The following is a 142,894-nucleotide window of genomic DNA, read 5'->3' on the forward strand; positions in this document are numbered from 1 at the left end:
GGAGAGTGGCTTTGCAATAACACCTGCCAGCTCACTCAGCACTCGTGGGTGCATCCCATTGGGGGTCATGGATTTGTGGATGTCCAGTTTGTATAAATGATGTCTAACTTGATCTTCCTCAACCAAGGGAAAGCCTTCCATCTGCCAGACTTTCTCTCCCATCTCTAGGGTCTAGGATACTTGAGGGCCAGTTTTAGCAGTAAAGACAGAGAGAAGAAGGCATTCACTAACTCTGCCTTCTCTGTATCATCCATCACCAGCACACCCTTCTCATTCAGGAGTGGACCTACATTTTCCCTAACCTTCCTTTTGCTGCTGTTGTACTTGAAGAAGCCCTTCTTGTTGTCCTTGACATCTCTGGCCAGACTTGCTTCCAAGTGGAGCTTGACCTTCCTCACTGCATCCCTGCATACTCTAACAGCCTCCTTATATTCCTCCCAGGTGGTCTGTCCCTTTTTCCACATTACGCAAACATTCTTCTTCCACCTGAGTTTTGAATGGAGTTCCTTACTCATCCCTGCTGGACTCTTACTCCCTTTACCTGATATCTTGCTTATATCGGTATTGAGCTTGGAGGAAGTGATTTTCAAATATTAGACAGCTCTCTTGGACCCCCCTGCCTTCCAGACTCCTATCCCATGAGATGCTTCCAAGCAGGACCTTGAAGAGGCCAGAATTTGCCCTGCTGAAATCCATGGTTTTAGTCCTATTTATTGTCCTGCTTCCTCCATGCAGGATCCTAAACTCCACTGCCTCATGGTCACTGCGGCTGAGGCTGCCCTCAATCATGACATCTCACACAATCACAGAATGGCTGGGGTTGGAAGGGACCTCTGGAGATCATCTAGTTCAACCCACCTACTAAAGCAGGTACACCTAGAGTAGATTGCACACGAATGTATCCAGGAGGGTCCTGAATGTCTCCGGAGAAGAAGACTTCACAACCTCTTTGGGCAGCCTGTTCGAGGGCTCTGGCACCCTCAAAGTAAAGAAGTTTCTCCTCATACTCAGATGGAACCTCCTATGCCTCACTCTGTGCCCATTGCCCCTCATCCTATCATTGGGCTCCACTGAAAGGAGTCTGGTCCCATCCTGTTGACACCCACCCTGGAGATATTTATAAACATGGATGAAATCTCCTCTCAGCCTTCTCTTCTCCAGGCTGAACAGACCCAGGTCTCTCAGTCTCTTCTCATAAGAAAGGTGCTCTAGGCCCCAAATCATCTTCATAGTCTGCTGCTAGACTCTGTCCAGTAGTTTCTTGTCCTTTTTACACCGGGGAGCCCAGAACTGGACACAGTAACTCCAGATGTGAGCTCACCCGGACAGCGTAGAGGGGGAGGACAACCTCCCTCGACCTGCTGGTCACGCTTTTCTTAATACACCCCAGGATATCACTGCCCGCCTCGGACACAAGAACACATTGTTGACTCATGGTCAACCTGTTGTTGACCAGAACTCCTAAGTCCTTCTTTGCAATGCTGCTTTCCAGCAGGTCTGCCCCTGACCTGTGCTGGTGCCTGGCATTATTCCTCCTCAGCTGCAGCACCCTACACTTGACCTTGTTAAACATCATCAGGTTCTTTTCTGCCCACTCCTCCAGCCTTTCCAGGTCTCTCTGGATGGCAGCACAGCCTTCTGCTGTGTCGGCCCTTCCTCCCAGTTTGATATCGTCAGCAAACTTGCTGAGGTGCACTCAGTCCCTTCATTCAGGTCATTGATGAACAGGGTGAACAGGACTGGACCCAGTACTGACCCCTGGGGAACCCCACTGACTACAGGCCTCCAACCAGACTCCGTACTGTTGGTCACAACCCTCTGAGCTCTGCCATCCAGCCAGTACATGACCCAACTCATCAGTTCTCCAACCAGTTCTTCTTGGTTTGTTAGGACAATGTCCAGCAGCACACATCTCCTCTTTGGCTTCTCCACCATCATGGCCAAAAAGTTGTCACCAATGATCTGTAGGAAGCTCCTGGGCTGTTTGTGTGTAGCTGTATTCCCCACCCAGCAGATGTCAGGGTGATTGATATCTCCCATGAGAATCAGGACATGTGAAGGTGAGGCTGTTTCCAGCTGTCTGTAGAAAGCCTCATCAGCTTCCTCCTCCTGATCAGGTGGCCTGTAGTAAACACTCACAACAGCATCCCCCTTGTTTGCTTGTCCTTGACTGTGTTATCCAGGGGGCGAGTAAAGGTTTGTGGAGAGAAAAAACAAAGTTTAAAAATGCAGGTACATACACAGAGACCCCAGTGTGATGTGCTTCCTACTCATGGACTGCTCTACATCTGCTGGATAGAGAAGGGACAGACCTTGACACACTGCAGTGGTGGCAACCAGCTTCTTGCACAAAGGCACCAAATAGCTCTGCAATGCCGTCTGGGGTGTCTGTCACACACTATGTCTGAATGGGGATGGCTTCCTGGTACAGGACAATTGTGGCCCCTGCCAGATATTTGTAGCTGCGTGCGAGACCCTCGGCACCTCATGTAAGACTGGAGGCCTGTAATTGGCACTAAGTGGAGTAACTGCCCTGAATTTTATCAGACAAAGTGGGGATGTTCTTGACAGAAACATTGGTATAGTCAATGGAGATCTAGTAAACCTGGTTGATGAAAATAATCTCTCCTGATGGTTCATGTCTCCATTTCATCAGATGATTCCCTGCTTAAGCTGCTCAGAACATAACAAACAGAGACAGGTTCTGTTGTCCTAGAAGTGGGCATCAGATACCATTTCTGTCAGCCAAAAAGATTCCCCACCAGCCTACAATAAGTTGCCTCCACATGCTGCCCTTTCTCTCAGCATTGCTCCACTCGAGCTGGTAGCCAGCTCCACATAACCTGGACCAACTCCAGCACTTCAGAGGTCACCAGGTCTTTGTATCTCAACCCATCACTCCTGGCCTCCATCTCCATTAATTACCACAGGAGATGAGACAAGGAGCTCTCATGCAGGTGTCTATTGTGTGTGCACCTGAGCTGAGGACAGAGGAATCCACCTCTTGTGGGTTTGTGCTGTGTGTGTGGGGGGGTGCAGCTGAGGACAACATGGAACGGGAGCTGAATGCCTTCTCTCAGCAATGGTAAATGAGATCATTCTCTGTCTCTGTCTGCACGTTCTGTCTAAATATGAGACAACAATAATGTGGTTCTTGGATTTAATTCTTTTTCTTATGGGAGAAATGACACGACAGGAAAAAACTGTCTCTTCCCAGTTGAGGGAAGGAACATCATTATTTACTGCAGCTTGTTTCACAGCAGCTTCCCCTGGAGCCCAGAGACATCTGGAGGAAACCCAGAGGACACAGAAAAAGTGTCACCTTGGGCTGGTCCTGTGCTGCTGAGCTGGGCTGGGCTCCTGGGACACAGGGAGCTCATGGTAAGTGGGCAGCACAGAACAGTGAGACAGCTCTGCCCAGGACCTGGGCTGGGATCACTCCCTGCAGGCAATGAGAAGAGACCTGTGAGGCTGAGACGGCTTAAGGACAGTCTGTGGTGGGAGGATGCTGAGAGATTACTGAGGGAGAAATCTTCACAGCCCTCTACGTGGTAAGTCACTGGGTGCAGGGCAATTCAGCTTCAGTTCCTGGAAGGATGTCTGAAAACCGGAGCATGCCACAGATTATGGGATCTGTCAGGAGGACACTCTTAGTTTCTCTAAGTTAGAGACAGAGGAGGTGCTCCAAAGCAGGGCTTCCCTGATGCACGGTTAGAGAGACAGGGCATGATGGCTGCTTTCTGCCAGGGACGATTGTGTAGGTTTGCATCCGGGTGTGCACCCAGGGGTGTCCAGGGCTGTCCTGCAGAGCAGGGTCCCTGCACCCCAGGGCTGTGTTCCAGGCAGGGACTCTGCCGCCTGCCAGGGTCAGCGCTCAGCCTGCCCAGAGAGATCCCCGCGGTGCTGTGGGGAGAAGCTGTGGGTGGAAGGGGCAACCTCTGGCAGTGCAGGGTCCTGCTGTCGAGAGGGTTCTGCAAGGATCAGGGCTGCTCACAGCTCCCGATCAGTACAAGACATCCCAGGAGACTTTTTAAGAAATACAGCAAGTCTGGAGCTACTTGAAAGGGGAGGATCCTGTTCTTTCAGTCTTCTACTGTGGGTATGTGGGCAATGGGACATAGAAATTATTGTCTCAGTTCAGGAGGGGGCACTGGAACTCCAGATCTGTTCCTATTGGAGAGAAATAAACCAGGAAGTATCAGAAATCAACACATCCTGGCTTACGGATGGCATCAGCATCACTTTCCAGCCTCATCGGGGCTGGTCTGATGTTCCCATCAGAGCCAGCCCACACAGAGCTGCCCCTGGGCAGTGTCGGCTGCTGGGAGGGGTCTGCAGGGCAGGGCTGAGCACACAGCGGGCGGGATGGGGTCTGTGACACTGACAAGAGGAGACCTGGGGACAGAGTCACAGCTGCAGGCAGGGACAGCTCCAGGCAGCAGAGCAGGGGGTGTTCAGGAGCTCTTTTGGTCCTTCTCTGCAGATGTCTGCTGGGTGTTGTCCACTGGGCAATAATCTGACTGTCCCTTTAGCACATCCCATCTTCAGGAGCCCTGACTCTGCTCTGCCTGTCCTGCTGGGTTTGCAAGCTGCCCCCAGAAAGGCCCAGCTCTGCTGTAGGACCCCAGGGGTGCTGAGCCTTTCCTTGGGGGTCGGCACTCTCCTCTCAGAGTCCTTGGCCTCTCTCGGTGAGGGGTTGTGTCCTGCTCTCTCCATCCCATCTCCACCTCAGGGCTGGGACATGCAAGGGTTTGCAGATCTGCCCTTTCAAACAGTGCTTCCCTGCTCCCGTAGGACTCCAGTTGTTTGGGTCTTTTCAAAGAGCATTTTGTGTGTGAAGTCATCTGCAAGGCAGCAGAAGAGAAAGTATAGGGCAGATGAGAAACATCCTGAGGGATGCTGCTGCTTTTCTGACTCTGCACGGAGACAGAGAGCTGAACCCTTTTGCCTATCTTGTCACAGGACTCTTCACACTTTCAGTCATAAAAATGACGATTTCTACCCCTTTAAAAAGCAAAAAAGCAAACAGCAAACAAACAAACATAAACAAAATGCAACACAAAACAAACAGAACACAACACAAACCAAATAAACAAACCCCAGAAAAACAAAATAAAACAAAAAGAATCCACTTATCAGACATGGTGGTGGAAAATAAAAGACAAAATTATAGTGACATGCTAAGTTTCTGATCCGCAGCCCATGCACTTGAGAATCATGAGGGCAGATACTGAACTTTTACATTAACGGTGTATTACATCTGACACGGCTTGTGATCATCAGAGGTGTCACAAAGCAGCTCCCATGTCCCCTCTGCAGGAGGGCAATGCTGGCTGCTTGGCAACACATGGACGGAGGTCCTGCTCCCCACAGCACACTCAGCCAGCACAGACCAGAGAAAGGAAATGCATTTCAATTGGGGGTGATTTCTATGACAAATGGAGTGGATTTGCTCAGAGGAGTCTGTCCTAATTTTATGTTGTCATTTCATGTTTTCAACAGAGGCCCCATGTCAAGAAACAGCAAATATTTTTCCGGACCAAGAGCAGCTTCATGTGACAAAGCTGAACCCCAGGACTGTCCCCTGCCCCCGTTCCCATGACCCCACTGCTGCAGAGCAGGGCTGACTCCTCAGCAGCCAGCGGGCACAGGCCCTGCTCCTCACGGCACCTCCAGCCAGCACCACCCAGGGCTCAGACACAGAGCTGAGGGAAGGTCTGGAAAAGGACAAGGGGGTGTGGAGCAGGGGGAGGGTGTGTGAGAAATTATTTTGACTCTGCTCAGAGAAGCAACCCCTAACATCTCACTGTCTTTTCCTTCTGTAACAGTACCCTATGCTTGGAGGCAGCAAATGTCCAACAGCAGCTCCATCACCCAGTTCCTCCTCCTGGCATTGACAGACACACGGGAGCTGCAGCTCTTGCACTTCTGGGTCTTCCTGGGCATCTACCTGGCTGCCCTCCTGGGCAACGGCCTCATCATCATCACCATAGCCTGGGACCAGCACCTGCACACCCCCATGTACTTCTTCCTGCTCAACCTCTCCCTCCTTGACCTGGGCTTCATCTCCACTACTGTCCCAAAATCCATGGCCAGTTCCCTCTGGGACATCAGGGCCATCTCTTATGAAGGATGTGCTGCACAGCTCTTTTTGTTTCTATTCTTCATCACAGCAGAGTATTGTCTCCTCACCATCATGGCCTATGACCGCTACGTTGCCATCTGCAAACCCCTGCACTACGGGACCCTGCTGGGCAGCAGAGCTTGTGTCCACATGGCAGCAGCTGCCTGGGCCACTGGGTTCCTCAATGCTCTGCTGCACACAGCCAGTGCCTTTTCGCTACCACTCTGCAAGGGCAATGCCCTGGACCAGTTCTTCTGTGAAATCCCCCAGATCCTCAAGATCTCTTGCTCACGCTCCTACCTCAGAAAAAATGGATTTATTGTGCTCAGTGCATTTTTACTCTTTGTTTGTTTTGTGTTCATTTTGCTGTCCTATGTGCAGATTTTCAGGGCCGTGCTGAGGATCCCCTCTGAGCACGGTCGGCACAAAGCCTTTTCCACGTGCCTCCCTCACATGGTCGTGGTCTCCCTGTTTGTCAGCACTGGTGCATTTGCCTACCTGAAGCCCCCTTCATCTTCTCCCAGTCCCTCGATCTGGTGGTGTCAGTTCTTTATTCAGTGGTTCCTCCAGCAGTGAACCCCCTCATCTACAGCATGAGGAACCAGGAGCTTAAGGATTCTCTGAAGAAGCTGATTCAATCACTTGGCTCTCAATACAAATAAGCTGTCCGTATCTTCTCACAAGTGATTTCCAGTTCATGTTAGGAACCTCCTGTGCTTTGGAAATTTTGTGCATGCTAATCATGTTTGTCCATGACTGTCTACATACACTCTTCTTCACCAGAGACATGAACCCAGCCTGTCTGTCTCAGGGACTTCTGTATGTGTGTCTGGCAGGACAGTACAGTGGCATCCTGTAATGTATCTCTGTAATAAAAAGGGGATTTCCTCAATGACAGTGTCTGGAGTTCAGGCTCTTCTTCCAAATCTTAGGTCAGGAACAGACTGAATAAATTGTCTCCGTGAAGCCATGCTTGTGTTCTCCATGGGCTGAGGGAAGGAGTTCATGGGACAATGTGTTAGGAATGGTCCTGGTTTGAGCCTTCACCTGTGGCTTCACAGTGTCCCTGAAGATGGTGAATGACCTACAGGGACCTGCCTGGGACTGTCTCCCCACAGCTTTTGGACACCACAGCCCGCTTGGTCTATACTAGCCTGCTGGCTACACTGCCAGCCCAGGGCCCCGTGGGGACAAGGGGAGGGGGCAGTAGCAGCTGACACCAGGGCAGCATGGACAGTGTCCCCTGTGACAAGGATCTCTGGGGTTAGGGCATCCCTGGAGAAGAGCAAAGTAGCAACTCTGTACTTCCAGAGAAATAAATCCCAAAGAGAAACCTAATTCTGCACGAACCAGCTCAGGGCAGCCTGCTTTCTAACAGGGGCAGCAGGAGCAGCTGAGGAGCCTGAAGGTCAGGAACCTTGTGCTGGGGAGAGATACCTGCACCATGGGGCTCCTGGCACTGGGCAATAAAGAGTTCTTGAAGACAAAAGCAAGGACGAAGGGAGACAGAGGCCTCTGTCTCCTCCTCCATGGCTGGCTTCCACATGCCCTTATGGTTTCCTTGTGCCTTGGGGCTCATGGGGGGCTGAACACTCTGCCCCCAGCAGCTGCTGTGCCATTCAGAGGGGCTGGGGCTGTGGGTGAGTGCCCAGAGCTCTGCAACCCCTGCGCTGGGCACGGCCGTGGGACCAGCCCAGCCTGGGCTGCTCTGCTGGGCTGGGCTGGAGAGAAAGCCAGGCTGTGGGGAGAGCTGGGCAGGGCTGGGCTGAGCTGGAAAGTGCTGGGAGAGGACACCCCAGAGCTGGCTGAGCTGTGTGACCATGCAGGAGGAGGACACACAGCAGGGGATTTGTGGTGCAGAGCCAGGGCTGGTGGAAGAGAATGAAGACCTGCAGGTGCAGGAGAGAGGAGGCTGGTCTGTGCCCCTGGGGCCATGGGCAGACTGGGAAGATGGTCAGGGTCTTTGCCAGCCCCCAGCCTCTCCCACCAGCAATTTCCAGCATGGCCACTCACCGCAGGTTTGCAGGAGAGTTTTGCTGGGACACCGTCTCCATCCTCCTGCTGGGCTTGGTGCCAGTATCAGGGGAACAGCCAGCCCTGCCCAGCCCCACTCCAGCCAACTCCAGAGCAGAGCCGTCTGCAAAGATCCACATGGGAAGCAGCCCAGGCAGGGAGGAGGTCAGGCCCTGGGGAAGGTGGCAAGAGTTTGAGGGTCACAAGAGGACAGGGATCTGTCTTTGCAAGTGTAACAGGGGCCCTTTACACATACCTGAATGCTCCCAGTCCCACGCTGTGCCTGCCCAGTGGGCCTGTGGGACCACATGTGGGGCAGCAGGGCTGCTGGGATGGGACATTGACAGGGCCATGAAGCAGCTACCAGGAGGTGACAGAAAGGACAGGCTACAGAGAGGGATTCTACATATACTTCCTTTGTTTTGAAGGCCGTTTTGAGGCAAAAGGAATTGTTGGTGACAAGGAAAGTCAAGAGCAAAAAGAAGAGTTATGATTGCTGTGCTAGTGATAAAGGCTGAACAAGGAAAATGGAGGAGGGTGATTTAATAAGAGCAGACACAGGTGAGGCTGAGGGACTCAATGCTTCTTTGCCTGAGTCTTTGGTAAAAAGAACTCCAGGTCTTTTCCTTCCTCAAGAAGCAGGAGAGTACGCATTGGCATGAACCTCAGGAAACGCAGCAATGACCAACACCAGGGTTTGCTCTGCAGGGGAAAGGTCTGGGCGGGCAGGGAGCTGGGCAGGAGGCCGTGTGTTCCCTGGCAGCAAGGGAGGCCTAGTGATACCGAAAAGTTGGCAAAAAGGCTCTTTAACACTGTTTTGAAAGTGTTACAAAGCAGCACTTTTATTACAGCGTGCTGGATGCTTGGAGGATTGCTCCTCTAACCGAGTGTGCACGTGATGTGCACTTCTTGGTATTTATTACATATACCTATTGCATATTCCTTTGTCTCTACTGCTTAGTTAGTGCATTAAACATAAATTATTTACATAACCCTGCACTCCGCCAGAAGTCCATCTTTGGTATTCAAGAGTCTTCATCAGGGGTCTCTGGTGGTCTTCGCAGCTGGTGACCCCCAGTATCAGCTTCTTGATCTAATTTCTTGAGCATGCATATTGTCATTTTGTGCTGCTACTCAGCAGAAGTCATGTAGCTTTTCCAGCTTGCAAGCCAAGGACATCCAGCTTTGCCTCATGTCCAGTCTCTATAGAGCTATTGTTTCCCTATTGGGTTTCTGTTTCATTAGGCCTAGTCTTGCTACATTAGGCCTACCCTAGCTACATTAGGCCTAGGGGTTTCTCAAAAATTCTTGTTCCTGTTACCACAGGAGCACGCTGGGCTGTGTGACCAGGAGAGTGAGGGAGGGGATTATGTAGGTTACTGTGTTCAGATTTCAGGTCCCAAGAGAGGAAAGATGTCAGCAAGCTGGAGTGGGTTGAGCAAAGGGCCCCCAAGATGTTCAGGGGCTGGAGCACTTTGCCTGTGAGGAGGGGCTGAGGGAGCTGGGCCTGTCCAGCCTGGGGAAGGGAAGATCCTGGGGGAAACATGTAGCAGCGTGGCACTGTTCCCAGGAAGACGGAGTCAGGCTTACGTCCTTGGTACAAGACACATGGACAACAGAAAATTTGCTGAATCAAGAGAGGATTGGGCTACACAGAAGGAGAAACTTCTCCAGCACAGGGCTAGTCAAGCACTGGAAGCTGTTTCCCAGGGAGTGTGCACCAGCTCTGTCCCAGAGAGTGACCGAGACATGTTTGGATAATTCTGAGTAATCTGATCTGACCCTGCTTTGAGCAGGAGGTTGGTTGAGACACCTCCTGAGGTCTCTTCCAGCCTGAATGACGCTGTCCTTCCTTCTCCTTCATGTTTTCAAAGCAGGGAGAGCTCTCATGTTCTCCCTGACCCCAGAAGTGATTCACATCAGTTTCCGGGCTGCTTTACAGGTGCCCCAAACAGCTCTGACCACATCCTTGGCTTCCCTTTTCATGTGCCCAAAGCAAATTTCTTCTCTTTTACTCTCTATACCTTCCCAAACTAACAGCCTACCATATCAATTCTTTCAGAGCAGGTTGATCTGTAAATGTCAGCATCCATGTACGGAACCTACAAATGAGCCGGGCATTGAAGCCACAATTGAAGGAAAAGAGACAAGACATATGCTGAGCTTCTTAAACCCAGGAATCACTGTACCACGCCTCCTGAGGTTCTGGGAACACCTAAGCTTTTTTTCCAGAGAAGTGTGATTCCTGTTTAGGTGTCCAGGAGAGAGGGAGAAGAGAGGACACTTGAGTTTCCCAAATCCCATGAGAGTGCCCAAAACAACCTGCTCTTGGCCTCTGGCATCCCATTTCCTGAGATGAAAAGCTGGTGGGTGATAATGCATCAATAATCCCTCAGGTGTTTCTGTGATCTGTCTAAAAGTGGCAGGATCTATGAAAAAGAAAACTAAAAAAAGTCCCATCACTGCAGGGGAAGAGGAAGGGTTTGTGAGACACGAGGGCACGCAGGGAGAGAGCAGTGTAAGTGTAGCAGTGAGGGTGTTAAAGGCAGGAAGTAGAAATGAAATATCGGAGGGTCTCATGGTGAAGTGAAATAGGTTTTGTTTTCGAGGCAGCAAAGAAGGAGGCGTCGTTCTTGGGCTCACACTGGGCGTTACGAGGAGATGCTTTCACGTGAGCTGAAGGCAGCTCTGGGTACCTGAAGCTGTTAACCGGTGTTAACAATCGCTGCTGCCGAGATTTGGGGTGACAGCACCAGCCGGTCGTGACGAGCATGGATGCTGCTGAACCGCAGACACCGTCTCGTCCAGGCTGCACAGCCAGAGCGTTTGAAGGGCAGTGTCCCAGCTTCCTTTGATTGCAATGAGCACTCGTGTTGGGATTTGCTTTTTAAGGAGCGTGCTCTGCTTTTATCTTTTGCATTAGGGTTTGTTCTGTTATTTCTGCAATGCCATGAAAGCTCAAGTGCTGGAGGTTGAGAGCTGTTGGAGCAGAGAGGAGCACGTCTTGTATTGCCAGATTTTTGTGGGTTTCTGCAGGAGGACATGGACCCCAGTATCAGTTGGACCCCAGAAGGACATTGTTTGAAAATGTGTGGCCAGCTTCCAGTGACGTGTTGGCCTGGGTGTGAACGACTGGAAGTGCCTGTTGGGAGAGCTCCGTTGGTGTGGACCCGTGGAGCCTTTATGACTGAGCTTCCAGGTGTCAGAATGCGAAAGGAAACTTGAGCTCGAGCCGGTCTTGCTCTCGAACCAGAATGGTTTTGACTCCTGCCCAGATTTCTGAGAGAGCCGTGACCGTTCCAGGCAGCCGAGGTTGTGGCCCAGGGTGTATGAGTCGCCCGCTCTGCAGTTGTCCAGCGGGCCCTGCAGGTAATTTCTGAGGTGACAAAGCTCTTGGCAGGCGACAGCGTTTGAGTTCATTTGCTTCTATCTGGGGATATATGGACCAGCTGAAAAGGTGGTGTTTGTGTTTACCCGCAGCACACAGACAGACCCCTGGAGTGTTCATGTGCCCTTGTCGATGAGTGAGGAAATTGTCTGCGAGACGGAAAAGGGAAGGGTCCGGGGACAGGTTTTAGGTGTTTTTTCCAGCTCCCTGCAAAACCGGGGGTTTTAGTGTTTTGTTCCAGATTTTCCCTTGTGATTTGAATGTGTTCTTCTTGTTCCTGAAAAACTAATTTATTTCCTTTCCTGCAGCCCCGCCTTCCAGGAGAAACAGCTACAACGCTCTCCCTGTGTGCTGCAGCCGTCCCGGCCCTTGTGCTGAGACCGAGCTCATCACTTGCACAAGTACAGACTGTCCTGGTTAGCGCTGCCGAAGCCTCTGCGGTAACGAGCGTGGTTGGGAGATGTAGCGCACGAGCTGCTGTTGTGCTTGCAGGGAAAACTGGCTGCTCTCGGTGTGGGGAAAGCAGGAGGATTTGTTCTGTTCCCGCCTGAGCTGTGGTGGATGAGGAGGTTCCGAATGCTGCGCAGGACGGGTGAGTGTGTCTGTAGATGGAGATGTTTTAAATGAGCCAGTGTCACACACTGCCTGTAAAAGTGTCTGTGCGATCCCTTTCTACAGGCAGGCGCAAGTCACTGGAGTGTATTTACATTTAACTCATCACCTCGCCAAATCTTTCCCTATATCCCCATACATTCCACCCCCTCGCTCAGGGGACTTGCTTCTGCTGGGGCCAGCGAAGCCAGAGTTGTTCATTTGTGCTTGTGAGGTGTAGCACAGAGCAATTTACAGGGGCACACAATAAACATACAGAAAAAGGAAAAAACATATTTCTGCAATAATCAGGTGTCCCATTCATCTTGCCAAGGAATTACACAAGTTATTCAGCCAGGCATGAAAATGCTCCAATGCCCTAAAAGTCCTAAAAAGGCATGTAATTGGTTTTTTGGAGCTGGTGCAGAAAACTGCTGCACTGTGTGCTGTACTTAATCTGGTGTTTCTCTAAGCTGCCTATGCAGAACTATTTCTAAAAGTAGTACAGTGGCACAAGGGCCCTGCGTTTTCGTCAGAGTAATTGCCCAGCCTTGGTCCTGTAAATGCACCTTTGAAAATTCAGCAGCTGCTTCAGCTTCTTGTTGTGACGCTGCCACAATCAACAGATCATCAATCTCATGGCAGTCAGTAACAGTACCCGACCATAGTGCTATATCAGCTACTATCATCTGGTGGCAAATTGAGGGACCGTGTTTGTATCTCTGAGACAGTACTCGGCAAGTATACTGCTTTTGTTGCCAGGTAAAGGCAAACTGGTCTTCCACTGAGGTGACAGGGGGTGGAGGGTGGGTGCAGTGTGGGCAGGGGGGCTGGGGCTGGTTGGCTTTTTTCCATAAGCATTAACTTTTACAAGCGGCAAAAAAAATTTGTGATGGTATGATCCCGCTTATTTCTGATTGTGGGATACCAGCTTGTACTAAGTCATTCCGCACTGGTGTTCTCATCACCTGTGCTGTAACTCTGCTCAGTGTTGCCGGATTTCCATTATCCACCACCCAAACAGAGGGTCCTGAAATTACAGCCCCAGTTCCCCTCAAGGCATTTGCCAGAGTGCTGCATTACCTGTAGCACTTGTCACTGCTACCCTGTCTGAATCGGATCCCATAATCAATGCATACACCACCCCCATTTGCCGCACTAAATGAAATACTTTCCTCCATTGTGCACCAATTTCCACGGGACAACACAGATTCAACAGGTTCAGCATATGCTGTTGAAACGGCTGCACACAAACATTGATATAGCGTAGGTGCAATAATATCTTGCCTGTCCGGACCTCTGACAGTTTGCAGCTGAGCATATTGTTGTTGTATCTGATCACCATAGGCTATAGGGCTTAAGAAATCTTGTTCATCTGCCAATAAATGGATAGACACAGCTCCACTATCCCAAGCTGGCAAAATCTGTGCCGGAATTCCTTCCCCGCTCGTCTGCTGAGAGATCTCTGAAAATGCCGTTAACTCCTTTGGAGAGTGAGTTTGTGCGATCTGCCCCCCTCATCTGCTTGTTCCTGCTGCAGCATCATTTGTATGGGGGTTGTGCTCCCACCACCTCCCTGCCATTGAAGTCAGGATCAAGTTCAAACTCAATATTGGAGTCTGAGGATCCACTCCAAATATTTCCATCCCATTCCTTGGGATTCCAAGAGTGTTTTGTGGTAAGAGTACAAACCTGAGAACACAAAAACTCACTTTTGGCATATTTTTCCTTTTGTTCTTTAGCAATACATGCTAGCAGCCGGTCTACATTATCTTGCAGCTCATAGCACCGCTCCGCTTGAACAGTAATTACTTCTTGTGTGATGGACTTTGCATCCTGTAAAATCTCAACCTCCTTTTCCAGTTCTCTTCTTTTACTCTGCAATGCAACAACGTCACCATCAAGAGCTCTGAGACCGGTAACAAATAAACATCCCAACCTCCCTTAGATTGCCTGAATTTTCTGGATTTCTGCAGGAGAAAATCGACCCCAGCATCAGTTGGACCCCAGAAGGACATTGTTTGAAAATGCGTGGCCAGGTTCCAGTGATGTGTTGGCTTGGGCGTGAATGACTGGAAGTGCTGTTGGGAGAGCAAAGCTGCCCGGTGTTAACAAACGCTGCTGCTGGGATGTGGGGGTAGAAGTGCCAGAAATGTGATTTCTCAGGGAAAACAGAGAAATTTGTCAAGGCCTGATTGTAATATGGCACATTGTAATTAAGCACAGTGGTAATTTTGCATCGATTTTACACAGGATTACTGGCTGTAACAGACTGGTTGCATCAAATAAATGTTGACTTGCTGCACTGGTGGCCTTGGGAACAGCCGATGGCTTCTGGAGGTGGTGACTCCTGTGAGCCCAGGAGTGCTGAGCCCATCGTACAGGGAACAACCTCCCCTCCCTGAGCAGGGCAGAGGACCCAGGGGTCCGGGCTGCCCGTCCACGCTCCTCTCCTGCCCCAACACCAAAATATGTTCCTTGGGGGATGGTTCTCACCAGAGCCCCACGAAGAATCTGTTTCCAAGTCAGTCATGAATATAGTGAAAAGTACTGGCCCCAGCACTGCCCCCTGAGGCACTGCACTGGATACAGGCCTCCACTGGACTCTGCCCCATTGACCACGACTCTCTGACTTCTTCCCTTCAGCCAGTTCACAGTCACCTCACTCCCCGCTCATCCAGACCACACTCCCTCAGTTCAGCTGTGAGGATGCTGTGGGAGACTGCGTCAAATGCCTTACTCAAGTCAAGGTAGACCACGTCCACCACTTTGCAATCATCCATCCGTCTTGTTATGTCCTCATAAAAGTCAATGAGGTTGGTCAAGCACAACTTCCCCTTGGTGAAGCCATGTTGACTGCCCCTAATGACCCCTAATCTCCTTGATATGCCTTGAGATGGCACCAAAGATAAGTTGTTCCATCGTCTTCCCAGGGATGGAGGTGAGGCTGACCGGTCTATAGATACCCAGATCCTCCTTCTTGCCCTTTTTGAAGGCGGGAGTGACATTTGCTTTCCTCTAGTCCTCGGGCACCTCTCCCGTTTCCTATGACTTATCAAAGATGATGGACAGTGGCCTAACAGTGACCTCAGCCAGCTCCCTCAGCACCCGCAGGTGCATCCCACCCAGACCCATGGATTTATGGATGTCCAGATTGTTTAACTGGTCCATAACTCAGTCCTCGTGAACCAGCCTCCTCCAGCCTCATGGGGGAACACTCCACCTTCCCCTAATCTGCCCGTATCTGGGGGCACATGGCAGGTGGGAAGGAGGTGTCCTTTACAGTGACATCCCGGGTGTCTGGGCTCTCTCAGCCACTCCGCTCATGGCCGTGGTGTGGCCAGAGAGGACCCAGGCGTCCGAGTGCTGGCACAGCAGTGGGAACATGGACACAGACACACCCATCCACACGCAAGCGTAGCTTTGCTGAAGGGATGCCCCTACATCTTGCAGAACCCTGCCCAGCCCTCAGGGTGATCCTCGGGGTCTGTATGGCCCCAGAGCCCCTGCCTGGCCTGCACGGTGACCCTCTGGGTCCATAGAGCCCCACTGGGTGCAACAAAAGTCATGGGGGCAGCTCTGTCCAGTGTGGCCTGGGACACAGGTCATGGACAGTCCCCTCTGTTTTCTTGTCCTGGATCCATGTTCTGCCCACCCAGACAGCTCAGGGATGCCCCGGGGTCCAGGACCCTTGGTGGGGCTGGAGATGCCCTGATGCTGCTCACCTCGAGTTCAAGAGGTCGCAACAGCGTATTCTGCAATTCCAAGTCAACAGCTGGAAGATCTGGAACCTGCCGTTTCTGCTGCAAAACATCATCCACCCTGACAGACAGAGGGAGCTGGGGAGAAAGGTTGGGTGAGGGGCACACTTGGGTGCATTTGGAGGCAGGAGAAAGCGATGAGGTCCTTGGGGAAGGTGACTCCAGGGAAAAATGGGGTACGTGAGCTTGTGTGGTGGGGCACAGAAAGCAGTGGAGGTCCTGGGGAAGGGGCTGTGTCCTGGGGTATCCTGGGGTGCACTGGGGTGTAGTGGGTTGTGATGGGATGGACGGGAATGCAATGGGAGCCCTGGGCAATGGGGCATCCCTGGGAAAACACTGGGGAGCAGGGATGTTCTGAGGGGCTGCGGGGGGTGCATGGGAGTGTACTGGGGCACACTGGCATGTTCTGGGTCACGCTGGGATGCCCTGGAGTTTCGTGGCCATGGGAGGGAGGGTGTGGGGCCAGCAGAACTTGTGACACCCACCGCAGCCCTCTTCACTCGCCCGAGTTTGAGTCCCCCCTGTAGAGAAACCATGAGACCTCAGTGGTCACTGGGATGTCCCAGTCCCAGCAAGGGAGGGGAGGACCAAAGTGCCCTCCAGTTCCCCAGACTGGATGTCCTCCAAGTCCACCCCACTACTTACATGCAGGAGAGAACCTCCACTTGCTTCCAGCAACACTCCTGGATATGCCTATGAAAGAAGAGAAAGGGGTTGGTCTGGCTTGGAGAGAAATGGGGCTGTGGGTGGGACACAGGTGACACCAGCCCCACCCAGGCCCGTGGATTCTCCTTCATCTGAGCCTGAAAATCCCTTCTGCTCCCCCCAGCCTCATTCCTCCAAGTTTCACCTGAGATACCTGTTCATGCAGGGACCAGGGCTCGGGTCGGGGAAAAGGATAACATGGGAATTTGGGGCCTCCAAGGAGGACGGGGGTTGGGGGGGACCCAGAGACAGGGCACTGTTGTGAACTTGCAGAACCCAAGGGACCGGGCTGGGGGTGCTGGAGGGACAGGACTGCGTGGGATGCAAGTGGGAGGTAAAGGAATTCAAGGGGAGGGGACACGGGGAATTCAAGTGAGGTTGGTGGTGGGGGCAGGAGGAAGAGGAGAACAGAGGAACAAAACGCGGGGATCGGGAAAGTGTTTGGGAGGGGGTGTTCAAGGAAGGGGATCTGGGGACACTACTACAGTGGACAGGATGAAAGGCAAAGGACGGAGGGGAAAGATGGAAAGAAAGGCATTGGCATCCATCAAAGGGAGGGCATTTGGGGACCCTATATAGGACACAGAGGAGATCCTGAGGAGGAGATACCTGAGGGGCCCAAAAGGATGGAATGGGGAGGCCCAAAGAAGAGGGCTGTGGGGGCACCAAGACAAGAAACCGGTGGGGGCCCTCACTGGAGCCTCACCTGCGCATCCGCGGGGGTGCACAGCAGGATGGTGAAGAGCAGGGCCACGCTGAGCACTGCGACCTTCATCTTCCTCTGCGGTGCAGGGAGTCCTGGGTGATGCCGGAGAAGGTGAGGGCACCTTTATCCCTCCCAGGACGACTCCTTGCCCCTCCCCACCCCTCCAGCCCCCAGGGCAAAGCCAGGCTTGGCAGAGACACCGCCCTGGCAACCCAGCCTTGGCACAGAGTCACCCCCGCCTTGAGCACTGATCCGGCTGCCTTCCCTGGCATCAGTGCAGCTTCCTGCATGGGGCAGCTGCACGGGGAAGGGCCCAGGCATCCACGGTGGCGAGGGGGGACAGGAGTGTGTCCCTGACAGCCAGACACCCTGTGCTGATGACCCACTGCTCCAACTCGAAACCATCCTGCAACAGCCCCAAAAGCCAGATCCTCCCATCTCCCAGTGCCCCTCACCTCCCAGCACCACCATGTCCCAGCGCCCCTTAACGCCCAGGCCAGTCTTTCCCTGTGGAACCCCCCTCAGAGATGACACCAGCCTCAAATCTGGGGTCTCTAAGCACAATTATCTCTGAGCCCTTTCCAGCCCCTTAAATAAATGAGGGGCTGGGAGTCACTCCTCTTCTTGGGGCACCAGGGACCCCAGGATTCGGGAACTCTGGGAGCTGGGAGGACAGCTGGGGCAATGGGCAATGTGGACAGCTGGGGACTGGGATCCTCAGTCACTGCTGGCACTGACAATGGGGAGCACTGGTGAATCCTGGGCTCTGGGAGAGGAGGGCTGGGCTTGGGGGAAGCACTGGGGTGGTGTCAGTGTCCAGCTCCAGCCCACCCCATTTCCCTTGCACCGCCAGCTCCCAACTGGTCCAGTCTCCAGCCACAACTGAGAACAGAGCAGAGGGAACATCCCCTGCCCTGGCTCTCACCTGCCCCTGCCTGGGGTCACTGTGCCCTCCCAGACAACCTGGCTCCCACTCTGCAGAGCTGATCCCGCATGGTGGGTCCCAGTGTCCCCAACCCCAACAACGCTCTTGCTCCAGCCCCGTCCCTTCCTGGGATGTGGCCACAGCTCACCAAAGGCCCTTGTCCCCACCAAGTGTCCCGTCAATGCCCCCATCCTCGGCCCAGGCCAGTGCTGTCCCTGAGCAGGATGTGGCCAGAGGGACGTGATGAAGCAGGCGCTTGTTCCCAGGCAGCCGCTCGAAGCCAATTGCAGGACGGAGCTGCCCTGGCACGAGGAGGGATGTTTGCTCCCACAGCGGCTCTGATAAGCTCTGTTTGCCCAGGGCCCATGGCACAAGAAGCCCGTTCACCAAGATCGGTGCCTCACAGAGTGACCGGTCGGGGGATCCAGGGCAGTTAAAGCAGCCTGGCAGCCTGGGCTCCCCCAGCCCTGGCAGCGGGCAGAGCCCACAGAGAAGGGCAGTGCTGGGGCAGCGGGGAGGAGCAGGTGCTGGGGCACCCGCACGCCTGGGGCTCCCTGGCTGCCCTGGCACAGGCTGGAGCCCAGAGGCCGGGGGGTCCCAGGGGAGCAGCTGGACAGCCGGGGTGCCGCTCTGCTTCGGGACAGCCTGTGGGCAGGGGAGTCCTGCCAGAGTGGGGCTCAGAGCAGCTGGGGGATGGAGCTGTGTCCCCAGGGGCACGGCCTCCCTGCCCTCTCCCCTGCCTGCCTTGCAGCTCTCCCTGGCTTTTCGGGGTGCGGGGGGTTCCCTTCACTGCGCCCCTGGCCCAAGCATCCCCATCCTGGGGGCCCTGGTCAGCATCCTCTGGGCACTGTGGGGCAGTGTGAGAGTGGGGGAATCGGTTTATTACTCCCCTCTGAGTCAGGATAGCTGATGGGTGAAGCTGCCAGCTTGGCTTGCACAAGCCAGGCAAGACCTTTTCCAGCCATCAATCATCGTTACATCCAGGCTTTCCTGTCATAGAATCATCAAACCACAGAATAGTTTGAGTTTGACATGACCTTCAAAGTTCATCTAGTCCAACCCCTGCCATGAGCAGGGACATCTTCATCCAGCTCAGGTTTCTCAGAGCCCCATCCAGCCTGGCCTGGGATGTCTCCAGGTTCAGACTCTGGTTGGACTTGATGTTGAATGGTCCATATAATGGGGTCCATAAAATAAGAATCTCGCTTCCTTGTTGTTTTCTTACACTGTCTGAATTTGGTAAGTGAGAGCAAGAGTGGTTGACAGTGTCTCTTTGTTGAGAGTAACGTATTCCTGACTCTCCCTCTTGGTATGGTGAAGGTTTCTGCCTGCACTGGGCTGTGAGGTTGTGTTGGAGCAGCAGAGGTAAGAAGTGGTGGCTTTAAAGGCATTGAAGCTGTGGTAAAACTAGCAGGTAAAGCTCGTTTCTTCCTAGAGAGCTGCCTGACAAAAACAGTTACAAGTAAAGACCTTTGAAGTTGGCTTTTTTTATTAATTTACTCTTAATATGGAGCTTTTGGTATTGATTGATTGATTGATTGATTGATTTCTGGGAAGCAAGAAGTGAGAGCCTGTGCACTCCCATAGGCAGCGCTGCCTCCCAAAATAGGTTCACCCTTCTCCACTTCTGTTCCTTCCATGCTCGTGTAGAACAAGGCCATGCAGTCGTGTGCAGATGTGGTGATTCCAATGTGACTATGAGGTCACAGCCCCACGGTGACGTGCTGTGCTGTGTCTCGGCAGCAGCAGCATCACGGTGCGAGCGTGGGGGCCATGGTCCTCACCCTCCTCCTCCTGCTGGTGTCCCTGCCAGCCCGGGAGGCCCAGGCTGCTCCAGCCGAGCGCAGGGAGCAGGTGGGCGGGCAGGGGCAGCACCCAGCCCCGAGCAGCTCAGCAGGGCAGCAGTGGGGCCAGGGCTGGGGCTGGGGCCGGGAGAGCAGCCGGGCTGGGCCGGGCAGGGCGAGCCAGGCAGCACCAGGGTGTGGGCAGGGGGCAGACGCCCCGCAGGGAGGGGAGAGGGGCTGCGGCTGCTTCAGGGGCAAGCTGTGGGCAAGCAGGGGCTGGGAGTGGTGGCACAGGGGCAGAAACCAGCACTGAGTCCCTGTGGGGCCCTCCCTGCCCCCCAGCCTCGTGCCACACGGCCCCATCCCAGGGCACGCTTTGAGCCTTTGGGCCCGTTTCAAATCAAAGCTGGGATTGCTTTGGCCCTTTGGGCCAGTTTTGAGCTCAATATGGGCACATTTGTGCCCTTTGGGGTCGTTTCTGCCTAGATCTGGGAGCTCTTTGGCTTTGCAGTCCAGTTTATACCCAAATCTGGGTGTGTTTGGGCCACTTTTTTACCCAAATCTGGGCATACTTTGACTTTTTGGTCCAATTTCACCCCAAATCTGGAGATGTCATACCCCTTTTTGGCCAGTTTTGATCCAAATCTAGTTATGCTTTGGTTTTTCTGGCTCTTTTTACCTGATATACTCAGGTGCTTTTGCCATTTTTTTTCCCCTAATGGAGGCGCTGTGTTCCCAAATATGGGATATTTTCACCTTTGCCAGCAGTTTTGCTCCCAAATGTGGATGTTTTTGCTGCTTTTGGCCACTTTTTGCCCAAATACTCAAAATCTTTTGCCTGTATTGGCCAATGTAGCCCCCAAATATTTGGAATACTTAGTCATTTTTCCAATTTTCTCCCTAAATAGGGCTATTTCTCTGCAATATATGAGCATTGTTGTCCTAAATATGTTGTGCTGTGTTCTGTTTTGTTTTTTCTCTCTTCTATATGTCCTCTTTTATCCGAAACGCAGGAGTATTGCTCTGTGAGCCTGGAAACCTCTCTGATCTGTGCTTGACTCCAGCCCATGGCATTGGCAGAGTTGATCGAGCTTCTCAGCTGGATCCTGGTTATGAGCCTTGGGCTGTCCCAGGGGTAAGTTGTCACTGTCTGTCTGCTTGAAGGAATACACACTCACATTTTAATAGGTTATTCACGTGTGATTGTACCCAAGATCATCTCAGAGGCTTTTCAAAAGCTTTTTGTGCCTTGGTGGTGTTACACAGACAAGAAAACCTGCTACGTCTCAGCAAAAAGGTCACCCATGTTCCATTTCTAGCTGTGGGAACGTACACCTTTGTATGTGTCCTGTGTCATTATCTCACCCCCTCCCATCACTGCAGGTGACTGAGGAAGAAGGAGATCACAACATGCCATGGAAGCTCCTCCCCTGTGTTTGACTCCCTGTTTGGTTCCTGCAGTCCATCGTGATCAAGCCTCTTGGTGTAATCCTGGTCCTGAGCCTGGGGCAATCCCAGGGTAAGTGTTCAGTCTTCGTTGGTCACTGGCCTTTTGCATTTGTTAATATTTGGTTTATTATTTGTTAACATTTTCCTGCAATAGCTGAGCCTTGCAGTAGCCAGCAGGCTCTTTGCTAGAAGAAACATGGATGATCATTTTTTTCCCTGGTGCTCCATGCTCCCATCTTAGTGTGGGTTTTCTTTTGTGTGTGTGAGAGGTGTCATGGTCAGAAGGCCCTGAGAGCCCCCATGTTTGTCCATCTGGTCCTTGAGGGGTGTTGCATGTGGCCTGGACACAGCAGTTTGGAAGCTGCCAGGTCCCAGCCAAGGGGTCTGCAGCCCCTCTGCAGCTTTGGCAATTTCAGCATGCGTCTGGGTCCCCTGTTGTTGCCTGACCCCCGTCCAGGCACTGCATGTCACTGAGGACAAGGTAGATCACAACGTGAAATTAAAACTCTTTTCTTTTCTCCTTGTTTCCAGCCATTCCTGTAGGCAGCGGCTACTTGACTTCTTGACTTGAGTCTGTCCGTGAGCCTCGGGGCGATCCCACAGGTTCGACCTTGGAACAAATGAGCGTTTACATGTTAATTTTCTGTTCCTGTGAAATTTAGCTTGCTACTTTCTTGGCTGACGCTTGGTCACGCAGAGGGGAAGTGGGTCCGCCTCAGCGCTGTGCCCCAGAGGGCTCTGCCTTGCAAAGCTCTTTGCCAACCACTCCATCTCTGCGCTGCTCGCAGTGCCGGCTGCCGAGCCAGCGGCAGGTTGGGGCTGAGTTTAGAGCTGGGTGAGCTCCAGGGAGTCCTTTCTCCTGACAGCTCCAGGCCTGATTAGAAGAGAAACGCCTCCTGTCTTCTTGCTCAGGACAGATGGGCGGCTGTGCCAGTCCCTGGAGCAGGGTGGCCTCACCAATCTTCTCTGAGTGTCTTTTCCCCTGGGGCGATGGGAGCAGGTGACTCCCCAGCTGGAGGCTGCAGAGTCTCCTCCTCCCCACGCAGGGGCTGGGACCGGCCCTCTGGGCGCCGCTGTGCAACCAGGGCTCAGGACAGTGTGCTGGGGTTTCTGTTGTTTAAATTTCCTTACCTCCTTTTTTCGTTTCTGCTTCTAAGAGAAAACACTTCTGATTTGTTGACCACCCCTCACGTTCCTCTCCCCTTCTGTGTCTTTACCCTTCCTTTTTCTCTGGGCTCACCTTCTTATTTTATTCTCTTGGCTCATGGAAACCTCTTTTCTTTACATCACCAAGTTCGTTGGTTTTTATTTTTTTCATGTCAATAACTGCAGCGCAGCATCCTGTGGAAGGCGAGCAGAAGTGACCATTGCACACCACCTCATTCACAATTTGCCAACCACACCTACCCCATGGACACCACCCACCCCAACTCCTTGGCCTTTTGGCAAGTCGAGGTAAGTGGTGCCAGTCGCTCCCAGGCTCCTGCACGGCAGCAAGGCCAGTAGTCCACGAGACAACTGTCTGACATGGCAGGTGGCCCGTGGGAGTGATTTCAGCAGCCACCTCTCCTGTTCTCTTGGACTGGCTAAGATGGTAGCAGTTGGGTGCTGTGCTTGTGCACTGTGGAGTGTGGACAAAGAGAGGGGCTCCTGCTTCTGACCTGGCCTTCAGATCATGTCAGCCTCTTTTCTTGTTCTGCAGGCTGTCCTCATCTGCTCTCCGTTGGCCAAATCCTGAAAAGCCGACCTTCAGCTTCATCCTCAGCTCAGTCCTTTGGCTCCCAGCCTCCCCGTGACCACCTGTTCCACTGCCCACCCTTCGCAACACCTTCCTCCCTGCAGCAGCGAGAAGGAGCCCAGCCAGGTCACCCCTGGTTCCTCCAGGAAGTGTCAGTGTAAGCAGCCCCGTGGAGCAGACAGCAGCCCCTGTGCTCTGGCTCTGAAGGACAAGGATCAAGTCTCCAGCCCCCAAGGAAGAAGAAGAAGAAGAAGAATCTCACAGGAGGGCTCAGTGTCCCCTGCGGGGAAGGAGGTGGCAGGCAAGGGTCCCAGCGGTGGCAGGGAGGCACCCAGCTGTCAGCACCGAAAGATCAGGCCCGTGGTGCAAGTGTCAGGCCCCAGGACCTGTCTGGACACAGAGCCCATCTGCCCCCTCAAGAGGAAGAAAAAGAGGAGAATGGAGGAGACAGAAGAGTGCTGCTCAGGGTTAGAATGAGGTTTAGCATTAGGGTTACAGATTGTGGGTAAGGGTTAGAATGAAGGCTTGGGTTTAGGTTTAGTGTTTAGGGTTTGAGTTAGTGATAGGGTTAAAGTTAGGTTTAGGGGTTAGGATTAGGATTAGAGTTACAGTTTGCTGTTAGGTGCTAGGGTTAGACTTGGGGTTAGTGAAGAGTATTATGGTAAGTAGTTAGGGTTAGGGGTAGGGACAGAGTTAAGGTTGGGTTTTCGTTAGAGGTAGGTTTATGGTTTAGGTTTAGAGTTAGTGGTTAGGATTAGGGTAGGGTTAGGGATGAGGAATTGGCATTGTAGTTAGTGGTACAGTTTGTGGGTAAGGGAAATGGTTAGATTTTGGGTTTGGGATTAGGATTAGGGGTCTGGTAGTGCTTGGAATAGTGGTTAGGGTTAAGAGTTAGTGTTAGAGCGATGGGTAGAGTAAGGGTTGGAATTTGGGGTAGAGGTGGGGTTAGCATTTATGACCAGGGTAAAGCACAGGGTCAGGATTAGAGTCACCAGTTAGGGATTAGGAGTAGTGTTAGGTTTAGATAAGGTGTATGGTGAGCCTTAGATAAGCGTTAGGGGTTTGGGTGTAGAGTTAGAGTTAGCATTAGGTAAGGTTTCAGGTTAGGTGTAGATTACAGGTAGGTTTAGGGGTTAGGGTTATAGTTAGGATTAGGGTTTGTGGTTAGGGTTAGTGGTTATTTTTCGAGTTCTAATTAGAGGTAGGGTTAGACTTAGCCTTAGGGAAAAGAATTAATTTTAGTTGTAGGGATAGGATTTGGGTTAGTGTTAAGGTGTAGGGATTATTGTTAAAGTAAGTGTGAGGTTTAGAATGAGGCTTGCAGGCTAGGGTTGGGGTTAAGGTTTAGGAGTTAGGTTTAGAATAAGTGTTAGGGGTTTGTTTTTGTGGTTAGAGTTAGAAGTAGAGTTAAGGACAGGGCTATAGTAAGCAGTTAGGACTTAGGGTTATGGTTATAGTTAGGCTTAGGGTTAGATTAGGGTTATTGTTAGGGTTTGGTGTTAGGGCTTTGGTTAGGGCTAGAGTTAGCATTAGGTTTCAGGTTTAGACTTAGGGTTAGGATTTACAGTAAAGGTTAGAGTTAGGGTAAAAATTAGGGCTTAATTTAAGGGTTAATTAAGGGTTAGATATAGAGTTAGGGTTAGGATTTGGTTTAGATTTAGCATTTAGATGAGGGTTAGGTTTTAGATAAGGTTGAGGGTTAGTGTTAGATAAGGTTTTGGGCTAGGGGATAGAGTTAGGCTTAGAGTTTGGGATAGGCTTATGGAGCATGGTTAGGGTTAGTGTTTGGGGTTAGGGTTTTGAGTGAGGGTTATGGGTCAGGTTTTTGGTTAGAGTTAGTCTTAGAGCTGGGATTAAACTTTGGGCAAGAGTTTAAAGTATAGCATTAAGGGTTAGGGTTAGGAGTTTGTGTTTGGGTTATATGAGGTTTAGGTTAGGGTTACGTGGTAGGGTTAACGTATAGGGTTAGATTTAGGGTAAAGGTAAGTGTTAGGAGTTACAGGTAGGGTTAGGCTTAGGAATTAGGGGGTTGGGTTAGATTTTGGGCTTAGGGGTTTGAGCTAGGGCTAGGGGGAAGAGTTACATTTAGGGTTAGAAATAGGGTTAAAGGTAGGGCAAGGGCTCAGAGTTAGGGTTAGAATTCCTGTGTTTGAGTTAGATGAGGTTTAGGATTAGGGTTATGTGTTAGAGTTAGGCTTTAGGGTTAGGAGTTATGGTTAGTGCTAGAGTTAGGAGCTAGGGATTAGTCTGAGAGGTAGGGTTTGAGGTTTGGGTATGTGTTTGCATTGGGGTTTGGGTTAGGTGTTCAAGTATTAGGGGTAAGATTTGATTAGTATTGGAGTTCGAGAGTAGTATCAGTGGAAGTGGTTAGGGTTAGGGGTTAGTTTTAGGAGGTAGGGCTAGGGTTATGTTTAGAGTCAGGTTTAGGGTTAGAGTTAGGAGTAGGGTCAGGGTTTGATTAGGATTAGGGTTAGAATTAAGGTTAGGGCATTTGGGTTTGGGTTAGGGGTAGAGTTTGGTTTTAGGTTGAGGCTTAGATTTGTGATTACAGTAAGAAGGCTAAGCATTAGGTTTAGAGTTGGAGTTAGAGCTAGGGGTTTGCATTAGTGTTCCATTAGAGTGAAGAGAATTGGCTAGAATTTAGGATTAGACTTAGGGTTGAGGGAGTAGCATTAGTGGACATAGTTAGGAGTAGCTTAGGTGCAGGAGTTGGGACTTGGGGTATGATTTAGGGGTTGGGATTAGAGTTAGGGATAGGAAATATCATTAGGATTAGAGTAAGGGTTAGATTAAAGTTTAGGGGTTAGGCAGTAGTGTTAGGAAAGGTGGTTAGGCTTAGGTTTTAGAATTCTGTTGGAGATAGGGGTTCGGGTTCATGGCTAGGGAGAAATGTTATTGTAAATGGTTAAGATTAGCATAGGAGATTAGGTTTAGGGGTGAGGCTAGAGTTAGGGTTAGAGTTAGGGTTAGGATTCTGTTTAGAGGTCAGGTTAGGGTGAGATTTCATGTTAGGGTTAGTGTTGGGTTAGGTTGGTTTAAGGGTTGTGGTTAAAGTTAGGTTTGTGATAGGGTTATGGTTAGGTAAGGTTAGGGTTTAGGTTTAGTGTTAGGACTAGTTTTCAAGTTAGGGTTAGAGTTAGTGTTAGGGTTTAGGCTTACCATGAAGGTTTTAGTTAGTGTTAGGGGTCAGCAATAGGGTTATCATGTTTGTGTTAGGGAGTAGTGTTACGGTTAGTGGGACTGGTTAGGGTTAGGTAGGGTTAGTTTCAGGGTTTAGGGGTTATTGCTCGAGTAAGGGTGAGGTTTAGATTGCTGGTTACTGGCTAGGGTTAGAGTTAAGGTTCAGGGCTGAGCTTTAAAGTCAGCTTTAGGGGGTTTGTGTTAGGCTTAGGTATTAGGGAGAAGAATTAGAGTTAGATTGAAGGATAAGACTACGGCTAGGATAAGTGGTTAGGACTTAGGTTTAGGGTTATAGTTCCTTTTAGGGTTAGATTGGAGTCAGTGATTGGGTAGCGTTACCAGTTAGGGAGAAAGGTTAGAGTTAGCGTTTGATGTTGGCGTTAGATTTTGGGTTGGGGGTATTTTTAGGTTAGAGTTTGGATTTCTATTTATGTGATGTTGGTCTTAGGGTTAGAGTTAGGGTTTTGTCTTAAATTTTACATTTGATTTAGGATTAGTATTTAGATTTACATTTAGGCTTAAGTTTTAGTATTTGATTTAGGGTAATGGTTGGATTAGGGTTAGTGTTAGGGGTTCCGAAGTTGTCTTAGCGGTAGAGTTAAGTTTTGGGGTTAGATTTAGGGGTAGGGTTAGATTAAGGTTTAGGGTTAGCATCAGGGTTAGGGCATTGAATTAGTTTTAGTGTTAGGGTTAGAGGTTGGTCTTAGATTTAGCCTTTGCTTTAGGATTACAGTAAGTGCTTGGACTAACATTAGAGGTTTAGATTTAGGGATAGGTGTTAGGGGTAGTGTTAGGGTTATTATTAGGGTTTGATTAGGATTAGGTTTAGGGTTTATGGGTAGGGATGTGGTTAGTGGTAAAGGTTAGTTATTAGGGTTAGTGTTAGAGGTAAGGATTAAGGTTAGGGATTAGGGAATAGTGTTAGTATAAGCAGTTAGACTTCATGTTTAGGGGGAAAGGGTAGGAATATGGTTAGGGTTAGCACTATTTGTAAGTATTACAGTTATAGTTAGGTTTAGGTTAGGGGTGAGTGTTAGGGGTTAGAATTAGAATTAGGGTTAGGGGTAAGGGTTAGAGGTCAGCTTAGGGGTTACCATTATAATTTTGATTAGATTTAGGGTTAGAATTAGGCTTAGATTTTAGACTTAGAGTTAAGATTTGAGTTAAAGATAGGGATTAGGATAAGAGTTGGGGTAAGGGTTGGATTAGAGTTAGATGTTGGGGTTAGGAGTTTTGTTATTTGGATTGTCAGGTTTAGGTTTTAGATTTATATTGAAGGGTTAGGGCTAGGACATTGGGTTAGGGTTAGAGGTAGTGTTAATGTTATTTTTGGAATAGCAGTTTAGGGTTAAAGTTTATCTTAGAATGATGGGTTAAGATTTAGCATTAGATTAGAGATAGGTTTAGGTTAGGGTTTAGGGTTAGGCTTAGAGGTTGAGTTAATGGTTAGGGTTAGGTATTAGGGTTGGGTTAGTGTTAATTTTAGTCTAAGTGCTTACGGTTGGTGGCTGGGTTCATGGTCTAGGGATATGAATGGGACTAGGATTAGATTAGGGTTGTGTTTAGGTTAAAGATTGGTTTAGAGGTGAATTTAGGTGTCAGGTGTAGATTTCAGTTTAGAATTAGGGTTAGTGTTGGGTCTGGGTTAGGATTAGGTTAGGCTGGTTTCAGCTTACCATTAAGGTTAGGTTAATGATAGGATTAGTGTTAGTTTAGGGTTAGAGTTTAGTAATGGGGTTAGGGTTTAGGGTTTCTGTTAGGTTTAGAGTCAGGGTTAGGGCTCAGTTTTAGATTTATGGTTAGAGTTAGTGGTAGAGGTTAGGGGTAAGGTTAGGGTATGGGTTGGAATAGTGTTATGTTTCGGAGTTAGGATGTAGTTTGGATTTACATTTAGGGTTTGGTTAGTGTTCAGGTTAGAGTTAGGGTTAGTTGTTAGTTCTAGATTTACAGTTAAGGTTAGGTTTACAGTTAGGATTAGATTAGTGTTAGGACATAGTTAGTGTTAGGGCTAAGGATTAGGTTTCAGAGTTAGGGAATAGTGTTAGTGTAAGCAGTTAGGGTTAGGTTTTAGTATTAGGGTTGAAGGGTAGGACTAGGGTTAGGGTTAGAGTTAGGATTATGGGTAAGTATTAGAGTTAGATTAGGTTTAGAAGAGGGTTAGAATGTAGGGTTGGAGTTAGCGTTAGGGCTTAGTTTCATGTTTTGGGTTAGAGTTAGGATTACTTTTTAGCTTTAGATTTAGGTTAGAGTTAGGAATGGGGTTAGCACTAGGGTTAGGGTTAGTGTTTGGCAGTAGTGTTAGTGGAATGGTCAGAGTGAGGTTTTAGATTTATGTTGGAGATGGAGGTTGGGGTTGACATTAAGGGTTGCAATTCTGGTTAGTGGTTAGGGGGTAGTGTTAGTGTAAGTCGTTAGGATTAGTTTAAGGGGTTAGGTTTAGGGGTTAGGGGTCGGGATAGCTTTAGGGTTAGAATAATGGGTTAGGGTTTGAATTAGGGTTAGTTTAGGGTTAGAGTCAGTCGTAAGAGTTGCAGATTAGGATTTGGGTTAGGGCTTGGTTTAGGTTAGTGTTTGTTTTAAGGCTGGTGTTAGTATGATGGGTTAGGGTTAGTTTTAGGGTTAGGCTAGGGTTATGGGTAAGGGTTAGAGGTCGCATTAGGGTAAGCTTTCAGTGGTTTGAATTAGGGTAAGGGTAGTGTTAGGGTTAGTTTTAGTGTAAGTGGTTAAGGTTAGGGGTAGGGATAGGCTTACGTTTAAGGTTATACTAGGGTTAGTTTTTGGGTTGAGGGGGTTTGGTTTAGGTTAGATTTTGTGCGCGAGGTAGGGTCAGGGTGATGTTTGGGTGAATGTTATGGTTAGGTGAATGATAGGTGTAGGGTAAGTTTTAGGTTTAGGGGTTAGGATTATGGTTAGGGTAAGGGATGGATGAGTGTTAGGGTTACGGCTTAGGGAGTTTTGTTATTTGAATGGTCAGTTTTAGGTTTTCGATTTATATTGAAGGGTTAGGGCTAGGACACTGGGTTAGTGTTAGAGGTAGTGTTAGTGTTATTTTTAGGATAGGGATTTAGGGTTATAGTTAGAATGATGGGTTAGGATTTAGCATTAGATTAGGGATAGGTTTAGGTTAGGGTTTAGGGTTAGGCTTAGAGGTTGAGTTAATGGTTAGGGTTAGATAATGGGGTTGGGTTAGTGTTAATTTTAGTGTAAGTGCTTACGGTTGGTGGCTAGGTTCATGGGCTAGGGACATGAATGGGGCTAGGATTAGATTAGGGTTATGTTTAGGTTTAAGGTTTGGTTTAGAGGTGAATTTAGGGGTTAGGTGGAGATTTCAGGTTAGAATTAGCATTAGGTTAGGTTAGTTACGGCTTACCATTAAGGTTAGGTTAGTGATAGAGTTAGTGTTAGGTTAGGGTTAGAGTTTAGTATTGGGGTTAGAGTTTAGGGTTACTGTTAGAGTCAGAGTTAGGGCTCAGTTTTAGATTTATGGTTAGAATTAGTGGTAGGGGTTAGGATTAAGGTTAGGGTATGGGTTGGAATACTGTTCGGTTTTGGGGTGAGGGTGTAGTTTTAGGGTCACTTGAAGTGGTTAGGTTTACAGGTTAGGTTTATGGGTTAGGGACAGGGATAGGGTTATGGTGAAGTTGAGATTTAGATTTAGGTTTATGATTAAAGTTAGAGGTAGGGTTAGGGTTTGAGTTTAGGCTTAGGCTCAGGCTTTGTTTTAGGATTAGAGTGAGGGTATGGGTTAAGCATTGTGGTTAGATTTTTTTAGTGATAGGTGATAGGGAGTAAGCTTATAGTTAGGATTAGCTTGTGAATAGAGTAAGTTTTTGGGGATGTGGTAGAGATTAGGTTATGGTTAGAGTTATGGTTTCATGGTTAAGATCAGGGTTGAGCTTTAGCAATGAATGTTCATATATGTGGTTATGATTACGGGTTAGTTTTATGGGTTAGGAGAAGGGTTAGTGATTAGGGAGACGAGTTAGTATTATAGTTAAGGATAGGGCTAGGGTTAGCAGTTATGACTTAGGGTTAGGGTTTCAGCTAGGGTTAGATGATGGTTAGGGTTAGAGTTGGCATTACCAGTTGGGGGAAGAATTAGAATTAGGGTCTGGTGTTACGATTTTAGTTAGGGGTAGAGTTAGCGTTAGATGTTTAGGGTTAGACTTGGAGTTAGGGTTAGGAATCACAGTTAAGGTTAGTGTTAGGGTACAATTTAGGGCTTAGTTTAAGGGTTAAGATAAGTTTAAGAGTTAGGATTGCATTTAGAGTTAGGGTTAGCACTAGGGTTATCATTTAGATAAGGGTTAGTGTTGGATAAGGTTTAGGGTTAGGTTTAGATTAGGGATAGGGAGTAGAGGTAGAGTCAGGGTCAGGGCTAGAGTTCAGGTTAGGTTTAGGGGTAAGGGCCTATGGTTAGTGCTTGGGGTTAGGCATTTGAGATAGGGTTAGGGGTTAGTTTTCAGGATAGGGTTAGGCTTACTGTTAAGGTTAGGCTTAGGGTTAGGAGTTAGGGTTAGGGTTAGAATTGGGGTAAGGACTTGGGGTGACAGATTAGTTTTAGGATATTGTTAGGGTTGGTGGTAGGGGTTTATTAGTTTTAGGTTAGTGTTAGGGTTGGTGGTAGGGGTTTATTTAGGGTTAGGGAGTAGTGTTATTATAAGTGGTTAGGATTACCGTAAGGGGGTAGGGTTAGGGGTGGGGATAGGGTTAAGGTTAGAATGACGGGTTAGGGTTGCAGTTAGGGTTTGGGATTAGGGGGTAGAGTTAGGTTTCGGGACAGGGGTTTGGGGTTCAGATTAGAGTCAGGGTTAGGGTTTAGGATAAGGATTAGGCTTTTGGTAAGTATTGAGTTAGTGTTATGGGTTGGGGTTACAGAGTAGTGGAAGTGGTTAGGAGTAGGTTGGGGTACTAGGGTTAGATTTCGGGTTAGAGTTAGGGTTTGGATTTACATTTTGGGTTTAGTTAGTGTTCAGGTAAGAGTTCAGGTTAGTGGTTAGTTTTAGATTTACAGTTAGGATTAGATTTAGGGGCCAGGGAGTTGTGTCAGTGGAAGTGGTTAAGGTTAGGGGTTAGTTTTAGGATTCAGTGTTTGAATTAGGGTTAAGTTTCAGATTAGATTTAGGGTTAGGGTTAGATTAGGGTTAGGGGATGGTGTTTACAGTTAGACTTATGGTTAGGGCTTTGGATGAGGTTTATAGTTAGGATTACATTAGTGTTAGGATATAGTTAGTCTTAGGGCGAATGATTAGGTTTCACAGTTAGGGAATAGTGTTAGTGTAAGCAGTTAGGGTTAGGTTTTAATATTAGGGTTGAAGGATAGGACTAGGGTTAGGGTTAGAGTTAGGATTATGGGTAAGTATGAGAGTTAGGTTTAGAAGAGGGTTAGAATGTAGGGTTGGAGTTAGTGTTAGGGGTTAGTTTTCTGTTTTAGGTCAGAGTTAGGATTACGTTTTAGCTTTAGATTTAGGTTAGAGTTAGGGATGAGGTTAGCACTAGGGTTAGGGTTAGTGTTAGGCAGTAGTGTTAGTGGAATGGTCAGAGTGAGGTTTTAGATTTATGTTGGAGATGGAGGTTGGGGTTGGCATTAAGGGTTGCAATTCTGGTTAGTGGTTAGGGGGTAGTGTTAGTGTAAGTCGTTAGGATTAGTTTAAGGGGTTAGGTTTAGGGGTTAGGGGTCAGGATAGCTTTAGGGTTAGGATAATGGGTTAGGGTTTGAATTAGGGTTAGTTTAGGGTTAGAGTCAGTCGTAAGAGTTGCAGGTTAGGATTTGGGTTAGGGCTTGGTTTAGGTTAGTGTTTGTTTTAAGGCTGATATTAGTATGATGGGTTAGGGTTAGGCTAGGGTTTTGGGTTAGGGTTAGAGGTCGCATTACGGTAAGCTTTCAGTGGTTTGAATGAGGGTAAGGGTAGAGTTAGGGTTAGTTTTAGTGTAAGTGGTTAAGGTTAGGGGTAGGGATAGGCTTAGGTTTAGGTTTTGGGTTATACTAGGGTTAGTTTTCAGGTTGAGGGAGTTTGGTTTAGGTTAGATTTTGTGCAAGAGGTAGGGTTAGGGTGGTTGGGTTAATATTATGGTTAGTTTTAGGTGAATGATAGGTTTAGGGTAAGTTTTAAGTGCAGGGATTAGGATTAGGGTTAGAGTAAGGGATGGATAAGTGTTAGGGTTAGGTCTTAGGGAGTGGTGTCAGTGGAAGTGGTTAGGCTTGGGGTCTGGCTCAGGGTCCCAGGGGGATTTGTCAGGTACCAAGGCCTGGATGAAGAGCTCCCTTCTTGGTCGCACACATCCCAAAAGACACAGACACGTCTGTGACTGATCTGCCTGGCGCTGTCCCACCAGCAGTGGCAGATGCATCCTGGAGAGGAGTGGAGCTGCCAGGCACTGTCAGAGGATCTCCCTGAGGTGCCACTCGCTGCCCACCCAGACTCACACACTGTCCCTGGCTGTGACAGATACACCAGCTACGAGCTCTGGACACAGGACACAACAGTCCAACCGCAAAGACCATCTCTGCTGTCCTGAAAGACTCTTATGACCCCTGGAGCCCAAAGCCATGGACCACATGAACTCATTGGACATTTTAGAGGCGTGGCCTATAGACTGAGGAATGAGATCTGTGTGTACATCCAGAGATAGGAAAGTGCTGTTGATTAACTAGAATGTATTGGAGAGTGTGGGACCCGGGCACAACACAGATGGTACAGAAGAAGCGGGGGGGGCACTGTCCTGGTTTCAGCTGGGAGAGAGTTAATTTTCTTCCTAATAGCTGGTAGAGTGCAGTGTGTTGGATTTAATCTGAGAAGAATGTGGATAGCACAGGGATGTTTTGGTTGTTGCTAAGCCATGTTTATACCAGACCAAGGACTTTTCATCAAGGAGGCTGGAGATGCACAAGAAGGTGGGAGGAGCATAGGCAGGACAGCTGGTCCAAGTGGCCAAAGGGATATTCCACACCATATGATGTCATGCTTGGTATGTAAACTAGAGAAAAGTTATCTGGGGGAGCGCTGTTTGGGATCTGGCTGGGTGTCACTCAATGGGTTGTGAGCAATTGCATTGTGCGTGACTTGGTTTATATCTCCTGTTATTACCATTTTTGCAATTACTACTATTACTACTGACATCATTATTATTATAATAACAATTACTATTACTATTTCTATAATTATTTTATTTATTATTATTATTTTATATTTATTGTAGCTGTTGTAGCTGTTGTTGCTATTGTGGCTATTGTGGCTATTGTGGCTATTGTAGCTATTGTGGCTATTGTAGCTATTGTAGCTATTGTTCTTATTGTTGCTATTGTTGCTATTGTTGCTATTGTTGCTGTTGTTATTGTTTTCCCTTTCTGTCTCATTAAACTGTCTTCATTTTAACCCAAGATGTTTATTTCTTTCCTGATTCCCTCTCCCATCCCACTGGGCTGGAGGGAGGAATAGAAGGGCTGTGTGTGATGTTCAGCTGCCTGCTGGGTTAAACAAAACAGTCCTGGTCAAAGGAGTGATCATGCAAGGTGTCCCAGAGGAAGAGGTGAACCTGAGGAGGGCACAGGGTAACAAGGGCCCTTCAATGCCAGGACAGGCTGTGAGGAGCCAGGATGCCAAAAGATGTCAGACTGGAGAATGTTTCAGGACACCATCTGGGTTCAGCCGTCCCCTGCCCTTTGTGCCATGAGAGACACCCCATGGTCCTGCCCAGCCTTGTCCTCGGCTCCTGAGCCAGCTGGGAAGATGGAAAGGGCTCAGCAGCAGTGATCCTCATCCAGCTGGGTCTGTTTCCCAGCTCAACCAGCGTGGCCAGAGCAGAGTCACCCATGGCCCCAGGGCACCACAGCCCCTCGCTCTGCAGAGCAGCATGGCCAGCTCAGGGCCCTGTGGGGAGCACAGGGCGGGAACCAGGACCAGCCGGCCAGGCCAGGCTGGACACCCTCACCTGGGGAAAGGGATGTCCCTGGAGAAGAGCAAGGCAGCATTTCTGTGCCTGCAGGGAGGAATCCAGGAGAAGGAGAAACCTCTTTCTGCAGACACTCATTGGGGTCAGGCTGCTCTGTTGCTGGAGCAGGACTCTTGTTCTGGTCTGAGGAGAGGGGCTGGCACTGATGGACACAGGTCATCTGTGGTGGGGATCTGCTGGAGTTGAATCTGCTTTTCCTGTCTGTCCACACTTCCTCAGGAGACACTCTGCATCGGTATCCATGGGGGAATTCTTCTATCACAGTTTCAAAGTGCTCACTGCCGAAACAGTGTCATCCTGACCAAGTTCTCTGTCATCCTCACTCACACAAGATAAATCAACCTGTTGCCTATGTCATTAAGGAGCTCCATATATCTGAGCTGATCCTTCACACGGGGGGATCCCTCTGTCCTCATCCTCCCTGAGACTCTCTCCAGCAGACCCTGTATCCTTCACCTGAAACACCACAGCTCAGCAAGCTGTCCCACCTCACCTCATATAATCCAAAACTGTCACAGTGCTTTGACAAGACATGGGGCTCCTCCTGGCAGTGGATGTTCGGAAGCTTGTTCAGTGCTACATCACCTGGGTTTCCACCATCCAGAGGGACACAGATTGCCTCTGTGATACCCCTCTTGTAGAGCCAGACCTAATGAACAGCATTTTAAACAATACCTCAGAGTCTGAGTGCATTTCTTTCTGGGTTCATACCAGACCAGCATCAACTGGGGAAAAACACTCTCCCAGCACTCTTGGATGCAAACCCTCTGCTCCCAAGGGCTGGTAAGGCTGCAGTTTGCTCATGAAACCCCTGGCTTGATCCCCAACCACCACAGTTGTTGCCCTCCAGAGTCCTGCCTGGAAGCACAAAGGCCTGGAAGACTGATATGCTGATATGATTCTTTGTGTGTCTATTTTGTGAGCTCCTAAACAAAGGCAAGAGGAATCCCACCTCCTATAGATGTGTAGCAGGGATGGCAGAGCTGAATGTCCTTCAAGTGCTGGGAATAGAAATGCAGGAGGAAAAGCCTCCACTGACTCAGCTGAATCCCTTCCTTCAGCACGGGTAACGAAGATCCCTCCCTGTCACTTTCTGGGTGTCCTGACTAATAATAAGACCAATAGAAAAAAAAAAAAAAAAAAAAAGGACCATAGTTAGAGGTAACTTTTCCTCTGAGAGGGAAAATACACTGCTGGAAATAAGTGTTTCTGCCCAGCATAAGGAGGGAACATCAGTGATGACTTGAGGCTGTTTCACAGCAGGTGCCCCAGGGACACCTGGAGGAGCCCAGAGGGGACAGAGAAAGGGACATCATGGGCTGCTCCTGTGCTGTGAGCTGGGCTGGGCTCCTGGGACACAGGGAGCTCATGGCAGCGGCAGCGCTGCAGAGAGACAGCTCTGCCCTGGAGCAGCTCCTCTGCACACGCAGCAGGGCTGAGGGCTCTGCCTGCAGCACCGAGGGCACAGAGACAGGCACAGAGAGGTTAAAGACAACATGGGGTGGAGGATGCTGAGACATCACTGGGAGAGAAATCTTCACAGCCCTGAAAAGAGTAAGTCTCTGGCTACAGCCCAATTCAACTACAGTTCCTGGAGAGATGCTAAAGCTGGAACATTCCACAAGCTGTGGCATCTCTCAGGAGGGACTTTGCAGTTCCTCCAGTGCAGAGAAAACATGTTATATAGAGATGAGTTTCTCTGCTGCACCTTCAGAGGGACATTTCTAATGGGCTTTTTCAAGGAGAAGGTAAAGGAAGGGATTACAGTAAAGATAAGGAGCTCTCCCAAGTCCTTATTTTCAATTTGTTTCTCTTGGGGAATTTGAGAGGAGAAATGGAAAAGGAGCTCTCATACTTGAACAAGTCATGGACACCACTCAGCTGTAACTTCGTTAGTAGGTCTGATAGGAGCCTCCTGATGAGCCTTCATCCACTCCTCTGCCCATGGACAGATGCAGCATCGCCTTTGCTGGACCCAGCAGGATCACCCACCTGTCTTTGTTTTCAACCTGCAGACAGGAAGATGCTCCCAGGCGGTGCCCTGCAAACAGGCAGGTGTCTGTAGGGCCAGGGTGAGCGCACAGAGTTTGGGATGGGGTCTGTGAGCACTGACAGGGAAAAGACATGGGACAGGGAATCACCTCCCAGGAGGAAAATCTCCTGGCAGCAGGGACATGATCTGGGAAGGAGGAGACAAACCAGAGCTCTTGTGGGAGGGAGGATGTAGAAATCTCTGACAGACCCCCTGCAGTGCAGATCCCTTCTCTGAGCAGCCCCCTCGCCTGCTCTCCCACCCAGCAAAGCCTCTGCCCTCAGGGCCGGGGGCTCCAAGGCATGAAGCAGCTCCTGTGCAGCCAGAGCTCCAGTTCCTCTGCAGAGCACAGGGGCTGAGAGCAGCTGCCCGGCACTGTTGGTGTCTGGGAGGTGGCTGCACAGCTGGGGAAGGGTGACGCTGTCTGAGTGCCCGGCTGCCCCTGCCCTGGCCTCTCTCACACCCACCCTCACCAGATTTTTCCTTCTTGCTCCCCTGCTCTGGGTCACTGCTGTTGGGATCTTGTTCTTGCTGTCAGGCTCTCTGGGGATGGCAGTTTCAACTGCAGAGTCACAGCCCGATCTTGTGGGTCCTTTCCTGCAGGTGTGTCCATGGGCACACGTGTCCCAGCTTTGCTCTGACCTGTGGGATGTGGGCAATGAAGTCTGTGGGGCTGAATCTCCCTGAATCAAATGCCATCATTAGGACTCTTGGCTATCTGCATGAGGTTTCCATCCCAGCTGTGAGCTCCCCTCTGGGATGCAAACCCATCCTATAGCATCTGTGTTATCTGAAAGTCTCAAGGAGAAGCACAGAAATGGTGCGACAGTCAAAATGCTGTTTGGTTTGTGAAATGAGCTACTTCTGCCCTGGGCTAAATGTGAGCTGCTGAGACCTTAGAAAACAGTGAGATGTGTAGTGGTCTGAGGTGGATCCCTCTGCTCTTAGCAGTGTCTGGTGGCTTTTCAGGGTAACATGGGAGTGTGATCACCCTCCATCTCAGAAAAGTGCCAGCCCAGGGCAGCTGGAGCAAGACAGAGGGACAGACCAGCTCCCCTCACTCTGCACTAAGCCACAGGCAGCCTCTTGCCTTGCAGGACTCGCTCTGTTCTCCCTGAGTGCAGCAGAAATGCTGATGGTTTCTGACATCCAAGAACATTCCCCAGGGTGAGAGGGGAGAAGGAGCTGTAAAAAACCCCAAACCTCTCAAAATGCCTTCTGCCACCTCATTTCCTTATCCCTGGGAGTGCAGATGCTGACAGGTATCTCTGCACCAGGAGCAGCTTCATGTGACAAAGCTGAACCCCAGGACAGTCCCCTGCCCCCGTTCCCATGACCCCACTGCTGCAGAGCAGGGCTGACTCTTCAGCAGCCAGCGGGCACAGGCCCTGCTCCTCATGCACCTCCAGCCAGCACCACCCAGGGCTCAGACACGGAGCTGAGGGAAGGTCTGGAAAAGGACAAGGGGCTGTAGAGCAGGGGGAGGGTGTGTGAGAAATGGCTTAGACTTTGCTCAGAGAAATCTCCCCAAAATTCTCACTGTCTTTTTCTTCTGTGATAGCCCCCATAGCCAAAATCAGCAAATGTCCAACAGCAGCTCCATCACCCAGTTCCTCCTCCTGGCATTCACAGACACACGGGAGCTGCAGCTCTTGCACTTCTGGCTCTTCCTGGGCATCTACCTGGCTGCCCTCCTGGGCAACGGCCTCATCATCACCACCATAGCCTGGGACCAGCACCTGCACACCCCCATGTACTTCTTCCTGCTCAACCTCTCCGTCATTGACCTGGGCTACATCTCAACCACTGTCCCCAAGTCCATGGCCAATTCCATCTGGAACACCAGGGCCATCTCCTACACAGGATGTGCTGCCCAAGTGTTTCTGTTTGTCTTTTTAGCTTCAGCAGAGTATTCTATCCTCACCATCATGGCCTATGACCGCTATGCTGCCATCTGCAAACCCCTGCACTACGGGACCCTCCTGGGCAGCAGAGCTTGTGTGCACATGGCAGCAGCTGCCTGGGCCACTGGGTTCCTGTATTCTCTGCTGCACACAGCAAATACGTTTTCACTACCACTCTGCAAGGGCAATGCTGTGGACCAGTTCTTCTGTGAAATCCCCCAGATCCTCAAGCTCTCCTGCTCAGACACCTACCTCAGGGAAGTCTGGGTTCTTGTGATTTCTTTCTCAGTGGCATTCGGCTGTTTTGTGTTCATTGTGCTGTCCTATGTGCAGATCTTCAGGGCTGTGCTGAGGATCCCCTCTGAGCAGGGACGGCACAAAGCCTTTTCCATGTGTCTCCCTCACCTGGCCGTGGTCTCCCTGTTTGTCAGCACTATCATATTTTCCTACCTCAAGCCCCCCTCCATCTCCTCCCCATCCCTGGATCTGGTAGTGTCTGTTCTGTACTCAGTGGTGCCTCCAGCAGTGAACCCCCTCATCTACAGTATGAGGAACAAGGAGATCAAGGATTCAGTGTGGCAACTAATGAATGGCTGTTTTATGAAGCAATAAACTGCCCATAATCTTCGGCATAGCATAGATAATGTAAATAATTTTCTCACTGAGTGGTTGTGCCCGTGTCCACTGGACACCCTAGACCACCTGCTGCAGGTCAGTCGTCACGGACCGGTCTCTCACATCCACCATTTCCAGCACTGGCTTCTCACTTCAGCTTGAAGAGGTTCTTTGTCCCTCCCTGGCAGCACAACTAATGAGTAGGTCAGATGTCCATGTTTGCATTGTATAGACAAGATGTAAACAAATGCACAAAGTGCTTCTGAGGTGATGAACCCGAGTGAGCAGAAACACCATCAGCTATTCCTTGGGGTTTCATGAAGGTCAGTGGGACAGACAGTGTCTTGATGCGATTTCATATTGAGAGTAACATCCTTTGGGGAACCACCTGAATGTAGCACTGGGATGTGCTTCCTGGAACAGAAGATCCCACCTCCATTCTTTATGCCATGAGGCATCTCATGTAAGTGCAGAGAAGGGTGACAAATGGCAGGGCTGAGGTGCCTCCCAGCCCCCTGGAGTGGCAGCAGGAGGTCAGAGAGACACAGTGACTCCTGCATCTGTGTGTACAAGGGAAACACTCTGTCTCTCAACATCCATGGGTGCATAAGGAGTCCATGGTGAGGTTACTTCTCTCTGGTCAGGCTAAAGACCACAAGAAGCCTGACGCGTTGGGGTCCCTGCCTGCAGAGCAGTTTCTGAGATAGTCGAGCTTTCCATGGTAGTGGGAAGAGGCCAGAGAGGGGAAAAAAAAATAACTCAAAAAAGGACAACTTGGGAGGTGCATTCTGGATATCAGGAGGAAGAAACGTCAGTGGAAGGGCAGTGCTGCGGTGAAGGAGGTCACCCAGAGGCAGTTGGGATCAGCCCATGGCTTTGTGTTTCAACAAACAGCCAGTGAGGGTGCAGTGAATGAGGCACGGACTCTCGGGAAGGTGCAATGAGAGACATTTATTACAAACTCAGGCTTGCATTTATACTTGCTATGATTCTTGCTCAAGCATTTGCTGATTTGCCAAGTGAGTCATTATATAAGCGATATATTTCATGTTCCCACCAAAGTTACTGGTGTAAACACAGGTTTTGTCTGTCTTATGGTATCCCTCTGTCCTTGATGTATCAATCCTGTATCAGTCCCTCTGTCCTTGATGTCTCACATAGCATACAGTACTTGCTTCTTGTATTTTTCCACTAGCGCTCGTTCTCACACTGTCGACTCTCGCAGTTTCTCACAGGTCCAATCTTAGCACGCTGCCACATCTCCCCTTTGTGTTTACTAAGTGCATAGCCATAGCAGTATGTAATTGCATGGCTATTACCTGATTAAAACTTTTTTCAATCATTTGTTTTAACTAGATGTCTCTTTGAGACGGTTTAAAAACCCAGTTGGAGATTCCTTACAATCCTGTTTATTCTCAAAAAGTTTTGGTATATTTATAGCTGTAGGTATAGTGTGTCAGACAAATTGTAGCAGCGCTGAGTAGAGAAGAAGGATGACCTCTCTCAACCATCTGGCAGTGCTGAGTCAAGGGAGATGACAAGTATCTTGTCTGGTTGGCCACACTCCCACTAATGCAGCCCATTGTGTACCTTTACTTTGAAAGTGAAAAGCCAGGAGAGGACGAGGCTTTGGGAAAAGATGAAAACAGCCTTCCCATACCTTCTTGGTTACCATCAGGGTATCCTCCCTGGCCTGAGTTTGGCTTCCTTTGTATTTTCATTCAATCTTTCTCAGGTTTTGACCAAGGGGATTAATCCCTTGATCACCTATTCAGTTAAACTAGTACCTCCTTCACTCATCTGGAGTGTCTTGTAATGACTGATACTCTGATCTTTCAGGGGCACCACAAACCTGATAGGCCATCTACAAGGACTCATGAACAGCTGGCAAAGCAGAGCTTCACTCCAGGAGAACCTTGAAAAACTCTGGGATTGGGCAATAAAACCTCATGAAATTTTAGAAGGAGAAGTTGCCGGTTCTTTACTGGGGGCAGAATAACCCCACACATGAGGGCACGCTGGGACCTGAACAGCTCAGGAGTGATTCTGAGCAGAAGGGGCTGGGCATGACGAGGGATGCCATACGAGCCAGTGGTGCACGCTCACCATGAGTAAGGCCAAGGGCATGTGGGGCTGCGTTAGGAGGAGTGTGGCCAAAAAACAACAGAATTATCGTCCCCTTTGAATCGGTGCTGTGGTGGCCGCATCTGGGCTAGTGTGTCTGGGTGTGGGACTCCCTGTTCTGGAGGAATGGAGAGGAACTAGAGAAACTTCAGAGATCTGCCAGGATGGGGTTTGGGGCCTTTGAGAGAGGCTGAGAGACCTGGGTTTCTGGAGCCTGGTGAAGTGCAGGCTCAGGGCACTGGAGCAGTAGCCTGCAACTGCTAGAAGGGTGGTTTCAGAGATAATGGAGCTTTTCTTGGTAGTAGAAAGTGAAGGAAACCTCCACAAAGTGCAACTTGGAAGGTTCAGATTGGAGGTTCAGAAAAAGACATCTCAGTCCAAGGGCAGTGCTGTGGTACAAGAGGTCACGCAGAGGGAGTCTGGATCAGCCCATGGCTTTGGGCTTCAAGGAAAGAGCAGTGAGGGTGGAGAGACATCAGTGAAAGTAGGAATGCTGGGATGAGAGCTAGGTAGGAAGGCAAGATGGATGTTAACAGCCTGAAGGGACAAAGGTGCCTGAAGGGGACAGTATTAGCAAACATGAAGTATCACAGTACCACAGTATGTTTGGGATTGGAAGGGACCTCAAAAGATCATCCAGTCCAATCCCCCTGTTGGAGCAGGAACGCCCAAGTGGGGTCGCATAGGAACATGTCCAGGCGGGTTTTGAATGTCTCCAGAGAAGGAGACTCCACAACCCCCCTGGGAAGCCTGTTCCAGTGCTCTGTCACCCTTACTGAGAAGAAGTTTTTTCTCAAATTTAAGTGGAACCTCTTGTGTTCCAGCTTGATCCCGTTACCCCTTGTCCTATCATTGTTTGCCAACGAGAAGAGCCTGGCTCCATCCTCATGGCACTCACCCTTTATATATTTATAAACATTAATAAGGTCACCCCTCAGTCTCCTCTTCTCCAAACTAAAGAGACCCAGCTCCCTCAGCCTTTCCTCATAAGGAAGGTGCTCCACTCCCTTAATCATCTTCGTTGCCCTACGCTGGACCCTCTCCAGCAGTTCCCTGTCCTTCTTGAACTGAGGGGCCCAGAACTGGACACAATATTCCAGATGTGGTCTCACCAGGGCAGAGTAGAGGGGCAGGAGGACCTCTCTTGATCTACTATCCACCTCCCTTCTAATACACCCCAGGTATCATTGGCCTTCCTGGCCACAAGGGCACAGTGCTGGCTCATGGTCATCCTGTTGTCCACCAGGACTCCCACGTCCCTTTCCCCTACACTGCTCTCTAATATGTAATTTCCCAACCTATACTGGAACCTGGGGTTGTTCCTGCCCAGATGCAGGACTCTACACTTTCCCTTGTTAAATTTCATTAGGTTATTCCCTGCCCAACTCTCCAGCCTGTCCAGGTCTCGCTGGATGGCAGCACAGCCTTCTGGCGTGTCAGCCACTCCTCCCAGCTTAGTGTCATCAGCAAACTTGCTGATAGTACACTCTATTCCCTCGTCTAAATCGTTAATGAATATATTGAATAATACTGGCCCCAGTACTGACCCCTGAGGCACTGCACTAGATACTGGACTCCAACTAGACTCCGCACCATTGACTACCACTCTCTGGCTTCTCTCCTTAAGCCAGTTTGTAACCCACCTCACTACTCTATTGTCTAGGCCACATCTCCTCAACTTAGCTGTGAGGATGCTGTGGGAGACTGTGTCAAAGGCTTTACTGAAGTCAAGGTAGACCACATCCACCGCTCTGCCATCATTCATCCACCTTGTTACATTCTCATAAAAGGCTATGAGGTTGGTCAAGCATGACCTACCCTTGGTAAAGCCATGCTGACTGCCCCTAATAACCCTCTCATCCTTGATATGCCTTGAGATGGCACCAAGGATAAGCTGTTCCATTACTTTCCCAGGGACAGAGGTGAGGCTGATCGGTCTATAATTACCCGGGTCCTCCTTCTTGCCCTTTTTGAAGGCTGGAGTGACATTTGCTTTCCTCCAATCCTCGGGCACCTCTCCCGTTTCCCAAGACTTGACAAAGATGATGGAGAGCGGTCCAGCAATGACTTCAGCCAGCTCCCTCAGCACCCGCGGATGCATCCCATCTGGACCCATGGATTTATGGATGTCCAGACTATTTAATTGCTCCCTAACCCAGTCCTCATCAACTAAAGCAAACTCCTCCATTGACCTGGCTTCATCCGGGGTCTCAGGGGCACAGGGCTCCCCAGGACAGCCTCCGGCAGAGTAGACAGAGACAAAGAAGGCATTCAGTAATTCTGCCTTCTCTGTATCTTCTGCCACCAGGGCACCCACCCCATTCATCAGTGGGCCTACATTGCCTTTGGTATTAGTTTTATCCGCTATGTATTTGAAAAACTTCTTTTTGCTGTCCTTGACACCTCTCGCCAGCTGTAATTCTAAGGAGACCTTGGCTATCCTAGCTGCCTTCCTACATCCTCTAACAGCAGCCTTATATTCTTCCCAAGTGGCCAGCCCCTGCTTCCATGACCTGTAAACTCTCCTCTTCTGCTTGAGCATACCCAACAGATCCCTACTCAACCACGCAGGCCTCCTGGCTCCCTTCCTTGACTTCCTACGTGTGGGGATGCTCTGATCCTGAGCGTGGAAGAAGCAATCTCTGAATGCAATCCAGTTCTCTTGGGATAGTAGACATGGCCAAGGGCTCTGGTGAGGCTGAAATGGCAGACAGGACCAAGGTCTTTGTCCCCCTGGCTATGGCAGTTGTATCTGTCTCTGAGAGCTACCAGGATAAACTCTGTTTTGAGGCCCTGGACTTTGATTCTCGTTGCCCCTTTTTGGGGAAGCCAGGAGGGGTTGTACAGTTTCCTACACTTGGCCTTGCTCAATCTCACACCCCACTGCTCCAGGAAGAGCCCTGAGCCACGCATGAGGGATCCGTCTTCCCAGGGCCTGGGGTCAGGGTTTGGCCTTTAGCTGGTAAAACAGACCAAGGATTTTCTCCATAGCAGACCAACCTGTACAGTGCCTTTTCCTACCTGCAATCACAACCTTCAATTATCTTCTCTAACGAGTCCATGGAGAGGCTTTGTCAATAATGACCCTCAGTGGGGTCAATCAATACTTCAAGGTACTTTGAGTTGTGTTTCTGACTTCCACCTCCTGAGCGATTTGTTCAGTCTCCTCTCAGTATCTGTAGTTCATGGACTAAGGGCCAAATACACCATGGGGCTCATTAAAATACAGAAAGTATTAATGAACTCTTTCTCTTCCTGTAATTTTCTTCAAGTCTTCAAGACACTAAAACTAATTTGAGCTGTTTCATAATGTAGCAAAGAAGGAAGATTTCAAAATGCACTTAGCAGAAATTATTCTGTATTTTGAAGGGCATATTATGTTCCTTTTCAGTTCAGTGAACAGGTGATAGTAGCGTTCTCTCATTGATAACGATCCAGAATGTCTCCTCAGTAGGTCTGGACAGCTAGGAAAAGCAGTCCCTTGACATCCAACATAGTATGGACAACGCTCCTCCTCACCTGCCAAACCTAACCCTTTCTCTCATTACCCCCTGGGACTTGTTCTCACTTTTCTTTACATCAGATTTGTCCACATTTCTCTGCAGCTGGATGTTACAGCTCCTTTGCACCATTTCCCAAATGCTCTTCCTAGAAAGCTGGCTACGCAGAGACATGGAATGATTTTTCCTAATTACAAACAAAGAAAGGTGAAGCACAATTAAGCTTCAAAAATAATAAAACACACTCCTCCACCATAAGTTAAGTACAAGCTACCTTTAATGAGGTTGTCTTTCAACAAGGGATAATCTTATGAGAAATGTTTTAGGTAAGCAGATAAAAGAATAAAGATACAAACATAATTAAAGAGTTGACTAAGGAGACAATTAAACTACTGCAAAACAGGCAAACATTTAACTACCTGAAGTTCAAAACAGCATCTGGCAAGTTGGGAGCAATCTGAATTAATAAAGAATAAGAGAAAGAGAAAAGTAGAGAATACTGGAAAGGGTCTTTGTCTAGAGAGTCTGCAACTGAAAATGGGACTTTAGAAACAGTCATTAATTCAGGACAGGTGAAAATAGGTGAAAGATCACAGAAATTAAATACACCATATAACAGGTGCAATAGTGACAAGGATGTTCCCAGAGATCAACTCATCTTTGGAATATCCCTTTTGAAAGATCACAGGATTGGTAGAGGTCTCTTGTGAGTGAGAAAAACCCAATGTTGCAGCCAAAAGTGCCTGCCAGGGAACCACAAGCTGTACAAGAACACTCTGGTGAGGAGTGACCTGTCCAATGAGTCCTCTTGGGTGACATTTCTGGGCACCTAAAAGAGCAAAACATGTCCAAAAACCATCAGCATGGACTTAGCAAGGGTAATTAATGTCTCACAAACTTGATTGGCTTCATGATGAAGTAACTGCATTTCTGCGTGAGGGGAGAACAGTGGCTGTCATTTACCTCAGCTTCAGCAAGGCTCTTGGCATGCTGTCCCTCAATGTTCTTGTACCCGAGGTAGGCCATTACAGTCAGATGGGTTGACAAATAGATGGGTGAAAACAGTTGGATATCAGGCTGACAGAGCAGTGGTGAAGGGGTCTCATGCCCAACCTCGAGACCACTGGGACTTACTGGGGGCTTGTGGGGCAGCACAGGGGACTCTGCTGAGACCTGGGCAGTTTAATACTTTAATAATCTGTGACCTTGAGGAGACAACTCTCAGCACATTTGTTGATGATGCTAAGTTGAGAAACCTCATAGGCAGGAGGGCTGTCCTGTCAGGAACATCACGACAGAGAAGGACAAAGGGCAGGTCCTGCACCTGGCATAGACTAACCCCTGAAGATGTTGATAACTGGGAGAGAGGTCAGTGGAGGGCTGCTAAGATGCTCAGGGACTGGGACACTTGCTGGGAGGAGAAACTGAGGGAAAGGGCCTTTGTTCAGCCTGGAGAAGAGAAGGCTTTGGGCACCTCGTAATAGCCTCTCTGTCCCTGCGGGGAGGTTTCTCCAGAAGGTGGAGCCAGTCTTGTCATGGCCATGCTTGGCAGAAGGATAATAGACAACAGTCAGATGTTGAAATAAGGAAGGTTCAGGATGCAGATAAGGAAAATATTCTTCTCCGTGAAGGCATCAAAGCATTGGAGCAGCTCCCCAGCTTTGTTGTGCTGTCTCTGTCCTTGGATGTTTTCCAGCCCCCACATGATAAAGCCTTGAGTAACGTGGTCTCACTTCACAGCTGAACGTGCTGTGAGGAGGAGGTCAGACCTGAGACCTCCTGAACTCCCATTCAGGAGAGTGGAAACCCGAATGATGCTGTGGTGTCTTCCCCTCTGACACTTCCCCTGATGAGAGGAGGGAATGTTCTCGGGTTCCCCATGACCATGGAAGTCAGTCAGTATAGTCAGACCAGCTGGAGCTTGCTTGTCCTCTTGCCATGCTCAGCAATAAAAGCCATGAGAAGGGCCGAGGTGTGCAGGGGGGATTCATAATCAAGGCATTTGATGTCTTCTGCCGTATTTACTGTGTTGTGGTAGGTATTCTACCTTGTGGAAAGGATAATGGAACATATCTCCCTCTTCCCTTAGAATCACAGAACGGTTTGGGTTGGAAGAGACCTTAAAGATCATCTAGTTCAAACCCCATTACCAGGATCTTCCTCAAGAAAAGGTTGTTCGAATCTATCACAGTATCACAGTATCACAGTATGTTCTGGATTGGAAGGGACCTCAAAAGATCATCTAGTCCAATCCCCCTGCTGGAGCAGGAATGCCTAAGTGAGGTTGCACAGGAACATGTCCAGGTGGGTCTTGAATGTCTCCAGAGAAGGAGACTCCACAACCCCCCTGGGCAGCCTGTTCCAGTGCTCTGTCACCCTTACTGAGAAGAAGTTTTTTCTCAAATTTAAGTGGAACCTCTTGTGTTCCAGCTTGATCCCATTGCCCCTTGTCCTATCATTGTTTGCCAACGAGAAGAGCCTAGCTCCATTCTCATGGCACTCACCTTTTATATATTTATAAACATTAATAAGGTCACCCCTCAGTCTCCTCTTCTCCAAACTAAAGAGACCCAGCTCCCTCAGCCTTTCCTCATAAGGGAGAGGCTCCACTCCCTTAATCATCTTCGTTGCCCTACGCTGGACCCTCTCCAGCAGTTCCTTCTCCTTCTTGAACTGAGGGGCCCAGAACTGGACACAATATTCCAGATGTGGTCTCACCAGGGCAGAGTAGAGGGGCAGGAGGACCTCTCTCGATCTACTAACCACCCCCTTTCTAATACATCCCAGGATGCCATTGGCCTTCCTGGCCACAAGGGCCCAGTGCTGGCTCATGGTCATCCTGTTGCCCACCAGGACCCCCAGGTCCCTTTCCCCTACACTGCTCTCTAATATGTAATTTCCCAACCTATACTGGAACCTGGGGTTGTTCCTGCCCAGATGCAGGACTCTACACTTTTCCTTGTTAAATTTCATTAGGTTATTCCCCGCCCAACTCTCCAGCCTGTCTAGGTCTCGCTGGATGGCAGCACAGCCTTCTGGCGTGTCAGCCACTCCTCCCAGCTTAGTGTCATCAGCAAACTTGCTGATAGTACACTCTATTCCCTCGTCTAAGTCGTTAATGAATATATTGAATAATACTGGCCCTAGTACTGACCCCTGAGGTACTCCACTAGATACTGGTCTCCAACTAGACTCCGCACCATTGACTACCACTCTCTGGCTTCTCTCCTTCAGCCAGTTTGTAACCCACCTCACTACTCTATTGTCTAGACCACACCTCCTCAACTTAGCAACTAGGATGCTGTGGGAGACTGTGTCAAAGGCTTTACTGAAGTCAAGGTAGACCACATCCACCGCTCTGCCATCATTCATCCACCTTGTTACATTCTCATAAAAGGCTATGAGGTTGGTCAAGCATGACTTACCCTTGGTAAAGCCATGCTGACTGCCCCTAATAACCTTCCTATCCTTGATATGCCTTGAGATAGCACCAAGGATAAGTTGTTCCATTACTTTCCCAGGGACAGAGGTGAGGCTGATCGGTCTATAATTACCCGGGTCCTCCTTCTTGCCCTTTTTGAAGATTGGAGTGACATTTGCTTTCCTCCAATCCTCGGGCACCTCTCCCGTTTCCCAAGACTTGACAAAGATGATGGAGAGCGGTCCAGCAATGACCTCAGCCAGCTCCCTCAGCACCCGCGGATGCATCCCATCTGGACCCATGGATTTATGGATGTCCAGTCTATTTAATTGCTCCTTAACCCAGTCCTCATCAACTAAAGCAAGCTCCTCCATTGACCTGGCTTCATCTGGGGTCTCAGGGGTACAGGGCTCCCCAGGACAGCCTCCAGCAGAGTAGACAGAGACAAAGAAGGCATTCAGTAATTCTGCCTTCTCTGTATCTTCCGCCACCAGGGCACCCACCCCATTCCTCAGTGGGCCTACATTGCCTCTGGTATTAGTTTTATCCGCTATGTATTTGAAAAAGTTCTTTTTGCTGTCCTTGACCCCTCTCACCAGCTGTAATTCTAAGGAGGCCTTGGCTATCCTAGCTGCCTTTCTACATCCTCTAACAGCAGCCTTATATTCTTCCCAAGTGGCCAGCCCCTGCTTCCATGACCTGTAAACTCTCCTCTTCTGCTTGAGCATACCCAACAGATTCCTATTCAACCACGCAGGCCTCCTGGCTCCCTTCCTTGACTTCCTACGTGTGGGGATGCTCTGATCCTGAGCGCGGAAGAAGCAATCTCTGAATGCAATCCAGCTCTCTTGGGCCCCTTTTCCTTCAAGCAGTCTTGCCCATGGGATTTCCCCCAGAAATTGCTTGAAAAGGCCAAAGTTAGCCCTGCTAAAGTCCAGGGTTGCAATTCTACTTGCTATGCTGTTCCTGCCACACAAGATGCTGAACTCCACCATCTCGTGGTCACTGCAACCCAGGCAGCCCTCAACCTTTACTGCTTCGACCAGACCCTCCTTGTTAGTGAGGATGAGATCCAGCAGTGCACCTCTCCTAGTCGGCTCCTCCACCATTTGCATGAGGAAGTTATCATCAATGCACTGGAGGAACCTCCTGGACTGTGGCTGGCTGGCTGAATGGTCCTTCCAGCAAACATCAGGGAAGTTAAAATCACCCACAACAACCAGGGCCTGTGACTGCGAGGCCACTCTCAGCTGCCCATAGAAGGCCTCATCAACTTCCTCAGCCTGATCTGGTGGCCTGTAACAGACACCCACAACAGTGTCACCCCTGCCAGCCTGCCCCTTGATCCTGACCCATACACTCTCAACTCGCTCATCATCCACTCCTGGGCAGAATTTAGTACATTGTAGTTGCTCTCTCACATAGAGAGCAACTCCACCACCACGCCTGGCTGATCTGTCTTTCCTGAAAAGGGCATAGCCATCCATGACCACATTCCAGTCATGTGAACTGTCCCACCATGTTTCTGTAATTGCCACCAGGTCATAATCTCCCAGCCGAACATAGGATTCTAACTCCTCCTGCTTATTCCCCATGCTGCGCGCATTGGTGTACAGGCATTTCAAGGAGCGAGCAGAGCACTCCCATTTCTCCCTAGGAGCATAGGAGGCCACCTGGTCCTCATCAGTTCTAGAATGCTGCCCCACTGGGACAAGCCCAGCTACAACCCCATCCCCCTTCGAGCCTAGTTTAAAGCTCTCCAAATGAGCCCAGCTAATTCCTGCCCCAGCATTCTTTTGCCCCTCTGAGATAAACCTTTCCCACGTGACACTGTCCGGACTGGTGTCTTATAGAACCAACCATTATCAAAAAATCCAAAGCCCTGCCTGTAGCACCACTCTTGGAGCCAACCATTTAGAGAATGAATTTTCCTATTCCATCCCACATCGTCACTTGAAGATGGAAGGAGTGAAGAAAAGATCACTTGAGCCCCTGAGTCTTTCACCATCCTTCCCAAGACCTTGAAATCATTCTTCATTGCCCTCAGACTACGGGAAGCAGCTTCCTCCCCATCTGTCTGGAAGACCAGCAGCGGGTAGTAGTCTGTCGGGTGCACCAGTCTTGGGAGCTCTCTAGCAATATCCTTGATCCGGGCTCCAGGTAGACTACAAACTTCTCTAAGATGAGGGTCAACTCTGCATATTGGGCCCTCTGTTCCTTTCAGAAGGGAATTTCCTATTACTATCACCCTTATTTCTTTCTTAATAGAGGCAGTCTTAAGTTGTGGAGTCAACCGCCTCTTCCTATGTGATCTTGTAGGCAGGCTTGGCACTGCCTCCTCACCTACCTCTTCTTCCAGATCCAAGGCCTCAAACCTATTATGGAGGGGCACCTGAGGAGACAAAGCAGGCAGGGAGGGGGCTGCCCGTGACGCCGAATCGGAATACGCTTCCAACCCTCGTCGTCTTTTAGGTCCCCTACCTCTGCCTGACAGCAACAAGGGTGGGGCCGTCTCAGTACTTCCGCCTCTTTCTGAGAGGGCAGGAGGTCCATCTCCTTTTGGGGGATACCTCCCTGGGACCTTTCCGACTGGCACGTCAGGGTGTTACTCCACCAGTCAATCTCCCTTTCGCACTCCCTGATGGTCCTCAGCGTCTCAATTTCCTCCTTAAGCTTCACCACCATGCTGAGCAGATCTTGCACCTGCTGCATCTCATTACATTGATTTGACTGAAACTGAGTTAATTTTCTTCATGCAGTTAGAATCATTTTTGCAGGTAGGAGTAGAAACGATGCATTGCAGGACACAGACAGAAATTCACGCAGAGGCAGAGATCTTGTTCAGGAAGGAGCGCAGAGCCTGGCCAAGCAGAGACCTGACCTAGGCCTATGCTGCCTTCTTTATTCACCATTCACAATTTATAGGATTTACAGGTACTGGCCTGGACTAAGATGTTTACAAAAAGGTGCTTTTCCACTAATTGTTATTAAGAACACACTAAACTCATGTGATGTTTGTCTCACTTGTTTTTCCACTCATTCACAGACCAGGCCCAAGGACATTCACACATCCCATGCACTTGGGGGTGGTTATCCAGCCCGAGATACCAAACTCACCAGTCTGGGCTATAACTTTTTACAATTACGAGAAACGTACTTCAAAGCAATCTGTCCAAGGCCCTTTATATATTCTTATGTTAGTATTATGTCTTCGATCATCCAGATGGTCATGTTACTATTGATCTTCCTTTATCATCCAGGTGGCTGGATAAATGAGGGGCTGGGAGTCACTCCTCCTCTTGGGGCACCAGGGACCCCAGGATTCGGGAACTCTGGGAGCTGGGAGGACAGCTGGGGCAATGGGCAATGTGGACAGCTGGGGACTGGGATCCTCAGTCACTGCTGGCACTGACAATGGGGAGCACTGGTGAATCCTGGGCTCTGGGAGAGGAGGGCTGGGCTTGGGGGAAGCGCTGGGGTGGTGTCAGTGCCCAGCTCCAGCCCACCCCATTTCCCTTGCACTGCCAGCTCCCAACTGGTCCAGTCTCCAGCCACAGCTGAGAACAGAGCAGACGGAACATCCCATTAAGGTTAGGTTAGTGATAGGGTTAGTGTTAGTTTAGGGTTATAATTTAGTATTGGGGTTAGAGTTTAGGGTTACTGTTAGAGTTAGAGTCAGGGTTAGGGCTCAGTTTTACATTTATGGTTAGAGTTAGTGGTAGGGGTTAGGGGTAAGGTTAGGGTATGGGTTGGAATAGTGTTACGTTTCGGGGTTAGGGTGTAGTTTGGATTTACATTTCAGGTTTGGTTAGTGTTCAGGTTAGAGTTAGGGTTAGTGGTTAGTTTTAGATTTAGATTTACGGTTACGGTTAGGTTTAGGGGCCAGGGAGTTGTGTCAGTGGAAGTGGTTAAGGTTTGGGGTTAGTTTTAGGATTTAGGGTTTGAATTAGGGTTAAGTTTCAGATTAGATTTAGGGTTAGGGTTAGATTAGAGTTAGGGGATGGTGTTTACAGTTAGACTTATGGTTAGGGCTTTGGATGAGGTTTACAGTTAGGATTAGATTAGTTTTAAGATATAGTGAATCTTAGGGCTAAGGAATAGGTTTCAGAGTTAGGGAATAGTGTAAGTGTAAGCAGTCAGGGTTATGTTTTAATATTAGGGTTGAAGGGTAGGACTAGGGTTAGGGTTAGAGTTAGGATTATTGGTAAGTATTAGAGTTAGATTAGGTTTAGAAGAGGGTTAGAATGTAGGGTTGGAGTTAGCATTAGGGGTTAGTTTTCTGTTTTGGGTTAGAGTTAGGATTACGTTTTAGCTTTAGCTTTAGGTTAGAGTTAGGGATGGGGTTAGCATTAGGGTTAGGGTTAGTGTTAGGCAGTAGTGCTAGTGGAACGGTCAGAGTGAGGTTTTAGATTTATATTGGAGATGAAGGTTGGGGTTGGCATTAAGGGTTGCAATTCTGGTTAGTGGTTAGGGGGTAGTGTTAGTGTAAGTCGTTAGGATTAGTGTAAGGGTTTAGGTTTAGGGGTTAGGGGTTGGGATAGCTTTAGTGTTAGGATAATGGGTTAGGGTTTGAATTAGGGTTAGTTTAGGGTTAGAGTCAGTCGTAAGAGTTGCAGGTTAGGATTTGGGTTAGGGCTTGGTTTAGGTTAGTGTTTGTTTTAAGGCTGATATTAGTATGATGGATTAGGGTTAGGCTAGGGTTATGGGTTAGGGTTAGAGGTCGCATTAGGGTAAGCTTTCAGTGGTTTGAATGAGGGTAAGGGTAGAGTTAGGGTTAGTTTTAGTGTAAGTGGTTAAGGTTAGGGGTAGGGATAGGCTTAGGTTTAGGTTTTGGGTTATACTAGGGTTAGTTTTCAAGTTGAGGGGGTTTGGTTTAGGTTAGATTTTGTGCAAGAGGTAGGGTTATGATGGTGTTTGGGTGAATGTTATGGTTAGGTGAATGATAGGTGTAGGGTAAGTTTTAGGTTTAGGGATTAGGATTAGGGTTAGGGTAAGGGATAGATGAGTGTTAGGTTTACGGCTTAGGGAGTTCTGTTATTTGAATCGTCAGTTTTAGGCTTTCGATTTATATTGAAGGATTAGGGATAGGACACTGGGTTAGGGTTAGAGGTAGTGTTAGTGTATCCTGGTTTTTTTAAAAACAAATTTCTCTTTTAGTGAATTTGCCTGTCAGCTAAAGCCTTCATATTAACTGCATTTTTCTGGAGAACCAGACACATGTTTTGGTAAACCTAGCAATGGAATGCAAACTTATTGATAAGCATGGATGGACATCTCGCGAGAGGGGCGACGAGAAACCGGTGACCAAGAAACTGACCAACTGTGTATAACATTCCATTCATGTGAATACTTCATGTAGAAGTGGGAGATCACAAGGATCTCATTCCTTTTTTCCTTATGGCCGACATTAGGAGAGGACCTTACTAGTCGTCCCTGTGAACTGAGGCCTAGTGAGAGACTGAATCCAGCTCCGGTTGGCTGCAGAGTCTAATCCAGGACTTCAGGTGCCGGCTCTGCAGTTGCTGAGACTTTCAAGATTGGTTTTGTATATTTTGTATTATTTTCTCTATTCTTATTACTAGCATTAGTAAAACATTGTTAATTTTTCCAGCTCTCTTCGCTCTGTCCTTCTTTTCCTCCCTATCGCCTGTCCTGAGTGGGAAGGGGGGAGAGGGAGGGGCAAAAAGGGGGAAGTGGGGGGGAGAGGGGGTTAACAATACATCTGCCAGGGTTTTACTGTCACCCCGCAATCTAACCCTCGACATAGTGTTATATTTGGGATAGGGGTTTAGTGCTATAGTTGGAATGATATATTAGGATTTAGTATTAGATTAGACCTAGGATTAGGCTAGGCTTTAGGGTTAGGCTTATAGGTTGAGGTAATGGTTAGGGTTAGATATTGGGGTTGGGTTAGTGGCTGGGTTCATGGGCTAGGGATATGAATGGGGCTAGGATTAGATTAGGGTTATGTTTAGGTTTAAGGTTTGGTTTAGAGGTGAATTTAGGAGTTAGGTGTAGATTTCAAGTTAGAATTAGCATTAGGTTAGGATAGGTTAGGTTAATTACGGCTTACCATTAAGGTTAGGTTAGTGATAGAGTTAGTGTTAGATTAGGGTTAGAGTTTAGTATTGGGGTTAGAGTTTAGGGTTACTGTTAGAGTCAGGGTTAGGGCTCAGTTTTAGATTTATGGTTAGAATTAGTGGTAGGGGTTAGGATTAAGGTTAGGGTAAGGGTTAGAATAGTGTTCGGTTTCAGGGTTAGGGTGTAGTGTTAGGGTCAGTTGTAGTAGTTAGTTTTAGAGGTTAGGTTTATGGGTTAGGGACAGGGATAGGGTTAAGTTTAGATTTAGATTTAGGTTTACGATTAAAGTTAGAGTTAGGGTTCAGGTTTGAGTTTAGGCTTAGACTCAGGCTTTGATTTAGGATTAGAGTGAGGGTATGGGTTAAGCATTATGTTTCGATTTTTAGGGATAGGTGTTAGCAGGTAAGCATACATTTAGAATTATGTTGTGAATAGGGTTAGGGTTTGGGGAGGGGGATAGAGATTAGGTTAGGGTTAGAGTTATGGTTTAGAGGTTAGGATCAGGGTTGAGGTTTAGCAATGAATGTTCATATATGTGGTTATGGTTAAGGGTTAGTTTTATGGGTTAGGAGAAGGGTTAGTGATTAGGGAGACGAGTTAGTATTATAGTTAAGGATAGGGCTAGGGTTAGCAGTTATGACTTAGGGTTAGGGTTTCAGCTAGGGTTAGATGATGGTTAGGGTTAGAGTTGGCATTACCAGTTGGGGAAGGGTTAGAGTTAAGGTCTGGTGTTATGGTTTTGGTTAGGGCTAGAGTTAGCATTAGATGTTTAGGGCTAGACTTGTAGCTAGGGTTAGGAATTACAGTTAAGGTTAGTGTTAGGGTACAAGTTAGAGCTTAGTTTAAGGGTTAAGTTAGGTTTAAGAGGTAGGATTCCATTTAGAGTTAGAGTTAGCACTAGGGTTATCATTTAGATAAGGGTTAGTGTTGGATAAGGTTAGAATTAAGGTTAGTGGTTAGTTTCAGATTTAGATTTACGGTTACGGTTAGGTTTAGGGGCCAGGGAGTTGTGTCAGTGGAAGTGGTTAAGGTTTGGGGTTAGTTTTAGGATTTAGGGTTTGAATTAGGGTTAAGTTTCAGATTAGATTTAGGATTAGGGTTAGATTAGAGTTAGGGGATGGTGTTTACAGTTAGACTTATGGTTAGGGCTTTGGATGAGGTTTACAGTTAGGATTAGATTAGTGTTAGGATATAGTGAGTGTTAGGGCTAAGGATTAGGTTTCAGAGTTAGGGAATAGGATTAGGTTTTAATATTAGGGTTGATGGGTAGGACTAGGGTTAGGGTTAGAGTTAGGATTATGGGTAAGTATTAGAGTTAGATTAGGTTTAGAAGAGGGGTAGAATGTAGGGTTGGAGTTAGCGTTAGGGGTTAGTTTGGTGTTTTGGGTTAGATTTAGGATTACGTTTTAGCTTTAGATTTAGGTTAGAGTTAGGGATGGGGTTAGCACTAGGGTTAGGGTTAGTGTTAGGCAGTAGTGTTAGTGGAATGGTCAGAGTGAGGATTTAGATTTATATTGGAGATGGAGGTTGGGGTTGGCATTAAGGGTTGCAATTCTGGTTAGTGGTTAGGGGGTAGTGTTAGTGTAAGTCGTTAGGATTAGTGTAAGGGTTTAGGTTTAGGGGTTAGGGGTTGGGATAGCTTTAGTGTTAGGATAATGGGTTAGGGTTTGAATTAGGGTTAGTTTAGGGTTAGAGTCAGTCGTAAGAGTTGCAGGTCAGGATTTAGGTTAGGGCTTGGTTTAGGTTAGTGTTTGGTTTAAGGCTGGTGTTAGTATGATGGGTTAGGGTTAGTTTTAGGGTTAGGCTAGGGTTATGGGTTAGGGTTAGAGGTCAGGGTGACATTTCAGATAAGAGTTAGGGTAAGGCTAGGGTTGGTGTTAGTTTTAGGGTTAGGGAGGGATTGGTTTAGGTTAGATTTTGTGCAAGAAGTAGGGTTAGGGTGATTGGGTTAATGTTATGGTTAGTTTTAGGTGAATGATAGGTGTAGGGTAAGTTTTAAGTGCAGGGGTTAGGATTAGGGTTAGGGTAAGGGATAGATAAGTGTTAGGGTTAGGTCTTAGGGAGTGGTGTCAGTGGAAGTGGTTAGGCTTGGGGTCTGGCTCAGGGTCCCAGGGGGATTTGTCAGGTACCAAGGCCTGGATGAAGAGCTCCCTTCTTGGTCACACACGTCCAAAAGACAGGGACACGTCTGTGACTGATCTGCCTGGCACTGTCCCACCAGCAGTGGCAGATGCACCCTGGAGAGGAGTGGAGCTGCCAGGCACTGTCAGAGGATCTCCCTGAGGTGCCACTCGCTGCCCATCCAGACTCACACACTGTCCTTGGCTGGGACAGATACACCAGCTACAAGCTCCGGGCACAGGACACAACAGTCCAACCGCAAAGACCATCTCTCCTGTCCTGAAAGACTCTTATGACCCCTGGAGTCCAAAGCCATGGACCACATGAACTCATTGGACATTTTAGAGGCATGGCCTATAGACTGAGGAATGAGATCTGTGTGTATATCCAGAGATAGGAAAAGTGCTGTTGATTAACTGGAATGTATTGGAGAGTGTGGGACCCGGGCACAACACAGATGGTACAGAAGAAGCGGGGGGGGCACTGTCCTGGTTTCAGCTGGGAGAGAGTTAATTTTCTTCCTAGTAGCTGGTAGATTGCGGTGCGTTGGATTTAATCTGAGAAGAATGTTGATAGCACAGGGATGTTTTGGTTGTTGCTAAGCCATGTTTATCGCAAACCAAGGACTTTTCATCAAGGAGGCTGGAGATGCACAAGAAGCTGGGAGGGGCACAGGCAGGACAGCTGGCCCAAGTGGCCAAAGGGATATTCCACACCATATGATGTCACGCTTGGTGTGTAAACTAGAGAAAAGTTATCTGGGGGACCACTGTTTCGGATCTGGCTGGGTGTCACTCAATGGGTTGTGACCAATTGCATTGTGCGTGACATGGTTTATATCTCCTGTTATTATTATTACCATTTTTGCAATTACTACTATTACTACTGTCATCATTGTTATTATAATTACTATTACTATAATTATTTTATTTATTATCATTATTATAATATATTTATTGTAGCTGTTGCAGCTGTTGTAGCTATTGTAGCTATTGTTGCTATTGTAGCTATTGTTGCTATTGCTGCTTTTGTTATTGTTTTGCCTTTCTGTCTCATTAAACTGCCTTCATTTTAACCCAAGATGTTTATTTCTTTCCTGATTCCCTCTCCCATCCCACTGGGCTGGAGGGAGGAAGAGAAGGGCTGTGTGTGATGTTCAGCTGCCCGCAGGGTTAAACAAAACAGTCCTGGTCAAAGGAGTGATCATGCAAGGTGTCCCAGAGGAAGAGGTGAACCTGAGGAGGGCACAGGGTAACAAGGGCCCTTCAATGCCAGGACAGGCTGTGAGGAGCCAGGATGCCAAAAGATGTCAGACTGGAGAATGTTTCAGGACACCATCTGGGTTCAGCCCTCCCCTGCCCTTTGTGCCATGAGAGACACCCCATGGTCCTGCCCAGCCTTGTCCTGGGCTCCTGAGCCAGCTGGGAAGATGGAAAGGGCTCAGCAGCAGTGATCCTCCTCCAGCTGGGTCTGTTTCCCAGCCCAATCAGCGTGGCCAGAGCAGAGTCACCCATGGCCCCAGGGCACCACAGCCCCTCGCTCTGCAGAGCAGCATGGCCAGCTCAGGGCCCTGTGGGGAGCACAGGGAGGGAACCAGGACCAGCCGGCCAGGCCAGGCTGGACACCCTCACCTGGGGAAAGGGATGTCCCTGGAGAAGAGCAAGGCAGCATTTCTGTGCCTGCAGGGAGGAATCCAGGAGCAAGAGAAACCTCTTTCTGCAGACACTCATTGGGGTCAGGCTGCTCTGTTGCTGGAGCAGGACTCTTGTTCTGGTCTGAGGAGAGGGGCTGGCACTGATGGACACAGGTCATCTGTGGTGGGGATCTGCTGGAGTTGAATCTGCTTTTCCTGTCTGTCCACACTTCCTCAGGAGACACTCTGCATCGGTATCCATGGGGGAATTCTTCTATCACAGTTTCAAAGTGCTCACTGCCGAAACAGTGTCATCCTGACCAAGTTCTCTGTCATCCTCACTCACACAAGATAAATCAACCTGTTGCCTATGTCATTGAGCAGCTCCATATATCTGAGCTGATTCTTCACACGGAGGGATCCCTCTGTCCTCATCCTCCCTGAGACTCTCTCCAGCAGACCCTGTATCCTTCACCTGAAACACCACAGCTCAGCAAGCTGTCCCACCTCACCTCATATAATCCAAAATGTCACAGTGCTTTGACAAGACATGGGGCTCTTCCTGGCAGTGGATGTTCGGAAGCTTGTTCAGTGCTACACCACCTGGGTTTCCACCATCTAGAGGGACACAGATTGCACAGTGTTTCTGCCCAGCATAAGGAGGGAACATCAATGATGACTTGAGCCTGTTTCACAGCAGGTGCCCCAGGGACACCTGGAGGAGCCCAGAGGAGACAGAGAAAGGGACATCATGGGCTGCTCCTGTGCTGTGAGCTGGGCTGGGCTCCTGGGACACAGGGAACTCATGGCAGCGGCAGCGCTGCAGAGAGACAGCTCTGCCCAGGAGCAGCTCCTCTGCACACGCAGCAGGGCTGAGGGCTCTGCCTGCAGCACCGAGGGCACAGGAGACAGGCACAGAGAGGTTAAAGACAACATGGGGTGGAGGATGCTGAGACATCACTGGGAGAGAAATCTTCACAGCCCTGAAAAGAGTAAGTCTCTGGCTACGGCCCAATTCAACTACAGTATTGGAGAGATGCTAAAGCTGGAACATTCCACAAGCTGTGGCATCTCTCAGGGGGGACGTTGCAGTTCCTCCAGTGCAGAGAAAACATGTTATATAGAGATGAGTTTCTCTGCTGCACCTTCAGAGGGACATTTCTAATGGGCTTTTTCAAGGAGAAGGTAAAGGAAGGGATTACAGTAAAGCTAAGGAGCTCTCCCAAGTCCTTATTTTCAATTTGTTTCTCTTGGGGAATTTGAGAGGAGAAATGGAAAAGGAGCTCTCATACTTGAACAAGTCATGGACACCACTCAGCTGTAACTTCAAGTAGTCAGTAGGTCTGATAGGAGCCTCCTGATGAGCCTTCATCCACTCCTCTGCCCATGGACAGATGCAGCATCGCCTTTGCTGGACCCAGCAGGATCACCCACCTGTCTTTGTTTTCAACCTGCAGACAGGAAGATGCTCCCAGGCGGTGCCCTGCAAACAGGCAGGTGTCTGTAGGGCCAGGGTGAGCGCACAGAGTTTGGGATGGGGTCTGTGAGCACTGACAGGGAAAAGATATGGGACAGGGAATCACCTCCCAGGAGGAAAATCTCCTGGCAGCAGGGACATGATCTGGGAAGGAGGAGACAAACCAGAGCTCTTGTGGGAGGGAGGATGTAGAAATCTCTGACAGACCCCCTGCAGTGCAGATCCCTTCTCTGAGCAGCCCCCTCGCCTGCTCTCCCACCCAGCAAAGCCTCTGCCCTCAGGGCCGGGGGCTCCAAGGCATGAAGCAGCTCCTGTGCAGCCAGAGCTCCAGTTCCTCTGCAGAGCACAGGGGCTGAGAGCAGCTGCCCAGCACTGTTGGTGTCTGGGAGGTGGCTGCACAGCTGGGGAAGGGTGACGCTGTCTGAGTGCCCGGCTGCCCCTGCCCTGGCCTCTCTCACACCCACCCTCACCGCATTTTCCTTCTTGCTCCCCTGCTCTGGGTCACTGCTGTTGGGATCTTGTTCTTGCTGTCAGGCTCTCTGGGGATGGCAGTTTCAACTGCAGAGTCACACACTGATCTTGTGGGTCCTTTCCTGCAGGTGTGTCCATGGGCACACGTGTCCCAGCTTTGCTCTGACCTGTGGAGTGTGGGCAATGAAGTCTGTGGGGCTGAATCTCCCTGAATCAAATGCCATCATTCAGACACTTGGCTATCTGCATGAGGTTTCCATCCCAGCTGTGAGCTCCCCTCTGGGATGCAAACCCATCCTATAACATCTGTGTTATCTGAAAGTCTCAAGGAGAAGCACAGAAATGGTGCGACAGTCAAAATGTTGTTTGGTTTGTGAAATGAGCTACTTCTGCCCTGGGCTAAATGTGGGCTGCTGAGACCTTAGAAAACAGTGAGATGTGTAGTGGTCTGAGGTGGATCCCTCTGCTCTCAGCAGCGTCTGGTGGCTTTTCAGGGAAACATGGGAGTGTGATCATCCTCCATCTCAGAAAGGTGCCAGCCCAGGGCAGCTGGAGCAAGACAGAGGGACAGACCAGCTCCCCTCACTCTGCACTAAGCCACAGGCAGCCTCTTGCCTTGCAGGACTCGCTCTGTTCTCCCTGAGTGCAGCAGAAATGCTGATGGTTTCTGACATCCAAGAACATTCCCCAGGGTGAGAGGGGAGAAGGAGCTGTAAAAAACCCCAAACCTCTCAAAACGCCTTCTGCCACCTCATTTCCTTATCCCTGGGAGTGCAGATGCTGACAGGTATTTCTGCACCAGGAGCAGCTTCATGTGACAAAGCTGAACCCCAGGATTGTCCCCTGCCCCCGTTCCTATGACCCCACTGCTGCAGAGCAGGGCTGACTCCTCAGCAGCCAGCGCGCACAGGTCCTGCTCCTCACGGCACCTCCAGCCAGCACCACCCAGGGCTCAGACACGGAGCTGAGGGAAGGTCTGGAAAAGGACAAGGGGGTGTGGAGCAGGGGGGGTGTGTGCGAGAAATGGCTTAGACTTTGCTCAGAGAAATCTCCCAAAAATTCTTACTGTCTTTTTCTTCTGTGATAGCCCCCATAGCCAAAATCAGCAAATGTCCAACAGCAGCTCCATCACCCAGTTCCTCCTCCTGGCGTTCACAGACACACGGGAGCTGCAGCACTTGCACTTCTGGCTCTTCCTGGGCATCTACCTGGCTGCCCTCCTGGGCAACGGCCTCATCATCATCACCATAGCCTGGGACCAGCACCTGCACACTCCCATGTACTTCTTCCTCCTCAACCTCTCCGTCATTGACCTGGGCTACATCTCAACCACTGTCCCCAAGTCCATGGCCAATTCCATCTGGAACACCAGGGCCATCTCCTACATAGGATGTGCTGCCCAAGTGTTTCTGTTTGTCTTTTTAGCTTCAGCAGAGTATTCTATCCTCACCATCATGGCCTATGACCGCTATGCTGCCATCTGCAAACCCCTGCACTACGGGACCCTCCTGGGCAGCAGAGCTTGTGTGCACATGGCAGCAGCTGCCTGGGCCACTGGGTTCCTGTATTCTCTGCTGCACACAGCAAATACGTTTTCACTACCACTCTGCAAGGGCAATGCTGTGGACCAGTTCTTCTGTGAAATCCCCCAGATCCTCAAGCTCTCCTGCTCAGACACCTACCTCAGGGAAGTCTGGGTTCTTGTGATTTCTTTCTCAGTGGTATTCGGCTGTTTCGTGTTCATTGTGGTGTCCTATGTGCAGATCTTCAGGGCTGTGCTGAGGATCCCCTCTGAGCAGGGACGGCACAAAGCCTTTTCCATGTGTCTCCCTCACCTGGCCGTGGTCTCCTTGTTTGTCAGCACTATCATATTTTCCTACCTGAAGCCCCCCTCCATCTCCTCCCCATCCCTGGATCTGGTGATGTCTGTTCTGTACTCAGTGGTGCCTCCAGCAGTGAACCCCCTCATCTACAGTATGAGGAACAAGGAGATCAAGGATTCAGTGTGGCAACTAATGAATGGCTGTTTTATGAAGCAATAAACTGCCCATAATCTTCTGCATAGCATAGATAATGTAAATAAATTTCTCACTGAGTGTTTGTGCCCATGTCCACTGGACACCCTAGAGAACCTGCTGCAGGTCAGTCGTCATGGACCGGCCTCTCACAACCACCATTTCCAGCACTGGCTTCTCACTTCAGCTTGAAGAGGTTCTTTGTCCCTCCCTGGCAGCACAACTAATGAGTAGGTCAGATGTCCATGTTTGCATTGTATAGACAAGATGTAAACAAATGCACAAAGTGCTTCTGAGGTGATGAACCCGAGTGAGCAGAAACACCATCAGCTATTCCTTGGGGTTCCATGAAGGTCAGTGGGACAGACAGTGTCTTGATGCGATTTCATGTTAAGAGTAACATCCTTTGGGGAACCACCTGAATGTAGCACTGGGATGTGCTTCCTGGAACAGAAGATCCCACCTCCATTCTTTATGCCATGAGGCATCTCATGTAAGTGCAGAGAAGGGTGACAAATGGCAGGGCTGAGGTGCCTCCCAGCCCCCTGGAGTGGCAGCAGGAGGTCAGAGAGACACAGTGACTCCTGCATCTGTGTGTACAAGGGAAACATTCTGTCTCTCAACATCCATGGGTGCATAAGGAGTCCATGGTGAGGTTACTTCTCTCTGGTCAGGCTAAAGACCACAAGAAGCCTGACAGGTTGGGGTCCCTGCCTGCAGAGCAGTTTCTGAGATAGTCGAGCTTTCCATGGTAGTGGGAAGACGCCGGAGAGGGGGGAAAAAAATAATAACTGAAAAGGACAACTTGGGAGGTGCATTCTGGATATCAGGAGGAAGAAACGTCAGTGGAAGGGCAGTGCTGCGGTGCAGGAGGTCACCCAGAGGCAGTCGGGATCAGCCCATGGCTTTGTGTTTCAACAAACAGCCAGTGAGGGTGCAGTGAATGAGGCACGGACTCTCGGGAAGGTGCAATGAGAGACATTTATTACAAACTCAGGCTTGCATTTATACTTGCACATATGCACATATAACTTCCTGTGCTCCATATGAGCACGTGTAAAATTAATCCTCGCAGAATCGCGGGTTTATTTTCCTTCCGTGCACATATGCACGTGTAACTTTCCGTGCACATTTGCACGTGTACTTTAAATTATTTTCTCGCACAATCGCGAGTGTATTTTCCTCCCGTGCTTCCACGTAAGCACGTGTAATATTCCGTGCACATTTGCACGTGTAAGTAAATTAACCCTCACAGGATTGTGAGTGTATTATAAATTTACCCTCCGGAATTGCGAGTGTACACTTCCCGTACTTACTACGAGTACGTGTATCTCTTTAAAAATAATCCCGCACCATGTTCAGGCAAGTGTGTACTTCTCCGGGACTCAGGGCCGGCTCCGGCACTGTTTTAAGTAAAGCCACGTGCATGCATTCTGTGGACCGCCTGTTGTATTAGTTGCTGCCCCTTAATAATTTTCCTCAACTGATATCCGAACCTTTAATTAAGTCACTTTTGGAGTGCTAAAACCCTGTTTCTCACCGGTTTAATAAAAGTTGGTTTTGGACTCTGTTGTCCCTTAAATTAACCTATGGGGTGCCTCCGTGACATGCTCTCAAGAACATGTGTAAGGAATAGACTCTCAAAAGGCTTTGCTTTCTGTGTTTTCTGTGGGCTCAGTGGGATGAGATCAGGGTCCCAGTTTGGCTTTCAAGGGACTTAGAGCTGGTGGCTCAGGTTTGGGTTGTTGGTATCCAGCACCTAGGCAGGTGGTGGATAAGGCAGAGCAGCTCTGAGCACCCTCCATGGCCACCTCAGAGCTCGTGTGGGAAGTGGTCACAGTGACAGTGACCAACATCAGCTGGGTCTGTCTCTCAACCTGGCCAGTATGTCCCTGCAGAGCCACCACAGCCTGGGCATCACAGCTCACTCACTGCACAGAGCAAAAGCCCCAGCTCGGGGGCTGTGGGGAGTGTGGGAACAGGGTGCAGGAACATCTGGCCAGGCCAGTGCAGATGTGCTCTCCTTGGGGAAAGGCTCTGTGGGGAGATGGGATGTCCAGGGAGAAGAGCAGGGCACCGTGTGTGTGCAGACATGGAAAGAGAAACCCTTTTCTGCCATGGGTGCCAGTTTGGCGCAGGCTGCCCTGTCCATGGGGCAGCAGGAGCTGCCTGAAGAGCCCCAGGGCCAGGACTCGGTGCTGTCCTGGAGAGCGGGGCTGGCACAGGGTGCTGAAGGCTGCCGGGCATCCGGACATCCTGAGCGTGGCGGCCAGAGAGACACTGTCACTGACCTGTTTCTTCCATCTCACTCTACAGGGCCTGCCCAGACTGGGCTTTCCTGCTGGGCTAGAGTGAGAGCAGGATGTGGGGAGAGCTGGCGAGGAGCTGGGCTGGAAAGTGCCCCAGAGAGGAAACCACCCGTGAAAAGATGAAGTGTGTGAGTGTGCATGGTGGGGGCACACAGCAATGTTCTCACACAGCCAGGCCTCCTGGGAGAGACATGAAAGACCAGCAGAGCAGGGTCTGGTCTGTGCCCAAGCTCCTGGACATCATGGGGCACCTACCCCAGGACAATTGTCACAAACAAGGACCATCTGGTCCTCTCACCTCACCAGTGCCACTGTTTTCTACAGCACCCTCATGCTTGACTGCATGATGCCAGAAGGAAGGAAATGAAGTTGTCATTTCTACTGGCCCTAAAAGAGGCTCTTCACATGCGAATTTGTTGCTGCAGTTTTATATAAAGATAAGGACATGCAGTTGGCCTAATCACTGGCAACAGGTGGGAGCTTCCTGCAGACTTCTCTGTTGTAACCCAGTCTATCCTGCAACCTGCAGAACTGTGTGCTCAGCACAACACAGACTGAAGGCCAAGCTGTACATGGGCACAGCCCTGGGTCTACTCTAGTTTACTGTTATGTGGACCTCTAGCTCTCCATGTACAATGGTGTTCTGGTCAGGATCACTGAACCTCCTGAGGAAGGTTATGAAGTGGATGAGTTGTCCCTTAGACAGCTGGAGGAAGCCTCACAATTTTAGGCCCTGGTAGTCACTGAGGACTTTGAATACCATGGACCTCTGCTAGAAGTCTTTGGTTTAAGGGAAAGTAGAAAATATTCCCTGATCCAACATGGTGGGAATGGTCTCCTGGCTATGTTTTTCACAAGAAGACAAAGCAGGACTGCTGGGCAATGTGGGGGTATAGAAAACCCTGTGGGAAGTGAGCGAGAGAAATTGTAGCAGTGCTGAGTAGAGAAGAAGGATGACCTCCCTCAACCATCTGGCAGTGCTGAGTCAAGGGGGATGACAACTCTCTTGTCTGGTTGGCCACACTCCCACTAATGCAGCCCATTGTGTACCTTTACTTTGAAAGTGAAAAGCCAGGAGAGGACGAGCCTTTGGGAAGACATAAAAACAGCCACCCATAGCTTCTTGGATACCAGCAAGATATCCTCCCTAGCCTGAGTTTGGCTTCCTTTGTATTCTCATTCAATCTTTCTCAGCATTTGACCATGGGGATTTCTCCCTTGTTCAGCTATTCAATTAAACTAGTACCTCCTTCTATCATCCGCAGTGCCTTGTAATGCCTGATACTCTGATCTTGTCAGAGGCACCATAAATCTAATCAGCCATCTGTACGGACTCATGAACAGCTGGCAAAGCAGAGCTTCACTCCAGGAGAACCTTGAGAAACTCTGGGATTGGGCAATAAAACCTCATGAAATTTTACAAGGAGAAGTTGCCGGTTCTTTACTGGGGGCAGAATAACCCCACACATGAGGGCAGGCTGGGACCTGAACAGCTCAGGAGTGATTCTGAGCAGAAGGGGCTGGATATGACGAGGGATGTCATACGAGCCAGTGGTGCACGCTCACCATGAGTAAGGCCAAGGGCATGTGGGGCTGCGTTAGGAGGAGTGTGGCCAAAAAAAAACAGAATTATCATCCCCTTTGAATCGGTGCTGTGGTGGCCACATCTGGGCTAGTGTGTCTGGGTGTGGGACTCCCTGTTCTGGAGGAATGGAGAGGAACTAGAGAAACTTCAGAGATCTGCCAGGATGTGGTTTGGGGCCTTTGAGAGAGGCTGAGAGACCTGGGTTTCTGGAGCCTGGTGAAGTGCAGGCTCAGGGCACTGGAGCAGTAGCCTGCAACTGCTTGAAGGGTGGTTTCAGAGATAATGGAGCTTTTCTTTGTAGTTGGAAGAGAAGGAAACACAAAGTGCAACTTGGAAGGTTCAGATTGGAGGTTCAGAAAAAGACATCTCAGTCCAAGGGCAGTGCTGTGGTACAAGAGGTCACGCAGAGGGAGTCTGGATCAGCCCATGGCTTTGGGCTTCAAGGAAAGAGCAGTGAGGGTGGAGAGACATCAGTGAAAGTAGGAAATGCTGGGATGAGAGCTAGGTAGGAAAGCAAGATGGATGTCAACAGCCTGAAGGGACAAAGGTGCCTGAAGGGGACAGTATTAGCAAACATGAAGTATCACAGTACCACAGTATGTTTAGGATTGGAAGGGACCTCAAAAGATCATCCAGTCCAATCCCCCTGCTGGAGCAGGAACGCCCAAGTGGGGTTGCACAGGAACATGTCCAGGCCGGTTTTGAATGTCTCCAGAGAAGGAGACTCCACAACCCCCCTGGGAAGCCTGTTCCAGTGTCTGTCACCCTTACTGAGAAGAAGTTTTTTCTCAAATTTAAGTGGAACCTCTTGTGTTCCAGCTTGATCCCATTACCCCTTGTCCTATCATTGTTTGCCAACGAGAAGAGCCTGGCTCCATCCTCATGGCACTCACCCGTTACAAATTTATAAACATTAATAAGGTCACCCCTCAGTCTCCTCTTCTCCAAACTAAAGAGACCCAGCTCCCTCAGCCTTTCCTCATAAGGGAGATGCTCCACTCCCTTAATCATCTTTGTTGCCCTACGCTGGACCCTCTCCAGCAGTTCCCTGTCCTGCTGGAACTGAGGGGCCCAGAACTGGACACAATATTCCAGATGTGGTCTCACCAGGGCAGAGTAGAGGGGCAGGAGGACCTCTCTTGATCTACTAACAACCCCCTTTCTAATACACCCCAGGTACCATTGGCCTTCCTGGCCACAAGGGCACAGTGCTGGCTCATGGTCATCCTGTTGTCCACCAGGATCCCCACGTCCCTTTCCCCTACACTGCTCTCTAATATGTAATTTCCCAACCTATACTGGAACCTGGGGTTGTTCCTGCCCAGATGCAGGACTCTACACTTTCCCTTGTTAAATTTCATTAGGTTATTCCCCGCCCAACTCTCCAGCCTGTCCAGGTCTCGCTGGATGGCAGCACAGCCTTCTGGCGTGTCAGCCACTCCTCCTAGCTTAGTGTCATCAGCAAACTTGCTGATAGTACACTCTATTCCCTCGTCTAAATCGTTAATGAATATATTGAATAATACTGGCCCCAGTACAGACCCCTGAGGCACTGCACTAGATACTGGACTCCAACTAGACTCCGCACCATTGACTACCACTCTCTGGCTTCTCTCCTTAAGCCAGATGGTAACCCACCTCACTACTCTATTGTCTAGACCACACCTCCTCAACTTAGCAACTAGGATGCTGTGGGAGACTGTGTCAAAGGCTTTACTGAAGTCAAGGTAGACCACATCCACCGCTCTGCCATCATTCATCCACCTTGTTACATTCTCATAAAAGGTTATGAGGTTGGTCAAGCATGACCTACCCTTAGTAAAGCCATGCTGACTGCCCCTAATAACCCTCTCATCCTTGATATGCCTTGAGATGGCACCAAGGATAAGTTGTTCCATTACTTTCCCAGGGACAGAGGTGAGGCTGATCGGTCTATAATTACCCGGGTCCTCCTTCTTGCCCTTTTTGAAGGCTGGAGTGACATTTGCTTTCCTCCAATCCTCGGGCACCTCTCCCGTTTCCCAAGACTTGGCAAAGATGATGGAGAGCGGTCCAGCAATGACTTCAGCCAGCTCCCTCAGCACCCGCGGATGCATCCCATCTGGACCCATGGATTTATGGATGTCCAGACTATTTAATTGCTCCCTAACCCAGTCCTCATCAACTAAAGCAAACTCCTCCATTGACCTGGCTTCATCCGGGGTCTCAGGGGCACAGGGCTCCCCAGGACAGCCTCCGGCAGAGTAGACAGAGACAAAGAAGGCATTCAGTAATTCTGCCTTCTCTGTATCTTCCGCCACCAGAGCACCCACCCCATTCCTCAGTGGGCCTACATTGCCTCTGGTATTAGTTTTATCCGCTATGTATTTGAAAAACTTCTTTTTGCTGTCCTTGACACCTCTCGCCAGCTGTAATTCTAAGGAGACCTTGGCTATCCTAGCTGCCTTCCTACATCCTCTAACAGCAGCCTTATATTCTTCCCAAGTGGCCAGCCCCTGCTTCCATGACCTGTAAACTCTCCTCTTCTGCTTGAGCATACCCAACAGATCCCTACTCAACCACGCAGGCCTCCTGGCTCCCTTCCTTGACTTCCTACGTGTGGGGATGCTCTGATCCTGAGCGTGGAAGAAGCAATCTCTGAATGCAATCCAGTTCTCTTGGGATAGTAGACATGGCCAAGGGCTCTGGTGAGGCTGAAATGGCAGACAGGACCAAGGTCTTTGTCCCCTGGCTATGGCAGTTGTATCTGTCTCTGAGAGCTACCAGGATAAACTCTGTTTTGAGGCCCTGGACTTTGATTCTCGTTGCCCCTTTTTGGGGAAGCCAGGAGGGGTTGTACGGTTTCCTACACTTGTCCTTGCTCAATCTCACACCCCACTGCTCCAGGAAGAGCCCTGAGCCACGCATGAGGGATCTGCCTTCCCAGGGCCTGGGGTCAGGGTTTGGCCTTTAGGCTGGTAAAACAGACCAAGGATTTTCTCCATAGCAGACCAACCTGTACAGTGCCTTTTCCTACCTGCAATCACAACCTTCAATTATCTTCTCTAATGAGTCCATAGAGAGGCTTTGTCAATAATGACCCTCAGTGGGGTCAATCAATGTTTCAAGGTACTTTGAGTTGCGCTTCTGACTTCCACCTCCTGAGCAATTTGTTCAGTCTCCTCTCAGTATCTGTAGTTCATGGACTAAGGGCCAAATACACCATGGGGCTCATTAAAATACAGAAAGTATTAATGAACTCTTTCTCTTCCTGTAATTTTCTTCAAGTCTTCAAGACACTAAAACTAATTTGAGCTGTTTCATAATGTAGCAAAGAAGGAAGATTTCAAAATGCACCTAGCAGAAATTATTCTGTATTTTGAAGGGCATATTATGTTCCTTTTCAGTTCAGTGAACAGGTGATAGTAGCGTTCTCTCATTGATAACGATCCAGAATGTCTCCTCAGTAGGTCTGGACAGCTAGGAAAAGCAGTCCCTTGACATCCAACATGGTATGGACAACACTCCTCCTCACCTGCCCAACCTTACCCTTTCTCTCATTACCCCCTGGGACTTGTTCTCACTTTTCTTTACATCAGATTTGTCCACATTTCTCTGCAGCTGGATGTTAAAACTCCTTTGCACAATCTCCCACCTGCTCTTCATAGAGAACTGGCTGCACACAGGCACTGAAGTATTTCTGCTAATTACAAAAAAAAGAAAAGTGAAGAAGAATTAAGCTTCAAAAATAATAACTGCACTCCTCCACCATAAGTTAAGTACAAGCTGCCTCTAATGAGGTTGTCTTTCAACAAGGGATAATCTTATGAGAAACGTTTTAGGTAAGCAGATAAAAGAATAAAGATACAAACATAATTAAAGAGTTGACTAAGGAGACAATTAAACTACTGCAAAACAGGCAAACATTTAACTACCTGAAGTTCAAAACAGCAGCTGGCAAGTTGAGAGCAATCTGAATGAATAAAGAATAAGAGAAAGAGAAAACTGGAGAATAATGAAAAGGGTCTTTGTGTAGAGAGTCTGCAGCTGAAAATGGAACTTTAGAAACAGTCATTATATCAGGACAGGTGTAAACAGATGAAAGATCACAGAAATTAAATACACCATATAACAGGTGCAATAGTGACAAGGATGTTGCAGGAGATCAACACATCTTCGGAATATCCCTTTTGAAAGGTCACAGGATTTGTAGAGGTCTCTTGTGAGCGAGAAAAACCCAATGTTGCAGCCAAAAGTGCCTGCCAGGGAACCACAAGCTGTACAAGAACACTTTGGTGAGGAGTGACCTGTCCAATGAGTCCACTTGGGTGACATTTCTGGGCACCTAAAAGAGCAAAACATGTCCAAAAACCATCAGCATGGACTTAGCAAGGGTAATTAATGTCTCACAAACTTGATTGGCTTCATGATGAAGTAACTGCATTTCTGCGTGAGGAGAGAACAGTGGCTGTCATTTACCTCAGCTTCAGCAAGGCTCTTGGCATGCTGTCCCTCAATGTTCTTGTACCCGAGGTAGGCCATTACAGTCAGATGGGTTGACAAATAGATGGGTGAAAACAGTTGGATATCAGGCTGACAGAGCAGTGGTGAAGGGGTCTCATGCCCAACCTCGAGACCACTGGGACTTACTGGGGGCTTGTGGGGCAGCACAGGGGACTCTGCTGAGACCTGGGCAGTTTGATAATCTGTGACCTTGAGGAGACAACTCTCAGCACATTTGTTGATGATGCTAAGTTGAGAAACCTCATAGGCAGGAGGGCTGTCCTGTCAGGAACATCACGACAGAGAAGGACAAAGGGCAGGTCCTGCACCTGGCATAGACTAACCCCTGAAGATGTTGATAACTGGGAGAGAGGTCAGTGGAGGGCTGCTAAGATGCTCAGGGACTGGGACACTTGCTGGGAGGAGAAACTGAGGGAAAGGGCCTTTGTTCAGATTGGAGAAGAGAAGGCTTTGGGCATCTTGTAACAGCCTCTCTGTCCCTGCGGGGAGGTTTCTCCAGAAGGTGGAGCCAGTCTTGTCATGGCCATGCTTGGCAGGAGGATAACAGACAACAGTCAGATGTTGAAATAAGGAAGGTTCAGGATGCAGATAAGGAAAATATTCTTCTCCATGAAGGCATCAAAGCATTGGAGCAGCTTCCCCAGCTTTGTTATGCTGTCTCTGTCCTTGGATGTTTTCCAGCCCCCCACATGGTAAAGCCTTGAGCAACGTGGTCTCACTCCACAGCTGAACGTGCTGTGAGGAGGAGGTCAGACCTGAGACCTCCTGAACTCCCATGCAGGAGAGTGGAAACCCAAATGGTGTTGTAGTGTCTTCCCCTCTGAGTCTTCCCCTGATGACAGCAGGGAATGTCCTCAGGTTCCCCAGGACCATGGAAGTCAGTCAGTATAGTCAGACCAGCTGGAGCTTACTACTCTAGCTATTGTTGCTATTGTTGCTGTTGTTGCTATTGTTGCTATTGTAGCTGTTGTTGCTGGTTTTGCTGTTATAGCTATTGTTGCTATTGTAGCTATTGTAGCTGTTGTAGCGATTGTTGCTATTGTAGCTATTGTTGCTATTGTTGCTGTTGTAGCCATTGTTGCTGTTGTTGCTATTGTTGCTATTGTAGCTATTGTTGCGGTTGTTCCTATTGTTGCTATTGTAGCTATTGTTGCTATTGTAGCTGTTGTTGCTGTTGTAGCTATTGTAGCTATTGTTGCTATTGTTCGTATTGTTGCTACTGTTGCTATTGTTGCTATTGTAGCTATTGTAGCTATTGTAGCTATATGAGCTATTGTAGCTATTGTAGCTATTGTTGCTATTTTTGCTATTGTTGCTACTTTTGCTATTGTTGCTGTTGCTGCTATTGTAGCTATTGTAGCTATTGCTGCTATAGTAGCTATTGTTGCTGGTTTTGCTATTGTAGCTATTGTTGCTGTTGTTGCTATTGTTGTTATTTTAGCTATTGTTGCTATTTTAGCTATTGTTGCTATTGTTGCTGTTGTAGATATTGTTGCTATTGTAGCTATTGTTGCTGTTGTTGCTATTGTTGCTGTTGTTGCTTTCGTTGCTATTGTAGCTGTTGTTGCTGTTGTTGCTATTTTAGCTATTGTAGCTATTGTTGGTATAGTGGCTATTGTAGCTATTGTTGCTATTGTAGCTATTGTTGCTGTTGTTGCTATTGTAGCTATTGTTGCTATTGTTGCTGTTGTTGCTATTGTAGCTACTGTAGCTATTGTTGCTGTTGTTGCAATTTTAGCTGTTGTTGCTATTGTTGCTATTGTAGCTATTGTAGCTATTGTAGCTATTGTTGCTGTTGTTGCTATTGTTGCTATCGTAGCTATTGTTGCTGTTGTAGCTATTGTAGCTATTGTAGCTATTGTTGCTACTGTTGCTATTGTAGCTATTGTTGCTGTTGTTACTATTGTTGCTATTGTACCTGTTGTTGCTGTTATAGCTATTGTAACTATTTTTACTGTTGTAGCTATTATAGCTATTGTTGCTATTGTAGCTATTGTTGCTGTTGCTGTTGTTGCTGTTGTAGCTGTTGTAGCTATTGTAGCTGTTGTAGCTTTTGTAGCTATTGTTGCTATTGTAGCTATTGTTGCTGTTGTTGCTATTGTAGCTATTGTAGCTACTGTTGCTGTTGTTGCTATTGTACCTATTGTTGCTATTGTAGCTATTGTTGCTGTTGTAGCTATTGTTGCAATTTTAGCTGTTGTTGCTGTTGTAGCTATTGTAGCTATTGTAGCTATTGTAGCTATTGTAGCTATTGTTGCTATTGTAGCTATTGTTGCTGTTGCTGTTGCTGTTGTAGCTGTTGTTGCTATTGTAGCTGTTGTAGCTTTTGTAGCTATTGTTGCTATTGTAGCTATTGTTGCTATTGTTGCTATTGTAGCTATCGTTGCTGTTGTTGCTATTGTTGCTCTTGTAGCTATTGTAGCTATTGTTGCTATTGTTGCTATTGTAGCTATTGTTGCTATTGTAGCTATTGTTGCTGTTGCTGTTGCTGTTGTAGCTGTTGTTGCTATTGTAGCTGTTGTAGCTTTTGTAGCTATTGTTGCTATTGTAGCTATTGTTGCTATTGTTGCTATTGTAGCTATCCTTGCTGTTGTAGATATTGTTGCTATTGTTGCTACTGTAGCTATCGTTGCTGTTGATGCTATTGTTGCTATTTTAGCTATTGTTGCTATTGTTGCTATTGTAGCTATTGTTGCTGTTGTAGCTATTGTTGCTCTTGTAGCTATTGTAGCTATTGTAGCTATTGTTCCTGTTGTTGCTATTGTTGCTATTGTAGCTGTTGTTGCTATTGTAGATTCCTCCCACTCTTCAGGGAGGAATCCAGGAGGAAGAGAAACCTCTTTCTGCAGACACTCATTGGGGTCAGGCTGCTCTGTTGCTGGAGCAGGACTCTTGTTCTGGTCTGAGGAGAGGGGCTGGCACTGATGGACACAGGTCATCTGTGGTGGGGATCTGCTGGAGTTGAATCTGCTTTTCCTGTCTGTCCACCCCTCCTCAGGAGACACTCTGCATCGGTATCCATGGGGGAATTCTTCTATCACATCTTCAAAGTGCTCCTTCAAAATGTCCTCTTTATCTGCTCTCCTGAAACCTCTCTAATTAAACTCTACAAGCTTTGTAGAGCTTGAAGAAAATTATGCAGGAGACATGGCTTGTGAGAGCTTGGGGCATTTTAGTGAGCTCATGCTGCATTTGATGCTGAGTCCATGAGCCTCAGGTACTGAGAACAAACAAAGCTCTCAAGGAGGCCAAGTCAGAAACAAAACTTCAAAGCTCCTTGAAGCATTAATGGGCCCCACTGAGGCCTGTTACTGACAAAGGCTCCCCAGGGATTCGCTGGACACTGTGATGACAGGTGGGCCAAGGCCCTGTGCAGGTGGCTCTGATGCTGAGAAACTCCTTGGTTTGCTTTCTGAAGCAGAAAGGAGACCCATGAGCTCCAGGCAATGGGAAGGGGGATCCTGTCCCTCACACACGGCTCAGGGCTCTCTGAGAAAAGGACAACACTGAAACAACAACTTCCAGCTTCCCCATGGGGCTGCAAGGAGGCAACGAGGCCCCAGTGCCATGAGGACAACGTTTTCTCATTGGCCTCAGTGGCAGAGACAACTGCCAAGGCCAAGGGGACAAAGACCTGGGTGCTATTGGTGCCTCCCAGCCTTGCCAGCGCCCTTTGCCATCTCCACCACCGGCTGCTCCACACAGTCCTACACCTTCCCCTCTTTCCCTGCAGGCTATAGACGCCCATCTCGCTTCCCCACCTGCTCTCACCTCGGCATTTCTGCACCTTCACTGATGTGTCTGCACCCTCACTGGCTGTTCTTTGGAACACAACCATGGGCTGATCCAGACTACCTCTGGGCGACCTCTTGCACCACAGCACTGCCCTTCCAGTGACATTCCTTCCTCCTGATACTCAGTCTCTATCTTCCAAGTTGCTCTTCTTGCCTTTTTTTCTCCCTCTCCCGCATTTTCCCACTACCATGGAAAGCTTGACTATCTCAGAAACTGCCCTTCAAGCAGGGAGCCCAACCTGTCAGGCTTCTTGTGGTCTTTCACCTCACCACACAGAAGTAACCTCAGCGTGATCTTGTAAAACCCATGAGTGCCTTTCAGCTTCTCTGGCAGACATGACCATATACCAGCTGCTGTCCTGTCACGTACTCAGGCAGAATGGACATGACAACCCATCTCCAAGTCCTCTTCGTGGACAGGGCCTGTCCTAGTGCAGAGGTTCTTTCCCAGCCATGTCCCTGCTGCTGGTCTGTCACCTCCAGAGTCAGAACTGACCCCATGATCCCCTTCACAGCCACAGGCTTTTTCCTGGATTATGAGTTTCTGAGACACAAATTGCCTCATAACACCATGCCCATCATTCGCCCAGTAAGGAAGGGGTCTTAGGGTTAGAGCTAGGGGTTTGTCTTAAATTTTAGGATTAGATTTAGCATTAGTATTTAGGTTTACATTTAGGCTTAAGTTTTAGGATTTGGTTTAGGGTGATGGTTGGATTAGGGTTAGTGTTAGGGGTTCTGGAGTTGTCTTAGCAGTACAGTTAAGTTTTGGGGTTAGATGCTTCACGTGCTTCACCATATGTAGAGGCGTTCCTGGGGTCATTATGGATATGTAACACCTTACTGTATTTAAGCACACCTCTTATTGTTAAAAGGTGTGCGCATTGGGCGGAGCGAATCCCCCGCGCACCCAGCGCTGTTTTGCTTATGCTCTAATGAACACGTGTTTAAGGAATGCAATTAAGGAATTGGATTAAACGTTGTTTATCCATAGAAAAAGCGTAAGTTATTTATTTCAGTTCCTTATTTGGCAAAAATGATGTAATTCTCTGCAGCACAACCTGTCGTCTTTATCTTTCCACCTCTTTCTGGCATTAATAATGAAATAAATAACTTACGCTTTTTCTATGGATAAACAATGTTTAATCCATTTCCTTGTGTTCCGTAAAAACGTGCGCGGGGGATTCACTCCGCCCAACACGCACACTTTTAACAATAAGAAGCGTGCTTAAATACAGTATGGTATTACATATTCATAATGACCCCAGAAACGCCTCTACATATTCATGACCTTTCCTGCTTTCTATTAAAATGAGTCTCAGATAACCATTTACATATTCCCCTCCTTGACCCTCCCCTGTTGGCCTGCGCAGTGTCACTTGGTGAATTTGAGGAGGGGTCTTTAGGGGTCTTTGGATGAAGCTCCTTCAGCTTCGTCACAGTGGACTTTGTACCTTTGGCTCATTAGGAGGAACTGGCTGGAACCCGAGCTGCCAAACCGACAGCAACCAGACTGGCGCCCCCTTTTTGCTGTAAATCTTGGCTGTCTTGTTGCAGCTGGTGCTGTAGAACTTCTTATCTCGGCATTTAATGAAGTCCTGCTTTTTTTAGCACAATTAGTTCCATACAGCTCTAAACTAGATATTAATAATGTGGTTTAAAATGTTAGCTTGTTAGTAGGCCCTTATTATATAGTTGCTTAACCCTTAAAATGTTAGTTCCCTCTATCAATATAACTTCCTAAACAAGTTTCATAACTTTTACATAGAACTTAACCACCTTTCCCTTTTCCAAGTTCAGAGTCCGTGCCTCATTTGGTTATACCTGTAAACATTAAACATCTTAGCACGAGTCACAACTGCATTTTTCACAATAACGACCGGATAACAGCGATCAGCACAGACACTGAGAAATGCAGGCGGCCCACGGTCTGTCAGTTCGTTACAGCTGCTGCTGTTCTGAGATTCCAGGGAGCGGAAACTTCTCTTCAGCGACTGCAAAACGGAGCCTGTTCTCAGCAGCCGAGACTTTTCCGCTGTGACAGGACAGGACGCTCCGGTTCGGAACCCACAGGCCCTCAGCGCTGCTGCCCCAGCGGGTGCGGTGCCGAGCGGCCGCGGACACCGTGTCCGCCCGCGGGACGTGCGGCCGCTCCGTGCTGCGGGTTCCGCGGCTGCGGAGCGGGCAGGGAGGAGTTTGTTTGAGAGCCGAGGCTGATCTGCAGCTCAGAGAGTTTCCACTGCACTGAGCCGCCATGCCGGCACGGCTGCCAGGGACTTTTGTATTTTAATAATGGTTCAGAGCAACCAGATTCCGTATAAACATGTGGCGGGTCAGGCGAATAATCGGACAGCTCTGGCGGGGTCCTGCCGGCAGCGCGGCTCGCCTCGCCCGTCCCGGTGACGCCATTTCCGGCTGCAGCGCTGGGCCGAGCGGAGTCTCCTGAGCGAGTCCGGGGGGGCGAGCGGCGGGTCCGGGGGCGAGCGGCGGGTCCGGGGGGGCGAGCGGCGGGTCGGGATGGGGGCGGGAGAAGCGCCCGCGGTCGGGGCGCGCGCACAAAGGTCCGTGTGCGAACGGGCCCTTGGAGACCCCGGTCCCGGGAGCCGCCGGAGCTGAGCCCACAACTGCCGGCCTGTTGGTGCTCCGTGCAGGGGGCAGCGCAGAGGCCGCCGTGGGAAAGCCGGGTGTCCCCAGCACGTTCCTGTTGGAGCAGCACGTGGCCTGTGCAGCTTCGTGTGGGACAAGGGAGGCGACTGTGTCCGTGTTGACTCAGGTCGGTGCAGCTGCGCTTGGATTTAGAGCAGTAACCCTGGCTTGTCGAGCCTTGGGGGTTGTTTATTTCTGAGAATGGCGGGTCTGTTCAGCAGGTCTTTAATTGCTGTGCACTCTTACCCTGACAAGAAGGATTCGTTTTCAGTGTTATTCATTCAGCGTAGCTCTCTCCATTGTACGGGTAAGTTTTCCCGCTCTCAAAGGTTCCCTCTCCATTTGGTGGTTGAATTTCTCAGTGTCTCTGCTGCCGTTTGTTTTCCTTCTCCTGCAAAGTGGGGTGGAAAAGAGAAGGCAAAAGGCCCCGCTGCTTCCAGGTGGGGACTTGGTTGCTTGTATAATGCGTGTCTAGTTCATCTCAAGGAAGACAGAGTTGAATGGTGTTAGAAATCAATAAGCTGCGTCCTGTTGGAGGGACAAAGTGTGTTGGATTTGAAGCCCTCGGTCAGGACGGGAGGAGCTGCCTTCTTGGGTCAGTGATGGGTGTTGGCATGTATTATCTGAGCTGGAGCTGATGTCTGTCACCACTTGAGCTCTAGAATTACTCTGAGACCCAGGAGTCTCCCGTTCCTTGTGGAGCTTTTCCAGGCTGTGGAATCCCCTTTCTGTCACAGGTTGTAACGCAGCCCATGGAGAAGGGGGCACTGTTTGAGGTTCCTCAGTGTGTGCGTTAGGGAGGCGTCGTTCTTGGGCTCACACTGGGCGTTACGAGGAGACGCTTTCACGTGAGCTGAAGGCAGCTCTGGGTACCCAAAGCTGTTAACCGGTGTTAACAATCGCTGCTGCTGAGATTTGGGGGTGATGGCACCAGCAGGTCGTGATGAGCGGGGATGTTGCTGAACCGCAGACACCGTCTCGTCCAGGCTGCACAGCCAGAGCGTTTGAAGGGCGGTGTCCCAGCTTCCTTTGATTGCAATGAGCACTCGTGTTGGGATTTGCTTTTTAAGGAGCGTGCTCTGCTTGAATCTTTTGCATTAGGGTTTGTTCTGTTATTTCTGCAATGCCATGAAAGCTCAAGTGCGGGAGGTTGAGAGCTGTTGGAGCAGAGAGGAGCACGTCTTGTATTGCCAGATTTTTGTGGGTTTCTGCAGGAGAACATCGACCCCAGTATCAGTTGGACCCCAGAAGGACATTGTTTGAAAATGTGTGGCCAGCTTCCAGTGACGTGTTGGCCTGGGCGTGAATGACTGGAAGTGCCTGTTGGGAGAGCTCCGTTGGTGTGGACCCGTGGAGCCTTTATGATTGAGCTTCCAGGTGTCAGAATGCGAAAGGAAACTTGACCTCGAGCCGGTCTTGCTCTCGAACCAGAATGGTTTTGACTCCTGCCCAGATTTCTGAGAGAGCCGTGACCGTTCCAGGCAGCCGAGGTTATGGCCCAGGGTGTGTGAGTCGCCCGCTCTGCAGTTGTCCAGCGGGCCCTGCAGGTAATTTCTGAGGTGACAAAGCTCTTGGCAGGCGACAGCGTTTGAGTTCATTTGCTTCTATCTGGGGATATACAGACCAGCTGAAAAGGTGGTGTTTGTGTTTACCCTCAGCACATAGACAGACCCCTGGAGTGTTCATGTGCCCTTGTCGATGAGTGAGGAAATTGTCTGCGAGACGGAAAAGGGAAGGGTCCGGGGACAGGTTTTAGGTGTTTTTTCCAGCTCCCTGCAAAACCGGGTGTTTTAGTGTTTTGCTCCAGATTTTCCCTTGTGATTTGAATGTGTTCTTCTTGTTCCTGAAAAACTAATTTATTTCCTTTCCTGCAGCCCCGCCTTCCAGGAGAAACAGCTACAACGCTCTCCCTGTGTGCTGCAGCCGTCCCGGCCCTTGTGCTGAGACCGAGCTCATCACTTGCACAAGTACAGACTGTCCTGGTTAGCGCTGCCGAAGCCTCTGCGGTAACGAGCGTGGTTGGGAGATGCAGCGCACGAGCTGCTGTTGTGCTTGCAGGGAAAACTGGCTGCTCTCGGTGTGGGGAAAGCAGGAGGATTTGTTCTGTTCCCGCCTGAGCTGTGGTGGATGAGGAGGTTCCGAATGCTGCGCAGGACGGGTGAGTGTGTCTGTAGATGGAGATGTTTTAAATGAGCCAGTGTCACACGCTGCCTGTAAAAGTGTCTGTGCGATCCCTTTCTACAGACAGGCGCAAGTCACTGGAGTGTATTTACATTTAACTCATCACCTCGCCAAATCTTTCGCTATATCCCCATACGTTCCACCCCGTCGCTCAGGTGACTTGTTTCTGCTGGGGCCAGCGAAGCCAGAGTTGTTCATTTGTGCTTGTGAGGTGTAGCACAGAGCAATTTACAGGGGCACACAATAAACATACAGAAAAAGGAAAAAACATATTTCTGCAATAATCAGGTGTCCCATTCATCTTGCCAAGGAATTACACGAGTTATTCAGCCAGGCATTATCAGTAGATGGTTTCACTTGCTGCATCAGTTCCAAGGATGTGAGATGTTGTCAGCTTCCAGTAATACATACGCTGCTGCTCCAGCTCCGTCAGCTGGTATCACTCTGGGTTTAACAACCTGCAGTGGGCTAATTGCCCACACAGACTGGAAAGTCGTGGTCTGCGCTTTTTCAGATTGGACTTCAGTTGGATGTTGAGTCTGTGACACCAATAACGTTGTTACAGAGCTGTCTCCTCTAGATAAAACACAGGTGTTCACTGAAGATACCTGAAATACAAGAACTCGAGAATCTGATATTAGCAAAGGATGTAACATGAGGGGAGGTCAGGGTACAAAAGCATACAGCATTCTCTGGAGTCGTATGAATTCTTGCATCTAGATCAACAGGCTGCAGTCCCACTTCACAATCCATTGGTGTGAATAGTTTCATTTCCCCTGTAGTTGGTGCTGACACTGTATCCACAGAAGTGTATACATATTGCCATTCCCTAGATGGGGTTACGCGGCCAATATAATCAACCTGACAGGTATTCAAGTCCCACTGACCCCGTTTTACCTTTCCCCATGCTCTTAAATGCAGCTGTGTACAAGCAGCACAATGATGTGAGCATGTTCTACAACTATATAACAGCAAAGGGGTTTGATTGTGACCGGTGTCCCATGCGTGTGCAGCATAAGCTGATCCACGTCCACAAGCTATATGCACATTTAGAGCTTGAGCATGCAGCTCAGCAGAGGTCACATTATCTGCTTTCTTACTGATTTGGGACTCAAATGAATCAACTTTACTGTGCTCTGCTATTAACCCTTCACAAGGGGACTCCTCCTCCGCAGAAGATGTAGGGATGAAAATGCTCCAATGCCCTAAAAATCCTAAAAACACATGTAATTGTTTTATTGGAGCTGGTGCAGAAAACTGCTGCACGGTGTGCTGTTCTTTATCTGGTGTTTCTCTAAGCTGCCTATGCAGAACTATTTCTAAAAGTAGTACAGTAGCACAAGGGCCCTGCGTTTTCGTCAGAGTAATTGCCCAGCCTTGGTCCTGTAAATGCACCTTCAAAAATTCAGCAGCTGCTTCAGCTTCTTGTTGTGACGCTGCCACAATCAACAGATCATCAATCTCATGGCAGTCAGTAACAGTACCCGACCATAGTGCTATATCAGCTACTATCATCTGGTGGCAAACGGAGGGACCGTGTTTGTATCTCTGAGACAGTACTCGGCAAGTATATTGCTTTTGTTGCCAGGTAAAGGCAAGCTGGTCTTGCACTGAGGTGGCAGGGGGTGGAGGGTGGGTGCAGTGTGGGCGGGGGGCTGGGGCTGGTTGTCTTTTTTCCATAAGCATTAACTTTTACAAGCGGCAAAAAAAATTTGTGATGGTATGATCCCGCTTATTTCTGATCGTGGGATACCAGCTTGTACTAAGTCATTCCGCACTGGTGTTCTCATCACCTGTGCTGTAACTCTGCTCAGTGTTGCCGGATTTCCATTATCCACCACCCAAACAGAGGGTCCTGAAATTACAGCCCCAGTTCCCCTCAAGGCATTTGCCAGAGTGCTGCATTACCTGTAGCACTTGTCACTGCTACCCTGTCCGAATCGGATCCCATAATCAATGCATACACCACCCCCATCTGCCGCACTAAATCAATACTTTCCTCCATTGTGCACCAATTTCCACGGGACAACACAGATTCAACAGGTTCAGCATATGCTGTTGAAACGGCTGCACACAAACATTGATATAGCGTAGGTGCAATAATATCTTGCCTGTCCGGACCTCTGACAGTTTGCAGCTGAGCATATTGTTGTTGTATCTGATCACCATAGGCTATAGGGCTTAAGAAATCTTGTTCATCTGCCAATAAATGGATAGACACAGCTCCACTATCCCAAGCTGGCAAAATCTGTGCCGGAATTCCTTCCCTGCTCGTCTGCTGAGAGATCTCTGAAAATGTCGTCAACTCCTTCGCAGAGTGAGTTTGTGTGATCTGCCCCCCTCATCTGCTTGTTCCTGCTGCAGCATCGTTTGTATGGGGGTTGTGCTCCCACCACCTCCCTGCCATTGAAGTCAGGATCAAGTTCAGACTCAATATTGGAGTCTGAGGATCCACTCCAAATATTTCCATCCCGTTCCTTGGGATTCCAAGAGTGTTTTGTGGTAAGAGTACAAACCTGAGAACACAAGAACTCACTTTTGGCATATTTTTCCTTTTGTTCCTTAGCAATACATGCTAGCAGCCGGTCTACATTATCTTGCAGCTCATAGCACCGCTCCGCTTGAACAGTAATTACTTCTTGTGTGATGGCCTTTGCATCCTGTAAAATCTCAACCTCCTTTTCCAGTTCTCTTCTTTTACTCTGCAATGCAACAACGTCACCATCAAGAGCTCTGAGACCGGTAACAAATAACCATCCCAACCTCCCTTGGATTGCCTGAATTTTCTGGATTTCTGCAGGAGAAAATCGACCCCAGCATCAGTTGGACCCCAGAAGGACATTGTTTGAAAATGCGTGGCCAGGTTCCAGTGACGTGTTGGCTTGGGCGTGAATGACTGGAAGTGCTGTTGGGAGAGCAAAGCTGCCCGGTGTTAACAAACGCTGCTGCTGGGATGTGGGAGTAAAAGTGTCACAAATATGATTTCGCAGGGAAAACAGAGAAATTTGTCAATGCCTGGTTGTTATATGGCACATTGTAATTAAGCACAGTGGTAATTTTGCATCGATTTTACACAGGATTACTGGCTGTAACAGACTGGTAGCATCAAATAAATGTTGACTTGCTGCACTGGTGGCCTTGGGAACAGCCGATGGCTTCTGGAGGTGGTGACATCTCCTGTGAGCCCAGGAGTGCTGAGCCCATCGTACAGGGAACAACCTCCCCTCCCTGAGCAGGGCAGAGGACCCAGGGGTCCGGGCTGCCTGTCCACGCTCCTCTCCTGCCCCAACACCAAAATATGTTCCTTGGGGGATGGTTCTCACCAGAGCCCCACGAAGAATCTGTTTCCTGTGGTGCCTTCAAAACACAGGGTACCCCAAGGGCTGGCACCGTCTGCCCTTCACCTCACTGAATCCCAGAATGTCAGGGATGGGAAGGGACCTCAAAACCTCATCAAGTGCAATCCCCCCATGGAGCAGGAACACCCAGATGAGGTTACACAGGAATCAGGCGGGTTGGAATGTCTGCAGAGAAGGAGATTCCACAACCTCCCTGGGCAGCCTGGTCCAGTGTTCTGATACCCTTACTGAGAGGAAGTTTCTTTTCATATGTAAGTGGAACATCCTGTGTTCCAGTTTGCACCCATTGTCCCCTGTCCTGTCACTGGTTGTCAGCAGCAGAGCCTGGCTCCATCCTCCTGACACTCCCCCTTTCCATATTGATCCCCAGGAATGAGTCCCCCCTCAGTGTCCTCTTGTCCAGCTCCAGAGCCCCAGCTCCCTCAGCCTTTCCTCACATGGGAGATGCTCCACTCCCTTCAGCATCTTGGTGGCTGCGCTGGACTCTCTCCAGCAGTTCCCTGTCCTGCTGGAACTGAGGGGCCACAACTGGACACAAGATTCCAGGTGTGGTCTCCCCAGGGCAGAGCAGAGGGGCAGGAGAACCTCTCTGACCTACTGACCACCCCCTTCTAACCCACCCCAGGTACCATTGGCTTCCTGGCCACAAGGGCCCAGTGCTGGCTCATGGTCACCCTGCTGTCCCCAGGACCCCCAGGTCCCTTTCCCCTACACTGCTCTCTAATAGGTCATTCCCCAACTTACACTGGTACCTGGGGTTGTTCCTGCCCAGATTCAAGACTCTACACTTGCCCTTGTTCTATTTCATTACATTTTCCCTGCCCAGCTCTCCATGCTGTCCAGGTCTCTGATGGCAGCACAGCTTCCAGTGTCACCACTCCTCCCAGCTTGGTGTCACCAGCAAACGTGCTAACAGTCACTCTAGTTCCTCATCCAAGTCAGTCATGAATATAGTGAAAAGTACTGGCCCCAGCACTGCCCCTGAGGCACTGCACTGGATACAGGCCTCCACTGGACTCTGCCCCATTGACCACGACTCTCTGGCTTCTTCCCTTCACCAGTTCACATCTCCTCATGTCCCTGGAGGGGGGACAGGACACGGCTGTCACCATCAGTTTCAGTTCTGAAATCAGAGCCCAAAATGAGACCTCCAGTGTCAGCTGGGACACGAGGGGAGCCTTGTCCCCACCGTCTCTCTCTGCAGAGACCCAGGGAAGGAGACAAGAGTTGGAGCCCTCAATCAACCCAGGACAAGACTTGGTTCTCCTGAGATCCATGTGGCACCCAGAGCTCTTTGGCCAGTGTGTCATTAGCCCTGGATGCCTCTACATCTCGCAGAACCCTGCCCAGCCCTCAGGGTGATCCTCGGGGTCTGTATGGCCCCAGAGCCCCTGCCTGGCCTGCACGGTGACCCTCTGGGTCCATAGAGCCCCACTGGGTGCAACAAAAGTCATGGGGGCAGCTCTGTCCAGTGTGGCCTGGGACACAGGTCATGGACAGTCCCCTCTGTTTTCTTGTCCTGGATCCACGTTCTGCCCACCCAGACAGCTCAGGGATGCCCCGGGGTCCAGGACCCTTGGTGGGGCTGGAGATGCCCTGATGCTGCTCACCTCGAGTTCAAGAGGTCGCAACAGCGTATTCTGCAATTCCAAGTCAACAACTGGAAGATCTGGAACCTGGCGTTTCTGCTGCAAAACATTATCCACCCTGACAGACAGAGGGAGCTGGGGAGAAAGGTTGGGTGAGGGGCACACTTGGGTGCATTGGGAGGCAGGAGAAAGCGATGGGGTCCTTGAGGAAGGTGACTCCAGGGAAAAATGGGGTACGTGAGCTTGTGTGGTGGGGCACAGAAAGCAGTGGAGGTCCTGGGGAAGGGGCTGTGTCCTGGGGTGCACTGGGGTGTAGCGGGTTGTGATGGGATGGACGGGAATGCAATGGGAGCCCTGGGCAATGGGGCATCCTGGGAAAACACTGGGGAGCAGGGATGTTCTGGGGGGCTGCGGGGGGTGCATGGGAGTGTACTGGGGCACATTGGCATGTTCTGAGTCACACTGGGATGCCCTGGAGTCTCGTGGCCATGGGAGGGAGGGTGTGGGGCCAGCAGAACTTGTGACACCTACCGCAGCCCTCTTCACTCGCCCGAGTTTGAGTCCCCCCTGTAGAGAGACCATGAGACCTCAGTGGTCACTGGGATGTCCCAGTCCCAGCAAGGGAGGGGAGGACCAAAGTGCCCTCCAGTTCCCCAGACTGGATGTCCTCCAAGTCCACCCCACTACTTACATGCAGGAGAGAACCTCCACTTGCTTCCAGCAACGGTCCTGGATATGCCTATGAAAGAAGAGAAAGGGGTTGGTCTGGCTTGGAGAGAAATGGGGCTGTGGGTGGGACACAGGTGACACCAGCCCCACCCAGGCCCGTGGATTCTCCCTCATCTGAGCCTGAAAATCCCTTCTGCTCCCCCCAGCCTCATTCCTCCAAGTTTCACCTGAGATACCTGTTCATGCAGGGACCAGGGCTCGGGTCGGGGAAAAGGATAACATGGGAATTTGGGGCCTCCAAGGAGGACGGGGGTTGGGGGGGACCCAGAGACAGGGCACTGTTGTGAACTTGCAGAACCCAAGGGACCGGGCTGGGGGTGCTGGAGGGACAGGACTGCGTGGGATGCAAGTGGGGGGTAAAGGAATTCAAGGGGAGGGGACACGGGGAATTCAAGTGAGGTTGGTGGTGGGGGCAGGAGGAAGAGGAGAGCAGAGGAACAAAACGCGGGGATCGGGAAAGTGTTTGGGAGGGGGTGTTCAAGGAAGGGGATCTGGGGACACTACCACAGTGGACAGGATGAAAGGCAAAGGACGGAGGGGAAAGATGGAAAGAAAGGCATTGGCATCCATCAAAGGGAGGGCATTGGGGACCCTATATAGGACACAGAGGAGATCCTGAGGAGGAGATACCTGAGGGGCCCAAAAGGATGGAATGGGGAGGCCCAAAGAAGAGGGCTGTGGGGGCACCAAGACAAGAAACCGGTGGGGGCCCTCACTGGAGCCTCACCTGCGCATCCGCGGGGGTGCACAGCAGGATGGTGAAGAGCAGGGCCACGCTGAGCACTGCGACCTTCATCTTCCTCTGCGGTGCAGGGAGTCCTGGGTGATGCCAGAGAAGGTGAGGGCACCTTTATCCCTCCCAGGACGACTCCTTGCCCCTCCCCACCCCTCCAGCCCCCAGGGCAAAGCCAGGCTTGGCAGAGACACCGCCCTGGCAACCCAGCCTTGGCACAGAGTCACCCCCGCCTTGAGCACTGATCCGGCTGCCTTCCCTGGCATCAGTGCAGCTTCCTGCGTGGGGCAGCTGCACGGGGAAGGGCCCAGGCATCCACGGTGGCGAGGGGGGACAGGAGTGTGTCCCTGACAGCCAGACACCCTGTGCTGATGACCCACTGCTCCAACTCGAAACCACCCTGCAACAGCCCCAAAAGCCAGATCCCCCCACCTCCCAGTGCCCCTCACCTCCCAGCACCACCATGTCCCAGCGCCCCTCAACGCCCAGGCCAGTCTTTCCCTGTGGAACCCCCCTCAGAGATGACACCAGCCTCAAATCTCAGGTCTCTAAGCACAATCATCTCTGAGCCCTTTCCAGCCCCTTAAATAAATGAGGGGCTGGGAGTCACTCCTCTTCTTGGGGCACCAGGGACCCCAGGATTCGGGAACTCTGGGGGCTGGGAGGACAGCTGGGGCAATGGGCAATGTGGACAGCTGGGGACTGGGATCCTCAGTCACTGGTGGCGCTGACAATGGGGAGCACTGGTGAATCCTGGGCTCTGGGAGAGGAGGGCTGGGCTTGGGGGAAGCACTGGGGTGGTGTCAGTGCCCAGCTCCAGCCCACCCCATTTCCCTTGCACCGCCAGCCCCCAACTGGTCCAGTCTCCAGCCACAGCTGAGAACAGAGCAGAGGGAACATCCCCTGCCCTGGCTCTCACCTGCCCCTGCCTGGGGTCACTGTGCCCTCCCAGACAACCTGGCTCCCACTCTGCAGAGCTGATCCCGCATGGTGGGTCCCAGTGTCCCTGTTCCCAAAAAGGCTCTGGCTCCATCCCTGTCCCTTCCTGGGACGTGGCCACAGCTCACCAAAGGCCCTTGTCCCCACCGAGTGTCCCTTCAATGCCCCCATCCTCGGCCCAGGCCAGCGCTGTCCCTGAGCAGGATGTGGCCATCCAGAGGGACGTGATGAAGCGGGCGCTTGTTCCCAGGCAGCTGCTCAGAACTAATTGTTGACGGAGCTGCCCTGGCACGAGGAGGGATGTTTGCTCCCACAGTGGCTCTGATAAGCTCTGTTTGCCCAGGGCCCATGGCACAAGAAGCCCGTTCACCAAGATCGGTGCCTCACAGAGTGACCGGTCGGGGGATCCAGGGCAGTTAAAGCAGCCTGGCAGCCTGGGCTCCCCCAGCCCTGGCAGCGGGCAGAGCCCACAGAGAAGGGCAGTGCTGGGGCAGCGGGGAGGAGCAGGTGCTGGGGCACCCGCACACCTGGGGCTCCCTGGCTGCCCTGGCACAGGCTGGAGCCCAGAGGCCGGGGGGTCCCAGGGGAGCAGCTGGACAGCCGGGGTGCCGCTCTGCTTCGGGACAGCCTGTGGGCAGGGGAGTCCTGCCGGAGTGGGGCTCAGAGCAGCTGGGGGATGGAGCTGTGTCCCCAGGGGCACGGCCTCCCTGCCCTCTCCCCCGCCTGCCTTGCAGCTCTCCCTGGCTTTTCGGGGTGCGGTGGGTTCCCTTCACTGCACCCCTGGCCCAAGCATCCCCATCCTGGGGGCCCTGGTCAGCATCCTCTGGGCACTGTGGGGCAGTGTGAGAGTGGGGGAATCAGTTTATTACTGCAGTCTGAGTGGGCTGCTCCCCGGGTGACCTGGATGTTGAGCGGTTTCCATCACCAGTCCGTGCTCACTGACTGGAGCAGAAGAGGGATCTCAGATTCCCAAGACCTGATTTCTGTCCCCTGCTGAGCTGGCAGCCCAGGGACATACCTGCTGTTTGTTCTGAGATTCTTCAGGGGCTGACTCTTGGGTGTGTGAGCATCTCCGTGATGTACTTTTACAACCATGTTCTCCATACAAACAGCAACCTCTTGCCACAGTACAGCAGCCTGTTGGAAAGTAAAATGTGGGAAAGCAAGATGTGCGGTTCCAGCCACCTGGATGATAAAGGAAGATCAATACTAACATGACCATTGGACGGTCAAAGACAGAGTACTAACATAATAATATATAAAAGGCCTTGGACAGATTACTTTGAAGTACGTTTCTCATAATTGTAAAAAGTATTAGCCCAGATTGGTGAGAATGGTATCTCAGGCTGGATAACCGCCCCCAAGTGCATGGGATGTGTGAATGTCCTTGGGCCTGGTCTGTGAATGAGTGGGAACGTAACTGAAACAAACCTGAGTGTGGTGTGTGTTTAATAACAATTATTGGAAAAGCATCTTCTGTCGCATCTTAGTCCAGGCCCGTATCTATAAATCCTATAAATTGTCACTGGCTAATAAAGAGAGGGTCTCATCCTGGCTCAGCTCTCTGCTCGGCCCGGCCCTGCGCTCCTTCCTGAACAAGATCTGACTGTACATGCGTCTCTGTCTGCGTCCCGGTGTGCATTGTCCCAGACGGGTTTACCTCTGTACTGCTGGTTGCTCCTCTTCCATTCCTGTAGCCACCCTCCCAGGGCACTTGCATGGGCCATGTAGCCTCCCTCACATGCATCCATGGCTCAGTGCAGAGTTAAAGCAGCAGCCATTTCACTTGTGCAGCAATGTCCAAAGCCGGCTGTATGGCTTTCACCACTGCAAACTGACGATTCACCTTGTCCTTTGGCAGTTTCTGTGACTTGTCGTCACAGAAGCTTTCCATGTCCAATGTTTTCTCACAATATGACAGGACGCATCTCTAAACAGGGAAAGTTGCTTCTCTTTTCCTGGTAATTTATTACATAGTGGGGCCTCTTCACCATGCATCTCCTTCTCTGGTGACACTCCAACGCTTCAGGCCTCCAGCCAGTCCAGGATCACTTCCAAGAACCCGGGGCCGTTAGGATTTCCCATTCAAGCCTATTGCATTAGCAGGACAACCCGTCTGCTCCATGCAGCATCAGTTGTAGGACACGTAGAGGGGACCCTCCCTTTGAACACCCAGCCCAGCAGTGGCAATTGGCGTGCCAAGGTGAGTTGTGCTTCAGTACCAACCACTTCTGAAGTGGCTTGAAGCCCTTCAGATGCCGTGAATATCTCTTTTTCAGTTGGAATGTAGTGGGCCTCCGATCCTCTGTACCCCCCACTCCAGAACCCCAGACACTGACCTCGAGTCTCTCCTGGTGTTTTCTGACAGAGGCTCCTGGTGGCTCCTTGGTCCCTGGCTGTGGTATAAAGCACGTTTTCTCATCTTGTCCTGTCCAGACTGGCCCAAGGGCACAAACTATCTCCCATTTAATTTGCTCAACAGCTTCTTGATTCTCAGGGCCCCACTTAAAACCATTTTTCTCCTGAGTCACTCGATAGAGAGGGCTTATAACCAGACTGGAACCTGGAAGATGCATTCTCCAAAAACACGCAACACGTAAGAAAGCTTGTGATTATTTTCATTAGTTGGTGGCAACAAATTTGTAAATAACAAATTGATCATATCCAGTGGGCTATGACAATGCCCATCTTGCTATTTTATTTCTAAAATCTAGATCTCCTGTGCAGGTCCTTTGACCTTTACTTTATGGCAAAACCAGCTTCCAGAAGAACCTGGGTTATTCTTCTTCCTTTCTGAAACACTTCCTCTACTGTATTGCCCCACACAATGACCACAGAATCATAGAATCACTTTGATTGGAAGGGACCCTCAAGATGGGGTTCAAACATTAACCAAACACAGACACCAAACCACATCCCTGAGAGACTCATGTCCGTCTGTCCAGCCCTGCAGGGCTGGTGACTCCAGCACTGCCCTGGGCAGCCTGTTTCAATGCCCCACAGCCCTTTGGGGAACAAATTGTTCCCCAGGTCCAACCTCAACCTCCCCTGGGCAACTTGAGGCCGTTTCCTCTGCTCCTGGCGCTTGTTCCTGGGGAGCAGAGCCCGACCCTCCTGGCTCCAAGCTCCTTTCAGGCAGTTCAGAGATCAGAAGGTCTCCCCTCAGCTCCTGTTCTCCAGCTGAACCCCCAGGTCCCTCAGCTGCTCCATCACACTTGTGCTCCAGCCCCTCACCAGCTCCATTCCCTTCTCTCACCTCGCTCCAGCACCTCAAGGGCTTTCCTGTAATGGGGCCCAAAACTGCCCCAGGATTCGAGGTGCGGCCTCACCCGTACTGAGTTCAGCTCCGCCCTTCTCCCTCCAACCCCTTTTCCTCCCCTTTTGTGCCTCCTCTGCTGGTCTCTCAGTCTCTGCCTCTATCTCTGGATTTCCTATAAGGGGGCAAAGGAAGATGCATCTCCTCATGTCACAGAAGAGATGTGGGGTGGTTGCTCGGGCTCCAAGCCTATAAACTTATGCAAGATGAACGGATGAACCAAGTGTTCCCACCACAGGAGCAGTAGTACGTGCACTGTTCTTTTTCTCCCCTTTCCCTTTGTGAAACAATGGGATACCTCACTGCGGGTCAAAGCCTGAGGAGAAGAACCATGCTAAACAAAATTCCACAGCCACGCAGAAGTGACTGCAAGAGAAAAACCAAACACAATGCACAAAAAATGTGGAAACCTCCAGAAGTGCTTTCAGTCCTGCTCAGAGAATGTGGAGGGAGATGGCACACAGGCAGGATTAGCTGCACTTTAGGCCAACCTGGTAAAGTCTCTTCCATCTATTTGTCAAACCAGCAAACTTGTGACATTTTACTTTTCCAATACACTACTGTCACAAAACATGAGCACAGCTTTTTATATACCACTAAACCAGCAGATGGGATCTTCCTGAATCACACCTGTAATGGTAAGTGGTTGTCAAATGTCATCCACCTGATCCATGTCTATCTCAGAGGCAGCCTTGACCTCTCCTAAGTCAATATTCGTCAATTAGGACAGTGATACAATTCATCAGCTCTTTTCAAAATAACTTCAGAATACAAATAACGTCACAGCATATTTAAATATGATAAATAATTCAACACCGCATAACTTAGCTCTCTAATAGATAACACACAAAGCAGAAGCAGTCAAAATTAACATCTTCCAGGTGACTGCTTGCTCTTTGAGCAATTTCAAAGCAAATATTCAAGTCAATTGCCTTAAACCTTTTCACAACTGATCCACAACAGATCTCTTATTTGTAGTCAATGTCCCATAAAGATACAACCTTAGTCATAATCCATAAAAATAACATGTAATGTCAGTGAATATTCTGAGCCATTTACAGTTCCCATGAACCAGTTACTGGTGTATTTTTATTTGTCTTTTTTCATGCAGATAAAACCAGACAGGCTTTCTTTGAAGCAAAAGTAGGAGTCTGTTTCACCATGGGAACAAAACTAGTGACACCTTGGCTTCACTGGAAGTCAGGCAAACCTCCCATTGACTTCAAAACCTAAGACAGATTTTTACCACCAGCCTTGGATTCCCAGCTCGTGCCTCATAACAATCAGTTTTCCTCGCACCCTCATGGACAGAGGACTGAAACAGAGCACTATGTTATTTTCAGACAAGTGACATGGACTGCTGGATGGTTTTGGAAGTGAATTGTGATTGGGAAGCACAGTGTAGTAGCTTGAATTACTGTGGCGTGTAACAGAGGATGACTTCGCAGATGAAGGTGCCAGTCTTATGAACTGATTCGTGTCTTACCGTCATAATTCTGATGTCCCATGGACTCAGTACAGGTGGTGAGCCCAAAGTGTTCAATGCTGCTGCTGGGCATTTGCTGGTCATTGCATGTGATTACTTCCGACTATCAGCTATTGAATGAGACCAGTAAATACGGGCTGCATCTCCTGATGGAGTCCCAGTGCTAACTCACACCACCAGTAAAAACACTGCTCATCTCGTTCTGCAGAAATAAGTAAGTCTGTGTCCGGTTATCTATCTTTTCTGATAATTGTGGACATTTGCAGGGAGGCACTACAGGGTGCCTGAGCTAGTTCATCCAAAATCTGTCCATATTGTTAACGAGTATGTCATTTCTATGCTGAGGTATCAGCTATTTCCTGTGCTGTTTGGGGCAATTGCATCCTTGAAGAGAGTAGTTATGGTCCACAGTGTATCATGACATGAGCCGGCAATGTGCCCTTGCAACCCAGAAGGCCAACTGTATCTGGGGTTGCATCCAAAGGAGTGTGGCCAGCAGTTGGAGGGAGCTGATTCTGCCTCTTCTGCCCTGCTCTGGTGGGACCCCCCTGCAGTGCTGCATCCAGCTCTGGGTCCTCAGCACAGGACAGACATGGACCATCTGGAGAGGGGCCAGAGGAGCCACAGAAATGACCCGAGGCTGGAACAGCTCTGCTGAGAAGAACAGCTGAGAGAGTTGGGGGTATTCAGCATGGAGAAGAGAAACTCTGGGGAGACCTTATTGTGGCCTTTCTGGACTTACAAGGGGCCAATAAGAAAGTTGGGGACAGACTTTTCAGCAAGGCCTGTTGCGATAGAACAAGAGGTGATGGTTTTAAACTAAAAGAGAAGAGATTCAGGTGAGACCTGAGGAAGAAATTTACAATAAGGGAGGTAAAATCCTGGGAAAGTTTTCCAGGAGAGGTGTTGGATGCCCCACGGCTGGAGACATCCCAGGCCAGGCTGGATGGGGCTCTGAGAAACCTGAGCTGGATGAAGATGTCCCTGCTCATGGCAGGGGTTGGACTAGATGAACTTTGAAGGTCATGTCCAACTCAAACTATTCTGCGATTTGATGATTCTATGACAGGAAAGCCTGGATGTAACGATGATTGATGGCTGGAAAAGGTCTTGCCTGGCTTGTGCAAGCCAAGCTGGCAGCTTCACCCATCAGCTATCCTGACTCAGAGGGGAGTAATAAACGGATTCCCCCATTCTCACACTGCCCCACAGTGCCCAGAGGATGCTGACCGGGGCCCCCAGGATGGGGATGCTTGGGCCAGGGGTGCAGTGAAGGGAGCCCCCCGCTCCCCGAAAAGCCAGGGAGAGCTGCAAGGCAGGCGGGGGAGAGGGCAGGGAGGCCGTGCCCCTGGGGACACAGCTCCATCTCCCAGCTGCTCTGAGCCCCACTCCGGCAGGACTCCCCTGCCCACAGGCTGTCCCGAAGCAGAGCAGCACCCCGGCTGTCCAGCTGCTCCCCTGGGACCCTCGGCCTCTGGGCTCCACTGTAGGACATGGATGACTACTTAGAAGACTTTTTCAAGTCAACAGTACAATATTCCTCCTGACACCATATGATGACCGTGCTCATGTTTTAATTTCCAGGGGCTATGGTCATTCATTCCAGGAATCCAAAAGCAATGGTCTTCCTAGGATTTCCTGCCGGTGACAAATTACATGAGGTCCCCTGAGCTTATTCTTGAGGTAGGAACACCAAGAGACAGAAAAACAAAGGCTGTGCAAAACAAACCACTACCCATTGGTCAGAGTTGCTTTTATCTTTGTCTTTGCTCCCCAAAGATTCTTTTCCTGCCTCCTTCTCGCATGGACCTGCTCTCCTTCTGTGTCTCCCTGCTGAGTGTTTCCTCTCCCAGAGTGCCCCAGGTTTTCTGTGGGAGCTTCTGCCAGGCCAGGCTGCTCCTGCAGTCTGTGTCTGCCCAGTCGCTGTGCAAACTGTCAGCACGGCACAGGGGAAAGGCAGAGGTGCCTGCAGAGCTCTGGGATGTGCTCTTAGTGAGCACCAGCGGGTGCTGAGAGCCTGCACTGCTGGAGAGCCCCACATTGGGCTCTGAAGCCGTCCTGGCCCTGCTGCTGAGCTGCCTGCGCAGTCTGAAGAGCCGGCTGGTGCCAGTGGAAGGAGCTGGGGGTGGATGAGAGGGAACGAGTGCTTCCCCTGGCAGGAACGGGTCATCCAGGGGGGCCCAGAGCTGCCACCTGCTCTGGACAGGGCCCTTTCAGCCACACTGACCCTTGGTGAGGGCTCTGGACTGGGAGAGGCCACTGAGCTTCTACAAGTAACACACTCAGCTCCCAACCATCAAAGGGCTTCTCTGCTGAAGGGTCTTGTGATACATGAATTCTCACAGCTGCTTCTCTGTTTGGTACCCACAGGGTCTGACTGAAGGCATTAGCTGCTGCTCAGAGCAGAACTGATTGGTCAAACGAGTTCTTAATCCTCTGACGTTCATGGCAGGAATGAGAGCAGGGCAACCTTCTCCATGTGAATGTAGTTTCTTCTCCTTTCAGCCAAAAAATCACCCTGGAAACTGCTGGCCCTTCCCAGGAAGTCAGGGACACGTCTTCATCAAGCTGTCTGTTCCAGTCGTTCCCAGAGCCGTCACCATGGCCCATGTCTCAGGGACAGTGTTCCATGGAGGAAGTATCTCCGGAGCCCCAAAGAACTTTGCTGTCTATGTAAGTGATTTCTCTGGAGTAAGGGGTAGGGGGCTGCACAGCATTTCTAAGCAGGGGGTGGAGATGGGTCAAAGAGTCTGGTGGCCTGGAGCTTCCTCCTGGCTCTCAGAAGAAACAGGCTCCTTGGAGTCACTCCCTTCCCATTGTGTTCCTCTTCTATTCAATATACCACTCAGAAGGAAGCTTCTGCAGTAAGATGCTACTCCAGGAGCCACAGGGGAAAGGAGCTGAACAGTGCATGGTCCTAAAGCTTCTTGGCTTCCAACCCTAGTGGGCATTTGTGATCCTCGGTTTATTCCTCATTGGGAGCGTCTCCTCCTTTTCTGACTGGCAGCTTAGGCTCACCCAGTAGGCAAGTGTGACGTGCTGCCCACCTGCAGCTTCTCGTCTTTTCCTTGTGCTCATTGTCCTTTGACTACGTAGCTGAAATAACCCCGTACTTCACCGGCTGAAGTTCAGTCTCCTATGGTGCACCAGACGCTCTTGTTTTCTCCACCCCATCTTTCTGTAGGGCTTCAAGGAAGAACACGAGGAGCAGGGAACGTTCCTGGGACAGTTCACTTTCCTGGCAGCGCTGAATCCCAGTCAGACCTTCCAGCTGAAGGTATGGGGACACAGAGGGAGGAGAACTGTAGGAGAGGAGGAGAAATGCAGTTGGATGGGGAGAGGCTTCCCTGCCAAAGGGCACAGGCAGCCCTGTCCCTGAGTGTGTGCCAAACTGGCCTTTCTTCTGCTTTAACTTCCTAATGCCATGTGTCTGGACTGCTGGTCTTCTTCTCTTTTGTTTTGGGTTTAAATGTCAGTGCTTAGAAGCACCACAGTTGAAGCTGGAATCAGCTTGACTGTCTGGACCCCAAGTGCACACAAGCGGCCACATCCCGTAGGATGCGGGACTGCCGGTCTGCCAGTTAGAGACCAGAAATACTGGACTTCCTGAGGATTCTCTTGTTGCTGGTGGCGAGTAGTGACAGGGAAGTCATTCTGTTTCTGTGGCTTTCTAGAGAAGGTGATGAGATATTATACTAATACCACCACTGGGTCTTCTGTCTATGGAAGCCTGTGCCCCAAAGCAGGCAAGAAGAACTTTCCAGTGTATTTGCTGAGGCGTCTGGTCGCTGCTTCTTCCTTTGCTGTTTTCATGGCCCAATGAGAGAACATCTGCACGACGACAGGTCAAAGCCCCCGCGGGGCAGCAGGGAGGAAGCTGCTGATCGAGGCCGTCACTGCGGCACTTCTGTCAGTGCTCACGGGCCAGAGAGGAAAAGGCGACTCATTTCTTCTTCTCATTTCAGAACGAGCTCCCTGGGTTCGTGAATTACATCAGGCTGCAGGTGCTGAGCAATTGGGGCCACCCGGACTACACCTGCCTGTATCGGTTCAGGGTGCACGGTGATCTGCCCAGAGATGGGGTGGACATACCAGTTTCATTCAGCAATAAATTCCATTAATTTTCACAAAGTCATGTTTGAGTCCATTTTGCCTGTGATGTTGACTGGTTCTCTTGAGTGAACTGAAGCTCCCTGTCCTTTTCTCGACCCATGAGCTTATGGGAGACTTCAGGAGAACACAGCAAGATTTCCTTTATTAAATGAAACAAGAAAACGCAGTCACAAATCTGCAGAAAGCCTGACATCCACATACTTGCTGCCTACATGGGAACATCAGCAAGGCCCTGCCTACACACTAAAGACTAAAGTACCATTTTCCTACTCAGAAAGACAACAAACTTCAACTGAACGGAACCATCTGTTGTTACCTGTTTTCACAAGAGGCTCGTGCTGTTCCAGCTTCCATCTTTCAATCTGTTGATAATGAGAAAACTGAAGCGTGTGTTTTTATAAGGAAGAAACCCTTAACTGGCAAGTCAGTTCATGGCCTCATTTGCATCTCTGTGCATATATCGGGTTAATAGCTCAGGAAACGTTACAGAAGTGATTAGCAAAGCAGTCCCAGGACACTTAGAGAGATCCCATAACCACATGAGCCTGTCTTTCCTTTTCACCTCGAACTCCCCAAGCCCCAAGGCAGGAGCAGGCAGGGCAGTCGTGCACTCGGGTTGCACCAGGGAGGAGAGAGCAGGACCAGCACTGTGAGAGTCAGTCGGAAGATGGAGTGATATTTGCCTGAACATCACTATCAAGAACTTAGAGAACTGAGGCTCTGACAGAAAGAACACATGGAGAATGATTTGGAAAGAGGCCCAAGGAGAAGCATTGTGTTGCACTTTTTTCTCCGATACAGGCGGGGCTACTACTTACAATTGCTGCTGTGTGGACTTTGCCTGCTGCTTCAGCCAAACCAGGCCCTGCCTCCTAAAAGTGATTGTTATGAGGGTCTCTTCTACCCAGGGACAATAGCTGCCATCCAGAGGATGTGTTCTCACCTGCAGTCTCAGCTACACATGTCCCTCACCTGCTCCCCCAAACAATGGCCAACGAAAAGGAGCATGCCCAGAAGGTCACCAAGGGTCCTGAGGTCACCCCATGGACCAGGGAAAGACCCCTGAATGGCAAAAGAAAGTGTGAATCTTTTGAGCCTGTGCAGTACCAGCCTGGGTTGTGAAATCAAGGTGGAGACTGTCCTAAAACAATGGGAGCAAGGTGGGGTGAAGAAGCATAAAAGGTGAGACCAGAATGGACATCGTTGAAGATCTTCCTACCAGAGGATCTTGAACCACAATGGAGGACCGGCAGGACTCCACAGGACCCGGAGACCAGAGGAATGTGTTTGGAACTGGACTGGTGATAAATGCAACCTCATTTCTCATCTTTACCTTTACTTTTCACCATTTCTTTCCTCTTTCTTTTTCTTACTCTCTCTCATTATCGCATGCTGCTTTATGGGCAAATTAATAAAGTAACACTGCTTGATTGAATTATACCCCCTTGGCATTTTGGTCGCCTTAGTTTTAGGCTCTGAGATCAAGGAAAAAGAACCATCACGAGTCCATCGCTGAATGGACTGTGATATTTAATTGACGACGAGGATGGGATTCTGGGAGAACAGAGGGATGTATGTAGTGTGTGGTCTGCACCAGGGGAAGGACGTTTCGCTTCAGCCGCACCTGGCCTTACATTGATTTATCAGTGAGAAGTGTCCAGAACGCGAGAGAGGCGATTCAAATTTCCCGCACACCATACACACCTTGGCGTAGAGCACTCCAAACTCGAGTTGAGGGTTCTGTTTCCTGGAATCTAACACAAAAGATCCTTAAAGTGCAAAAGGGGTATTGTTCTCATGGTGATGAGTATTGTCTGCTAGGGAGAGTGAAGGGACAATCCTGTGTGTCTGTGTAGCTAAGTTTGGTCCTCCCATAGCAGATTTCTAGGCCTCTTCAACCACTTGGGAAAGAGAAGGGTGACACAGTTGTTGCTGTGGTATTCATAACTAAGTTGTGCCTTCCTAGAGTGTGTACTGCCCCTTCGTAGTAAGAACGACTGGAAAAGCTGACAATCAGGATTTATGGTTTGCGAAAGACCGGGACTCGTTCTACACGCTTTTAGCAAAGTATGGAGCTCGACCCTCCGTACCTGGAGAAGACTGCGCTCGTGACAATTGGGCTAATTTACAGAGTGTAGTGGACCAAGTGGTTTCTTTGCAGACTAAGTCTAAGTTTAGATCAAATAGAGATAAGACAGTTGTCTGCCCTGTTCTAGGAGCAAGCCTAGTATGTGACGCAGTAATGAAAGTAAAATAATAGAATCTCTTGAATATCTGGTGCAAGTTTTGCAAAAAACAACCTCCAACTTCGAACAGCAATCAGAAAACTGTTTTCAACAATTAGAAATGGAGAGGGAAGAAAACTGCTCATAGAAAGCCACTCTGAAGGAAAATACAGGGGTGCTGAGGGAGCAGGAGTTAGAGGAGAAAAATATCCAACACATAAATCAAATCTACCCTCAGAAAGAATTGGAGGACTCGGGAAAATGTTATGATGAATTCTCACATGTGAGACTCTTAGTTAAAACACAATACTTTTATGCAAATGGGGAGGATACTGACCCTCACATTACAACTAAGCAGACACCTTACACTGCCACGGAGCTGGCCAAACTTAAAAAGGAATAGGGTCACCTCCCTAAAGAATCTGAAACAGAGTACGTGTGGCATATATCCCTGACTGGGGAAGACCAAATTCAGTTAAGTGAACAAGAAGCAAATGGATACTGGGGGCATGGAGTCTTCTTAACAACCGGTGACAGACATGCCCCATGGTCTCTAACCCAGCGAGCTGCTTACTGGGCTGGAGGGCTAAACCCCTTAGATAGGGGAGAACCCTTAGCAATTACTGGCACACTTGATCAGTTGTTAGAAAGTGTACACAAAGCAGCCTGTTTGCAAATGATACATGAAAGGAAATTAACCCCTGAATGAGAATCCCCAATGATGTTGCCAGTAAATCCAGACATGATGACCCCCTCAATAAGGGGACTTCCAGAGTCACTAAAATCTACTGGAATTAACCTTCAAAGGACAGTCACACTAATGAGCCCAGTAGAGAGATTGGAAAATGCGATTAGGAACCAGGGTAACAGAAGCAGGAGCCAGAGGGATGGAACTAATACTAGCATGGATGCCTCTTTCATGCCTTCCCCAGCTTCCCCCCAACAACCAAATACTCAGAAGGTGTGGACATGGGTGGAAATAGCACAAGAACTGATAGATTACAATAGGAAATATGGCCTAGTAAAAATCCTAAAAGAGAGGTCAAGAGGAATCTGTAATATTGAAATCAAAAAGCTACCCCTCTCCACCAATGCTGCTGCTGTTACCAGTATTACAAGAAAAGAACATCCATGCAATAAAATGGCAAAGGGAGAACAGCCTAAAGCTTGACAACAATGGTGGGTTTTGGGAATTAAAAAGGGAGTTCCTAGAGACATCATCGAAGGCTTACCCCTTGATAAACTCAGTAAACTAGTATCAAGGTGGTGAAATCCAAAAGAGCCTTCACAAAATGTAAAAGAAATCCTACCTGTTGTGCCTTCAGCTCCCTCCCCCACCGAGGATGAAAGTCTCTCCAAGAATCAGGAAAACTAGAACCTCCATTCCTTAGTAGTGGGTGGGGCAAGGGGGGATGGATTTATATCCAACAGCTCACACATACCAAGGGGGGAGATTTGTTAATCACAGCTTTAGTGGGCCCTAAGTGTGCATCTGTAACTTTTTTAATCGACACCGGTGCACAAATTTCTGCTCTAAGTGGAGTTGGTGCTGACAGGTGTGGAGTTTTTCCCTCGAAGTGACGTTTTTGTGTCCTTAATGCTTTAGTGTCAGCAGAAGTTTTGAAAGTTGCTTGGGTAAAATTGTTGCCAGGAAATGAGAACACAGTCACTATTAAGATGGTGATTGGTGACATTCCCAATAGTTTGCTAGGCATGGATATCCTCAAAGGCAGACAGTGGGAAGATTCAGAAGGATTGTTGTGGACTTTTGGAATGCCGCCATTGTTACATCTAAGGTTATTGCAAGTTGTACGGGCACTCCCACATAGTCAGGTTACAAATGTAAAACAATACCCATTGCTCCTTGGTGCCAAAGAAGGCATAAAACCAGTCATACAAGAAATGAGAGAACAAGGAGTCATAATTAACCCACATTCTCCTTTTAACTCTCCAGTGTGGCCAGTTAGAAAGCCCAATGGGGCATAGCGACCTACAATGGATTTTCAGTCGTTAAATGCCAACACTGATCCTCTAACTGCTGCAGTCCCCAGTCTGGCTAAACTAATAACCATGATACAGGAAAAGGCTCATCCAATCATGGCAACAGTAGATGTCAAGGACATGTTTTTCATGATACCATTGCAGCCAGAAGACAGAGATCGTTTTGCTTTCACCTGGGAGGGACAACAATACACTTTCACCTGACTTCCCCAAGGGTACAAACATTCTCCCACACTAGCTCATCACGCTTTAGCTCAAGAGCTAGAAGAAGTACCCAAACCCAAAGGCATAGCTGTTTATCAGTACATTGATGATATTCTTGTGGGTGGAAATGAAGTAACAAAAGTAGGGACAACCCAAAAAGAAATAATTGCACATTTAGAAAAACTGGGTTTGCAAATTCCCCCAAAAAGATCCAAAAGCCCTCACAAGAAGTAAAATTCCTAGGAATCTGGTGGAAGTGGGGGATGACCTGCATCCTGCTGGATACTCTTGCTTCCTTAGATCAGATCAAAATGCCTGAATCAAAAGAGGACTTGCAGCATGCTTTAAGGTTGTTGTTTTTTTGGAGGAAACACATCCCAGACTTTTCTATCATTGCTAGACCTCTTTACGATCTGTTAAGAAATGGGGTAAAATGGGAATGGACAGCTTCTCAGGAAGAAGCTATGCGATTACTAATTTTTGAAGCAACAGCTCACCAAGCCCCTGGTCCTATTCATCCTACAGACATTTTTCAGGTTGAATGGGGGTTTGATTTATTAGGCTTGTCAGTTCACATCAGGCAGAGAGGCCCTGAGGGTCCAACCCGACCTGCAGGATTTTTCTCCCAGGGTTTTAGTGATGCCAAAAAGAGATACACAGCTTGGGAGAAAGGTTTGTTTGTTGTTAGTCTGGCTCTGGTAGAAGTAGAGAAGATTGCACGACAGCAGCCAGTCATGTTAAGAGGCCCATTTAAAGTCATTAAAACAGTCACTTCTGGGGCTTCTCCTCCTGATGGGGTAGCCCAAAAGGCCTCAGTGTGAAAGTGGTATGCTCAGATTGAACATTATTGTAACATTTTCTCAGTAGAAGCTTTAAAAAATCTAGCTATACAAGAAATGGAGAGCTTGGACAAGGACCAAGACAAACCTGCCTCAGTGATTCAAGTCGCACCTCCCTTTCACATGATCAGTCAGTTAGTGCTTGGTTTACTGACACTTCTGCTAAAAGAGAAAGAAAAGTGTGGAAATACAGGGCGGTCGTGCACCATACCTCTTCCGAAGAACAGATTATAACAGAGGGAGAAGGTAGTGCACAAGTAGGTGAATTAATTGCAGTATGGAGTGTTTTCCAACATGAAGCACAAACTACTACCCCTGTACACATTTATACTGACTCTTATGCTGTGTTTAAGGGCTGTACCGAGTGGCTTCCTTTCTGGGAACAGAACGGATGGGAAGTTAATAGGATTCCAGTATGGCAAAAAGAAAAGTGGCAAAAAAACTTAAGTATTACTAGGAAAGGAAACTTTGCTGTGGGCTAGGTGGTAGATGGGGAATCTGCAGGTGAATGGAATAACCAAGCTGATGAATTAGCAAGACTGGCCCCTGTACAAAAGGATCAAATTTCAGAAGACTGGGAACGTTTGTTAGAATGGATACACGTAAAGGGCAAACACACCGGAGCTAAAGACTTGTACCGTGAAGTTCTGGCCCGAGGCTGGCCTGTCACCAGGGAAATGTGCAAAACCTGCATATCAGGCTGCAAACAATGTTGGAGATGGCTAGAAAGGCACCCTTTAGAAGATAACCCCCTGCATTTAAGGGAATGTAAAGGTCTGCGGGATGCCTGACAGGTAGATTACGTTAGGAAATCAGGGGGCAAGCATTTCGTACTGGTGGGGGTGGAAATTACATCAGGATTAGTCCAAGCAGAAGTTTTTAAAAAGGCTACAGGTGAAAATACTGTGAAAGCATTGCATGAATGGTTTGGAACTTTACCAAAGCCACAAGAAATACAGTTTGACAACGGTTCCCATTTCACTGCTACAATAGTACAAGATTGGGCACAAAGTGAAGGGATTAAATGGACTTTTCACATCCCATATTACCCACAGGCTAATGGAATTGTAGAAAGAAGAATCAGCCTCCTAAAACAGCTTTTGAGACCTCATGAGGGTAATTGGGACACTCCTCTGTGGCAAAGCTGTCACAGGACTAAATGACTGGTGGGCAGTAAATGGATGCCCCAAAATCACCGCTTTCTGTCCAAAAGCCCTTTCCTTGATTCCCTCTCTAAAGGGACCAAATGATTCCAAGGATCCAGCCCATTACCCAGGACAGCCACTCCTGGTGGAACTCCCCACTGTGGGAAGTGGTATTAAAAACTCCTTTAAACACCAAATTGTGGGTAACTTCTGATGCCCTGGCCAAGGAACATCGGATAAATACCCACTGAATAATTCCATCATTTTAATTATTTTTACCTCGAAGAGGCGAGGTCTGTTTTGTTTTCCTTTTTGCAGAAGAACTCCGAGGGACACAGAGAATAACGTGAATCATCCAAGAATCGAATCTGAAGGCCTAGTTTGTGAAGATGACCAAAAATATAATTGGGTTACTAATACTTTTCTGCATCCTCTCACCTACTCATAATCAAAAATATGCTAAATGGCCTTGGTCTGAAGCTATTGTTAGATACACTACTTCTCTAGGACCATATCCCAAAGACCGCTTTCCAAGTTTAGCTACTGTGGTAATGCACGATGATAAAGTCTCTCACCTAAATTAATGGAGGTGGGATAGGAAGGATTGGATTAGAGTCCTGAATGGTACAACTGGAGAAAAAAATAGAGTAGGATGCAGAAAAGTAGAAGGATCTAATAATGAGAAAGTCTCCTCAATTACAGTTACTGGAAACCTTTCAGATCTGAACTCGACAACCCAAATTCGCCCTTACATCTCAGTGAAACTCTGTCCTACTGCAGAGTGGAAATGTGATAAACAAAATTCTCTCGTTTTGTGTTGTTGCCAAAAGAATCTCAGCAATTACAACAATACTACCTTAGATCCAAGTACGTACAACGTGGAAATTACTAAATCCTGTAACAATGAAGAAGCTGATTGTTGGCACAACTTCACTTCAACAAGGACCATCCAGGTGGTGTGTAATTGGCGATACAATAATGCAAACTGCTCAGAACTACTAGGCCTCAACTCCAAATTTATAATGAATGCTGTCCCTGAGCCCCTAGTGACACTTGTCGCAATAGTAACCTATCACAACAAAGGCAGCATTTTCACACTAGATGCCAAAAATTAAACTTTACCCTCTTTTATGGTGGTCCAAGGTGACAAGCTCTCCATGCAATGCAAACTGATTACTGAGTCCCTCACTGAACCTGTAAACAGCTGTGGAATTGGACTACATGGCTCTACTATATCATGCAAAAAACAAAGCCAGAATTGTGGGCTAAATTTGACTGCAATACAATATACTCATAAAGTAATGTGTGGTAAAAATAATATCAAACATTGGGGGGAACTCAGGATAGAGGTCGTGACACCTACCACCCAACCAATAGCAGTACCTAGTCCAGAAATTTTTAAAATTGGACCATATGTGATCAGAAATATAGGCCAGCAACAAATGTTGTTCAACCCAGAATGGTCTCTCAAGTGTGTTAAGTTGTTAACGCAAAATAACGTTTCTGAGAACCAGCCAGCCTGCTCTCCTTTCTTAAGGACCTCCTTCGAAGGGTGGACAACCTGGCTGAGGAGGCGAATTCCTAATAGAACATTGAGAGACCTAACTGGTGTGTTGGGGACAGGATTGGGAGTTCTAAATAGTATTGACTCAGAGATATTAGTGAATAAATTAGCTGCTACAACAAGTGATTTAGCAAAACTGCAAATGCCTTTGCAGTCTTCCCTATTGGCTTTGGGAACTAACCAGTGGCTGTTATCCAAAGTATTACCAAAATGGGAAAAGGTAAATGTAAAAGATCACGAATTGATAATTGATGCACTTGGCGTAGTCCAAAATAACCTCTCTTTGGCTCTCAGTTGTATTCAGGCACAACTGTGGATGCAATCAGTGGCCATGTTGATCATAAGGGAAGGTGAAGAAGGCACTTTTCTTATCAAAATTCAGAAAACTTTTTGGGACAGTGTCACTGAATTTGAGAGAGAACTCCAATCCTGGTGGACTTTGGTAAACTTTACCTACAACCCCATCATGAACACTGCCATGACCTTTGTGTTAACTATACATAATGCTACAATATACATAATTTACCCAATCATTGCCTTAGGGTTGAACCACAACGGAACTATACTCTATCCTTTCAAGCATAGAGTATGGGCCCGAAAAATAGATGAAAAATGGCAAACTGTCAATTTAGAATCTTGCATTGCAAGAGAACAGCAAGGATTCATCTGTGAAAGTAATACAATCAGTGCTTAAGACATTTGTCTGGACACTGAGCAGAATGTTTGCCACTCTGAGGTTCATCCTGACAATTGAGAGACGGTATTAGTGTACATTGGCAAAGGTTGTGTGTGCTTGAGGACCGCTTGCAACTCTGTATTAGTAGGTACAGTGATGGTAAATGTTAGAAATCATTCCAATTTTTGTCTCTGTAATTTTGTTAAGATTAACGGATGTGATTTTTCTTATCTTACTCCAGTTATATCTCATCAACTTAGACAATCTAATTACACACTGATTCAATAATTACTGCCTACACCTATCAGAACGAATCTTACATTGGTAAAGCAATTGTTGCAACACCAAGATCTGATTGAGATTTTGGAAGAAGTTCGAGTAAATGGACAGAAAACCTTGATAACCGTTCACCACGACGCTGAAGAAATTCACCATGTGTTAAGAAGAATAGAAAAAGATGCAGAACATAAGTGGTGGAACACCCTTTTCGGGTGGTCACCAACTGCTACAGGCATCGTGAACAACTTGTGTCACCCTATGGTTGTTCTTTTTGTATTAGTTTTGATAGGTTTTGTTCTGTCTGCGGTATTGTATGTTTTAAACTGGCAAGTGCTAAAGCGTTCGACATGCTGTGGTTAATGCCCACAATTTGTTTAGCGAACCTTCCAATTAGACATCCCTAAATTCATTGATACAAAGCGGATCACGTGATAAATCACTTACCTTTCATTTCCTTTTTCTTCTCTAACTTATTCTTTACTATCCCACTCCCATTCAATTACTATAGTAGGTAAGTGAAAAGATGTAGGAAAGTATTAGCAACTTAATTACACTATTGGTCATTTTAAAATTTAGGCCTTCAGATTTGACTCTTGAATGATTCGCATTATTCTCTGTGTGCCTTGGAGTTCTCCTGCAAAATGAAAACAAACATGGCTCACCTCCTTGAGGCAAGAATAATTAGAATGATGGAATTATCCAGTGGGTGCAGCTTGTGAGTTTGGAAAGTTCCAAACCATCACAGTATCACAGTATGTTTGGGATTGGAAGGGACCTCAAAAGATCATCTAGTCCAATCCCCCTGCTGGAGCAGGAACACCTAGGTGAGGTCGCACAGGAACATGTCCAGGTAGGTTTTCAATGTCTCCAGAGAAGGAGACTCCACAACCCCCTGGGCAGCCTGTTCCAGTGTCTGTCACCCTCACTGAGAAGCAGTTTTTTCTCAAATTTAAGTGGAACCTCTTGTGTTCCAGCTTGATCCCATTACCCTCTGTCCTATCATTGTTTGCCACCGAGAAGAGCCTGGCTCCATCCTCATGGCACTCACCCTTTATATATTTATAAACATTAATAAGGTCACCCCTCAGTCTCCTCTTCTCCAAACTAAAGAGACCCAGCTCCCTCAGCCTTTCCTCATAAGGGAGATGCTCCACTCCCTTCAGCATCTTTGTTGCCCTACGCTGGACCCTCTCCAGCAGTTCCCTGTCCTGCTGGAACTGAGGGGCCCTGAACTGGACACAATATTCTAAATGGGGTCTCACCAGGGCAGAGCAGAGGGGAAGGAGAACCTCTCTTGATCTACTAACCACCCCCTTCTAATACACCCCAGGATGCCATTGGCCTTCCTGGCCACAAGGGCCCAGTGCTGGCTCATGGTCATCCTGTTGTCCACCAGGACCCCCACGTCCCTTTCCCCTACACTGCTCTCTAATATGTAATTTCCCAATTTATACTGGAACCTGGGGCTGTTCCTGCCCAGATGCAGGACTCTACACGTTCTCTTGTTAAACTTCATTAGGTTATTCCCCGCCCAACTCTCCAGCCTGTCCAGGTCTCTGATGGCAGCACAGCCTTCTGGCGTGTCAGCCACTCCTCCTAGCTTAGTGTCATCAGCAAACTTGCTGATAGTCACTCTATTCCCTCGTCTAAATCGTTAATGAATATATTGAATAATACTGGCCCCAGTACTGACCCCTGAGGCACTGCACTAGATACTGGACTCCAACTAGACTCCGCACCATTGACTACCACTCTCTGGCTTCTCTCCTTACGCCAGTTTGCAACCCACCTCACTACTCTATTGTCTTAGACCACACCTCCTCAACTTAGCTGTGAGGATGCTGTGGGAGCCTGTGTTAAAGGCTTTACTGAAGTCAAGGTGCCCACATCCACCACTCTGCCATCATCCATCCACCTTGTTACATTCTCATAAAAGGCTATGAGGTTGGTCAAGCATGACCTACCCTTGGTAAAGCCATGCTGACTGCCCCTAATAACCCTCTTATCCTTGATGTGCCTTGAGATGGCACCAAGGATAAGCTGTTCTATTACTTTCCCAGGGATGGAGGTGAGGCTGACCGGTCTATAATTACCCGGGTCCTCCTTCTTGCCCTTTTTGAAGACTGGAGTGACGTTTGCTTTCCTCCAATCCTCGGGCACCTCTCCCGTTTCCCAAGACTTGGCAAAGATGATGGAGAGTGGTCCAGCAATGACTTCAGCCAGCTCCCTCAGCACCCGTGGATGCATCCCATCTGGACCCATGGATTTATGGATGTCCAGACCATTTAATTGCTCCCTAACCCAGTCCTCACCAACTAAAGCAAACTCCTCCATTGACCTGGCTTCATCTGGGGTCTCAGGGGTACAGGGCTCCCCAGGACAGCCTCCAGCAGAGTAGACAGAGACAAAGAAGGCATTCAGTAATTCTGCCTTCTCTGTATCTTTTGCCACCAGGGCACCCACCCCATTCATCAGTAGGCCTACATTGTCTCTGGTATTAGTTTTATCTGCTATGTATTCGAAAAAGTTCTTTTTGTTGTCCTTGACCCCTCTCGCCAGCTGTAATTCTAAGGAGGCCTTGGCTATCCTAGCTGCCTTCCTACATCCTCTAACAGCAGCCTTATATTCCTCCCAAGTGGCCAGCCCCTGCTTCCATGACCTGTAAACTCTCCTCTTCTGCTTGAGCATACCCAACAGATTCCTATTCAACCACACAGGCCTCCTGGCTCCCTTCCTTGACTTCCTACGTGTGGGGATGCTCTGATCCTGAGTGTGGAAGAAGCAATCTCTGAATGCAATCCAGCTATCTTGGGCCCCTTTTCCTTCAAGCAGTCTTGCTCATGGGATTTCCCCCAGAAATTGCTTGAAAAGGCCAAAGTTAGCCCTGCTAAAGTCCAGGCTTGCAATTCTACTTGCTATTCTGTTCCTGCCACACAAGATGCTGAACTCCACCATCTCGTGGTCACTGCAGCCCAGGCAGCCCTCAACCTTTACTGCTTCAACCAGACCCTCCTTGTTAGTGAGGATGAGATCCAGCAGTGCACCTCTCCTAGTCGGCTCCTCCACCATCTGCATGAGGAAGTTCTCATCAATGCACTGGAGGAACCTCCTGGACTGTGGCTGGCTGGCTGAATGTCCTTCCAGCAAACATCAGGGAAGTTAAAATCACCCACAACAACCAGGGCCTGTGACTATGAGGCCACTCTCAGCTGCCTATAGAAGGCCTTATCAACTTCCTCAGCCTCATTCAGTGCCCTGTAATAGACACCTACAACAGTATCACCCCTGCCAGCCTGCCCCTTGATCCTGACCCGTACACTCTCAACTCGCTCCTCATCCACTCCTGAGCAGAATTTAGTACATTGTAGTTGCTCTCTCACATAGAGAGCAACTCCACCACCACGCCTGGCCGGCCTGTCTTTCCTGAAAAGGGCATAGCCATCCATGACCACATTCCAGTCATGTGAACTGTCCCACCATATTTCTGTAATTGCCACCATTCTCGCAATGGTTTCACATTGTTTTCACCTGTAGCCCTGCCAAAAGCTTCAGTTTGGACTGATCCTGGGGTTATTTCCAGCCCCCACCCCCCCATGCCCCTGTTTGCTTAAAGGGGCTAAAATAATCCACTTGCCAGGCATCCCACAAACCTTTACCCCCCTTTAAATGTAGAGGGTTGTCTTCTAAAGGGTGCCTTTGAAGCTGTCTCTGACATTGTTCCCTGGCCAGGGCTTCACAATATGAGTCTTTCGTTTTGGTGTGTTTGCGTTTTATATGTAACCATTCTAAGGAGCGTTCACAATCTTCTGAAATTTGGTCCTTTTGTGCAGGGGCTCGTGTTGCTAATTCATTAGCTCAGTTATTCCATTCTCCTGTGGATCCCCCATCTACCTGATGAGAAGCTACCCAGCCCACAGTTTGTATAGTTTGTTTTTTTTAAAGCTCCTTCAGATAGTGAGAAATTGTTACAATAATGTTCAATCTGAGCACACAACTTTTCGTACTGAGGCCTTTTGGGCCACCCAGTCAGGGAGAGGGATCCCAGTAGTGACTGTTTTTATGACTTCAGATAGACCTCTTCATATGATTGCCTGCTGTTATGCAATGTTCTCTACTTCTACTAGAGTCAGGCTAACAATAAACAAACCTTTCTCCCAGGCACACTGGGAGTCAAAAAGAGAGTGGGCATTTTCCACTACTTTTTGTTCCTGCGTTTCTTGTATAACCGTTTTGATACCTTCCTTAGCACTCAGGGCAAGGGGGTATTTTTCTGTGGACTCTAAGGCACCGAGGATGCAAAAACATTGCTTTAAGAGAGAAACCCCAAACCTTTTAGCATCTACTTTGCTTAGAGCAGAAATCTGTGCACCGGTGTCAATTAAAAAGTTTACAAGTGCACGCTTAGGACTCACTATAGCTGTGATCAATAAATCTTCCCCTTTTGTGTGTGTGAGCTGTCAGATATAAATCCATCCTCCATCTCCCCACCCACTACTAGGGAATGGAGGTTCTCGTTTTCCTGTTTCTGGGAGAGACTCTGGAAGCCCCCTTATGAAGGGAGTTATGTCAGGATTCACTGGCAGCGTCATTGAGGATTCACATTTGGGAATCAATTTTCTTTCATGTCTCATTTGCAAGCAGGCTACTTTGTGTAACTATTGATCAGGTGTGCCAGTGATTGCCAGGGGTTCTCCCCCAGTTAGGGATACACACCACACGTACTCTGTTTCAGATTCTTTAGGGAGGTGACCGTACTCTTTTTTCAGTTTGGTCAGCTCAGTGGCAGTGTAAGGTGTTTGCTTAGTTGTAATGTGAGGGTCAATATGCCCCTCATTGATTTGATTTGTTTGTAGGATACTTTTCTCCTCTAGCTCCCGCTCCCTCAGCACTGCTGTGTTTTTAAACATTCCTTTAGAGTACCTTTAAGGAGTGGTTTCCTTCCCTCTCTTTTTCTCGTAGTTGCAAACAATTTTCTAATTGTTGTTCTAAACTGAAGGTATTTTTTTGCAAAACCTACACCAGATTTTCAAGGGATTCTATAATTTTACTTTCATTACTACGTCGCTTGAAGCGATCTTCTATCGCTGCTACCAGACTGGCTTCTAGTACAGCATACACAATAGCTTTATCCTTATTTGATCCAAACTTAGACTTAGTCTGTAAACAAATCACTTAGTCCACTAAAATCTTGTTATCAGCTTTTTCGGTCATTCATGTTATGAAAGGGGCGGAACTCACTCTAGGAAGGCACAACTTAGTTACAAAAGCCACAGCAACTGCTGCGTCATCCTTCTCTTTCCCAAGTGGTTTAAGGGGAGAAAAATCACAGAATCACAGAATCGACTAGGTTGGAAAAGACCTCAGAGATCATCGAGTCCAACCCTTGGTCCAACTCATGGGAGGACCAAACTGAGCTACACAAACACACGAGATTGCCCCTTCACTCTCCCTAGCAGACAATTCCCATCAACATGAGAGCGACACCCCTTTGGCACTTTTGTGTTAGATTCCAGGAAACAGAACCCTTAATTCGAGTCTGGGGTGCTCTACGCCAAGGCATGTATGGTGTGCGGGAAATCTGAGTTGCCTCCCTTGTGTTCTAGGCACTTCTCACTGATAAATCAATGTAAGGCCAGGTGTGGTTGAAGCGAAACGTCCTTCTCCTGGTGCAGACTACACACTACATACACCTCTCTGTTTTCCCAGAATTCCATCCTCGTCGCCAATTTAATGGAAATGAGTGTTGAATTTACCACCAGGTGAGCATCAGAGGTGTCCCTCTAGTCTCCAGTCCCGTAGAGCCCTGCCGGTCCTCCGTCGTGGTTCGAGATCCTCTGGTGGGACAATCTCAACACTGTCCATTTGAGAGTCATCTCTTATGCTTCTTCAGCCCCCTCGCTCCCATTGTCTGAGGCCAGTCTCCACCTTGATTTCACAACCCAGGCTTAAACTGCACAAGCTTGAAGGATCCACACTCCTTTGCCGGTGCTAATGTGGCCTGCGTTCTCTCTGGTCCATTGGGTGACCTCAGGACCCTTGGTGACCTGGGCATGCTCCTTTTCATTGGCCATTGTTTGAGGAGCAGGTGGGGGACAGCTGTGACTAAGGCTGCAGGTGAGAACACATCTTCTGGATGGCAGCTATTGTCCCTCTGTCGAAGAAACCCTCATAACCATCCCTTTTAGGAGGCAGGGGCTGGTTTGTCTGAAGCAGCAGGTGAAGTCCATACAGCAGCCATTGTAAGTAGCAGCCCCCCTGTATCGGAGAAACCAGTGCAACACAATGCTTCTCCTCGGGCCTCTCTCCAAGTCATTGTCCATGCATTCCTTCTGTCAGGGCCTCAGTTCTCTCAGTTCCTTATGGCGATGTTCAGGCAAATACTGCTCCATCTTGAGACGGACTCTTACAAGGGGGAGAGTCAGAAGACTTAAAATGATAAAACTCACTGGCTGACAGTTTAATCAGGAAAGTAAAAGCCACACACCCAAGCAAACTGGCACTAGCACCACTGGAACTGCCACTGGCACTGCAACTGGCACCTCTGTCCCTGTGGTGCCTCCTCCTGCAGCACCCCTGGGGCTCCGGCCAGCCCAGGGGCTCCTCCTGCATCTCCTGCACCACAGCAGTGACCAGGGACCCACCAGCACATGGTGATGGTGACCTGGGGCCGGTGCTGCAGTGGGATGGCCGGTAGCCATGGAGCCCGGGTAGCACTGTGGGTGTCACGGAGGCACCACAAAAGGCAGTTTTAGGTAGACAATAAGTTCCCAAGCAGACTTTATTCTAGATGGAAAAGCATAGCAAATAAACTAGAAACAGGGTTTATACAATTATTTAGCAGTCCAACAACATAAAATTCAGGATCAGTGTCGTGGTTGAGACGGACAAATGACATAGACCAAGTTCTTCCAGGATGAAAGTAGTAGATGTCATTTATTGCCACAAGTGCATTTTTATACAGTTTTACCAATTCACGGGTCTCTTCACTATTGGTTACAAGTTACAGCAGTAACATCTCATTGGCTATTTTTGCTGTCATCAATGTTACTCTTCTACTCCCTTCTCTCTCACGGGTACATCCTTAACATCTCTGGATACTCCTTTACTCCCATCTTTCTCATGGGTAGGCCTTCATATCTTCAAGGCTAATTTCTGTTCCCATGCCCTCCGTCAGGGAATCCACGAACCCACCATAGTCCTCCACAATTCCCCTTTTTTGTTTTTGTGCTAATAAAATTGCCTTCATTGTCCCCTGCAGGGCCCTTTGCAGCAGAGAAATCGTGCATGGCAACATTAGTAACACAACCACAACAATCATCAAAACAATCAGTCCTGTTTTCGCTACTGCTAACAACTATCCTAAAAACCCTCAACCACTAAGCAATTTATTTAACAAATCCCATCAAAATCTTCACACCCATGTCCTTGAGCTAATAACAAAAAGTCTATCGTGGCTCTACTCTGTCGTGTGGCATGTCTTACAGAATCTACATCTAACAAAAGTCCACTTAAAGCCTTTTAAGTTCTGTTAGTTTGCTTAACTAGCCAGCATCCTAATTTTTCTAAAATATTTAAAGCTTTTAGCTGTGCCAACACCAGATACAAGAGATCCTAAAACCCTTAACCCTGATCCCCAAAAATCTACATTATCATCACATTTTGACTTATATGCATGCAAAAAACGTTTTTCCCATGTTGCTTTTCTGTGATCTACTATCATGGATACATTGGGCATTAAGAGAGTTAATCGTCCCAAACTACATGGTCCTCCAACAGCATTAGAAGGAATTCCTGTCCAGGCTCTGTCTCCACAGATCAAGAATACACCATACAGGAGGTTTTGGGGTCACTCTCCCACATTATCAATGACAGCCCTTGGATTCTTCTGCGAGGCATTACACCATCAAGTTTCGTTTCTATAGTCACCAAGGGTAGCATTAATATTTTGCAGTTTATCCATTCACATCCTCGTATATTGTTCTGACACTTTTCACAAACCAGGTTGATACAAGCATCCATGGGCACAGATGCCAGCAATTCCAGTTCCTGTGGTTTGATATCTGCTTCCAGGAGACAATTAATCCAAAGTGCCATGTTGGTATCATTACAGTTCGTTGCAATGCCTTTGCACTGACCGCTATTGTGAAACAGTCGTGTGATGCTGCTGTAGTCATCAAGGAAGACCCCAACCAAGCATGTGTGAAACGAGTTTTCCAGAGGCATCGTAGTTAGGCATATAGAGTCCTGGTCAGTCATGTTGGCTAAAGTAATCCACATGTTAGTCTTTGTCTGTGCGGGCATCCAAAACGCAGCAGCTGCAACAATCATTGTCAGGAAGATAACACAGGTTTCATGTTTCATGCCAGCAACCATTGTGGCCCTTGATCTGTAAAGACACAAGCAGAGCCTCTCCCCTAGGTTATTAATTGATGTGGCCTTTTCTATTGACCATTAACTAGTGATGTGGCCATAACTAATGTAGGTTCTTTCTGATTTAGCATGGTTTTTGGTCACACTTGCAAAGCGTTTCATCACAGGGCAAATTTGGGGTGCACCACTTAGATATAAGTGATTCATCACATACAATGCTTTTGACAATTGGTTTTGTGGTGTTTTCCCTACTTCTCCCCCTTTTTGTTTTTAAAAAAACAAACCAAACCAAAAACACAGTTCTGAATCAGATACATGTGTTGGACTTTGACTACGTACAAGTATGTAGGATCAGACCAAATACAAGTATGGCCTATGACCTGATGTTAAAGGCTTGCAGCTTCTGCAGCAATTTACATTTATGTATGCCAAAAGCTGTGCTGTTAAGAAAACCAGCTAGTGCAATTTATAGAGACATAGATTACAAATAAAAAAAAAATCAGAATTAAATTTCACAAATGGTACATATATAACAAAAGGATCACGGCCTATTAAGACTTAAATTCATTCCCTGCATTTTCTTGATTAGAGTGACAATTGGTATATAACAGTCGGTAGATCAGTTTGCTAGCACAAAGAGTATCCTCCACAAAGAGTATATTAAAAATCATACAACCTTATATCTCTAAATAATCCATTACATTTGGTGTGCATCTACTTAAGCTAAATGATTCATATTGAACTTGAATTGGGCTCATCCACTGACCTCTGAGTAGTTAAACCATCACCATATAGCTCACTTATTTAGCAGGCTGTCGTATATATAGAATGAAGTGGTTGACTCATACTCAAATTGCATACAGTAAGAAAAGTGTGTATTAGGCTTGTGCACTCACAAGTTACCGGCATTCAGTTGCTGTTCTGCTTCCCTGTGGGTCTCCTAGAATGAGTTCTTGGCCTGGCTGCGGCTCAGGCCCTTCCCTCCTCTGGAGCCTGGACCAAACTGCTGTGGGTTTAGCTGGAGGAGGGCATTCAAGTGCATCTGCCTCAAAGCTCAGAGGCCTGGTAGACCTTTCTGGTGGTAATTGAGGCAAAGAGGTCATAAACTACCTCAGAATTATCTACTTCTGCTCTTACTAAGTGCAGCAGTCATCCCACATTCTGTTTCTTCTTTAACTGTTCCTGATGTAGCATCAACTCATCTTGGTAGCCACTGCATTGCCTTTCCATTTTCACCTGAGCTTTTATAAGGATCATTGCTATGCTTGAAGGATGTGCTTGAAGACAAGGTATATCCAGGTACAACGTGAAAATGGTGTATTCCTTGACTGTATCATCATGGGTGTGAGTAAAGACCCCAGTGTGATGGACCTGCAGCTGTTGGGTGGAGGAGAGACAGACCTTGCTTCTCTGATGGCATCTGATGATTGATGCCTCTGACTGATGGCATCAGCCAATGGCACACAGGCTGCAAATTGCAATCCCTGCTATGCTGTCTGGGATGTCTGTCACACACCTGCCCTGAATGGGAATTGCTTTTCTGTAAGTCTTCTGCTGTTCCTGCAAGCTACATCTCATGTAGCTCTGTGGGCTGGGATTTAAACACTAAATTTAGTAGGAACCCTGAGTTCTGTAAGTCAGTGTGGGGCTGAATATGAGGCAACTGCCAATGTAGTCAGTCATGATCTAGTAAAAACGGTGACAGAGATACTTAGCTCTCCCTATGTCATATAACTTGAATCATCCACATGAACACCACTATACGCTACCTTGAACATAATGAGTAGGGATAGATTCTGTTGCCCTTAGCTTGGGCAACAACTGCCATTTCAGTTGGCCAAAGGAACTTCCCAAGGGCCTCAAAGAGGATGCTCACAGACATTGCCCTGTCTTTACGAATTGTTCCATTTGAGTCTGCAGGTACCTGCACATACCTTAGACCACTTCTGGCATATCACATGTCACCAGACGTTGCACCTGAACACCACATCCCTGGCCCTAATGTCCATTAATTACCATGGGGGCTTAGGAAAGGAGCTCACATGCAGGTGTTTATTTTGTGCATACTTGAAAGGCGGCAAGAGGAATCCCATGTCCTGTGGAGATTTTGGCCACTATGGGAGGAAACTGAATGCCCTTTGAGCCCCAGGTCTACAAACCTCTCCCTGTACCTGTCTGGGTTTCCTGTCTAAAGATGTGCCAAAAAAAAAAGGTGATTCCTGGACCTAACTCATTTCCAGATAGAGGAAATGCCACTACTGAAACTTAGAGATAATGGAAGGAACATCAGCGATGACTTCAGCTTGTTCCACAGTATACTATCCTGGAGCCCCAGGGACACCTGGAGAGAGAGCAGAGAGACAGAGAGAGTGTTACCTTGGGCTTCTCCTGTGCTGTGAGCTGGGCTGGGCTCCTGGGACACAAGGAGCTCATGGCAGCGGCAGCGCTGCAGAGAGACAGCTCTGCCCAGGAGCAGCTCCTCTGCACACGCAGCAGGGCTGAGGGCTCTGCCTGCAGCACCGAGGGCACAGGAGACAGGCACAGAGAGGTTAAAGTCAGTCTGGGGTGGGAGAATGCTGAGAGCTCACTGGAAATGAAATCTTCACAGATACTGTCTGCAAATTTGCACCTGTAAATCATGGTAGGATGTCACAAAGCTGGCAAATTGCAGAGACTACAGGATACGTAAGTACAACTTTCAGAGATTCTCTGACGTAGAGGAAGAGAATGTGGTGCAGAGCAGACATTGCCTTCTGTACTATCAGAGGGATAGGATATGATGGTTGCCTTCTCCCTGGGATGGCTGTGGGGGTGTAAATGTTAATGTGAACCCTGGGCTGTCCTTTGCCTATGGAGAGACAAAAGCATCACCTTTGCTGGACCTGTGAGGTTTAGTTTGACCTGTTCTTTTTTCAAACCTGCAAACAGGAAGATGCTTCTAGGCAGTGCCCTGCAAATGGGCAGGTTTCTGTAGGGCCAGAGTGAGGGCACAGGGAGTGGGATGGGGTCTGTGAGCACTGACAGAGTAAATACATGGCACAGGACAACACCTCCCAGGAGGAAAATCTACAGGCAGCAAGGATATAACCTGGGAAGGAGAGGAAAATAAAACCAGCAATGTTGTGGGAGGGAGAGAGAATGCAGAAAACTCCATATGATCCCCTCCAGTGCAGAGCCCTCCCCTGAGCAGCCTCCTCTCCCACCCAGCAAAGCCTCTGCCCTCAGGGCCGGGGGCTCCAAGGCATGAAGCAGCTCCTGTGCAGCCAGAGCTCCAGTTCCTCTGCAGAGCACAGGGGCTGAGAGCAGCTGCCCGGCACTGTTGGTGTCTGGGAGGTGGCTGCACAGCTGGGGAAGGGTGAGGCTGTCTGAGTGCCCGGCTGCCCCTGCCCTGGCCTCTCTCACACCCACCCTCACCAGATTTTTCCTTCTTTCTCCACTGCTCTCTGTTCCTGTCGTTGGGATCTTGTTCTTGCTGTCAGGCTCTCTGGGGATGGGAATTTCAGCTGCAGAGTCACACACTGATCTTGTGGGTCCTTTCTTGCAGGTGTGTTCAAGGGAACAAGTTTCCCAGGTTTTCTAGCACATATGCAGATATGATCGAAACAGTCTGTGGGGCTGGGGTATGAGCTGACTCTTACTGAGATGCCATCGTTAGGACACTTGGCTATCCACTTGGGACATCCTTCCAACCTGCAGGCTGCCCTCAGGGTTGCAGAATTTTCTTATAGCACCTCTGTGTTATCTGAAAGCCCCTGGAAGAACACAAAGCATGTACAACTGAAGTAATGCTGTTGGGTTTGTGAAATGGGCTATGCATGTCCTGGACTAAATGTGGGGTGCTGAGACCTTAGGAAAGGGTGAGACACATAGTGATCTTAGGTGGATCCCTCTGGTCTCAGCACTGTCTGGTGACTTTTCAGGGTAACATGGCATCAGCCTTCATCTCAGAAAGGTGCCAGCCCAGGGCAGCTGGAGCAAGACAGAGGGACAGACCAGCTCCCCTCACTCTGCACTAAGCCACAGGCATCCTCTTGCCTTGCAGGACTCGCTCTGTTCTCCCTGAGTGCAGCAGAAATACTGATGGTTTCTGACATCCAAGAAAACTCCCCAGGGTGGGAGGGGAGAAGGAGCTGTAAGAAACTCCATACCTCTCAAACACCTTCTGCCATCTCAGTTCCTTTTCTCTGGGAGTGCAGATGGTGACAGGCCCTTCTGCACCAGCTACACCTTCATCTTATAAAGCTGAATCCCAGGACTGTCCCCTGCCTCCATTCCCATGACCCCACTGCTGCAGAGCAGGGCTGACTCCTCAGCAGCCAGCGGGCACAGGCCCTGCTCCTCACGGCCCCTCCAGCCAGCACCACCCAGGGCTCAGACATGGAGCTGAGGGAAGGTCTCCTGCAAAAGGACAAGGGTAGTAGAGATAGCATATATGAGAAATGGCTTTGATTTTGCTCAGAGTAGTCTTCCCTAGGTTGTCACTGTCTTTTTCTTCAATGACAGTTCCTAGTGTTCAGAGGCAGCAAATGTCCAACAGCAGCTCCATCACCCAGTTCCTCCTCCTGACATTCACAGACACACGGGAGCTGCAGCTCTTGCACTTCTGGCTCTTCCTGGGCATCTACCTGGCTGCCCTCCTGGGCAACAGCCTCATCATCACCACCATAGCCTGTGACCAGCACCTCCACACCCCCATGTACTTCTTCCTCCTCAGTCTCTCTGTCCTCGATCTGGGCTGTATCTCCACCACTCTTCCCAAATCTATGGCAAATGCCCTCTGGCAGACCAGGGCCATCTCCTATGCAGGATGTGCTACACAACTCTTTCTGTTCGTCTTTTTAGCTTCAGCAGAGTACTGTCTCCTCACCATCATGTCCTATGACCGCTACGTTGCCATCTGCAAACCCCTGCACTACGGGACCCTCCTGGGCAGCAGAGCTTGTGTCCACATGGCAGCAGCTGCCTGGGCCACTGGGTTTCTCAATGCTCTGCTGCACACGGCCAATACATTTTCACTGCCCCTGTGCAAGGGCAATGCCCTGAACCAGTTCTTCTGTGAAATCCCCCAGATCCTCAAGCTCTCCTGCTCAGGAGCCTACCTCAAAGAAGTCTGGGTAATTGTGGTTAGTATCTTAGCAGGCTCTGGGTGTTTTGTGTTCATAGTGGTGTCCTATGTGCAGATCTTCAGGGCCGTGCTGAGGATTCCCTCTGAGCAGGGTCGGCACAAAGCCTTTTCCACCTGCCTCCCTCACCTGGCTGTGGTTTCCTTGTTTGTAAGCACTTTAATGTTTGCCTACCTGAAACCTCCCTCCATCTCGTCCCCATCCCTGGATCTGGTGATAGCAATTCTCTACTCGGTGGTGCCTTCAGCAGTGAACCCCCTCATCTACAGCATGAGGAACCAGGAGCTCAAGAATGCTATGTGGACACTGATGACTGGGTGTTTTTCTGAAGCAATGAACTGTATAGCAGTTATAGTATAATTCACTGCAGGCCCAGTCTCATTTTTTTGGTGGTGGTGTTTTAGTTGTGATAATATTGTCTTTTTTTTTTTTTTTTCATTTACTGTCTACTTTTCTGGTTTGAATAAAGTGCATGTGTGAATTGGGACCTGTGTTCTCTGTATCTTTGTATGAAATAATGGCATCTTTAGAGACTTTTTTTTTTCCCTGAGATTCTTCTGCCAAGGCGTTTTTGGTTCTGCAGGCACAGTTTCTGTGTCATAGGTAGAGAGCAAAAGAGTCCCAGCACAGCAGCACTGCCACCTAACACCACTGCTTGGTCTTCCAGAACTGTTCTATTTCCACTTCCACAGTCTCTTTCTGATCCCTTGTGTTGGTGCAAGGCCTGAATGGCCTGGTATCTTGGTCACTGTCCTGCTGTGCGGCAGTCCTGTGGCAGGGACAGGCAATGGGCACTTCTGTGACACAGCTAGCTTCCATAGCAGTATTTCCACAAGGAAATGTAATTTCCTTAGGGCAATACTTGAAGGCTTTGGTCTTTTTCCAAAGTTTCTCCTCAGAACACGCACAAGAACATGGCATCCAGATGAAAACACTAGTGTATGTCTAAACAGTGTGGGTGTGCAAGGTTGGGGCACAAGGCAGTGTCTTCTCACAGCCAGGCCTCCTGCAAGAGACCTGAAGGAACAGCCAAGCGAAGTGTGGTCTGTGCCCGTGTTCGCTGCTCAACCCCCAGAACCTGCTGCAGGGCAATTACCGTGGTTTAATCAATAAGAACCACCATTTCCAGCACTGGCCTCTCACCCCAGCTCAGAGAGTTTATTTTTCACTCCATGGAGGCACAATGAATTTGTAGGTCAGAAGTCCATGTTTGTACTGCACAGATGAGTTGTAAGCATGCACATTATGTACAAGAGAAGAGATGAACCCAAGTGAGTACAAACACCATCCTTGGGGGTCCTGTGGGACTATCGGTGCTTCAAAGTCACTTCATGTTGGGAATAACACCCCATGAAAAACCACCTAAATGCAGCAGTGGGTTGTTCTTTCTTGAACCAAGGTCCCTGTGTCCATTCCTTATGACATGGGGCATCTCAGATGAGTACAGAGCAGGTAGACACACTGCAGGGCTGAAGTGGCTCCCATCCATTGAGAGTGACAACAGGAGGCCAGAGAGACTGTGACTCCTACCTCTGTGTGTACAAGGGAAAGACTCTGTCCCTGAACATCCCTGAGTGCATAAGGAGTCCATGATGCCAGCTCAGATGTGGATGCCTGACAGAACCCTGACATTTCTATGCATTTCTCCAGGAACAAACCCCATTGGCACAGTGTGATTCTCTCAGCTGCCTTGGACAGGTTCATTGCAAGTGCCCCTGTCTGCTATGTCACCCTTGTCCATGATTTTGGATTGTGCCAGAGCAATCAGAGAAGTTCTGAGGAAGTTCTGGGAAAGGCAGACATCAAACCCATCTTCAAGAAGAGCAGAAATGAGAAGTAGGAGATTTACAGGCAGGTCAGTCAATCTCTGTCCATGGGAAGGGGATGGGACATGTCCTTCTGCAGACACCTCCAGGAACCTGAAGGACAGGAAAGGAAATGCTGAATCAAAATAACCAGGGGAAATAAAGGCAGGCTGTGTACATGGAATTTTGCAAGGCTTCAAACATGATCTCCCATGGTGTCTTTATAGCCAGATTGGTTCTGTCTGGGCTGAAGATGTGGAAGCTGGGTGGAAAGTTGGCTGGATGATCAAGCCCAAATGTCACCCGTAGTGTACAAAGTCCTTCATGCAGCCTGTTACTAGTGAACAGCACTTGGGTCAACACTGTTGAATGTCCTTATTCTACCCCTTTATAATGCGATCAAGTGTGCTTTCGGTTCCTTTGTGGATGATGGAATCGTGGGCTGATGCCTTGAACGACCTCATCTGTATCACTGAGTAGGAAGGTGAGACAAGATGATGTTCAGGGGTCTCTTCAAACTTCAGTTACTCTGTTATTCAATGAATATTCCCCTTGAAGAGGTTTTTTAAGATAAAATAGCTGGAGAAAGGAGAAAAAACAATGAGGCAAAACAGGAGATATAACACATGTCAAAATAAATACGGTTTTTCCTGTGAAGAATGTTTCTCCAATCCAATCATTAGTAGGAAATATTTTTGCTAAATTTGGTATAACAAGTGTATTTTATCTGATCAGGTCCTAGACCATAAGGAGGGTGATGGATGAGTATGGTATTATCAGAGCAGTTGTGTCCCAGAAACTCATAATCCAGTAAGAACCATGTGGCTGTCAAGGGGACCGTGAGGTCAGTTCTGTCTCGGGAGGTGACAGCCCAGCAGCCGGAACATGACTGGGAAAGTACCTCTGCCAAGGTGCCCTATAGGCCCTATCCAGGAAGAGGCCTTGGAGACAGGTTGTCATGTCCATTCTGCCTGAGTACATGACGGGAGAGCAGCAGGCACATGGTCACATCTATCAGAGAATCTGAAAGGCCAGCAGTAGTGGCTGGTGTGGGAAATGGCCATGGGAGAGACAAATATTCCTGGGGCACCATCCCAGTCTGTCCATGAACCAAGGGCACAGAGCAGCCTCCTCTCTCCTGCCCCTGCGTGTCTTGGCTCTGCACCTCACACCAATGGAGCGTGTCCTTGCCTTGCACGGTCACACAGCTCAGCCAACACTGGGGTGTCCTCTCCCAGCACTTTCCAGCTCAGCCCAGCCCTGCCCGGCTTTCTCTCCAGCCCAGTCCAGCAGAACAGCCCAGTCTGGGCTGGCCCCATGGCCGTGCCCAGCACAGGGGGCTGCAGATCTCTGGGCTCTCACCCACAGCCCCAGCCCCTGTGAACGGCACAGCAACTGCTGGGGGCACAGATGGGTCTCAGCCTCCCCTACAGCCCCGGGGATGGAGATTGGACATGGCACAAGGACATGGAAACCAGTGAAAATCCAGGACCGCTGGTGTCTACACCAGGAGATCCCCACTGTGGGAGTGGTAGGACATACAGCTCTAGCCACCTGGATAATAAAAGAATATCAATCAATACTGACATGACCATCTGGACAATCAAAGAAGGCTAATAGTAACAAGATTAAATGACAGCAATCAGTCAAAAACAAAGAAGCCTTGGAGTGGTTATGCAAGGGCGAAAGTGCAAATCTCGGGCTGGAAGACACAAAAAGAATTTGTGAGAGTGTGAGAAAGAATGTGACTGAAAACAGTCACAAGATGAGTGTGACGTGTTTGGAATAACGTGTTTTGAAAAAAACACATCCAGCTTGCTTTCTTGGTCCAGGCCCCTATCTGTATAGCTATAGACTGAGAATGAGTCAATTGAAGAGGGCTCAGCTCAGGTTTGCTACGCTCGGCTCTCACTGTTGACATGAACTCTGTGTGTGTGTGTGTGTCTTTGTGCGTCATTCTCAAACACAACACCCACCGCAGACAGCCTGTGCCCCTCAGTGCCAGCCTCTCTCCCCAAACCAGAACAAGAGTCCTGGTCCAGCCCCAAATGAGTGTCTGCAGAAAGAGGTTTCTCTTGCTCCTGGATTCCTCCCTGCAGGCACAGAAATGCTCCCTTGCTCTTCTCCAGGAACATCCCTTTCCCCAGGTGAGGGTGTCCAGCCTGGCCTGGCCGGCTGGTCCTGGTTCCCTCCCTGTGCTCCCCACAGGGCCCTGAGCTGGCCATGCTGCTCTGCAGAGCGAGGGGCTGTGGTGCCCTGGGGCCATGGGTGACTCTGCTCTGGCCACGCTGGTTGGGCTGGGAAACAGACCCAGCTGGATGAGGATCACTGCTGCTGAGCCCTTTCCATCTTCCCAGCTGGCTCAGTAGCCAAGGACAAGGCTGGGCAGGACCATGGGGTGTCTCTCATGGCACAAAAGGCAGGGGGAGCTGCATTAGGTCCAGCCTGTCGTCTTTCTAAGAGGTTGCCCTGAATCACTCTCCAGTCTTCCATCCCTTTGCCTGCTGGCTCCTCACATCCTCTCCTGGCATTGCAGAGCCCTTGTTAGCCCATGATTTCCCAAGTTTCATCTTTTCTTCTGGGAGACTCCTCCTTGGATAGTCACTCATATTTTCAGGTATCAGTCACTGCCCGTTCAAACTCACGTAATGTCCCTGGAGATCCCTTGACATCTCCTGGCAGCTCCTGATTCTTCTCCAGGATAGCATTTGCCATCAGACCCAAAGCCGGTGCTGTCTGTGTGGAGATTTGGAAGGGATATCCATCCTTCTGTCCCTGCACTGTGGAGTCCCTGCATTAAGGTTGATGCTAGAACGGCGGCCTGCAGCGATGAGGAACGACACATACAGATGCAGGCAGAGATGCACCCACACGGAGTTCTTGTTAGCAGCAAGAGCAGAGCCTGGTAGAGCTGAGCAGAGCTGAGCCAGGCTGAGCTGACTTTTATTAACAATTCTAAATGTATAGGTTTAGAGGTAGGGGCCCAGACTAAGAGGTTAGACAGGATGTTTTTTTCAATAATTATTATTCCAAACACACCACACACATGTTATGACTGTTTTCAGTCATGTTCTCATGCATATCTTGTGGGAAGCATTCCGACCCACTCATTCACACACCCAGGCCCAGCGTTCACACATCATACATACGGGGGTGGTTTTCCAGCCTGAGATATCATTCTCACTGGCCTGGGCTCTCACTCCTTACACTCATAAAAAACATACTTTTGTATAACCTGTCCAAGGCCTTTTGGCTGGAAACATACATCCTGCCGTTCCCACAGAGGCCAGCTCTTACACAGTGGTTCACATGGCCTTCTCCTGCCCACAGCCACAGGGATGCCACTGCAGAGACAACAAGACTGTCACAACTAACATCAGACCTTAGGAGCAGGACAAATGCAAGGGCTCAGCAGGACAGTGTGGATGTGAGGAGAGACCAACACTGAAAAGGCCACGTCCTGCAGCTGTCCTTGGCCATGGCTCCAGGGAAGCGGCAACCCTTTGTCACAGGTGACAGAGAAGGAGTGACCACTGAGGCAGACAGGGGCAGCCCAAAGGGGCAATGGGGATGCTCCTCCATGGGGCAGCTGAACATTTACCTCCTGAAGATCTCCTGCATTCTGGGGCTTCTCTCTCACCTCCAGAGGAGAAGTGAAGAGAGGCAAACAGAGACATATAATTGTCTTCTGGTATATTAATAGACTTTATCTAAAAAGGGAGCCTGAATCCACATGTACATAGGTCTCTGGGTCAAGAAAACACAGGCAGGATGCAAAGAATATTATTACAGGTATAAATCTGAAACTAAAACCAAATACAGTCCTTTTTAAGGAGAATTAAAGAGACATATGAAGAAAAGTTATTCCTGGCAGTTTCTGAGATACTACGAGAGTCCTGGTCAGATAATGAGCACCTTATTAATCTGAAATAGGCAGTATTGTAATAGTTTCCACAGGGCATCCTTGAGCTCCTGGTTCCTCATGCTGTAGATGAAGGGGTTCACTGCTGGAAGCACCACCAAGTACAGAACTGCCACTAGGAAATTCAGGGATGAGAGGGAGATAGAAGGGGGTTTCAGGCAGGCCAAAATGGCAGTGTTGACATACAAAGAGGCCACAGCCAGGTGAGGGAGGCACATGGAAAAGGCTTTGTGCTATCCCTGCTCAGAGGGGATCCTCAGTACAGCCCTGAAGATCTGCACATAGGACAGCACAAGGAACACAAAACACCCAAATGCCAAACAGAAACCAACCACAACAAGACGAACTTCCCTGAGGTAGGCATCTGAGCAGGACAGCTTGAGTATCATAGTGATTTCATAGAAGAGCTGGTCTACAACATCACATTTGCAGAGTGGTAGTGAAACTATAGTGGCTGTGTGCAGCAGAGCACTGAGGAACCCAGTGTCCCAGGCAGCTGCTGCCATGTGGACACAAGCTCTGCTGCCCAGGACAGTTCCATAGTGCAGGGATTTGCAGATGGCAACGTAGCGGTCATAGGCCATGATAGTGACTAGAGGAAACTCTGTTGTGATCACAAAGAGACATAAAAAGATATGTATAGCACAGCCTGCGTAGGAAATGGCCCTGATGCCCCACAGGAAATTGGCCATGGACTTGGGGCCAGTGGTGGAGATACAGCCCATATGGAGGAGGTAGAGGTTGAGGAGGAAGAAGTATCTGGGGGTGTGCAGGTGCTGGTCACAGGCTATGGTGGTGACGATGAGGCCGTTGCCCAGGAGGGCAGCCAGGTAGATGCCCAGGAAGAGCCAGAAGTGCAAGAGCCGCAGCTTCCGTGTGTCTGTGAATGTCAGGAGGAGGAACTGAGTGATGGAGCTGCTGTTGGACTTTTACTGTTTCTTGACCTGGATGATCTGTTCAAAAAAGGAAATGACAACATAAAATTAGGACAGACTCCTGTGAGCAAAGAGACACTCCACCTTACAGAGATATCACACCCAATTTTAATGCATTTCCTTTCTCTGATCTGTGCTGGCTGAGTGTGCTGTGAGGAGCAGGACCTCTGCCTGTGTGCTGTCAAGCAGCCAGCTTTGGTCTCTGCAGTAGGGGTGTGGAAGCTGGTTTGTGACAGCTCCAGTGTTCAATAGGGAATGTTAGATATGATCCACTTTTAATGGAAAAGTTCAGTATCTGTGTCCTGGTTTTGTTAAAAACAAGGCAAGTTTCTCTTTTAGTGATTTTTTTTCTTTTAGTTAAGCCCTTCTCAGTAACTGCACTTTTCTGAAGTTGGGTACATTTTTTGGTAGACATAGCAATGAAATGCAAGGTCGCTGATAAGGATACACGTCCTGAAAGTGAGAGGGGCAAGGAAGAGCAAACTGAACAGGGGACTAATACTGACTAACTAAGTATTCCATCCCATCCACATGATACGTCATATAAAAGTGGGAGATCAAGACAGCCTCATCACTTTCTCCCTTCTTCAACTATGGCAAACATCTCGGAAGGACCCTGCCTACCATGCCTGCAAATCTGAAGCCTAGTGACAGACCCTGAATTATTGAATACAGTTCCGGTTTGCTGCAGAATCCAACCCTCAGTTTTGGGCCCCTCACTAAGGAAAGACCTTGAGATGATGGAGAGAGTTTCAGAGAAGGGCAACAAAGCTGATGAAGGGAGAGCAAGTCTGATGAGGAGCAGTTGAGGGAAGTGGAGCTGTTTAGCTTGGAGAAAAGGAGGCTGAGGGACTTGATGATCTCTGAGGTCTTTTCCAACCCAGTCGATTCTGAGTGATTCTGTGTGTGTGATTCTGTGTGATCTGAACAACAACGCAATCATTGGTTCCAGCCAGCATGGGTTCATGAGGGGAAAGTCTTGCCTGAACTGAATTCATTCTACAACAAGGTTACCCAACTGGTTGATCTTTTTTTTTTTTTTTTTTTTCAGTAAAGCCTTTGGTAGTGCCTCTCACAGTATTCTCCTGAACAAGATGTCCAGCACACAGCTGGGTAAACACACAGTGCAGTGGGTGAGCAATTGGCTGATGGGCTGGGCTCAAAGTGTTCCAGTAAATGGGGTTAAGTCAGTCTGGCGACCAGTCACTAGTGGGTTCTGCAGGGATCCATCTTAGGGCCAACGCTCTGCAATGTCTTTATAAATGACTTAGACTCAGGACTTGAGAGATTGCTTAGTCAGTTTGCTGATGACACAAAATTGGGCAGAGCTGTCAACATTCTAGAGGTAGAGAGGACCTGCAGGGGAAGGTGAACAAACTGGAGAACTGGGCAATCACCAACCACGTGAAGTTCAACAAGAGCAAGTGCCGGATTTTGCACCTGGGACGCTACAACCCTGGCTGTACAGACAGACTGGGGTACGAGATGCTGGAGAGCAGCTCTGTGGAGAGGGATCTGGAGTTTCTGGTTGATGACAAGTTGAACATGAGCCAACAGTGTCTCTGGCAGCCAAGAGGGACCCGTGTCCTGGGTGCGCCAAGCACAGCATTGCCAGCCAGGCAAAGGAGCTGATTGTCCCACTTTACTCTGCACTGGTGTGGCCTCACCTGGAGTACTGTGTGCAGGGCTGAGCACCACACTATAAAAAAAGGTAATAAGCTACTAAAAAGTGTCCAGAAGAGGGCTACAAAGTTGGTGAAGAGTTTGGAGAGGAAGCCATATGAAGAGTGGCTTGTTCAGCTTGGAGAAGAGGAGACTAAGAGGAGACCTCATCATGGTCTGCAGCTTCCTGACAAGTGGAAGAGGAAGAGCAGGCACTGAACTCTTTAGTGACCAATGACAGAAACCAAGGGAATGGCAGGAAGATGTGCCAGGGGAGGTTTAGGCTACACATTAGGAAAAGGTTCTTCACTCAGAGGTGCTGGACACTGGAACAGGCTCCCCAGGGAGATAGTCATGGCTCCAAGCCTGACAGTGTTCAAGAAGAGACTGGACAACATCCTCAGACACATGGTGTGAACTGTGGGGTTGTCCTGTGCAGGGACAGGAGTTGGACTTGATGATCCTTGTGGGTCCCTTCCAACTGAAGACATTCTATGATTCTAGGTATGTCAACCAGAAAAGGAAAGTCAAGGGAAGTGTAACTCCCCCCTGATGAGCAAGACAGGCAACTGGTAACAACATACAAAGAGAAGGCTGAGGTACTGAAGTTCTTTTTTGCCTCGTTCTTCACTGGCAAGCTCTTTTCCCATACTTCTCGAGTGGATGAACTGCAAGACATACCTGCACTGGGCACTGCTGAGGCTGCACCTTGAATCTTGTGTTCAGTTTTGGGCCCCTCACAGCAACAACGACCTTGAGGTGCTGGAGCAAGTTCAGAAACGGGCAACAGAACTGGTGAAGGGGTTGGAGCACAAGTTTGATGGGGAGTGCCTGTTTAGATTGGCTGTTTCAAAAAAATTTGTGACAAAAAGCATTGTTAAGCACTGGAACAGGCTGGCCAGTGAAGTGGTTGAGTTACCATCCCTAGAGGTGTTGAAAAGATGCATAGATGAGGTTCTTAGGGACATGGTTTAGTGCCAGAGTTAGGTTAATGGTTGGACTTGATTCTTGTGAGGGTCTTTTCCAACACAATTCTATGATTCTACAGGGACTGGTGGATCAACATCCATCCCACTGTAAATGAAGATCATGTTTGTGAGCACTTTAGGAACTTGAACACAAAAAAGTCTGAGGGACCTGATGAGATGCATCCCAGAGTCCTGACAGATTTGGGTGACATAGTGACCAAACCACTCTTCATGATTTTGAGAAGTTACGGCATTCAAGTGAAGTCCCTGGTGACTGAAAAGAGGGAATCATTGCACACATTTTTATAGACTAGAAAGAAGAACCCTGGGAACTACCAACCTATCAGCCTCACCCCATGCCTCAGAAGATCATGCAACAGATCCTCCTAGAAGCTATGCTAAGGCACATCGAGGACAGGGAGGTGATTCAAGACAGCCAGCATGGCTTCACCAAGGGCAATTCCTGCCTGACCAACCTAGTGGCCTTCTCCAAAGGATTAATTACATCAGTGGACAAAGGAAGGGCTAGGAATGTCATCTGTCTGGACTTCTGTACAGCCTTTGAAATGGTCCCCCACAACATCTATCTCTCTGGATTGGAGAGGTGTGGATTGGATGGATGGACTGTTTGGTGGATGAGGAACTGGCTGGATGGTCACACCCAGAGAGTGGCACAGTGTCAGGATGGACACTGATAACAAGTGGTGTCCTTCAGGGGTCTGTACAGGGTTCAGTGCTGTTTAATATCTTCATCAACAATATAGACAGTAGGATCAAGTGCACCCTCAGCAAGTTTGCTGATGACACCAAACTGAGTGGTGCAGTTGACATGCCTGAGGGATGGGATGCCATCCAGAGGAACCTGGACAGGCTTGAGGAGTGGGTCCATGTGGTTCAACAGGCCAAGTGCAAGGTCCTTCAGCTGGGTCAGGGCAAACCCCGGTATCAATCCAGGCTGCAAGATGAAGGGATTGAGAGCAGCCCTGTGGAGAAGGACTTGGGGGTGCTGATGAATGAAAGACTGGACATGAACTGGCAATGTGCACTTGTATCCCAAAAGGCCAATCATATCTTGGGCTGCATCAAAAAGAGTATGGCCAGGAGGTCGAGAGAAATGATTCTGACTTCTACTCTGCTCTGGTGAGACCACACAAGGAGTACTGTATCCGGCTCTGGAGTCAACAGCACAGGAAAGACATGGAGTGTGGGACTACGGTGGGTCTGTGGATTCCCTGACAGAGGGCATGGGAACAGAAATTAGCCTTGAAGATATGAAGGCCTACCCGTGAGAAAGATGGGAGTAAAGGAGTATCTGAAGAGGTTAAGGATGTACCTTTGAGAGAGAAGGGAGTAGAAGAGTAACATTGATGACAGCAAAAATAGCCAATGAGATGTTACTGCTGTAACTTGTAACCAATAGTGAAGAGACCCATGAATTGGTAAAACTGTATAAAAATGCACTTGTGGCAATAAATGGCATCTACTACTTTCATCCTGGAAGAACTTGGTCTATGTCATTGGTCCGTCTCAACCACGACAATGGAGTGAATCCAGAGGAGGCCATGAACGGGAGGACAGGCTGAGAGAGTTGGGGTTGTTCAGCTTTGAGAAGTCTCCAGGGAAACATCATTGGGGCCTTTCCATACTTAAAAGGAGCCTATAAGAAAGATGGGGACAGACGGTTTAGAAGGGGGTGTTATGACAGGACGAGATGTGATGAGTTTAAGCTAAAAGAGGGGAGATTCAGGTCAGACATGAGGAAGACATTTTTTACACCGAGGGTGGTGAAACACTAGCCCAGGTTGCCCAGAAAGGTAGGGGATGCCCCATCCCTGGAGACATGCCAGGCCAAGCTGGACAGGGCTCTGAGCAACATGATCAAGGTAAAGATGCCCCTGCTCATGGCAGGGGTGGGACTAGATGACCTTTGAAGGTCCCTTCCAAATCTAACTATTTTATTTCTATGGAAGTTGAAATGAACAGTAAGACACGGATGAAAGGGATTAAAAAAAAAGTGAAAAGAACTGGCAGCATTTCGTAGTTCTTGAATTTACTAAAATAGAATAATTCATAAAATTTTCAATGTAGTAAATGTAAGAGTTGACTGGGGGAAGAAAGAGACTTCCCTGTGTTCTGCTGGATACTGAGCCCTTCTTCAGTAGAATGAGTAATCCTTCAAGGGCAGGTTATAGCTGATGCAGATGAGATGGGTGACTGTCAAAAAGTAAATGCAGATAGAGAAGTGCCAAAAGTGTTATCAAAAATGGGAGAAACTGAATATTGAAGTGGAAGAAATATAGGGTGTGAAAACAAAGATTGTTAGTATAGGCTGCCCTGAAAAAGTGAGAAACAGGAGCCCTGAAATCATAGTCTCCAAGTGAGGGTAAAAAGAACGAAAAAGAGCAAGAGTGGTCATCTTTACAAACTATAAAGATGCAATATCTTCAAGCAGCAAAACCATTGCAAAAGTAGGTGGTATTCAAAAAGCTGGTCAAAATTTCCAAAATAAAGAAGCTGTTCAGACTTAAATAAGACATGAACACAGCATTTAATGACCTGGAGAGAAGTGATCCTTTCTGTCACAAAGCAGTTTCGGTATCCCAATGGTACAGCAGCCTGGAGTACAGTCGGGGTTGTGGTCACAGTTAGTTCCTTGGCAGGTAGAGGTAGTGGGAGAATTTTGATTTTCATTCATGTTGTGTCTATTGAGAAGGTGCATAAGCAGTGTATGTGTAACAAAGAATCTGGGAAGATTATGAAAAAGACAAAGGTTTGAAAAATGGAAAGAAAACAGAATAAGGAAGCCATTGAAGATCAAGGAGGCTTTGGGATATTAGATGTGTCACCAGTGGTGAGGTTTAAGCCAGACTAGTTGACATGTAGGTCAAGTGACCTGGAAGCAAAGGCTGTGTGAGGGTCTCTGATGGGGACACCATGGGAGGAGTTGGCTACAGAGGGACCAGGGGTGTCCCTGCAGCTGCTGGAAAGGTTGTGAGGTCTGCTGGTTGACTGGGAGACCTGTTTCTGTGTGTGTGTTTGTGTGTGTATGTGTGTGTGTTTGTGTGTGTATGTGTGTGTGCACGTGTGTTTGAAAGAGACTGCAGGACATGAATGTCTCTAGGGCAAAGGCACCTGGGAAGAGTAAGAAACAAGGACGAGCTCCTGGGTGGTTTGTGAGTCTGAGGCCAGTTACTGGGGGTCCACAGTGTGTTAGTGAGAGGGGTCTGTGCCACAGACGTGCCACATCTGCAGTACTGTGTCCAATTCTGGACTCCCCAGTACAAGAGAGGTATGGAGCAACTGGAAAGAGTCCAGTGAAGGGCCACAAAGGGCATCTGCATGATGAAGAGAAGTTGACAGACCTGGGGCTGTTTAGCCTGTGAAAGAAAAGGAATATTGTGGCTGTTCTGACTCCAGTCTGTGTACTTCCAGAGGCCACAGCCCTTCAGAGCTGCACCTGCTCTGGTGTGAGTGACTCGTCACAGTCCCTACAAGTTGTGCATGTTCTGACATGGGCTTCTACAAAGGCAAGGATCTCTTCAGTTGATGTCCCTCCAGTGTGAGCTGATCCACAGGTCACTGTCCATTGGACTCCAATTCACACTGGAGTTTTGGCAAGTTCCCTCACTGCCCACAAACGTAGTCTCTGATGGGAGCAGAAAAGAAAAAAGAAGACACAGTGAGGTGAGGTGCCCTGTGGGACTTCACGCTTCCGTAAAAGGAAGAACTGGTCTGCAGCGATGAGGAGCGATTCATGCAGATGCAGATAGAGACACACATGCACAAAGTTCTTAGCAGCAAGAGCAGACCTAGGCAGAGCTGAGCCAACTTTCATTGACAATTCTCAGTTTATAGGTTTACAAATATGGGCTTTGACTAAGAGGATAGACAGGATGTTTTTTTTCAATAATTGTTATTCTAAACACACCACACTCAATATTGTGACTGTTTTTAGTCATGTTCCCATGCATATCTTGTGGGTAGCATTCCGACCTCCTCATTCACAGTCCCAGGCCCAACAATCACACATCATACATGTGGGTGTAGCTTTCTGGTCCAAGATATCATTCTCACTGACCTGCACTATCACTCCTTACACTCATAAAAACCATACTTCTGTATAACCTGTCCCAAGGCACTTTTGCTGGAACCACACAACCTGCCGTTCCCACACTGGTCCAGAGATGCAACAGTCAGGGATGAGACAGTAGAGTGCAGGATCCTAAGGGAGGAAAACAATGCCAAGAGCATGACTTGAGGAAGTAGCCTTTGGCATGGTGGGCAACCTACTGGGAAGAATTCCAAGGATAGGATACATATGATACAGAGTGCAGAGAGGAGAGGTGAAGGAGTTTGGGCCCTTGAGCAGATGTTCTGTGTAGACGTGGACTTCTTTGGCCCTTTTGCCCAGTGGCACAGAGTCTCAGGGCAGTATAGGAGTATCCTGAGAGTGCTTGAGAGGTGGTTTCAGAGATAGTGGAGGTTTTCTCAAAACTGAGAAACAGTAGGAGAAAGAAAAGGTGCCAAAGTGTAGCTGGGGAGTTTGGGATTGGACATGAGGCAAAATGAATATCACTGTAAGTGCAATTCTCTTCTGTAGTAGCCCCCCCACACCCAGAAAGACCCTGGATTAGCTAAAGCTTTGTCTTTCAATGAACAGTCTGTGAGGATGGAGACATATCAGTAAGGCTGGAAGATGCTCAGGTAAGACCAAGGTTGGTAAGCAGGGTGGATGTCAACACTGTAGCACATCCTGGGGTGGAGAAAGCTGGGGGCACTGGTGAGGCTGAAAGCCCCCAACACAGCCAAGGCCTTTGCATCCTGGGCTGTGGCTGTTCTCTGGGCAGCTGATGCCTATGAGGAGACATCATTATAGCACCAGGACTTCATGGCCTCCTCATCACAGCCCATAAGCCTGGAAGAGACGGTACTGTAGTCCTGCTCTTGGCATTGCACAGGCCCACATCCCACTGCCCCAGGAAGAGCCCTGACTAATGTGTGAGGAACAGGATCTGCCTTCACAGGGGCTGGAGGTCAGGGCTTGACCCTTTGGTTAATGGTGTCAGGGTTTCGCTCTTCATCTTAAGTAACACATTCAGGTTACTCAACATCAGAACTACCTTTCTCTTGCTTTTCTTGACCTGTCATCACTGCTTGCATTTTTCTCTCCTAAAAAGCACACAATTTTTGTCAGTAGTGTCCCTCAGTGGGACCCATTAACACAACAAGAAACTTCGGAGTTTGCATGTGACTATGACTTCTTGAGAAATTTCTCCAACTTGCTATCACTATCTGAGGTTCATGAACTCAGCACCAAACCCACCAGAGGTGTCACTAAAATGCCTTGGTCTGCTCCTGTGCTGTGAGCTGGGCTGGGCTCCTGGGACACAGGGAGCTCCTGGCAGCGGCAGCGCTGCAGAGAGACAGCTCTGCCCAGGAGCAGCTCCTCTGCACACGCAGCAGGGCTGAGGGCTCTGCCTGGGGATCTCAGATGAGCAGGGCAGAGAGAGAGCTTTAAGGTGGTCAGGATTGTGACAATGTCCAACACCTCACTGGAGGAGAAATCCTTAGAGTCCTTGACATGGTAAGTCTCTGAGTGGCGGGCAATGCAGGTATAGTTCCTGGAAGCATCTCCTAAAGCTGACACAGCCACAGCTTGTGGGATCTGTAAGGAGGGGGCTCTTGTCAAGCAACTTTTAAGTGATGTGAAGCCAGGTGTGCACCCAGGAGTGCCTAGGACTGCCCTTCAGAGCAGGAACCCTGCACTTCCAGGACTGAGTGCCCACGGAGCTCCTCACGGCAGACACTGTCGGGAAATGCTACATCTCTCTCTCTTAGAGGTGAAAAAAACTGGGAGTATCAGAAATGACACACTGTGGCTTGCAGACAGCACCAGGATCACTTTTCCAGTTTCATGATGTTCCCACCAAACTCTGCCCACACAGAGCTGTCCCTGGGCAGTGCCGGCTGTTGGGAGGGGTCTGCAGGGCAGAGCTGAGCACACAGCGGGTGGGATGGGGTCTGTGACATTGACAGGGAAGAGACTAAGAAACAGCTGCAGGCAGGGACAGCTCCAGGCAGCAGAGCAGGGGGTGTTCAGGAGTTCTGTTTTGGTCCTTCTCTGTAAATGTTTGCAGATGTCTTCTCTGCAGATGTCTGCTGGGTGCTGTCTGTTGGGCAATGATCTGACTGTCCCTTTAGCACATCCCATCTTCAGCAGCCCTGACTCTGCTCTGCCTGTCCCGCTGGGCTCACGAGCTGCCCCCAGAAGGGCCCAGCTCTGCTGTAGGATCCCAGGGGTGCTGAGCCTTTGCTTGGGGTCAGCACTGTCAGAGTCCTTTGCTTCTCTCTGGGAAGTGTCATGTCCTGCTCTCTCCATCACATCTCTGCCTCTAGACTGGGACAGGGAAGAGTTTGCAGATCTGCCCCTTTCAAACAGTGCTCCCCCACTCCTGTGTGCATCCAGCTGTTTGGGTTTTTTCAGAGTAATTTAAATGTGAATTCACCTTCAAGGCAACACAAGTAAAAGCTCTCAAGAGATGAGTTTAAAAAACAGACAGACACTGAGGCTCTCCTGATTCTGCACTCAGTCACAGGAAGCTGAGCCCTGTTGCCTGTCCTGTCACAAGACTTCACATGTTCAGCCATGAAAATGAAGACTTTCTCCCTTCACCAGTTGTGAAGGTGAAAAATGAAAAACACAAACAATATTATTATAAAGATATGCTAAACCTCCCCTCTGCAGCACATGCTCTTGACAGTCATGAATGCAGTTACTGAATTTTTCCATTAAAGCTGGATTATATCTGACATACCCTGTGAACACTGGAGCTATCACAAAGCAGCTTCCACATCCCTACTGCAGAGACGACAGCTGGCTGCTGGACAGCACATGGGCAGAGGTCCTGCTAACTCACAGAACACTCAGCCGGAACAAACCAGAGAAAGGAAATGCGTTTCAATTGGGGTGATTACTATGAAAAGTGGGGTGGCTTTGCTCAGAGAATGTTCCTTCATTTTACATTATCTTTCTTTATTATATCAGTTCCTCCATGACAAGAAACAGCAAATGTCCAACAGCAGCTCCATCACCCAGTTCCTCCTCCTGGCATTCACAGACACACGGGAGCTGCAGCTCTTGCACTTCTGGCTCTTCCTGGGCATCTACCTGGCTGCCCTCCTGGCCAACGGCCTCATCATCACCACCATAGCCTGTGACCAGCACCTGCACACCCCCAGGTACTTCTTCCTGCTCAACCTCTCCCTCATCGACCTGGGCTACACCTCCACCATTCTCCCCAAGTCCATGGCCAATTCCCTCTGGCACACCAGGGCCATCTCCTACTCAGGATGCGCTGCACAGCTCTTTTTTTTTATCTTCTTGATCACAGCAGAATATTCTCCTCCCAGTCATGTCGTACGACCGCTACGTTGCCATCTGCAAACCCCTGCATTGTGAGACTCTCCTGGGCAGCAGAGCTTGTGTCCACATGGCAGCAGCTGCCTGGGCCACTGGGCTTCTTCATTCTCTGCTGCACACGGCCAATACATTTTCACTACCATTTTGCCGAGGTAATACTGTGAGACAGTTCTTCTGTGAAGTTCCCCAGATGCTCAAGTTCTCCTGTTCACACTCCTATCTCAGGGCTGCTAGGCGTCTTGTGCTTAGTCTCTTAGTAGCATTCGGGTGTTTTGTTTTCATCGTGGTATCCTATGTGCAGATCTTCAGGGTCGTGCTGAGGATCCCCTCTGAGCAGGGACGGCACAAAGCCTTTTCCACCTGCCTCCCTCACCTGGCTGTGGTCTCTCTTTTTCTCAGCACTGCTGTCTTTGCCTGCCTGAAGCCCCCCTCCATTTCCTCCCTGTTGCTTGGCCTCGTGGTGTCAGTTCTGTACTCAGTGGGGCCTCCAGCAGTGAACCCCCTCATCTACAGCATGAGGAACCAAGAGCTCAAGGGTGTCCTGTGGAAATTATTTGAGTATTCACTATTCCAGCAACAATAAGGTGCCCATCATCCTCATAGGACTCCCAGGGCAGCTTAGGAAATCCCAGCACTAGCTTTTGTTCACATGTATCTTTCTTCTTCCTTTGTACTTTTGTGCTTTTCTGTTTTCATTTGCTTTTGTCTTGTTTGTTGGACGCTTCTTCCAAAGCTAGTGTCAGGAATATACCCACAGACCAGCTCCCTCAAAAAGCTGTTACTGTTCAGGGTTCTCAATGGACAGAGGAGGAGAAGTTCAGAGTCCCAGAAGGTTGTGTTTGAGACCAAGGCCCGGACAAAGAGCTCTCTTCTTGGTCGCACACGTCCAAAAGACAGGGACACGTCTGTGACTGATCTGCCTGGCGCTGTCCCACCAGCAATGGCAGATGCATCCTGGAGAGGAGTGGAGCTGCCAGGCGCTGTCAGAGGATCTCCCTGAGGTGCCACTGGCTGCCCACCCAGACTCACACACTGTCCCTGGCTGTGACAGATACACCAGCTACGAGCTCCGGACACAGGACACAACAGTCCAACCACAAAGACCATCTCTCCTGTCCTGAAAGACTGTAATGAGTCCACAGTCATGGCCTAAATGAATTCAACAGACATTTTCGAGATGCGGCTCATAGACGGAGGGAATGAGATCTCTGTGTGTATCCATGGACAGGAAAAGTGCTGATGATTAACTGCAATGTATTGGAGAGTGTGGGACCTGCGCACAACATAGATGCCTTAAAATAAGGGGTGGACACTGTCCTGGTATCGGCTGGGACAGAGTTAATTTTCTTCCTAACAGGTGGTAGTGTGCTGGGTGTTGGATTTCATACAAGAAGAATATTGATAACACAGGGATGTTTTGGTTGTTGCTAAGCCATGTTTATACCAAGTCAAGGACTTGGAGGTTGGAGGTACAGCAAGGAGGCTGGAGATGCACAAGAAGTTTGAAGGGGACACAGCCAGGACAACTGGCCCAATCTGGCCAAAGGGATATTCCACACCATATGATGTCATGCTTGGTATGTAAACTAGAGAAAAGTTATCTGGGGGACCGCTGCTCAGGGTCTGGCTGGATGTCGCTCGATGTGTGATAAGCAATTGCATTGTGCATGAATCACAGAATCACAGAATGTTAGGGTTTGGAAGGATGACTTGGTTTATATCTATTATTATTATTATTATTATTATTATTATTATTATTATTATTATTATTATTATTATTATTACCATTATTTGTGGATGGGTTTTGATAGATTAAGACCTGTTGCTGAATTAGTCAGGCTCAAAGGTATCTCAAGGCCACTTTGAGAACAGAATCTGCTGTGAGAAAGAGGGGCGTTCCTCAATCACCGGGCTCCTGGCGTGGCATGAATCATCGGACGTATCATCAGTGAAACTCCAGCGCACGGACAGCCCACGATCCTCATTTAACGAATCCATGCTTGGAGCGTGGACGCGTGATTAGAATATAGTTACGTATATAAGAAAACTTGTTTCTGTAATAAATGGCTTAGCGTGATTCACATTGAATCGACTTGTTTTGCTTAGTCCTTATCTCGCTCTACATCTGGTGACCCCGACGTGATACTCTGACCGGCGTACCACGGAAGATGGGGAAAAGACTAGAGCGGCCCAGCCGGAGGCGGATCAGCTGGACTGAGAACCGAGCGGAGGCGTACGGACGTTCCACATTTTGTTGAAGAAGTCACCGTAAAGGGTGAGCGGCTGGGAGCGGGAGGAGGGAAGAGTGAAGTTATGGGGCAAAATAAATCCTTTGAGGAAGAAGCTGTATTTAAACTCCTCCTGCCTATTCTCTCTATGAGAGGACTTAAATAAGAAGAAAGTAACATATGTGGACTATTAATTTGGTATAGAATTAAAGGCTACCCAGGAGAAAACGAGAAGGCTTTTAAACATTAACTTTGGGATGATAAAAGGCAGAAATTATGGAATAAGGTCAGCAATGGAGATGATAAAGAAACTAAATCACTAGCGACTAAATGGAAGCTTAAAATTTCCACCTTAAAAGACTTTAAGGCTGAGCGGGCTACTATTGCCAGAATTTTTCCAGCGTTGCAGCCTGATAACAAACCTAAAAATGACTGTGAAGTTTACCCGGATTGTGTCTTTTGACCCCCTCCCCATTCCATCCCCTGTTGTGCCAGCGGCACTGATACAGCAGACTGGGGCGGGGGGAGGAAAATTACGGAGTGGATGGCCTCCCATACCATCACACGACCCTAAGAAGACCAAGCAGTCCAAGGAACTGGAGTCAGATAATTTGTCAAAAGAACTGTGTGAAATGTAACAGCTATCGATCATTTAGGACAGAACAATGGGGATTCGTCGAGGGGGGCAGGTGTCCCACAACTCCTGGAAGAGACACCAATTGACACACCGCAACTACAGACACGATAAGTTTCTGAAATCCTGAGGCAGTCAACAGATCTTGCATACCAAGCTATGAGAGAGGTGCCAAATCATTTGCAGCTATTAATCAGGGTCCCAATGAGAATTACATGCAATATATTGACCATCTTCAAGACGCCATCAGTAAGCAGGCCGAAAACTTAGAAGCTAAGGAAGCACTAGTGTTGAGATTAGCAGTAGAGAATGTTAATGTTTGCTATCAATGTGTTATTTGCAAGTTTTCCAGTACATATTATGTGCTCCTGTGTATTGCCTCTCTGAAAATCAAGCAGCTTGTCAGGAATGTGAGTTAATTGTTTTACTAGTTGTTTTTAAGTGTGCTGTAAAACCTTCTCCCACTTTTCCCATTCTTGCTGCAAGCAGCCCTGTGCCTTCCTCCCCCTCCCTCCCCCGCCTTCTCAAGGTTTTTACTTGCAAGATGGGGTCAGGAATAATTGTTTTCAGTTGTGTTCCTAAAAAATCGGTATTGGGAGGTGTTTTAAAACTTAGGAAAGCACTCGGAATTATAAGGAAGGAAGATCTTGTAAAATATTGTAATTAATGGTGGCTGCGGTATAACTTAAATGATTGGGAAAAGTGTCCGGAAAATAGAATCTTGTTGCAATTAATGTTGGTTTTGAGGCCAGAAGATCAGGACAAAATAAATCCCTACAAGAGATCATTAAATCATTTCAGACAGTTTTACAGGCGGGGTGCTTTGAACTTCAACAAGCTGAGAGTTAACTGATAACACACAGGTCACGGAAAACTTGTTAAAGTTTGCAAGATGCTTTCCTCATTAACCTGTTTTCTTTGTGGGTATCTGTTTAAGTACGTTGCAATTTTGGTAGGTCTGTGCTATATGGTACGATAAGTTCACAGTCTGTTAAATCATGAGAATCCGTTGACTCAAAATGTGCATTTTGTGATAATTCAGAAGATCATGAGTAATTTAGTTCTTTACTGCGTGAATGTGATCGTAAAATTTTGCATGTAGTAGCTGTTATTTTTTTTTTCTCTAGCATGCTAGCTTTATTCCAGCATTCAGACTTGCGCAACTCTGTGACAGGCTGTGTCTCATCTCGGTGTGCTGGATTTCGTTTTTCTGTATGCACATCATGTAAAGAATCCTGGTTTTGGAATAACAGCTGTAGCGCACCAGACGAGACATTAAAACAAAACCAAAACAAAACAAAAGAAAAAAAGGCCTTGCCCAGTCCGGGTCGGCGGGCGCGGATGGGTTTCAGCGTGCAACTGACTTTTTTTGTCAGGGAGACCCAGAGGTACCTCCACCTGGCTGAGCAGTAGGCGGCCCAAAGGTGCAATGCAAAAAATTGAGATATTGTCTTAAATTGGTGTAACTGTGATCCATCTGCATATTTGAACTTGGTATATGGTTTTCATATCTGAGCTCAGTATTTTAGTTTGCATATTCATATTTGGTACCAAAAGAATCTTGTTTGGGGAGATAATTACAAAATGGGAACCGGTTCCACTGCTAAAATTCCACCTTGCTCCCCCTTAGGATGCATCCTTACACATTAGAATGATTGCTTATATTGTTAGAAAAGCATTTAAATTGTTAAAATGCTATGATAGATGTGAATTTAGAAGAGGTTGTATTTAAAAGTTGCTAGAATATTAACTGATTTATATTTAGGAAAATAGAATAATGGATTTATGTTTATTATACTGGTTTATACTGTTTTTTGACATTTCTAAATTGTAAAAGGTAAATGGAACTAAGGAATGTAACTATTTCTGAGCTACTTGAAATTGCATATAAAGTGTATTATGGCTGGAATGAAATGGGAAAACAAAAGACCAAAACATCCCAGGCCTGTGTGCAGCTCATTGTAACTGAGATAAGCCAGCTGCGTGACCTTGGTTATATCTGAACTGCAGTAAGAAGAGAAAGAAACAAAAAAAAAACAAAAACAAAAACAAAAACAAAAAAAAAACAAAACAAAACAAAACAAAACAACAAACAAAAAAAAACCAACCTGGCTGCCTGCTTTTAAAGCAGTGAAAGAGGGGTTCTCTCTCCCTCCCACTGCAGCGCTGTAATACTGAATGAAGCAGTCCGAGGGTGAAGTTTAAAGGCATCCTTAGCAGACCCATAGTTCTAATGAAACTGGAAAATTAAACCAAAAATTTGTTGATAGACTTATTCTGTGGTAATTAGTTGTAAGAGACTTCTTAGTAAATTCACCATGCTAGTTTTTGAGGTCATGGGAGAGAAAGAAAGAAAGGCCATTTTTTGAGACCAATGGAATGCCAAATTTGGAACAAAGTTTTAATACATGAATTCTTGTAGTTGCCAGAAAGTCCTATACCTCTCTTAGGTTAAGATTTGTTAAGTAAATTGTAAGCTCAAATAACGTTTTCTGAGAATTCTGTTTAGTTGCATGGCCTACAAGAAGCTGCTGGGATGGTGCAGATCTGCTTGCTGCAAGTGAGAAATCTCCAAGGAAATTTCAAATGCCGTATTTCTACTAGTATTAACAGTCAATGTTTCGATAAAGCAAATACTACACTGATAGATCTGAAACAGGACTTCGATCTGGTAAGGGAAAACAATATCCAATAAATATGACAGCCAAAATGGAGTTAGAAACTTTGAGGAATGAATTTATGACAACCTTACAGGCTAACTGCATTCGATTGGACTTGCAGATTTGTCTATAGCTACAACATAGACACAACCTGTGGCTATTGTGGGACAGTATGATGAGATTGCTAGCAAACTGATATACCGACTGTTATATACCAATTGTCACTCTGATCAAGAAAAAGCAGGGAATGAATTTAAGTCTTAATAGACCATGATCCTTTTGTCATATATGTACCATTTGTGAAATTTAATTCTGATTTTTTTTATTTGTAATCTATGTCTTTATAAATTGCACTAGCTGTTTTTCTTAACAGCACAGCTTTTGGCATGCATAAATGTAAATTGCTGCAGAACCTGCAAGTCTTTAACATCAGGTCATAGGCCATACTTGTATTTGGTCTGATCCTACATACTTGCAAAGTTTTTGTTGATGGTTCTGGGAAGTCTCATAAAGCTGTGGTGGTTTGGTGTGGAGATAACAACTGGCGTCATTCTGTAAAAATTATTGAAGGTTCAACCCAATTAGCAGAACTTGGCACAGCTTTAAATTACTTAGAGCTTTTTAAGGAGGAACCTCTAAATTTGATTTGTGATTTTGAGTACGTAGTCAAGATCCAACGCACATATCTGGTTCTGAATTTTTGTTTGTTTGTTTGTTTGTTTGTTTTACAAAACAAAAAAAAAAAAAAAAGAAAAAAAGGGGGGGGGAGAAGTAGGGGAAGCACCCCAAAACCAATTGTCAAAAGCATTGTATGTGATGAAATACTTTGCAAGTATAACTCAAAACCATGCTAAATCAGAAAGAACCTACATTAGTTATGGTCAAATCACTAGTCAATTAAAAAAGCCACATCAATTGATAACCTGGGGAAAAGGTTATGTTTGTGTCATTACAGGCCGAGGATTGAAGTGGATTCAACAAAGATTCAACGGATGCAGATGGACAGGAGGGAGATAAGTTGTGAGGACTGTTTCAGATGTAAACCATAGATCCTAATTCAGTGTTACAGATGCTTGCAGACCCGGTGGTCTAGAAGCCTATTAGCAAGCAGGTGGCGTACCTTCTGTGGAGAATGGCAATTTGAACAATCAGCAGGAGATCCAAAAGGGTGATATTGTGATTAGATAGTCAATGCATAGATAAGGTAAAATTATGAGATATCTCTATCATCGTAATCTAAGTTCAGCAACTGATAAAGTTTTAGAAGGGATATTAAGGTTAAGCTATTGATCTTTTAAATAGGTTAAGATAACTTTTAAGATATTAATTCAATTATTAATATATGCTGATGATATTAAGTATGTTACCCTATAAACTGCGCAGTTATAAATCTTTTAGGAATTTAAGAGAATATATTGTATTAACTTGTCTGGTTATTTTGAATCTATTAAAATAGTGTGTTAATAAGGTTGTCATAGTAGAATTAAGGTTTTAAGAATAGGCAGGTAGTTGTTTGATCTTATTAAGTAAGGTTTAACTGCATTATGCGTAATTGTAATTATGCTGTTAATCACGTGTTCTATGTTGCAGTATATTTCAAAAATGATGCACCGTGCGGTTTAAGGGGCCTGACTAACTCAGGAAAAGAAAGGGGGAAGTGTGGATGGGTTTTGATAGATTAAGACCTGTTGCTGAATTAGTCAGGCTCAAAGGTATCTCAAGGCCGCTTTGAGAACAGAGTCTGCTGTGAGAAAGAGGGGCGTTCCTCAATCACCGGGCTCCTGGCGTGGCGTGAATCATCGGACGTATCATCAGTGAGACTCCAGCGCACGGACAGCCCACGATCCTCATTTAACGAATCCATGCTTAGAGCGTGGACGCGTGATTAGAATATAGTTACGTATATAAGAAGACTTGTTTCTGTAATAAATGGCTTAGCATGATTCACATTGAATTGACTTGTTTTGCTTAGTCCTTATCTCGCTCTACAATTATTATTATTATTACTATTATTATTATTTTTGCTTTCTGTTTCTGTCTTATTAAACCATTTTTATCTTAACTCAATATGTTTACTTTTTTTTTTACTGATTCCCTCCCCCGTCCCATTGAGGTGGGCGGAGTGAGAAAAGGGCTTTGTGTGATATTTAGTTAAACCAAAGCAATCCTCATAAAATGGGTGGCCATCCACGGTGGAGTCTCCCAGAAAAAAAGGTGAATCTGAGGAGCCCACAGGATAACAAGGGCTCAGCAATACAAGGAGAGGCTCTGAGGACAGAGCAGGTGAAGGGACGTAAGCCTTGAAAGTGTTTCAGGACACCGTCTGGGAAAGCTCACAGAGCTTTATATTTATATATGTATATTTATATATATAAAGCACCTATCACCATGTCAATAAACATTCTTTGGAACCACTCTCATAGCAAAGGTAAGAACAGGAGTCAGCCTGTTAGTACCTCAGCACTTGTTTCCAACCAATTAAAAAAACAAAAGAAAAGCCACAAGGCTCTGCTGCCAGCCTGCCTGGCTGCTATTTAATACTGCTACTCTATCAGGGTTGGAGGGAGACCTATTGTGAATGGCAACAGTTTGCACTGCGACTTCTCTGACTGCACAGCGCAGCTGTCGCAGGAGGGCAGTGGGACAGGAGGCTCAGACCTGTTATCAGTCAAACCTCTGATCAGCAAGATCTAGGATCTAGCAGCTGGATCTGGTTCAGCCCTCCCTTCCCCTTTGTGCCATTAGAGACACCCCATGGTCCTGCCCAGTCCTTGGCTACTGACCCAGCTGGGAAAATGGAAAGGGACTCAGCAGCAGTGATCCTCATCCAGTTGAGTCTGCTTCCCAGCCCAACCAGCATGACCAATGTAGTCACCTCATGGCCCCAGGGCACCACAGCCCCTCGCTCTGCAGAGCAGCATGGCCAGCTCAGGGCCCTGTGGGGAGCACAGGGAGGGAACCAGGACCAGCCGGCCAGGCCAGGCTGGACACCCTCACCTGGGGAAAGGGATGTCCCTGGAGAAGAGCAAGGGAGCATTTCTGTGCCTGCAGGGAGGAATCCAGGAGCAAGAGAAACCTCTTTCTGCAGACACTCATTGGGGTCAGGCTGCTCTGTTGCTGGAGCAGGACTCTTGTTCTGTCCTGGGGAGAGGGGCAGGCACTGAGGGATACAGGCTGTCTGTGGTGGGGGGCATCCTGGAGTTATTTTTACTGGTCTCCATGTCCTTGTGCCATGTCCAGCCTC

General features: G+C 48.4%; 3 protein-coding genes and 1 long non-coding RNA gene across 6 annotated transcripts; all 4 read left to right on the top strand.

Moving 5' to 3' along the window:
* Positions 1 to 5,851: 5,851 nt before the first annotated feature.
* On the top strand, positions 5,852 to 6,700 carry LOC308048810 (olfactory receptor 14A16-like; the record flags this gene model as incomplete). The annotated part of the gene is made up of 1 exon (XM_080358119.1): positions 5,852 to 6,700. One exon carries the CDS (start codon positions 5,852 to 5,854, stop codon positions 6,698 to 6,700), a length of 849 nt encoding a protein of 282 aa, XP_080214245.1.
* Positions 6,701 to 37,932: 31,232 nt separating this feature from the next.
* Positions 37,933 to 118,196, top strand: LOC308048809 (olfactory receptor 14C36-like; the record flags this gene model as incomplete). Its single annotated transcript, XM_080358118.1, has 2 exons — positions 37,933 to 38,226; positions 117,114 to 118,196. 2 exons carry the CDS (start codon positions 37,933 to 37,935, stop codon positions 117,774 to 117,776), a joined length of 957 nt encoding a protein of 318 aa, XP_080214244.1. The 3' UTR covers positions 117,777 to 118,196.
* Positions 60,806 to 61,738, top strand: LOC308048857 (olfactory receptor 14A16-like; the record flags this gene model as incomplete). Its single annotated transcript, XM_080358186.1, has 1 exon — positions 60,806 to 61,738. One exon carries the CDS (start codon positions 60,806 to 60,808, stop codon positions 61,736 to 61,738), a length of 933 nt encoding a protein of 310 aa, XP_080214312.1.
* Positions 76,425 to 81,846, top strand: LOC308048992. 3 transcript variants are annotated; one of them, XR_013923215.1, is made up of 4 exons: positions 76,425 to 78,092; positions 78,420 to 78,703; positions 80,898 to 81,043; positions 81,414 to 81,846. It is a non-coding gene; the product is annotated as an uncharacterized lncRNA (long non-coding RNA). The 3 variants fall into 3 exon arrangements; XR_013923217.1 differs by lacking the exon at positions 80,898 to 81,043 and having other exon boundaries at positions 76,425 to 76,672; positions 76,767 to 78,092; XR_013923216.1 differs by lacking the exon at positions 80,898 to 81,043.
* Positions 118,197 to 142,894: the final 24,698 nt, after the last annotated feature.

Source organism: Nesoenas mayeri (genome assembly GCF_963082525.1).
Source record: "Nesoenas mayeri genome assembly, chromosome: 23".
NCBI lineage: Eukaryota > Metazoa > Chordata > Aves > Columbiformes > Columbidae > Nesoenas > Nesoenas mayeri.